At 39.1% G+C, this 144179-nt stretch overlaps 8 protein-coding genes and 1 non-coding gene across 15 annotated transcripts; 4 read left to right on the top strand and 5 right to left on the bottom strand.

The window, feature by feature from the left end:
* Positions 1 to 7980: 7980 nt before the first annotated feature.
* Positions 7981 to 9939, bottom strand: rxfp3.2b (relaxin family peptide receptor 3.2b). The gene has a single exon (XM_017477487.3). It carries the CDS (start codon positions 9728 to 9730, stop codon positions 8537 to 8539), a length of 1194 nt encoding a protein of 397 aa, XP_017332976.1. The 5' UTR covers positions 9731 to 9939; the 3' UTR covers positions 7981 to 8536.
* Positions 9940 to 15764: 5825 nt separating this feature from the next.
* Positions 15765 to 23516, bottom strand: creb3l3a (cAMP responsive element binding protein 3-like 3a). Its single transcript, XM_017478997.3, has 10 exons — positions 23353 to 23516; positions 22945 to 23058; positions 22613 to 22853; positions 22202 to 22332; positions 21865 to 21975; positions 21653 to 21759; positions 20574 to 20642; positions 20391 to 20475; positions 19559 to 19655; positions 15765 to 16760 (listed from the first exon to the last, which is right to left on the bottom strand). The coding sequence occupies exons 1-10, from the start codon at positions 23371 to 23373 to the stop codon at positions 16447 to 16449; spliced, it is 1290 nt and encodes a 429-aa protein (XP_017334486.1). The 5' UTR covers positions 23374 to 23516; the 3' UTR covers positions 15765 to 16446.
* Positions 23517 to 34918: 11402 nt separating this feature from the next.
* LOC108271000 (elongation factor 2) lies at positions 34919 to 40666 on the top strand. Its single transcript, XM_017478136.3, has 13 exons — positions 34919 to 35066; positions 36368 to 36582; positions 36687 to 36868; positions 36981 to 37192; positions 37481 to 37659; positions 37760 to 37865; positions 38083 to 38335; positions 38458 to 38653; positions 38812 to 39178; positions 39263 to 39616; positions 39748 to 39930; positions 40011 to 40143; positions 40227 to 40666. Exons 1-13 carry the CDS (start codon positions 35064 to 35066, stop codon positions 40418 to 40420), a joined length of 2577 nt encoding a protein of 858 aa, XP_017333625.1. The 5' UTR covers positions 34919 to 35063; the 3' UTR covers positions 40421 to 40666.
* Positions 37922 to 37989, top strand: LOC124628621 (small nucleolar RNA SNORD37). The gene has a single exon (XR_006983208.1). It is a non-coding gene; the product is annotated as a small nucleolar RNA SNORD37 (small nucleolar RNA).
* On the bottom strand, positions 40453 to 50445 carry btbd2a (BTB (POZ) domain containing 2a). 2 transcript variants are annotated; one of them, XM_017478137.3, is made up of 10 exons: positions 50351 to 50445; positions 48793 to 49601; positions 48246 to 48365; positions 47460 to 47616; positions 46809 to 46914; positions 45676 to 45873; positions 44050 to 44242; positions 43844 to 43931; positions 42102 to 42248; positions 40453 to 42019 (listed from the first exon to the last, which is right to left on the bottom strand). In XM_017478137.3, exons 2-10 carry the CDS (start codon positions 49416 to 49418, stop codon positions 41858 to 41860), a joined length of 1797 nt encoding a protein of 598 aa, XP_017333626.1. In that variant the 5' UTR covers positions 49419 to 49601; positions 50351 to 50445; the 3' UTR covers positions 40453 to 41857. The 2 variants fall into 2 exon arrangements, with proteins under 2 accessions (XP_017333626.1, XP_017333627.1); XM_017478138.3 differs by having other exon boundaries at positions 48883 to 49601.
* Positions 50446 to 52666: 2221 nt separating this feature from the next.
* Positions 52667 to 57687, top strand: hmg20b (high mobility group 20B). 2 transcript variants are annotated; one of them, XM_017478006.3, is made up of 9 exons: positions 52667 to 52761; positions 53846 to 53949; positions 54054 to 54281; positions 54412 to 54532; positions 54726 to 54781; positions 54912 to 54978; positions 55075 to 55290; positions 56285 to 56417; positions 56994 to 57687. In XM_017478006.3, the coding sequence occupies exons 2-9, from the start codon at positions 53872 to 53874 to the stop codon at positions 57004 to 57006; spliced, it is 912 nt and encodes a 303-aa protein (XP_017333495.1). In that variant the 5' UTR covers positions 52667 to 52761; positions 53846 to 53871; the 3' UTR covers positions 57007 to 57687. The 2 variants fall into 2 exon arrangements, with proteins under 2 accessions (XP_017333495.1, XP_017333493.1); XM_017478004.3 differs by having other exon boundaries at positions 56270 to 56417.
* Positions 57688 to 57831: 144 nt separating this feature from the next.
* On the top strand, positions 57832 to 108401 carry unc13a (unc-13 homolog A (C. elegans)). Its single transcript, XM_053683200.1, has 42 exons — positions 57832 to 60282; positions 70205 to 70234; positions 70338 to 70437; positions 71646 to 71763; positions 72969 to 73092; positions 73197 to 73267; positions 73483 to 73537; positions 73948 to 73977; positions 74404 to 74599; positions 78056 to 78805; positions 79445 to 79538; positions 80335 to 80381; positions 80610 to 80688; positions 81915 to 81989; positions 82111 to 82330; positions 82563 to 82790; positions 83112 to 83253; positions 83413 to 83582; positions 83987 to 84102; positions 84248 to 84411; positions 84573 to 84726; positions 84867 to 84935; positions 85285 to 85374; positions 85517 to 85651; positions 86067 to 86200; positions 86464 to 86549; positions 87420 to 87546; positions 88761 to 88857; positions 89282 to 89425; positions 89871 to 89948; positions 90040 to 90063; positions 90294 to 90371; positions 90507 to 90595; positions 90757 to 90909; positions 91221 to 91344; positions 94807 to 94836; positions 96680 to 96736; positions 96814 to 96894; positions 97667 to 97814; positions 103666 to 103758; positions 103874 to 104033; positions 104749 to 108401. Exons 1-42 carry the CDS (start codon positions 60261 to 60263, stop codon positions 105038 to 105040), a joined length of 5274 nt encoding a protein of 1757 aa, XP_053539175.1. The 5' UTR covers positions 57832 to 60260; the 3' UTR covers positions 105041 to 108401.
* Positions 108402 to 108457: 56 nt separating this feature from the next.
* si:dkey-110c1.10 (unconventional myosin-Vb) lies at positions 108458 to 132635 on the bottom strand. The gene is made up of 34 exons (XM_053683201.1): positions 132335 to 132635; positions 131622 to 131732; positions 128787 to 128955; positions 127723 to 127867; positions 127171 to 127327; positions 126933 to 127076; positions 126737 to 126818; positions 126531 to 126638; positions 126337 to 126449; positions 125931 to 126199; positions 125778 to 125859; positions 125342 to 125482; positions 123369 to 123494; positions 123193 to 123276; positions 122848 to 123074; positions 122683 to 122769; positions 121821 to 122141; positions 121167 to 121323; positions 120776 to 121015; positions 119901 to 120110; positions 119668 to 119761; positions 116929 to 117083; positions 116515 to 116688; positions 114193 to 114293; positions 113646 to 113760; positions 113394 to 113502; positions 113187 to 113309; positions 112492 to 112643; positions 112035 to 112124; positions 111195 to 111330; positions 110249 to 110549; positions 109727 to 109901; positions 109560 to 109640; positions 108458 to 109305 (listed from the first exon to the last, which is right to left on the bottom strand). The coding sequence occupies exons 1-34, from the start codon at positions 132359 to 132361 to the stop codon at positions 109138 to 109140; spliced, it is 4974 nt and encodes a 1657-aa protein (XP_053539176.1). The 5' UTR covers positions 132362 to 132635; the 3' UTR covers positions 108458 to 109137.
* Positions 132636 to 132735: 100 nt separating this feature from the next.
* Positions 132736 to 141925, bottom strand: mbd3b (methyl-CpG binding domain protein 3b). Of its 5 annotated transcripts, none has more exons than XM_047158104.2 (8): positions 141606 to 141925; positions 140213 to 140269; positions 138465 to 138624; positions 136424 to 136561; positions 135720 to 135810; positions 135393 to 135570; positions 134539 to 134691; positions 132736 to 133985 (listed from the first exon to the last, which is right to left on the bottom strand). In XM_047158104.2, exons 1-7 carry the CDS (start codon positions 141623 to 141625, stop codon positions 134544 to 134546), a joined length of 792 nt encoding a protein of 263 aa, XP_047014060.1. In that variant the 5' UTR covers positions 141626 to 141925; the 3' UTR covers positions 132736 to 133985; positions 134539 to 134543. The 5 variants fall into 5 exon arrangements, with proteins under 5 accessions (XP_047014060.1, XP_017333500.1, XP_047014061.1 ...); XM_017478011.3 differs by having other exon boundaries at positions 140213 to 140272; positions 141606 to 141924; XM_047158105.2 differs by lacking the exon at positions 141606 to 141925 and adding an exon at positions 141510 to 141596 and having other exon boundaries at positions 140213 to 140272.
* Between the last annotated feature and the right edge of the window lie 2254 nt (positions 141926 to 144179).

The raw sequence follows: 144179 nt of genomic DNA, 5'->3' as shown, positions 1-144179 counted from the left end.
TAGTGTCATGAATTCACCCTCTCACACTGTGAAACACACTGCACATTACTTCTGTGTAATTTTGTTTTGGGTTCATGTCATGTGGTTTTGTTTCTGTCCTAGTCCTGTATCTGCACCTGTTCTGACATTGGTTGATTACCCTAATGTGTTCACCTGTTCTTTGTAAAGTCTGTTTCTGTTTCTTGTTGTGAAATTATCTAAGTTCTGATTTAGAAGTTCTGAGCCTTGATTTAGAAAAGAAAGTTGGAGGATCTCATGACACCTAATTTAAAGCCCCAATCAACTTAGTGTCATAATTGTCATGTTGACTTATCGTTGCTGTTGATGTTGCTGTTGATGTTGATGCTGCTGTTTTTGTCTAGCCAACTCAAGTTGGATGTTGGAGCTTATGTCAGATTTACCAAAGTACCAATCAGAATTAACCATTTGCTTACTCAATTTTACCACAACCACAGAAACTAAAGTGACTTCTTTAATGGTTGCTTAGCCTCTTTGTAACTGAGTGTGAGCTAGGCTACATCTGGCAGGATTTTTTGCCATTTATTGTACACTTTTTTAATGTAGTAATGTATGTGTGGTAATAGGAGAGTGGCTACACCACACCTCAGATAATCAAAATCTACCTAGTACTGAAAAAGGAAAGAAAGCTGCATTTTAATTTACCACATTGTTAAAATACTCATTACTTACATGTGGGCATATTCAAAAGATTTTTTTTTATTTTTTTTTTAAACATTTTATGATTCAGATTGTTTTGTATGATATGTCACATGTGATAACAAAAAAAGACAATCTGATCTTGCTAAGCTTCACCATCAAAACTTATAACCTTAAATTGTCAGTAAGCAACTCGCTGCCACAGGACTCTTTGTAGCTTTTAGTTATAATCAATTAGTATTTAGGAAAATAATTTTCTGTTATTGATAAATACTTATTAATGACAGATCTTTAGTAGCACAAAGATTTTTCCATGTTGTTGGGGGCTTTAAATATTGCAGAAATTGTAAAGGCAGGTCAGGACAAGTGATGATGAGCTTAATTAAGTATTGAAGAAGATCTGAAGATCTGAAAAAATCTGACGAAGAATATATAAGTTACCTCAGCACTGCAGTCTAATAATCCTGAACTTAAGGAATTATGGAAGACTGAGAGGGATAATATTCTGGACAAATGGTGGTCTCTGTTATCCCTGGAACCTATGTGTCTCTCAACGCAATAAGGCCTAAGGTAACGCAATAAGGCCTAAGGTGACCCAATACCTTTTGCTGATGAAAAATTTATTTAGAAAGAAGAAAGTGATGTGAAATATTTGAAGTAATGCCCCCAGGCCACTCAGTTTATAGACTGCCTTCAGAACACAAGGACCCCCAGGTCCCTCACACTATATAGTGCTCAACTTGTTCTACGATACAGAAGATAGCTCATTTTAAATTCTCCAATTTATTTATTCCAACTTCAAGATATTTTTCTTTATAGTACTATAAGACAAGCTTAGGTCATATTATTCTTATTCTCACTAATGGGTTTAGCTCATCAAACATTCAATCAAGTGATATTTCAGATGCTTCACTGGACTTAAATTACTTAAATGATATCTATTATTTCTTCTGGTACTTCTAATGTGGATGGTGGAGTGTTTGTAGCTTGCTATTACAACAGTTGCTTAGAATTGAAATTTGTCATTTAGATGGCTTTTGTAAAATGGGTTTATAGTTCTAAATGCAGTCATATTTACTAAAGGCCCTTCTAATCACAGATAGAATTATCCTAGACCTAGGTACAGAGCCAAAGAACATGGACTCTCACTGCAGTGCTTTTCATTATGCACTATTTCTTATTGAAGATGTATGAAATTGTATTACAAGAATCAGAGCAATAGACTTGACTCGGTTGAATAAGATATTTGTTCTTGGATTCTCGGAAGAGTGAGATGCCAAGACTTGATATTACATGCATGCTTTGATTTGGGTGGCCAGTGCCAATATGATACAGTCCACCTCATATACCAATCCAGTTGTTTTGTGTAGGAGCTCTTGTATAACATGTTTATACTACAGTAATGGAGAGGGTAGATTCAGGGTATCTGATATTCTATTTTACAAAAAATGAAGAACATAGATTAAACTGAATTATGGAGGATTTTAAAATTAACACAGTAATGGCAAGGTTTATATTAATTATTCTTTACAGCATTATCCATATATTAATTTATCCAACAATAGTGTATAACTATATATTATACACTCATTGTATGGTGACATAATTTATTGAACTGTTTTTCATCATTATCATTCCCTGGAGGTGAGGTGGTAATGGCACCATGCACACACTCATTCACACACAGGGGCAATTTAATGTAACCATTCCACTTATGCCCATGTTTTTAGGATTTGGGAGGAAACCAGATAACCCAGAGGTGGCTTGGGGCACAGTGGCTTAGTGGTTTGCACATTTGCCTCACACCTCCAGGGCTGGGGGTTGGATTACAGTGCATGTGTGCGCTGAGTTTGCATGTTCTCCCCATGCTTCCTCCAGGTATTCCCCCAGTTCAAAGACATGTGTTATAGGCTGATTGGCATCTCTAAGTGTGTGTGCGATTGTGCCCTGCGAAAGGTTGGCACACCATCCAGGGTATCCCCCCCCCCCCCCCCCCCCCCCCCCACCTTGTGCCCTGAGTCCCCTGGGATAGGCTCCAGGCTCCCTCCAACCCTGTGTGTAGGGTAAGTGGTAAAGAAAATGGATGGATGGGCAGAAAATCAAAGAATTGTCTTGTATTCACAGTGTAGACATAAATATGTGTTGCATTTCTAAGGTATATATAAATAATGCCTTTTCTCAGGCTTTCTATGGTCTTGCTACTAGCTTTGGAGGTATCGGAATTTCAAAAAGCATTAATAAATTAATGGTCTTATATTCGTCTTTAACTGGTAGAGACAGGCTTTCACATTTTGGTCCTAATTATTTGCATATTTTGCACTTTTAAGAGGTACAGAATATTATGGGTTTTTTGAAGTCTTGTATGTTCAAACTTTAAGTTTAGATCTTGAAGAGAGCCTGTATAAGTAAATTTATTTGGGGTAAATAAAGATGCTCCAAACATCAAAGAATGCCATGGCTATGAGATGATTAGTAAATCACACACACAGGTTATCGCATATTGTATACTCTGTGTGACCCTGGGTACCCAAACAACATGGAAATGTTTTTTATTTAGACTACTTTCTAACCTTGGCCTGCAAAGACCATGTTGAGTATGTTTAACAAATGCAAGTCGGTGTAAATGCAGTCAGTCTGCATGTCTAAAACCTTGTTTCGTTTAATGCTTAACAAATTGAATCTGATTAATTCGGTTTGTAACCTGGTTGTCAAAATATCTGCGATGCTCCTGCTCAGTCATTATCAGAAAGGGAGAAGAGTACTTGCACACTCTGTACAGATGACAGCTGACACAGATTTATACGACCTAAAAAAGGGACTAGTAAGTAGGGATGCACTGAAATGAAAATTCTTGGCCGAAACCGAATATATTGAAAAACTTGGCCAAATACCGAACACGTTCTTTTCCATTTTTTTTTGCCATTTTTTTCACCATTGCATAAATTAAATAGTCAAAATGTGCTTTTTACTATTTTGTCTTGCTTTTCAAAGAAAAAATCAATTACAAAAACTACAATTTCAAAATATTTATTTAACACTGACCATTTTTTTTCATTCCAGCAGGCATAGGCTACCATATCATATCATAGGCTACTTTGAGCCCCCCTTGAATAGCCAATGTTAGGCCTATAACTGAATGCTGAAAGAATGGAACACTCTGCAGCCTACAACAAAAAAGTGCATTAAAACTGACGAGTGCAAAAAATGGTTCTATTTGGTTCAATACGGCTGATTATATTGGGGATATACACTGCTCGCGTCCCTGTACACCGCGCGGAGTATTATAGTAGATACTGGATTTGTCGGCCTGTCCTTAAATAAATACGTCTTTACCTGCTTCCTTAGTCTATTCACTTACGTCTCGCGACGTGACAGAAACAAAACAAATGGACAGTAAACATCCGAAGAGCACGTAGCTCGTGTACGCCCCCTCATCAACGTCGTGACATTCGCGTGTCTCACTCTGGTTACTAGGCTATTTGGTTGCGTCATCAAATGCGTCTTGTTCGGTCAAACTTATTCGGCCGAACACCGAAAGTGGGTTTTTTTTTTTTTGCTATTTTCGGCCAAATAATTTCAGTTGCCGAACATTGGTTGCATCAATACTAAGACATTTTGACAACAGAACTGGCCCAGTAAGGGGCTTTTTTTCCATAAGTAGAGATACGTGGGGAATCTTTCATAGGAATTGGAATGAAATCTTTAAATGTGATTGTGTATGTATCAATTTCCTGTATCTAAATTCCTACTTAATTTTCCACACATAGTCCAAGTTATTCGCCCATGTATTATGTTTCAGCATACTTGTTTATGCGTCTCAATGTAAGTGTAGTGATTGATGGATTCTTTGACATGCTTGACTGACATATGGTAATTGTGAGCTTACTTTGCAAACAGAAGAATGCGACAGAGTGGAGACGGATCAGCCTTTCCATTCTTACTCCACCATTAATTATTTTAGTCTTTGTGGGGTTTTTTATCAGAGTGCAACACACATGCACATGGCTTTGGCTGAGGATGCATTAAACAGAACAAAGATATTTAAAAACCTTGGTGCACTGAAGCCTGTTCTGAGAATTCCTAGTTGATCTCCCACTCAGCCAGATGAACTGGAGTCATGTGGAGAAGATGAGCATGTGCCTTTTGGTTTTTTAAAAGATTGTTGCACTTTTATTTGTGCTCCACCAGGGCTGAAGTATGAGATTGAGAACTCTCCAGGGAGACAGTTTTCCAAGAAACATCTGTGTCACATTCTGAAGTGCTGTGAATTGAAGTGAAAGCACTGGAGAATAACAGAAAGCAAGTTCAGGAGACCTCTTGATGAGTTCAGACATGAGCCCATTTTTAGGGGTCTAGGGCTCTGCAAAGAGAATAGTTATTTATGGATTGTAGAATATACTATGCCGTATGCTTTAGACAGCTAAAGAGTGAATATCATTTCCTTTCACAGTGAAAATGCTGGCTTACAAAGTATGACCTGAGTGATGGCACATAGAATTTTACAGATTGAAATCAGAGTCCGCAAAACTTTATAAACTTTAAAAAGTTAATGCTTGAAAATAAGGTGATTAAAATGTTCTGTATGATTCTTAAAAATATTGGTCATTAATTCAACTATTTGAGATTAATGATTGAAAATTCAGGTATTAAAAATGTAGGTTAAAAAAAAATGAAAGCAGTCAAAAATTCAGATACCAAAAAAGAATTCAGGAATTAAAAACATTCAGGTTAAAGCTTTTCAGGTATTAAACATTTCAGGTTACTTTCAGGTTCAAGCTGTTGAAAATTCAAAAATTTCAAGTTACACAAATTCCAGTAGCACAAAATCCAGGTAGGTAAAAAAAAATTAGGTTCAAATATTAACGCTGTCAAAAATTAAGGTTAAAATACCTCAGGTATTTAAAATTTCAGTCTATGCCCACTTGGACATTCAGCAGTACAAGTTATAGCATGTGAAAGAAAGAAATAGTAAATTTGACTCTGTTGTGGAAAAAATCTTTCCAGCCTAAGTCAGGAAACTTCAGAGATAGAGGGTTTGTAGATGCCAAAATTAAATCAAACTTTATTAAAACAATAACGTGAGACAGTCTGCAGAAAGTCTAAATTATGCAAACACACACAAGCCGGTTTTATACTTTTCTCCACAGCATAGTCATATTAGGCAGGGTTTTACCTTTTCTCATTAAAAACCGACCAGTCCACATTTAATCATGTCTATATGCTATCTTAAAGGTGTGGAGCATGCGCAGTTAGTTGTTTTTCTTAGGCTTTATGAGGACATGGTTCCTTTTTAAAAAATATATATAATTTTTTTTTAAAAAGGTTTCACTTGGACAGTTTTTTGTTTTTCTCCAACCAAAACTCCCTTCTTATGACTCAGTGAGCTTTTGTCTTCTTCTATCTGCCATTCTAGCTGATATCTGCCTCCCTTCCTGAGGCCCGATTCTAACTCGATAATTGGTATTTAGCCTCAAGGTTGTTTATTTACAAAAGCAGTTTCAGCAAATGTTTAATGCCAATTTATTGCTGTGCACACTTACACTAACACACTTGGAGTATAACTTGATTAAAAAGTCTTAAAATGGTTTTAGATTATTTCTAGATACATATAGATTATGCTTGTTAACTAATATTGATTATTAGATTATGCTTCGAAGTAATAATTGTATTTCATGTCTTAAGGGTTTTTTTCTGAAGCGCAACATGATTTTTGCTAACAGAAGAGTTATCTTGCTGCACTGGAAGATTACAAACTTCGGCCATGCTTCTTTTTTTCTCCCAGCAAGCTGTGGTTGGTAGGGGGTATCAATGAAGGAGCATTGAGAAGTGACTACTAAATGACTGACACAAGGCCCGTCCAAACAGTTACGGTCCGGAATGAAATGCATTTGCAGTTTTAAAAATGTGTTCTTTCCAGCCACATAATGCACTTGTGTTGAGGCAATAGATTAAACCATTCGTTTTCAGCATTTTCTGCGTATTTTCCAGGTTACTTGTATACGTAACGTACAAATACGTTGAAAGGTAAAAATAAATAAATAAATAAATAAATAAATAAAAATGACTATTACTACTTTAAAGTAATTCAGGTAATAAAACTTTAAGGTTACATATCAGGTAATAAATGAAAATCATGTTTGAATAATTCAGGTATTAAAAACTTCAGGTTACAAAAATTTATGTGGTCAAAAAAAAAAAAAAATCAAGTTAAAAAACTTCAACCTGTAAAAAATTCAGGTCATAGCAATTCAGGCTGTGAAAATCAGACCATGCAATTAAGGGAAAACACCAGTCATAGTCCAAAAGCACAAACGAAGCAGGATCTGAACTCAATCCTAGCCAATCATAACCCACCCAGTTTCATTTCATTCCCAATCAGTGTTTAGTTCTCATACAAGAAATGTGCGTGCGTGTGTGTGTGTGTGTGTGTGGGAACCAGTGCTAATTGGGGATGACCACCCACTCACCACCACACATTCCCCTGCAGCTCAGTGCTAATGAGGTACAAGTAACCAGACACCATCTACAACAGATCTGCTGAAACATTGCTTCAGAAAATACAGAAAGTTTCATTTTAGATTTTAGCAATGTATTGACTTTTGAAATACATTTTAATATACTGTATATATGTCATTGTCAAACACTTCAGTTTGTTACAATATCACCAAAACATAATACTAGCTTTATAGCTGAAATGTCACCCAGAGTCAGTTTTGATTCCAGTTAGTTCAGATGTAAAGCTTCAAATCCTGGTTCCAGCTGACTACCCTTTTTACATGCTGTGAAACACACTCACCTGCATTGAGCTGTTTCCCCTTGTGATCACATGACAAACTTTGACATGAAATTGTTCAGAGATATTCGTCATGGGGATGATTCACAAATGCAATTTGTGCATCTGGATCTGTTGTCACATTCACTTATCAAAGTCCTTCATCAGAGTAAAGTGTCCTTTGTGTGATTCCAATAGACACGTTCCACTCCATCAGTCAATATACAGAAACAGGAATTAAGCAACCACTTTGCCCCGGCACAATCATGGACACGTAAGATATTAGGATATAAGTTTGGAATAGTCATAACACTCATAAACTTTTCTGTAAGACACTTATTAGTGTATGTGTAATAACCTATACAATCATTAATAATCTGACAAAGACCATATCATTGCATGCTCTAGGTTAGGAATATATTTGTGTTAAAGGTGAAGAATCAGAATACAGAACTGTTGATAACAGCAATCATGTTTATTCGTTTTACTGTTTTTATTTAATTTTCATAATTTTACACTTATTATAAACATTTGTTTTACATACACTGAATTAACAACTTGCAATTTGTAAAGATTCGTATTTACACATATATCAGGATTGCACTGAGGATATTTCTGCAAGGGCATTTTAGATTTTGCAATTAACCATCTAATGTTGTGCATCAGACAGACATTTTTTCCCCCTTTCTTATCTCTCATGATATAGTCAGGCATTGTAGAACTGCTGCTTGCACTTCTGCTCACATCACATCTTTAACCACACAAATGTATCATTTATAGTTCCTCTGAAAGATGTCCTTGAAGAAATCTTTAAAGTGCACCAATAAAATGAAGGTGAATAGAAATGTCCCTGAACTGCAGACCAAATGTGCATGCCAAAAACAAGATCAGAGATCACACAGTCAAGGGAAATGGATGAAATAAAGAGCACAAAAAGTGCAAAAGAATCTGGGGCATGCTCCACAAGGGATTCCACATGTCTGATCCAGTCTATCACACAGAAACAAAGATTTAAAAACAACAACAGCTTCAAAGGGCATGTTTGTCTGTGCAGATGTGTACTGGAACGTCAGCCAGGTTGAGTCTTTTTTTTTTTTTTTTTTTTCTTCAGACATCCATCTGCACTAACACTAAAACGGTGGGTGCCTCTGCCACTTTGGCCTTTCGGGGGAGCAGCTGTGCCAGGCTGCGGTAAGATGGTGTGGCCCTAATCACTAGCTCCTTGAGTCCAGCACGGAACTCTCTGCGGATGAGGCAGTAGAGCACCGGGTTGAGGCAGCTGTTGGTGTGCGCCAGACACACTGAGAGTGGGAAGGCATAGGCCTGGGCATTGTAAAAGGCGTTGCTGAAGGGCACCATATCAAACTTAATGAGCACGGCCCAGAGCGTGAGTGCCTGATTAGGCAGCCAGCAGAGAAAGAAGGAGAGTACCACAATCACAACCGATTTTGTGACTTTGGACCGACGCTTGTTGCGACCCTGCTCAGTCTCGGGGCTTACGCTGCCAAGGATCCTACGGCCCATCACGAAGCGAAGGAGCAGCAGGTAGCACAGCGTGATCACCACCAGTGGGATGACAAATCCCAGCAGCACCTTCTGCAACTGGTACAGGCCCAAAAGCTGCTGAGGATCCCAGCTGCCTGACTCCGGGAAGCGGACAAGGCACAGCTCCTCATCTGGTGCCACCTGGGCGATGGTAGAGTAGACAGCATGTGGCAGTGTGGCTAGGAGTGACACAGCCCAGATGGCTACACTGACCCACTTGGCCTTGATCACAGCTGACCGGTGTCCATGCATCTTCAGCGATGATGTGATGGAGTAGTACCGGGCCACACTCATGCTGGTGAGGAAGAACACGCTGGCGTACATATTCATGGTGGTCACAGAACTTACGATTTTGCACATGACGCGACCAAAGGGCCAGCGAAAGTCCATAACTGTGTCCACGGCCCAGAAGGGCAGTGTGAGCACAAACTGCAGGTCAGTAAAGGCCAAGCCCATAACCAAGCAATCGATAGAGCTCTGCTTCTGCGGGTGGCGCGAGTGGAGCAGGTAGAGTGCCAGCGTGTTTCCCACCAGCCCCAGCGCGCACACCACCGTGTACACGAGCGCAATCGTAACGCGCAATGCCAGGCTCGAGGGGTCGCCCTGTAGCCCCGAGTCATACTCCTTGGTCAGCAGATACAGCCAGCAGCGCACGGAAAGATTAGCGTCCAAAGCGCCAGTGCAGTTATCCAGCGCAGCTCGGCATTCCAGCTCGCTCTCGCACGCGCCGCCCGGCGCTGTGTCGTTCCTCTCCATGGCACTCACACTGTCGGCGTGGCAAAGAGACAAGGACCGCCCGTGGTGGGAGCTATGTGAAGTTCATCTGGAGCGCAGTTTACTTCATCCGTTCGCCAGAATAATCTTCCGCGCGCGCGTGTTGAGTCCGAGCGCGTGCCGTCCGTATTGTGCGCTTCACAGCGCGCGCTCATTCTTTTATACCACGGAGCGCGTGACGCAAATTTGCTGCTGCACCATCACTTTACTTACACATCTGCTTTATCCCATGTATACTTTTATACTTTGTGATGTTCGTCTTAATTTATGAATAATTTTGTCATCCTAAACGTAAATGTTTTACTCCATCTAAATTAGAGGGAAAGTAGGGAAGCATAGCTGAACGGAATTTGCTGAAAAGGGGGCTCAGGGAGGAAAAACACCAGATTCATTAACAATGGTTAAAAATTCCTTTACAGAAAATATTTTTGTACATTGTTGGCTCCTGTTAAAAACAGTAGGGTTCCTCCCAATCCGTTACTCTTTCTTATGTAAAGTATTTTGAGGTTTGAGGTTTTCTTGGCATCTTCTTAATTTTATCTGCATGTACAGTGTCTCACTGTTGAAAGGAATCGATCAGGAGAGGGTACACATTTTTTTTCTAAAACATTAGATGTATAGAATGCTGTGAAGGCCATCATCAACAAGTGGAGAAAATGTAGCACCACAGTGACATCACCAAGAACAGGACATCCCTCCAAATTTTCAAAAGGAAAAGATAAAGTCTTACCAGGGAGATTGCCAAGAGACCTAAGGCAACATTAAAGGAGCTGCAGGAATATCTGACAACTTATTGCTCTCTGCATGTGACAACAATCTCTCGTATTCTTCACATGTCTGGGTTATGGGTAGGGGGGCTAGAGGGAAGCCCTTTCTCACAAGAAAACAGCCAAGCTCAAATAAAACACCCAAACCATGTGGGACAATGTGTTATGCTCTGATGAGACAATTCCAAAAGGTTCCTAATAATTCCATAATTCCAGTAGGTATTTTTGGCACAAAAAATCACATTACCAAAAGAACACCATATCCACAGTGAAGCATGGTGGTGGCAGCATCATGCTTTAGGGCTGCTTTTCTTCAGCCAGAACTGCAGGTATTATCAAGAGCCCCCTGCTGTACTCCCTGTACACCTATGACTGTGTGGACACTTCCAACTCTTCCACCATTATTAAGTTTGCTGATGACACTGTTGCGTTGAGCCTGATCTCCACTAATGACGAGAAAGCATATTAAGAGGAGATTAAGAACCTGGAGAACTGGTGCAACGAGGAAAATCTCCTCGCAAACATCCGGAAGACAAATGAGCTGGTTGTGAACTTCAGCACAAAGCAGGAGAGCAGCTACCATCCACTCAAGATCAACAGGACCCCAGTGGAGCGTGTGGACAGTTTCCGTTACCTTGGTGTCAAAATCACACGGGAACTGACATGGTCCTGTCACATCCACGCCCTGGTGAAGAAGGCCCGTCAGCGACTATTCCACCTCAGGTGCTTGAAAGATTATAAACTGCCCCCTAAGGTGCTCAGAATCTTTTACACCTGCACCATTGAGAGCATCCTGACGGGAGAAATTACAGCCTGGTTTGTGAATGGCAACATACAGGACAGATGAGCTATCCAGAGGGTGGTGCAAACAGCTGAGCGTATCATCCACACTGAGCTCCCTGACCTACAGTCCATCTATAACAAGCGGCCATGGACCAAGGCCAGGAAGATAACGAAGTACCTCAGCCACCCCAACAATGGACTGACCTCTCTGCTATGGTCAAAGTAGCATTTCCGTTCCCTGAAGGCCAACACAGGGAGAATGAGGAGGAGCTTTTCCCCGCAGGCGATTTGGGCCCTCAACCAGGGGAACACCAAGGACTAGAACTCACACATACAACATTCACTACCTTATCCTGCTTTTATTACATTTTTACATCTTACATTCACTCATCTTTTTGCACTCTTTACAATTTGCACAACTACAGTTTTGTCTATTATTTATACATTTATATTATTCTTCTTTATATTCCATTTAGTATATTATAATTGTAAATGTTTTCAGTTTTCTCATTTTAATTTTACTATATTATAATAAAAAAATTTGTATTACATTCTAAATTGTCATTTTTTTCGATTTATTATTCTAGTTGTATTCTCTGTTACTATATTCTATTTTTTTTTCATTTGTTTAATACATTTTTATCATTTATATATTATTTTATAAATTCTCTTTATATATCGGACTGGTCGTAAAAAGCATTTCACTGCGTATCATACTATATATGGTTATGTATGTGACAAATAAACTTGATTTGATTTTGATTTTTGTAGATGGAGGAAATCACGAACAGTTACAAATACAAGTGGATTTTAGTGCAATTCATTAAATGTACACATAACCTCATCACTCTAGTTGTTTATTAAACCCTGTAAGCTTCATATTGGGTTTTATTAGGTACGCCTACCTTGTATCTCCACTCATGGCCATATTTAATCAGTTTATCCTACTCTATAGGCATACTTATTGAAAGTAGACAGTTAGTGACTGCAGCCCATCTGTCACTGTTTTCAATTTGACATCCCGTCCCTGTCCTAATGGATAGAGACACCACATGACCTTCACTGACCAGATGAATATTCTCAGCACAAAAGTGGCACAGACATGGTGTGTAGTGCTGGAACAAGTGTATTAAACAAAGTAGTGTGTCAGCATTTGGTAAACACTGAACAATTTCATTCATTTATTCATCTTCAATAACTGCTTTGTCAGGGTTGTGGTGGTCCTGGAGCCTATCACAGGAACGCTGAGTGTGAGAACACTCCCTGAATGGGACACTCCGGGCCATTTCTAGGCATAGGTGAACTAGGCAGTCGCCTAGTGAGCACCCACAAGAAAAATAGTTTATTATTATTATTATTATTATTATTATTATTATTATTATTAATTAGTAAGCTATTAATTGTATTAATTATTTTTAATCAGGTAACACTTTATGATTACATGCGATTATTTATCTGGTATCCCTGGTGATAGTGGGCACGCTGTTAGGAAGAGAGATAGAGATGTACAGGGCGGTGAGCGTCTGTGCTTGACTGGTCTTTCATCATGAAAAGGTCACAGCCATCAGGGGCTCAGTATTGCTAAAAGAAAAAAAGAGGATGAGAAAAAGAAAGAGAAATATAAAGGTATGCGAATACTAGTCTATGGACGGTAAGGACCTGTTTTGCCATCTATTAGCTCCTATTAGCGCTCCATCATGACGAGCACAACACGTTCACAAATGACACGTTGTCCTAGAAAGAATTCCCCTTGTGTTAAAACTAGAGATTCACATATGTATCGGCCAATAATCGGTATCGTCCGATAAAGGCTGTTTTTCCGGCTAACGGCTATCAGCCGATAGTTTAAAAACATCCGATGATCAGGGCCTATTGTATCCTGTCAGTCAAAAGAGGGAGGGAAAACACAGTGATTTGGTGCTGTGTGTAAAGAAGATGTCTCTTGTGTGGAATGATGACAAAACTGCAGTTTGTAATCTCTCTAATCTCTGCGCTGCAGCAGTGAAGTGGTGTCGAGTCTAATTTTTTTTTTTTAATGCTAGCAGAAAGACGGTGAACAGAAATGAACGTTTAGTGTATATTGAAGATAGTGTTGTTACTACAACCAGTGTAGACCTGCCAAGTAACTGCAGTCTGAGCAGAAAAAAGTATAAAAGTTATTGTACATGAATAATTTCAATAATTTTCTTACGTTGTAAATGTTTAATTAATTGCAGTTACAGTGATATGGGTGTGTCGTGTGGATGAGAATCTATTCATGTATGCTGTAGAGTTTTATATTTATTATACGATCAATCATGACAGATTGGTGACTGGGGAGGCAGAAATAGGAATCTCTCCTAGGGTGCCAAAACAGCCAGAAACGGCCCTTGGGGACACCAGTCCCTCCAGTTGTGCACCATGCACACACACACATTCACACACTCATTTAAACATAGCCAGTCCATTTATTGTCATGAATTTGGGAGGTGGGTGGAATCCGGAGTATTCTTAGGGAGGAAACTCACAGGCAGAGCATGCACAGTAATGCCACACAGTAACCCAGAGCTCAGTTATTGTATACTTATTTGTTATTTTATTAGTGACAACAAACTATAATTAATATTTTTCTCTGCACAGTGTGTTAATAATCAAATTTGTGCGTCTACTACCACTACTAGTTAGTAAATTTACACCTATGAGCTACACCTAAATGTGTAAACTTATATGAACGAGTACTCTTGAACCAATGATGAATGAACATGAATCAGAATCATGCTGGTTCGTTGTCATTATTATCCCATACCATCTTAATGTAAATACTGTAAATGTAAATCAGTATTATTATAGTTAATTTACACTGTATACTACTTATGAGTGTGTGTGTGTGTGTGTGTGTGTGTGTGTGTGTGTGTGTGTGTGACCATATATGGCATGGAAAAATAAGCTACCCATAAAGGCGATCTAATCCCATTTATTTTAGAGTTTAAGTTCTTTTAGAAAGTTTTCAGGACCTGTACCTTATTGAGTTATCTTAGTACATCAAAAGTCCATCCATTTGCAGATTAATAGAGTGAAAATGCTTCTTTATTACTCCCCTGTCCTGTCCTGTCCTGTCCTAATGTGAGCTGAGGATGAAGACTACGTCCCTGAGGAAAACAGTCGATCGAAGAAGCAAGTAGCAGTCATAGAGATGAAAGATGCCCTTATTCTTTCTTCATGATTAAAGAAGCCCAGAGTGAAATAGAAGTCAACAAGTAATAATAGTGAGGACAAAAACTGTTGTTATTGACTAGCTGACCTTCCAGCATCACTATCACACAAAATGATCAGTTTGGTCAGGAGAGTCTAAAGTATGATCTGATCTGTTTTAGGAATATGATGAAATTTGGCTCACCTTTTTTTGTTTTCTGAACATTTTAACCATGTTTTAAAGCAATCATTCAATAAAAAAAAAGAAAGAAAGAAAGAAAGAAAGAAAGAAAGAAAGAAACTTGCCCAGTTTTCTATTATCTCAAATGTACTGAATTGGCCAAACATGTCTGGGGTCCAAAGTTTACTTTTGTAATTGGAGCTACATAAAAATGCACAAAAACGTACTAATCAATACCTTATCTCATCAATCCTCAATTTCATCAACACAAGTTATATTTGTGCAATGCAAGAAAAATTCAGTTTACATTTTTTCATTACAGGACTTTTTTTTTTTCCAAAGTGAAAAGAAATTCACTCCACACATAGAGCTAACCTACATTAACACTTATTTATTTAGTGAGTACTGATAATGGGTAGAGTGTGCATATATTGGGAAAACATGTTTATTATTATTATTATTACTACTACTACTACTACGACTACTCTCCAGTGAAATATGTTTGGCCATCCCATGATGTAGGTCAGGGGTTCCTAAATGGGGTCATGAGAGAAGCTCACAGTCTCCTCTTTTGTTTAATTCATTTATTTGACAAAAGAACATTGCTCATAATATTGCACTAACTATGCAAACAGATTTTGTGTGCTTTATTGTGAAGCCACATTCAAACACACCACATTTTATTTAACAGTGTTAAACAGTGCTGTTTGGTTCTTGTTGCTATACTGACGTGCTACACTAGTGTAGAGTTTAGCCATAAAAAGAAAGAATGAAAAATTTAGGGTGATCAAGGCTTGGGGTCACAGAAAATTCATAGTGTCTATTTGGGGTCATTTGTCCAAAAAAAAAAATTGAATTCCCTACCTTAGATAATCACTGAGGATCAGTAATAACTATCTATGGCGATTTTTACAACCCCTTCGTATCTGTAATCCCATCTCATTCTCTTTCAAAATGAAACAAATAACCTTGTGCAACTTTATGATCACAACTAGGGCAAGTTCCAGATATATTGAATTTAGTAACTGATTAATCCTGCTGATATAATACAGTGCATTTCAGTCAAAAATGTTAACTCCAGAACTGTTGATTAAGGAATTATCAGTAGCCCATATAACAAGTTTAAAAGAGTTTATTGAACATATCATAAAATGAGCTGCATAAAGTGCTTGAAATACAGGTATGATTGTAGCTTTTACAGTGCATTAAGATCAATAGAAGCTTTGCTATATATATATATATATATATACAAAAACAAATGTCTACACTATGACATGGAGTTAGTTGTTCATCACAGATGCTTATCATAGCTTCTGTTACATGTAGAAGCAAAATGTTGCTTTTTTTCACAAATCATTCGTTAACAAAACTAACATGCAGAATAGAAAGGATCCCACTAATCATTGAATGAATCATTGAATGAATTATTTTCAGTGCATAATCCTTTCTTTTAAGCATCAACAACCTCTATACCATGTATAAGTTGAGATTTGGTTTCATCAATGATTTTCAACATACAAAATCGTAGTGTTATTAAAAGTAAAGGGCAAACTTGGTTTTGCTGTATGCAGGAGTTCTGGGAAATCCTGCTGAGGATCTATCTCTGCCCTTTATGTCTTATCTCTGTGCAGGTGTAGTCCAGCGTATAAGTTGATCTAAGGTTTCAGCAAGCTTACACAACATGCTAAATCTTAGTGTTATAACATTTTATCTGCCACTTATTAGTTTTGGAGGTAAAGGACAAAAGGCTACATTGCTTTGCTGGCAGCAGACTGCCACAAATCCCTCCCTACCCTTTACATGTCATCTGCGTGTGGCTGGAGCCTTGCACCACGCTGTGAGCTCAAAGTCACTGTTGCTATATGCCCAGTAATGGGGTCACCATGGTAATGATCATCATGCTGGTCTAGGCTAGTGTTGTGAGATCCTAGGTTGTAATCAGCCAATCCTGGCCCACGACGAAGTTTCTCCATTAGAGATGTTATCTCATCCATGCCTTCATTGTCAGGAAAACCAGGAACAGGCTTGGAGTCCTCTGCCACTGAGTAAGGGTGCTCGAGAGCATGCATCACCCGAGAGGACTGCAGACTGTGCAATGACCGTGACTGAACTAGAGAGGATTAGAGGAGAAGTTTGATCATGTGACATCCTTTACTGACTTTCAGAGCATGCTGTTGTTTGTCTTGGCAATTTTGTCAAATCTTGAAAGTCCAGAAAAAAATACATAGATTGTCTGTTGCTTGCAATCAGAAACACACAATTTAGAACTCGCCACAGGACAAGAGAGACTGATACATAATTATGGGTACTGCTGTGGAATGGATACTGGAATGGATACTATGGGTACTGCTGTGGTATAATCATTCAACAGCTGTTTCCCCAAATGTTGCCTACATTGACAATTATGAAATAACCCAATAAAATATGAAATAACCAAATAAAATAACCCAATTTGGGTTGTTTTTAACTCAGTGTTTTTTAGAGTGTAGAGTTACATTCCTCACTCTTGTACCAACATCCATCCATCCATCTTCTATACCGCTTATCCTTCCTTCAGGGTCACGGGGAACCTGGAGCCTATCCCAGGGAGCATCGTGCACAAGGCGGGGTACACCCTGGACAGGGTGCCAATCCATCGCAGTTGTACCAACATACCTTTTGCTATTAGTTTTGGTGCAGTTAATGAATCATTCATAGTAGTTACTGACTGATCTGCTTTAAATGAACAACTGTTTTCGTGCTTTTATTGTTTTTTTTTCTAATAAAACCACTTTTACAACCTGTTTGATTTCCACTCACATCTTACTTATTAGGAATGTATGAAATATATTACTTATTTGTATGCATTTTAAACAACCATGCCTGGAAATTTTTCACTTACATGAATTTAATGAAAATGTGAAAATCAGACATTTCAAATTAATGATTGGAAATAAAGCAATCCATAAATGAAATTCAGTTAGGACAAAAGAAATAGTGGCCTATAAAGGATGGAAGAGTTAGTGAGAGTCTATGGTAATTGACAGGCTGCAAGGGCTAAGCTAAATTACTGGAAGATTTTTCACACAACATGCTTAGGAGGCGCTCTTCTGCCATTTAGTCAACATTTTGTCATTTCAGCTCTGTCAGCTTTGCCTTTCATGGAGTCACTAAATGTAAATTAGCTGTCTTTGTAATTTACACCTAATTGGTATTTATCAACATACTCAAGTGAGTGCAAAGAAATTTAGCCTTAATTAAACCTTTGTAAATGTGGTAGGCTTTTTTTGTTTAGTTCAAATTAGTCTAGAATTGTGTCGTGACTAGCCATACGTGATGGTGATGGTGAGAGCAATACATTCCATGACCTCAGAAGTTTGCAAAAAAAATCCTGGTTTCTTAATGTTGGTCAGTGGCTTATTAATCGGTAAACCATTGAACTGAAAGTAGCTCTGAAATCCAAATACATTCAGCATTGTGAAATCTGTCCAAGTTGTTCATATCAGTCAATTTCTATTCATCCAAGCATGCACTTCATGTGGTGAAGTCAGATATCCCTCATAGCTAAGAAGAACTGTTAGATGCCCACAAATACCCAGGGATAAAAGGTGACACTCTGGGATTGCATATTGTATTTTTATCTTCAGCAAAATTGGCTACTGTCAAAAATAATAAATACAATTACAATGAGTTGATACTTGGTACTTACATTTATAGCATTGGGCAGATGCCCTTATCCAGAGTGACTTACATTTATCTCATTTATACAAGTGAGCAGTTATGGGTTGGGGGCTTGCTCAAGGGCCCAGTGGTGGTAGCTTGGCAGGACCGGCATTTGAGGTCACAACCTTCTGATCAGTAGTCTGACATCTTAATCACTGAGCTACTGAATGAAACCAAGCAAACAGTTCTTCTTTCTTCTTCTGTGAGGGTTTCCTACATTTTCAATAACTTCACCAGGATACCCTTATGCAGACACATTTATGTTCCTTCCCTGTTTTGGACTTGTTTGCAAAAAATCAAAATGACTGTTCAACTTTGCTACAGTGAGCTGTGATCTCACATCACAGAAGATGTTGCAAACATGTCCTGTATTCTCTAGCATGTCTGAAGAGATCTGAGCCTTTGGATGGTTACGATTGTTCAGCTTGTCCACTTTAGAGGACCGATGTCGGTTACTAAAATGCAAAAACATGTATTGGGATTGCCAGTATGCTTAAAATCCCAAAATCAGAGATGAAATGTTGTATCCATCAATATCATTAATGTTTAGGATGTGTGACCTCAGTTTGATTAAATATTAAATTTATAAAATGTTATTATTAATTGAACATATGACTTTTACTTTTCCGAGCATAGTTGATAGTTCCGCTTGGAACTATATTCTTGGAACTAATATGGAAAAGCCTTGTTTAGCTTGTGTCTAAACATATCAAGATGCTCAAAGTTGAGGTAAATTACCCAATATTAACTATATTCATGCATTTGTTCAGATTATGGACAACAGACTATTAAATGTTATGTGAGCAAAATGTACTCAGCCTATCATTTGAGATCCCACTACAACAACTTTAGTCTATAGTATTTTGTCATGACTGCCTATTATCCTGCCACAGAGGCAACAAAAATTAATCCTGTGCAATGCCTGAGACAGCTGCCTGATGAGGAGAAATTACAGTTTACATTTACGCCATTGATTCCACATGTGGCGAAAATTATGGGGCCATTTTGTACTGTACAATAGCCACGTCAGCTCTTTGACGCCTTTCAGTAGCCATCCAGATTGAATTGAATGGCTTGTTGATTTCAAAAGTATATTGCAGTATTTGCTTTAAATGCAGTTTGCACTACAGACATGTACATATGTAGGCCACAATCAACTTTCCCTAGAGTTTTGAGCCCAGTGGGTGAAGTGATTGGTGTACTCACCTCTAAGTGGGCTGAAGTCTCCAGGCTGGTTGACCTTGGTCTCAGTGAAGGGTTTCAGGCTGGGCAGCAGAATCAAAGTGAATGACAGCAGTAGCACCTGTAGGACACCAACAGATGGGTAACTTGTGTAAGATGTTAAATTACCACTGACAGTGTGGCACCTCATTGATTAATCCGGTAAGTCTGCTTTTCTTTCTTTGCATTGTTCTCTCCCTGGATGTGAAGTTTAATATAAATGTATAGCATATCCAAATGTATAGAAACTGAGCCAACAGGCAAAATATTTACTTTGCAAATAAACATTTATTTTTGAAATATTTTGTATTTAATGTATATAGATGAAATCTTGTATCAAATACATTTAAAATATTAAGTATATATACAGTTTCAAGGGGTCATTCTGTGACATTCTGTGGTTTCTTGGTCAACAAGCAGTTCTATCTTTCTGTAGGGGTTCTACTTAGAACCTTTTCTGAAAGGGACACTTCATTGTAGTGTTCTAAAGAACTATTTACACTCTCAGAAATAGTTTTCCTTGTCACTTGAGTGGTACCATCAAAGCTTTAGTATGTCTCTTTTACCCAGGAAGGTGCATGTGGTGGACCTTTATATAGCTTTTAGAATAAAGCTTTTTAAGCTATAAAGATACAAAGGATGTACTATTCCCACTATATTGACAAAGACAAGTACAATTTGGTACCTTTATTACTGAGATCGTAGCTGTCTTCCAAAAGGGAATAAAAAATCAAAGATCTATTTATGGTGTTAGATAGAACATTTTTGTATGTATATATGTACAGATATATTTAAGAGTGGGTGTTATGCTCCTCACCAGCACACAGGTCCCAGTCTGAGCCAGTTTGTTAGATCCATTCATGACCATACCCTGCAGCCGACGCAGCTGCTCCATCAGAGATCTGTGGAAAGTAGAAATAGTGAAAATGGTGGTTCAGTTATCATGCTTGGCAGAAAAGAACAGTGAACTGGAACTGTAACTGGAAATGTGTTCTCTCACATGTTACATTTCTCCAGCTGGAAGACTTTCCTCTGCAGCTCCTGGTTCTCCACATTGCAAGCTACCATCCTACCAAAGCAGATTTCCCAAATGAGCTCAGATTATAGAATACAGGCAGGCTCTTAAACCCAGATATGATCCATTCCAAATCACAAACACAGGGTTAAACACAGCAATGTGCGTATTACTTTGGTGCGTCCCAGAATGCATGGGGTAGATCCTGACTTTTATTGTGTTAAAGTATGCTGTGCATTATCCGAACACAATGGATGATGATGAAAATGAATACCTTGTTGCTAAACCTGACACTGTGGCATGTGAATAGAAAATAAGTGAGAGTGCAGTGCCAGCCCACAGTTATCACTTTAATCTGGCCCACATATAATGATGTCAAAACATCCCAAATGGCAAGTTTCACAGACATTTGAGGAACAGAAATGGAATAATGAGTCCCTGAAAAGGGGGGATCGATATCGGGGGGGGGGGGGGGGGGGGGGGGGGGGGTGCATGGTGGGGGGTTTGCATGGTTTGCCACTGCAAGGACGTTCAGCCGTCCTTCCTGTCTCTCTGTAGCACTGTCTTAGGCGTCTTACATTATAGACATTACAGTTTATTGCTCTAGACACATCTGCAGTCCTCATGCCTCCCTGCAGCAGGACTATGACATGTTCACGCAGGTAAGGAGGAACCCTAGACATCGTTCCTCTGGTGTTTTTCAGAGTCAGTAGAAAGGTCTCTTTAGTGTCCTAAGTTATTGTAACTGTGACCTTAATTGCCGACCACCTGTAAACTGTTATTGTCTTAGGGACTGTTCCACAGTTGCATGTGCAATCATTTTTATGGTTCATTGAACAATCATGAAAAACGTTGTTTAAACCCTTTCCAATAAAGATCTATAAAGCTTATTGGATTTCACAAAATTATCTTTAAAACACAGTCTCACTTTTTTTTTTTTTTTGCTGAATACATAAGATACTTTGACTTGGAGTAATTTGCTCACCATCATCCATATGAGTGTATTGTGCGGAATTTGGCATTAAGCGGAATAATGTGAACTAGTTTCATGGCCCTGTCAATACCTGCTTTCCAATCCATCTACGTATTCTTTCTTCTTCTTCCTGCTCTCCTGGGCAGACTGCTTGTTGCGGATCTTCCTGCGGATTTTCTTCAGAATTCTCTCCTCAAACTGATCATGAAAAGAAAAAAAAAACAGGCACTGTGTTACAGGCATTAGAACATATACATTAAATCCATTGGCTGCACATTGTGGTAGTGAATATGAACTTTATACCTTTGTAAGGGGAAGTTGACTTGGCAAAGTCACTCCCTCCTTGACGAGAAGCTTCTTCTCCTCCTCACTGAGAAGCAGCTCCTGGCAAGATTGCTGTGAAGCCGGTGGAGGCTGAGGAGAAGGCACAAATGTACATGTTATCCATCATCCCATGAAAAAATTCTTGTGGGTAAAATTGGTTGGACTGTAGGCATTTTGATCCAAACTGTTTCTTATTTCATGAGTCCATCAATTGGGTCTATCACCTACCAGCTAAATCCTTATGCTAAATACCTCTTTTTTCCCCGCCCTATTTATCCTTTGGTGCTTTATGTAGCTTGACACTATGGGGACTTACAGGCTCTGGAGTGCCAGAGAGCAGCAGATCCTTGATGGTTAGAGGGAAGGTGTCCAGTTGAGCTGGGGTCACTTTACACGCATGGTGAATCCCTGCACCCTTTTCCAGTAAACTAACAGACCCCCAGCCATCTGAGGAAACAGATCATAGTGTTTGTTTGACTTTTTGTGAGAGTGTGTGTCTGTGCATGCAGTTTTATTATAAGGATAACTGCTTGTCTTCAAGGTGTAAAACAAACATTTATATATGACATCACATTAGTTTTGTCAAAGGACTATAATATTGATGTTTAAATTTCTCTAGAATGCAACAGTACACAATAACTGGATGTTTTTGAGAGGAATGTTACTAAAGGAAATGGTTATTGATCTGTGAAGCTATTTTTACACATACAGTATATAGTCATCTCACCGGGATTGATGGCCACAGCTGTGTTTGGAGCAGGAGCGTAATGTGTGTGTGGAGGCACACAGCAGGGATCCAGAGGGGGACTCCCAGGCGGTGGAGGGCTGTCATTCTGGTCAGAGTGCGGGTCCTCACTTATTCCACTGTCACTTGGAGAGGGCGGCCATAACGGAGAGCCAGACGTAGAGTGGGTCCCACTCAGCAGGGCGTTGAGGAAGTCTTTAGTACCCGGAGCTGGCATCATCAGCTACCAAACAAAGACAAAACACATTACTGGATGCAGTAAAGTCCAGGGAGATGTGCTGAAGGTCTCGAAGTCTGATAGATGCATCACTCACATTAGGGTCTTGCATCGGCCAAGGCTGGTCATTAAGATGTGTCATGTTCTCATGGCACAAGATGCCATCGTTCTTATCGAAAAGCAGATCCAGCAGTTCTATCCCTTCACAGGCCTGTATTGTGAAACGTGAATGTTTATGTAATTCAATGCTATTTCCTGTCAATTTGATTTAGTGGGTAAAAAACTTTGTTGCAAGATTGATGCAAGCAAATAATTAAGAAAAGACCTCCATCATTCTCTCTGACACATAACACACTGTATTTTAGCTTTGTTGAAAGGTTAACTTGTGTAATTTCTCAACTTTGGTCTTTGGTGTGCGTGACACATCTGGGCTATCTAGATAACAAAGGCAACACAGTGTTTCTGCTGAAAATATGTCACTGAATTCTAAATAAAAGCTACCTACCTGTTCTGAGTAGAATTCCATCACCGTGGCCTGACAAGGATACTGCCAGCAATCTAATTACAACTGTAGGACTTAAAAATAATAATAATAAACAAACAGAGATTTGTAAGGTACTCCACTGTGTTTTTGTCCTGCCTTTCACTCTGTCTGATCTCACTGTGGGGACAAAGTTTAAACTCCAACACTACATTTGATCATCAGGAAAACCTCTGGCGTCCCATTGGCTGCTGTTTGGTGTCGTATGTCTTGGAGACAGTATGATGAAATGGCAACTAATATTGCCAAAAATCAAAATTATAAAAATAATTAAACTTAGCAAATAATTATTACAGCAAATTATATTCATTAGTTTATTTATTGCCTGATTACATAATAGTACTAATAAATATGTGAAAAGAGCAAAATGCTAGATTTTGGTTTTAGTACTGAAATAGCAGGTTGCATATCTCTGACTCAAATCTTTGGTTTGGTTTTTAACTGGTTGATCACACCCCTGTTCTGACTTGCTCAGCTCAAGGGTCATATATTCCTTTTCTGTTTAAATTAGGTCTGATAGCATGACCTTTAACATAGTTTAGATCACCTGTTATATATTCAGCTATTTCCTAACATTATTACATTAGTTAGGAAATCTTGTTGTAGTTTACTAAGGTTTTATTATGATACACTACAATTTTATTGAACTTTGTAGAAACTTAGGTCATCAAACATATTGAAGTACTCTATGGTGACTATGATAAGCATATCTTACACTACCTTGGTGTTTTATGGTAACTATGTTTATTGTAGCTCTCTGTTTTGATTCCTTTAATGTCCTTTAATGTTTCTTCTAAGCAAGAAACATTTGTGACAAAGATGATATATAAATGATATACAAGCGAAAATCCACATTAAATTGCCTGAAATATCAAAGAGAAACCTTTTAGTAAAGAAAATTTCCTCTAGGTTAAGTTTCAGCCTGTCTACCTGTTCCAAAACTTGGTTTCTCAAACATTTGCAGCCACTGTAAAAAAAATAATAATAATAATCAACAGACCCCCTCTGCCACATTTTTTATTAACTAAATCGGTGCATTATTCATTTGTGTTCAATAATATTACATTTTTATTAAACTTTTTTTCCTCATTTTTATGAGTTTTTATTTCTGTATTTCCACAGATAAAACTGGTCCAAGTTGACATTATTTACAGCTCTATTTGTTTTTCAGTTATTAAATTCAAGTGACCAGCTGAATAATCTAATAAATATAACAACACAATTATAATTATAAAATGATGGGTTGATTTCCATCAAAATGTAAAAAATCATGGACCTCCGGGCTGTGCTTCTTAGACACTACTTTGAGAACCACATAAAGAATTTGGCACTGATTATAGGCTGCTACTTTTTTTATGTTCAAGCACATCGGACATGAAATACAATTTCTTCAGCTTCAATCAGTCCTCAGCAAAGCTCTTTGAGTAAATTTTAAAAGCATTCTTCTATAAGGACCCGTGGTTATCAAGTCAGGTTTCATTATAACCTTCATGAAAAATTCATGTGACCCTGAACATGCATATTCAGCTATTAACGTTCATACAGTTTATTGAAGGAGCATTCCCATGTTAAATTAGTTTGTAATAAGTTATTTTTCAACACTGTTCCAACTGCAACTCTTTTAGAAAGCTATAGCAATATTTAACTATCCAAAATCACTTGAAGAACAAGGGTTTTTGAAGAGTGTACTGGGGAATTATCAGGGCATTAATAGCTTCCTGGCAGATGCCCTTTTACAATTTTTTTGCTCATTCTTCTGCCTCAACTAACGATAGAAATAAGCAAAGTATTTGTAATCTTGTCATATTTGCTTCTACAGACAAGCTTCCTCATTCGGAGAGGTTTTCTCCAGTATTCAAACCAGGAAAAAAAATATTTAAGAATAAAAAAGTTAACTGAGTAAAGACTGAAGGAACATAAGTTCATACAAAATACATTTTTCTTGAGATGTTTTTCAAATAATGATGTCTTTGGGGAAAACCAGCAGTCTTTTTCACACAGAGATTTCAATGTTCTGTTCATTGTTAATGACCTCACACTGATGATATACAGGCTGTCAAGATGCTGTGTTGGGTGTTTTAACATGAAGTAGGTCCTAATTTTGAATGATCTGCAACACTTCTGTGACAAAAAGAACCTTGGCCCATTTGTGCCAAAGTGTAGCTGTAGCAATGATTGCATTATTTTTTATTTTGATGTATCTTAAAAACACTACCATTGATGCAATGATATTATGGTAACACTTCACAATACAGTTCCTATGCAACCTATCACTGTCACATTCTGTCACAACGAAGAGACGGAGACGGATGCAAATGCAGATAAAGCTTTTAGTTAAAAGAAGGACAGACAAATCCAAATTGTGAATCAATAGCGTCGTCAAAAACAGACAAATGGTCAGGTGAACTGCAAACAGGAGAAACAAGGCTAGGACAGGAATCGATAAACGAAGACGAGAACAGGATCAAAACCATGAAACATAAACGAGGAATAAAGTCTTGGTACTGTGTAGACACACATAATACTTTGCCCTGAACATAGACACGCAAGGGGTTTAAATACCAAACATAATCAAGGGTATAACACACAAAAGCTGATTACAATGATGACACGTAAGGGGGACAATCAATGACAGGAGTGGAGACCATAATAGAACATATGTGCCAAAAATAAACAAAGTCAAATAAACAAAGAACCCGGAATTGGAAAAAAAATCGTTGGTTCCTTGAGGGGCCGAGGAGCAGACATGAGGCTGAAGCAGACTCGTTGCAGTCGTTAGGCAGAAACCAGGCTTGGACAGCTGTGTCGTCAGCTTTAGACAGGAGCTTGACTTGGTGTGCCGTCTCGTTGGCCTGTCTTGAGCATGGAGTAATGGCGACTGTGCAACCAACGGGGAGAACGAAGGTCAAGGCAGAGCCCGAGGTGGGAGCAATGCTCTCTGCAAGGCCAGAGGGGGCAGCGTAGTTCAACACGAGGCCAATGGTGGGAGCGATGTCCTCCATGGAGAAGGAAGGGGGAGCAGCATGCAGAGAAATGGAGTGATGTCTTCAGTGGAACATGGAGGTAGAACGATGTCCTCATTCGGAGAGGTTTTCTCCAGTATTCAAACCAGGAAAAAAAATATTTAAGAATAAAAAAGTTAACTGAGTAAAGACTGAAGGAACATAAGTTCATACAAAATACATTTTTTGATGAGACCAAGATAAACTTATTTGGCTCAGATGGTGTCAAGTGTGTGTGGCGGCAACCAGGTGAGGAGTACAAAGACAAGTGTGTCTTGCCTATAGTCAAGCATGGTGGAGGAAGTGTCATGGTCTGGGGCTGCATGAGTGCTGCCGGCACTGGGGAGCTACAGTTCATTGAGGGAACCATGAATGCCAACATGTACTGTGACCTACTGAAGCAGAGCATGATCCCAGCATGTATTCCAGCATGATAACGACCCCAAACACACCTCCAAGATGACCACTTCCTTGCTAAAGAAGCTGAGGGTGAAGGTGATGAACTGGCCAAGCATGTCTCCAGACCTAAACCCTATTGAGCATCTGTGGAGCATCCTCAAATGGAAGGTGGAGGAGCACAAGGTCTCTAACATCCACCAGCTCCGTGATGTCGTCATGGAGGAGTGGAAGAGGACTCAAGTGGCAACCTGTAAACTCTGGTGAACTCCATGCCCAAGAGGGTTAAGGCAGTGCTGGAAAATAATGGTGGCCACACAAAATATTGACACTTTGGGTCCAATTTGGACATTTTCACTTAGGGGTGTACTCACTTTTGTTGCCAGCGGTTTAGACATTAATGGCTGTGTGCTGAGTTATTTTGAGGGGACAGCAAATTTACACTGTTACACAAGCTGTACACTCACTACTTTACATTGTAGCAAAGTGTCATTTCTTCAGTGCTGTCACATGAAAGGATATAATCAAATATTTATAAAAATGTGAGGGGTGTACTCACTTTTGTGAGATACTGTGTGTATATATATATATATATATATATATACATATATATATATATATATATATATATATATATATATATATATATATATATATATATATATATATATATATATATATATATATATATATATATATATATTAACAGTAACGATAATATTGTGTTCCAATAATATTAAGGGGGTGGGTTGTTTCTCTCCCTCAAAACACTTCTAATCTACTGCCCCCTCCCCCTCTCAAAAATTTGTTTGGTCTGCTCCATTGCGTATCTTGAAACACACTCCCTTTCGTCTAATTCACGCAGACAGTGAGACTGATTTCCATGGATGAAAAAGGGAAGGGAAGAAAAGATAAGGTTGAGCTGAAAAGCTCTGCAAAAAATTGAAGGCGTTAGAGGCAGATGCTGTGAAGTGTTTTAAATTAACAGATTTTGCCTTTGGCGTGAACGCAAGTTGCAGTTCTGCAGGCGCTGACAGCTCTAGCATTACAGATTATTCTAGCATTACAGTTCATTCTCTCTCTCTCTCTCTCTCTCTCTTTCTCTCTCACCTCTCATACACACAAACTCTCTTTCTCAAGCACAAATTCAAATATACACTTTCTCAACAACACACACGCGCACACAATCATACAATATGTATACACTCCTCTTCTCCTCCTCCTCATTCCCTCCTAAAGCTCTGCTGACCTGCTCCAAAGAGAAACCCTGAACTATGCAGACATGATCATAGGTTAGTTTAATGTCACATGATGATAGTGTGCCATTCAGATGTGGATTCATGTTAAAAAATAAAGTTTCAGTCCTGTATTTTCATGCCCATATGTATTGAATACTTTTCCACACAATATACCTCAATAATTGAAATTCATACAGTATTTATGGAGCAACAAAACAACATTATTTCATTCAAGACTCCACAATAATGTTCCACAATCTTTCTCTTTCCCAACTCCAAACACACTTAAACCAAGAATGCTGAATACCTGGTTGTGTGATTAATATATAACAACTGCCATTATTACTTTATGAAGAAGGGGCATTAAAGATTAAAACTATGAGCTTTTAAGTGCGTGAAAAATCTAGGCCATACAAGACATGCTGCTACTTTGTCAAATCCATTTGTCCTCTCAAGTGTCCTTTCAAATGCTACTACACTGCAAGCTTCCTGGAACAATGACCTGAGGAAAATTTCTCTTTTTGTTTATCTATAGTGTTATGTGTGCTTTGGGTGCTGAATGATGAACAAATCAATAGCAAAATAAATCAGCAGCAAAGAGTTAATCAATAGCAAAGTCTAAGAAAATGGTTTTGGAATGCATGTTTGTACCTGACTTTATAAACCACTCAATGATAATGCTTCATTACCAAGATCAACAGAGCCTGAGAGAAGAAAGATAAAGTACGACTTTTTTAACTTTTAGGTGAATTCAAGTTTTTTCAAGACAGTACTACGAGAGCATTTTAACTACAATAGAAAATTCCTGATCTTCGGCACCTTACAAAAAGCAGGCCATCACACCCAATTCAACCCATGTACTGACTGAGAAATGCTTAAAAGGTGTGCCCACAAAAATCCAGGTTAACATCAGAGCATTTACAGACATCTCTGCCCACAGTGAGTCAACAGTCAGAAAAGCCTTGCTTGAATTTGCTTGTCTGGAGAGGTAAAGCCGTGTATTGTGACCACTCTGTGAACTGGGCAAAAAATATTCCCAGTCAAGGGACTGGACTGATAGACCATTGCAGTTTGCGTGTATATACTGAATATAGTGTGTATGTGTGTGTGGGGGTGTATATACTGAATATAGTGTGTATGTGTGTGTGGGGGTGTATATATATATATATATATATATATATATATATATATATATATATATATATATATATATATATAAATAAAATATATATACACACACACACACACACACACACACACACACACATATGCCTACCAAGACAGCACCCTTAGTTGAGCGCAACTGCTTAGTTACAGAAGGGGGAGTGATAACACTGGGGTTTTAAGAAGATGGCTTTTCATTATCTGTGGAGGAGGAGATTAGACAGAGGAGATTATATGAGTTTATTTGGAAGTGATTTTGACAGTTTAAAATGAACACTGAAAAAGCTGCCTAAAAACAGGGACCAGAAATAAAACAGGACCCATTTGACCTTGAGCTATAAGGATAACCAGTTGTTTAAAGATGTAGCAGTTACCTAGGAAACGCAGGGCTTTGTGTGTGTGTGGAGTAAAATTTTTGTATTAAGGACAGTATTAGACGTGGGCAGGACATTTAAAGTGTGTAAGAACTCCACTTTAAATGGAAGATGCAGTGTTTTGGATGGAAGGTGAGTAAAAAGAGAACTAAAAGACTCAAGGCAGAAAGCTATGAAGTCACATAGCTTAAACATTTGTTTAAACTACAATCCATGCAACTGTTGCAAAGGTAAAATACTCTTGGTGAGAAAATTTAAATTGTATTCAGTGAAGGATGAATTGAAAAGTTTGCAAATAGTTATGCATGTATTAAAAGCAACCCCATAAATGTAAAGAAAAAAAAAGTTCAAGTTAATAAAGAAGTAGATCTGCATGTCATTATCATAACAGTGAAAGCATGCAGCAATGGAGAATAATATGGGCAAGAGGAATCATGTAGGCTTTAATGTACTAATATCAATGCCCTGCCTGAGGAACATCTTGAGTAAATGGAACTGAGGAGGATTTGTGTTCGTCAAATATAGTGAAATGTTTCCTAAAACTTGAAAAAATCTGAGATAAGATGTGAACAAGGAGTTCAAATCCCAGTGAAGCCAACTACTGCAAGGCATGTAGCAAGAATTTGAGACAGTATCAAATGCAAAGCTCAAATCAATAAGCAGTAGAATACTAAGATTCCTTGTATCTGCAAAAAGGAAAACGTTATCTACAACTGCCACAAGGTCAGCCTTGGTGCTACAGACAGACCAGAATGCAAAATGGTCAAGCTTATACAAGTTGCATGAGGTATTATGTACTTGGATCTGTATGATGACCACTTTACTACAAATGGGATTTTCTTTTCCTATAGTTAATTAGCTCACTTGGATCCAAGCCCAAGTTTTTAGAATGGAGATGGTTTACTACTATAGGGCAATATTTGATAGTGTTTTTAAGAGCTGCTGTCTGAGCAGTGCCAGACCAGTATGATATGGTAAAAAATGTGTAACTTATAGGGTAACAAGCAAAGCATGAACAATATATTTTATATAAAACTTTGACTAGAGAAGGGAAGGAGCATGTGGGAGAAATATAATTCTGTAGTTTTTTTTTAAGTGCAGAAATGAGTCACACAGTTTGACAGAGTCTGTGACAGCAGTTCCAGACATGTGGGTTTGTTTGTTAATATTGGAGAGGAGGCTTTTTAGCCTACAAAAGAAAAGGAAAAATAAGCACAGATTTCAACATCATCTACAGCCTGATACTTCAATAAATCAATATATATTAGCTACTGTGAGGGTTGTGAGTTTTCTTATGTAGTCAGTTTGATCCGACTGCAAATCTTTCAGAGAGGAAAAGAGAAGAGTGAGTGAACCCAGCTTGGTTTTATTGACCACTTGCCTATGAGCTTTAAAGATGGCAGAGTTATAGCTGGATAGGAACTCAACATTGTTTAGTAGTGTCAAGAATAGAAGAAGAACAAAATACTAAGCTTTGATGAAACATTCTTATGGAGCTTTTCAAAACAATGAGCAGCAGCTTTTGTGGCCCTGAACTGAAGAGAAGTACTAAGTGCATAGATGTCTAAGCACAAGCACAAAGTGTCAAAGTGCATGCAGTTCTGTTTGCAAAAAAAAAATAGTGATTAAATGGAAAACGCTATGGCACTGATTATATGACTACATGTTAAACTACTACATGTAGTTTAACATAGTCGTCACAGCGACTCCAAATGCAAAGATGAAATTAAACTGTAAACTGTACAAAATGTAGAAAATGGTCATATACCTAGTACATTTAGTTTACTGTTGTTGTTGATCATTATGAGATATGCCATTGTGTCATTAACACACACACACACACACACACACACACACACACCCCCCCTCATCAAAATCAGATTAGCAATGTAACTGTTTAACCTGGCTTAATCGGGTTGTAGCATTTTGGGGCTTTTTCTTGCTGAAAATACTTTACAAGATTTGTAATAAGTGAGAAAGATTGAATATAATAAAATATTTCTAGCACCATTAATATTTTATAGGTAAATAGGTAGACACTGTACTCAGAAATTGGTGTTATATATAGACATTAGTAGTAGTAGTAATAGTGGTATTGTTATTGTTGTTATTGTTGTTGTTTTTTTCCTTATATATGCTACCTGTGGGTAAAATTATTCGTAAATTATTTGTAAACGCCAGATGAGAGACACCAGCTTAATTAAATTGAAGAATGTGTTAAGGACATTGGACACTTGATGCTTATTAACTTCTTTCTACTTAATTTTGACAAGATAGAAGTATTTGTAAATATAATTTCTCTACACAATGCAGAAAAACTAGTTCATGCTTTTGTTACCTCTAGGTTGGATTATTGTAATACCTTACTATCTGGATATTTCAGTAGGTGCATAAACAAGCTCCATAAACAAGCTGAGCAAACTTCTGGTCTTTTGCCACACCTACTTCAATCAAAAGGTGCAGGAAATTTGTTGGTACCTCGAATAATGATGTCTGCAGCAGAGGGCAGAATTTTCTCTTACAAAGCCCCACAGTTATGGAACAGCTTTCCAATTAGTGTTCAGGACTCAGATACAGCCTCAGTGGTTAAGTCTAGGCTGAAATCATATTTGTTTAGTTAAGCCTTTTCTTAATAGTTTTTTTTTCCTTAGGGAAAGGGGTAGATCTGTAGGGTTCATGGGCATAGAGTATTGTGGTGAACTGGGATGTTTGGATGCTGTCACCCCCCACAATTGCCCTATTTGACTATATAGCACACAGTTATAGAAGGGAATTATTTATAATCCCACTATCCAGTATCAACCAGATGAGGACGGGTTCCCTTTGAGTGTGGTTCCCCTCAAGGTTTCTTCCTCAGGGAGTTTTTCCTTGCCACCATCACCTCTGGCTTGCTCATTAGCGATACATTTATGAATTAAAAATATATATATTTGGAATTGATATATTTCTGTAAAGCTACTTTGTGACAATGTCCAATGTTAAAAGTGCTATACAAATAAAATTGGAATTATTATTATTATCACATCTTGAACACATCTTTCTACTGGCACATACCCTGCCTCATTTAAGCAGGCCCAGATACCCCACTGCTTAAAAACCGTCATTTAACCCTACTGCAGTTGACAACTACAGACCTGTTTCCCTCCTCCCTTTTCTTTCCAAAATCCTTGAAAGACCTGATTTCAAACAACTCTCCATTTTTCTCACACAGAACCACCTCCTGGACACCAAGCAGTCTGGCTTCAAAAGCAGTCACTCCATGGAAATTGCTCTACTTTCCGTTACTGAAGCCTTACGACTAGCAAGAGCAACCTCTATCCTCATCCTACTCAACCTCTCTGCTGCTTTCAACACTGTGAATCATCAGATCCTCCTGTCAACGCTCTCCAGCCTAGGCATCACCGGAACAGCTCTACGCTGGGTGGAATCCTATCTCTCAGACAGATCCTTCAAGGTATTGTGGAGCGGAGGTATTTCTGAAACTCAGCAATTCACAACTAGGGTTCCTCAGGGGTCAGTTCTGGGTCCACTACTCTATTCTATTTATACTATATTTCTGGGGCAGGTGATTAAGTCTCATAGCTTCTCTTATCATTGCTATGCTGATGACACCCAGCTCTATTTGTCCTTCCAGCCTGATGATCCATCTGCCTCTTCATGAATCTCTAATTGCCTGTCTGACATCTTGAACTGGATGAGGGAACCCCACCTTAAGCTCAACCTTGCAAAATCTGAGCTTCTCGTCATCCCAGCTTCTCGTCAACCACAACCTCACTGTACAGCCCAGCTCAACCACACTCAAGCCAACCAGGACAGCCAGGAACCTTGGGGTGACTTTTGATGACACCTTGACCTTTACGGTCCACATTTCAACAACTGCACGGTCCTGTAGGTTAATTTTGTAAAACATCAAGAGAATCAGACCCTACCTCACCGCACAGGCTACATAGCTCTTGTCATATCAGCCAAACAGGCTCTAGTCATATCAAAACTGGACTATTGCAATGCAGTACTCTCGGGACTCTCAGCCAGCTCCATCAAACCCCTTCAGATGATTCAGAATGAAGCAGCATGCCAGCACAAAAGGACCCATGTCACACTTCTCTTCATCTCCCTCCACTGGTTTCCTGTAGCTACCCATATCAAATTTTTAGGCCTTGATGCTCACATAAAAGACTTTGTCTGGATAAGCACGCCCCTACCTCAACACTCTCTGGAAGACTTAAGTTCCCTCACACAATCTGCGATCGATTAGCGACCAACACTTAGTAGTGCCTACTCAGCGTGGCTCAAGGTCCCTTTCCAGAACCTTCACACTAACTGTCCCTCAGTGGTGGAATGGACTTCCAACCTCAATCTGGACCACAGAATCTGTCACTATCTTCAAAAAACAGCTAAAGACCCTCCTCTTCTGTGAGCAGCTTAAGACCCACCTCTTCCGTAACTAACCCCTAAAATGCCAACCCTACATTGTCCATCCATCCATCCACCCATCTTCTATACCACTTATCCCTTTCAGGGTCACAGGGAACCTGGAGCCTATCCCAGGGAACTCAGGGCACAAGGCGGGGTGCACCCTGGACAGGGTGCCAATCCATCTCAGGGCTCAATCACATACACACTCACACACCCATTCATACACTACGGACACTTTAGACATGCCAATCAGCGTACCATGCATGTCTTTGGACTGGGGGAGGAAACCACTTTGTCTAAGTCACTTTGGATAAAAGAGTCGGCTGAAAAATAAATCTAATGTATTATTATTATTATTATTATTATTATTATTACTACTACTACTACTACTTACTTACTTACTTACGATTATGGCTACAGTAAATGAAAAGTCAATCATCGGGGTTTACAAAGACTTTCTGGCACAGTGTTGCTACAGGAGCAGTAGTGCCACCTGTTGATAGTGTCTACTAATGACAATTTTAGTTTGAATATTGTTTGAAATTATCTATCTACCGGTATCTATCTATCTATGTATTTATTTATTTTAATGTGCGATTGTTTTATTGTTTAATCTTTTATATTGTTTATATAATTCTGATAAATGCACTCTTCACATGGACGTTTGATGTCAGTATGAATAGAATTTAATTGAATATCTATACTCTCTCTACTATTCTTTTACTGTGTTGATATTTCTATTAAAATATTCTTGGCCATTTTTTTCTATTCAGAAATGGTAGTTTTACAGTTTGGGGCCCAACTCTCAAACGGTAACCTTATTCCTATATATGTGCACTTTGTAAGTTATTAAGGAATGTGCTATGTAGTAGACTAGATACAGTAGACTAGATGTTCAAAATAGCATCGGTTTGAAAAACGACCGTTTCCTGACGTCGCCACGCAACATTACGCGTGACGCACACTTGCTATATAGTCCTACGTGTTGACGTCAACGGTCTCTTCCCTGCCTATGCCCTTGTGAGGTAGGCAGTGTAAAAAATTGTCTGCTCCTCCACTCAGCGAATCCAACAACATCCGTCAAAATGGTGAGTCTATTTGTTACTGCATCACTCATATACACTGGCATATACATTACATCGCATCCTTGGGTGACCATTTGAACGCTCAAAAGTGTTATAAATATATATTTTGGAGCTACCATTTAGTGTCCTAGCAAAGCAAAATGGCAGCCCTATTGTGTTTCGTGTTGGGCCTTACCGTGTCGTCCATATGTAGCGGGATAATGTCTGTTTAATGTTTGTTAGCGGTTTTAAGAAATAGCGTGTCTTTGAAACGTTTTATTCGGCTTCAAATATGTCTACACGTCGCCGTTTTCTAGACAGCAGTCGTGATATTTCCAGGCGTTGGCCGCTGGTTAAATGGTTAATTAGCCTGCTAGTTTTGTAGCTACGCTTGTTTTCATTAAAGGGGGTAAAGGTTCATATTGAGCGTTATTTCTGAATCTGACTTGTATCGCTGTATGTTTTAGGGTTACATCACAGCCAGTTGGAGCTGTGTGGTGAAAATGTATGTGTATGTTTTTAAAGCCGTTTGCCGGCCCGTTTCTTGCGTCTGGTGCGCTGTAGTTACACGTGGCCTGTTAGCGGCTGATGTGGCGCCCGACGTTAAACCGCAGAGAATCCCGGCTTTACCAGATATAACGGATCTTCATGGGAAGCAGGATTTCTACTCGGTTCGAGCTGTCCTCATCTCAACTTCGACGTTTTGACAAGTTATCCGTTCAGTGCTGCTTTTGGTTTGGTTCTGAGCTGCGTGCTTGGCGTTTGCCGGTTATGACTAATCTCCATGTTTCCGGGATTTGCCCTTCTGTTCCGCATGGACACTTCCGCCGTGTCCCAAATGACGCACTTGTACATCATGTACTCAACCGTGTAATGTATGAACGCTATAAGATTATTTTTCATTCAATATTTGAGTCTGATAGCCCCTCCCTTTCTGCTATGTAATTAAACCTGCTGACCGTGAAGTGCCGGATATTCCACAATTTATTTTTTTCGGTTTATTAAGTGCGTCACCCGGTTATTTAAAGGGATTTTTTTTTTTTTTTTTGGGGGGGAGTGTTCACTACTCGCTTTATTATACTACAAAATGGCACAGAATAGTGCACAAGTACGTGAATTGGGATGCACTCTTGCCTTCTAGGGTGATGCGGTTTTAATCGTGTCTCTGCCCTTCTGTAATATTTGCTTTCTATCTGTGTGACAGTGTGGTGCACCTTCTTTGTTTTCTTTTTTTTTTTAATTCCATAACTTTTTGAGATTTTGAAACTCATAAGCCTTGTATTAATTTTGCTCAAATCATGAGTTTTGCTTTTGTCCCCTCTCAGGTGAACTTCACCGTAGACCAGATCCGTGCCATCATGGACAAAAAGTCCAATATCCGTAACATGTCTGTGATTGCACATGTGGACCATGGCAAATCCACTTTGACTGACTCGCTGGTGTCCAAGGCTGGCATCATCGCTTCAGCGCGTGCAGGAGAAACCCGCTTTACTGACACAAGAAAGGACGAACAGGAGCGTTGCATCACCATCAAATCCACGTGAGTGTTTTTGGCTTCACACAGAGCATGACCTTTTTGCTAAAGTGTTTCAGATTAAAGCTAGCTTTGCTTCATGTCGATGTTTTACATCTTTATTTCTGCAGTGCCATCTCCTTGTTCTATGAGCTCGCCGAAAATGACCTGGCCTTTATCAAGCAGTGCAAGGACGGCTCTGGCTTTCTGATCAACCTGATCGACTCCCCTGGGCACGTTGACTTCTCTTCAGAGGTGACCGCTGCCTTGCGTGTCACTGATGGTGCCCTGGTGGTGGTTGACTGTGTGTCTGGTGAGTGTAAAATACTATGATCATTTGGGTAAAGACATTTATGGAGCAGAATGTGCCAGTTTCATTAAATATGGCATGAATTCCAACCCTGATTTGTTTGCTCCTCTCCCAGGCGTGTGTGTGCAGACAGAAACTGTGCTGAGACAGGCTATTGGTGAGAGGATTAAGCCTGTTCTGATGATGAACAAGATGGACCGTGCCTTGCTGGAGCTGCAGCTGGAACCAGAGGAACTGTATCAGACCTTCCAGCGTATTGTGGAGAATGTCAACGTAATCATTTCCACCTATGGAGAGGATGAGAATGGACCTATGGGAAACATCATGGTGAGAATCGCATGCATGCATGCATGCATGCATGCATACATACATACATACATACATTACCCCCCCCCCCCCCCCCCCCCTTTGTGTGTATGTGTAACCATATTAAACAGTTTGAGTGCTACTCTGTGCCTCTGATTAATTTTAGGTAGCATAACATTTTGATGTTGATCTATCTATAATGGCTGGCTAACTTTTGGCGTGCCTTGTACGTTTATAATACTGAATTGGTTATTTCTCATGTTGGTAGTGCTTCAAGAATGTGACTGATCCTAAATCTTTTTTCTTTAGATTGATCCAGTTGTTGGTACTGTTGGATTTGGGTCTGGACTGCATGGTTGGGCCTTCACACTTAAGCAGTTTGCTGAGATGTACGTGATGAAGTTTGCTGCTAAGGGTGATTCCCAACTTGGACCAGCAGAGCGCTGCAAGAAGGTGGAGGATATGATGAAGAAACTGTGGGGTGACAGGTAAGGCCCCCCTCTTGGGATGGCTCAAGATTAGCGAGGAAGCTTATGCATTTTGGTGGTAATGCATAGTGCACTGTAACAACTTCTGCCTTTTGTTTAGATATTTTGACCCTGCAACTGGAAAATTCAGCAAGACCGCTAATGGTCCTGATGGCAAGAAGCTCCCCAGGACCTTTGCTCAGCTCATCTTGGACCCCATCTTCAAAGTAAGCAAAAATAACTTTGCATTTAAAGTTATTTTAGTAGGTTTGTTTTTGTGCCAATGAGTGATGACTTGCATATTCTTCACTTTGACCTGACTGTCTAGTGATGAAAGACTTCAGTCTGATGTTTATAATGGCAGTGGAAGCATAAAATGTAACTACTTCCAGGTTTGACCAATTTAAATCTTCAGTCCTTCAGTGCAGCTTTCTTTTTTCACAGGTTTTCGATGCCATCATGAACTTCAAGAAGGAGGAGACTGCTAAGCTGGTTGAGAAGCTGGACATCAAGCTGGACAGTGAGGATAAGGAGAAGGAAGGCAAGCCCCTGCTAAAGGCTGTAATGCGTCGCTGGCTGCCTGCTGGAGAGGCCCTGCTTCAGATGATTACCATCCACCTGCCTTCCCCTGTCACTGCTCAGAAATACCGTTGTGAACTGCTGTATGAAGGACCTGGTGATGATGAGGCTGCTATGGGTAGGATAAGCTTGTTTTGGCCTGGAAAACTATCTGACATGACCAAGTAGCAAATGCACAAGTATCTAATTTTGTCTTTATGGTTAGTACCGGTACTTAATTTTTTATTCATTTTTATAAAGGAATTAAGAACTGTGACCCCAAAGCTCCCCTTATGATGTACATCTCCAAGATGGTGCCCACTACTGACAAGGGTCGTTTCTATGCCTTTGGCCGTGTCTTCTCTGGCTGTGTGTCCACTGGCCTGAAGGTGCGCATTATGGGACCAAATTACACCCCTGGAAAGAAGGAGGACCTTTACATCAAACCCATTCAGAGGTTGGTTGATTCTTATGCTTTGTGGTATATACATGATTATTCTTCGAAGCGCAGTGTATATGCTGGGTGCTTTGCTTGTGGCACTTGAAACGTGAGTAATTTTCTATGAAAATATAATGCTTTCTTTTCTGGAATTGTAACTATGACTTTTCAATTAGGACCATTTTGATGATGGGCCGTTATGTTGAGCCCATTGAGGATGTGCCCTGCGGTAACATCGTGGGTCTGGTTGGTGTGGACCAGTTTTTGGTGAAGACTGGGACCATTTCCACCTTTGAGCAAGCCCATAACTTGCGTGTGATGAAGTTCAGTGTCAGCCCTGTGGTGAGAGTAGCTGTGGAGGCCAAGAACCCTGCTGACCTGCCCAAGCTGGTGGAGGGTCTGAAACGTCTGGCCAAGTCTGACCCTATGGTACAGTGTATCATTGAGGAGTCTGGAGAGCACATCATCGCTGGAGCTGGTGAGCTGCATCTTGAGATCTGCCTAAAGGATCTTGAAGAGGACCATGCCTGCATTCCACTGAAGGTACTGCCATGTCCTTGGCTGTGTTTTTCAATAGTATGAATGTGCACCTTGAGTTCTAAATAATGTCCAACCTGTGTCCAACAGAAATCCGACCCAGTTGTATCCTACAGAGAGACTGTGTCTGATGAGTCGAAACAAATGTGCCTGTCCAAGTCCCCAAACAAGCACAACCGTCTGTTCATGAAGGCCCGTCCCCTGGCTGAAGGTCTGCCTGAGGATATTGATAAGGGTGAGGTTGCATCTAGGCAGGAGATGAAGGCACGTGCCCGTTACCTGGCTGAGAAGTACGAGTGGGAGGTGACTGAGGCGCGTAAGATCTGGTGCTTCGGGCCTGATGGAACTGGCCCCAACTTGCTTGTGGATGTTACCAAGGGAGTGCAGTACCTTAATGAGATCAAGGACAGCGTGGTGGCTGGCTTCCAGTGGGCCACCAAGGAGGTGAGGGTCCCCCCCCCCCCCCCCCCCCCCCCCCGAGTGTTCTTAAACATGTTTGTTTATCCAAAGCATGCATGCATCTATCTATCTATCTATCTATCTATTTATTTATTTATTTATTTCTCAATTCCCAGGGTGTGCTTTGTGAGGAGAACATGCGTGGTGTTCGCTTCGATATCCATGATGTTACACTTCACACAGATGCCATTCACCGTGGTGGTGGCCAGATCATTCCCACAGCCCGCAGAGTGCTTTACGCCTGCCAGCTTACGGCTGAGCCCAGAATCCTTGAGCCTGTCTACCTGGTGGAGATCCAGGTGAGGGAGCTAGCAAGTTGTATTGAATTCCTACTTGTGTTCATGTAGATTGGTGTCCTGATACTTTGTTCTGCCCACAGTGCCCTGAGGCTGTTGTTGGTGGCATTTATGGTGTCTTGAACAGGAAGAGAGGCCTGGTGTTTGAGGAGTCCCAGGTCATGGGAACTCCTATGTTTGTGGTCAAGGCTTACCTGCCTGTCAATGAATCTTTCGGTAAGTGAAGCCCTTGCAGGTTTTAGCTTTCCCTTTTAGATTTATTGAATGTTGGGCATAATTCCTTGTTCTTTTCCCCAAAGGCTTCACTGCTGACCTTCGTTCCAACACATCTGGTCAGGCCTTCCCACAGTGTGTGTTTGATCACTGGCAGATCCTTCCTGGAGATCCCATGGAACCCAGCACCAAGCCTGCTCAGGTCGTGGCTGATACACGCAAGCGCAAGGGTCTCAAGGAAGGAATTCCAGCTCTGGATAACTACTTGGACAAATTGTAATGGGACAGGAGCATTCATCTCTCCCTTCCTCCCCTCACATTCCCACAGAGGGACTGGACTGTACAGAACATCATGAGCACTATTGCTTGCCAAAAATATGCGATCGATAAACTTAAACATATTAATAAGAGAAATTGTGTTGTCTGGACATTGCTATGTTCTGTCAATTCATGGCTATTCGATACTTATGCCATGGCTTACACATGTGGCTAAAAATGGTATTAAATACAAAGATCAACTCCTGTATCTTGCATCCTGTGTTTTATTTTCAATTAAAACATTTTGTTTTCTTGCGTTGCATGGCTGAACAATGTACCTTTTTTCTCTTTCTCTCCTGCTTATTGTGTACAGTAGGTAGGAAATAGTCAAGTACCTGGTATAACAAACCTATAATCAGGCAACAATAGAAGTTGTACCAGCTTTTGACTAGTCTTCTAGTTGTAGTTAAATTATTTAATTTTTAATTAATAGTTAAATTAATTTAAGATGGCTTAACAGCATTTTATTTGTGGGGCATGGTTGAGTAGAAAAGCATTTGCTTCTGTTCAAGATCTTGTCTACTTCATAGATATCAATTATATTCCAATAGAAACCATGTCCGTATCATTTGAGTGAATGAACCCAAAGATATTTCGATTTGACTTGGCATGATTGAAACTCTTATGACCTGTAAAAGGATCAGGTATAAATCAAGTGAGCATGCATTGCTTACTGAAGCACACTAAGTGTACAGACTTTAATTGAACATACATGATGTATTTACAGCACTTGTACAATAACAAAGCACATAAGCAGTACACAGATTGGGAAGTCGATATACATTCATTTAGGTTATCCTCATTATTCAGTTCAAAATAGTAGAATAGCATTTTGAATGCATGTGCTCCATTGGAATTTGTACTGGATATTATCAAGGGCATTTACAGTTCAGCATTCCTTGTAAACATACTTTTCCACTATTTTCAACATTTTTATGCCTCAGAAAACATAACAGTCTGTTTTAAACAAATGGTAGTGTATTTTGCCCAAACACGTTTTGCAGATGCGTCTGGGTCAAAAGTGCGTCAGTGCAACTCAGAACCTCTAAACATTTACTAGAGCCAAAATATGGACCCAGTTCAGACCCGTTTAACACTAAACTAAACTGACATGACTCTGTTATTGAGCATTGAAGCTCTATTGACAGAATCTGACCAATCAAATGTCACAATTTGGTCATAGGTCCAGCTTTATACAATGAGGTGCTACACAGGTAAAAACAAAAAAAAAAGAAACATCCATACCCAATGCACAACTGGGTATGTTATAGATTTCTCATGCTCAGACAAAAAAAAAAATAAAAACAAATTATTTGGTTGCTGATGTGTACACCAGAGCAGTTCACTGAAAAAGGAACAAGTAGTGAAGTCCACACACATCAAACATCCACATCCATCATTATGTGTAGAAGATGAGCTCGGGAATTTGTCCATCTTCTACCGATGTGCCGTTGTTGTTACCCGCAGCGTAGCAGAAGGTAAAGCAGGTCTTAGTACCTGTAGCCGGAGCTTCATGAGTGACTTTGCGCATACCCTTTGTCCCATAGTGGGAGTCTGGTCCCTACATAAAACCAAACACACATCTTTTTTATATTACTTTAAAATTATTTGAATGGTTATAAACACTAGGCTCAGAATACTACCTTAAGTGTTGCACAGGCAATGTAGTTGACACTAGGGAGAATCTCCACAGGTTCTTTAAACATCACACGGAAGGTATTAGCTGTGCCATCACAGCTGAAGCCAGTGTCGTTCTGCCCCAAGACTGTGTTGCTGTCCGTGTGAATGATCTACAGTATGTAGAAAGACTTTTGTTTTGTATAAACCAATTTCATATAGCTGGTTTCACAAGGACATTTTTTTGCCATTAAAGTAGTTATTATGCAAAATTCACTTTTACAAGGTGTTTGAACATAAATGTGTCAGCAGTATGTGTACACAACCACCCTACAATGGTAAAAATCCACCTGCTCATTTTTTCATATTCCCTATAAATCATAAACAGTGTCACAAAATTAGTCGTTTTCATTTTCTCTCCATGTGATGTCACATTGGAACAGGCCCCACCCACAACTGGTGATGGACTCTGCCCTATAAGCATAGATCCTGGATTGCAGCAGATTCTTCTCAAGAATCTCCCGGTAAAGGGCTCCATTCATCGTTCCTTCAATTATATAAAGTCTGCCAGTACCATGTGATGAAAAACAGCCCCACACCATGATGCTTCCACCTCCAAACTTCACTGTTGGTATAGTGTTTTTAGGGTGCACTGCCATTTCTTCTCCAAACATGGTGTGGAGTATGACAGCCAAAAAGATCAATTTTGCTCTCGTCTCGCCAGACTACACTCTCCCAGTATTTCATAGGCTCGTCCAAATGAGTTGTAGCAAACTTTAAACAAGCTTCGACATGCCTCTTCTTTAGTAATGGAGTCTTGCGGGTGAGCGTGAGCAGTGGAGTGCATTGCCTAGTGAATTCTCTGTGGCGATGGTACTTGCTGCCTCCAAGTGTTTCTGGAGCTCTTTCCGAGTGGTCCTTGGCTCTTGGGCTACACTTCTGACTATTCTTCTGACTCCCTGGACAGAAATATTCTGTGCGTGTATGGTTGATGACGGAGTGACGCATCTTGAGATGTTTCTTGTGTGACACCTTGGTAACAAAAAGCCTTTTTATAGACCATCAATTGACTAACCCAGCTGACATTAATTTGCACAGATAGGACATATAATTACTTACGAATTTCAGTTGGTTCCTTTTCTTACTTTGCCTTGGAGAACTGCTTTTTCTTAGTGTGTTCAATAAGTTTTTCCTGTGTCATTCAATTTTATTACATATAACTTTATATATGGACTTTAATGTTGTGAATTCTTTATATTTACGGATTTCTTGAGTTAATACTGATGTCTGGTGAAAATTTCATGTGAATAACCTCATTGGAAATATATTTGCTGAAAAAAATGTTGACACGTTCAATACTTATTTCCCTCATTGTATGTGGATGCTGAAGATGAAAATGAAACTTACACATACACTTTATGTGGGCTACAGGACACTTTAGGATATCTTAAGGACTGATATTACAATCCTAGCTTGCTAACAGCACTAACTATAACTAAAAGCTAGGAATATAATACAATTACAGCTATAATTACAAATATAAAGAAATAAACACTGCCTTAGACTCTGAGTTTGTGTTTGCCTGAAAAGAAATACTACCCTAATTAAATAATAATGAATCTCAGCAAACCAGCCCATTTGGCAAGCAGCAACAACTATACAGAAAAACCATGTGAACACACCTACAACACAGAATATTTTCTGACACAGGTTGAAATGTCCTTGTGAAAGCCAAGTAAGAACATTATGTAGAATGCACAGGCCCTACCTGGATGTTGACTTGATAGTCAGTTGGACCATGTATGGAGCCGTAAAGCCCAAATCCCACCACAAATATCCTGCGATTGACAGAAAACCTAAGGAGAATGATGGATAATTGATAATCTAGCCTGTGCATCACAGTAATACTTTAAAAGCTCCACCCAACCTATACTGCCCCAATATACTGTCCTACACCTCTGCTGTTAGGATTACCGGATGCGGTCGCTGGTCCCACTGTATCCCCAGCGGCTCTCCACCTGGCCGAAGCGTGTGATGCTGCACTCCTTCCCTCGCAGACAACAACGTGGCCGATCAATAAACTCCACATGAGGTTTGGGGTTAACGGTGAAGTGCAGGAACAGACTGACCACCTCCCGGTCTGTTAGTATGCCTGACTGAGCTGGACCTGAAACAAAAACAACCAACAAAGGATAAGCGCAAGAGTGTATTCTAAGGAGACATTTGTTATGGAGTGCTCAGACAGACTGTTAAATAATTCACTATAGTGATGGCCAAATCAATAAATGTAAATGTAGTACAGACGCTTTTATCCACTGTAACTTAGTATGTAGCTGTTAAAGGAGCAAAACTGACAATTCTTGTTAATTTTTGCCAAACTGGACAGTGAGCCAGCCAGGAAGAGCTTTTTTGTATCACTGACTGACTTGCCAGTATTAAAGCAATTCTTATCTAGACTCTCAAAGTGAAATAGGACACATAGATGCATTGGGACATGAATGACAGAAGTATTTAACATTTTAATACCCACAATAAATATATACTTAACATTAGCTAACCCTAACCCTAGCTTTTTATAGCTTATTTGCACCAGTCCAAGAGTATTGGATGCTTTTGTTTATGTTACATATTTGTAAATAAATATAGCTAGCTAGTTAAATGTCTGTTGGGATTCAAATGAAACAAGTAATCAGTATAAATAATTCATTCTTTCGGTTTGATGGTTATTCATGGTGTATAATCAAATGGTTACCTCGCGGGTGCAATTTTCAAAGTACTGTTTAAAATGCATTTCTGTCTATTATTGTCTATTTTTGCTTATCTGATTATGTTCCTTTGTCCTGTAGTTCTCAGCCCTTTTGTGTCTGGCTGCAACTCCCCAAAAATGTCACAACAGTTCCTCTGGACACTCCATCCCAAACCCCCAACCCCCAACCCCCACCCCATTTAATTATAATTCAGTACTCTCAGATTCTCCGTGTAAGGCGATGAGGACTGCACTGAAAACCCTTTATCTATGTAATCCACTTCTGTTGTAAACACAATATGTTTCTACCCTTTGCTGCCACTGATTGTGTGTTTGTAATTTCATATTATACACGTTCGTATTATACACGGTGGCTATCAAACTCACAGAGGAACGTGGCATTACAAACCAAAACTAAGCCAAGCAACTATATGTTTTTGACTAACCAGCATTGTACACTGCCGCACTAGATTTTTTTTGGGGGGGGGCTCGGTGAGCTGTCTTTCCTGGCAGTCATGCTCTCTCAGCAATAACAACAACGATTTAAATACTGACAGTGCAGGACTTATTATACAAGACCCGCTCTCAAAAATATCTCTTTAAGAAAAAGAACAATTAGGGAATCTGGTCTTTTTGTTTCCTTTTGGGAGATTTTTTATACAAGGTTTCAAGTTTCAAATTTCAGACTCTAAATACTCAACTGCACCCGTGCCTAGTCTCGTGTGTGAAAGAGATGGCTCAGGTTCTTTTACACTCTCTTTTTAATTTTAAAAATGACATTCATGTCGAATGAACAAATATAAAAAAATTAAATAACACTGGCTAACTATGGCTAACAGAGAGCATGTTATTACCTGCTGCAAACTCTTCTATGGTCATGAGTGGGAAGCGGATGAGGCCGAGGGCTTTGCCCAACACTCGTCTCTTGTTCTCTGGTGTGGGCTGCAGCTGCTGCCTCTGAGTCTCAGCCTCAGCCCAACGCACCGCTGCTCCAAACAGACACACCTCCCGCACCCCGAGTGTGTCCCTCTCCAATACTGCCACCAACGTGTCTAAAAAACCACGAATAAATTTATAAAATAATGTACAAAATAATATGACGATATGTTATATATATATATATATATATATATATATATATATATATATATATATATATATATATATATATATATTATGAACTGCAAAAAGTGAGAGTTTCTGTCAGTGAGTCATCCATCACATTTACATGCATTTACATAACATTTGCATATTCATAGCACTTATTTTTTTCTCCATTTTTTTAGTCAAAACACACAGAAACATCTGATTGTTTGGAAGATGTTGATTAATTTCCTATAACTAACAATAAGAATAATACTGGCTGTAATTAAAATCATACGTTTATATTAATGTGCTCTTTCTAACATGTTCTAACATAATATCCATAGTAACAACTACTTCGCAGGAACTTATATGGTGGAAGATCTACATCTACAAGGCTAATGATAAATAGATTTTTTTTAAATGTGCAATGGTAAATATGCTTAAGATTTCTTCATTGAGATGTTTATTTCTGGAATTTATACATTTATGTAAGAAGTCTATTGTGTCAGTATGTTTTACACCAAGGGAAATATTCAGGAAAGAGGACTTTGTAGTTTCTGATTTCTCAGTAACATGACAAGCTGTGTCTATTGTCTTATTAGCTTCAAGAGGAAGAAAAAAAAAGAGAGGTTGGTGGTCAGCTTATAGCTGCTATAACACAGCAACTAACTTGTCATGTGGACTTTCCACAACTTTAAATGTAACTAGATGGATAAAAAAAAACATTTCATATATTAATAAATACAAAATTGTAATCATTAGCAAATTGCTGGGAACCAAACACTTCATGTTAATTCTGTAATTGTCTGCTGCCTAAATCAGATCATAATCAAATTATTGGTTTGCATGTACACACGTTCAGTTCTGTATGTCTGGGATCAGACAATGAAATTATAAATACCAAGGTCAACGTCAGTGAAGCCCTCAGCAGCGAGTGCATCTGCAGTGTTCTTGTCTATGTTCTCAAGGCAAAGGCTGGCAAGCTGTGGCTCGTCAAAGAGCCGTGCCTGAAAATGAAATTAGACATTTAAAAGATTTTTACATCAGAACACCTGTTTTCAAGCTCTGGGAGTTAAAGCAGTACTTTTAAATCTGTTTCTAGTAGTCAAGGTATTACCTTGAGGTTCTGATACAGCAAGGCAATGTATATGATGTTATTTTAGAATGATCATAATGATGTAATCTGCTTTTAACTCATAACGACTTAAAAACAGCCGATACACGAAGCCAAATGAAACATCAATAATTTAGTGTGCGTGCACATGAAAACAACTGTGACAGACATTAGAAATCAACAAACTGTAACCAAATGTACCAATGTAGGTGAAATGGCACTATGCTATGTTATAGCTAGTCTATAACTAAAAACATACTTTTGCATTTTTGCTATTTGTACATCAATTCAAGGCATGTATTTAGTTCCTTAGTGGGATGTATGTTATAATCTGGTAAGTTTTATAGTAAATTATGAGTCATGCACACACCCTTGTACAAACACCAGTGCTGCATTTTTACCTGGACCAAAGGTTACAGGAAATCCCACAGCTCTTACCTGGGTAAGCAACATAAAAGCATTGTCAGCTCGTAGGTTCTTCTTCAGGAACTCGACACAATGTGCCTCGAGCGCAGGAACTGCATATTTTTTCGCAGTGTACAATGTGGTCATCACTGTTTCTGGCCCAATTTGTACTTCATCAGAGTACAGAAACCTGCAGAGGGTGGGAAATCAGTCATGGCTGCTATATGGCTATGGACTAAACAAATAGTTTGACAGAAAAATCTATTTAGTTGGTGGTCATAAAAATTTTTTTTTTTTTTTTTAAACTAAAATTTGTCAAATGAAACATTTCTTGGTTGATTTGGTACATTTGAGGTGGACTAAATGGAGAACTGTGTAACTGTGACGGTGTGCACTTTCATTTTCCCCATTTCTTTAAGGCTTTTAAACAGCTTTGTGATTCAAATTTGTAACACGTCCCATGCAGGCATGGGACAAAATGAAGAGGTCAAAGATGTCAAATTTACACATTTACTTTAAAAGGTTTCACAGGTGTTCCTTCAAGTAACAAAATACTCAAATGGTCCATGTTAGGATATGGAAGGAAAAAAATCAGTTCAGTAGGACTGCTTCTGGAATTTTCGGCAATTTGAAGATAAATCATTTATACAGAAACCTGGGGGGGGGGGGGGGGGGGGGGCATCTTTTGCACTCAAGTGTAAGCGCTGAGACCCTGCTTTAACGTCAAGGACACCTCAAGGACATGCAAAACACACGATCAGATGTAACACTGGGCTACTAAAGATCATTATGACCGCCCAATAATGCTGATGTTCTTACTTAAGGAGGGCCAGAAAAGCAGCAGGTTCCACGTCGGGAAGCTCGATTTCGGTGGATGTGGTGGCCATGCCGCCGTTAAACATGGCATCAAACACTGCACTCCCAACGGCGAGGGCAAATCTGTCGAGACGCAAAGAGGCATCACTGTGTGCTGAATAACAAGAGGTCTTCATGATGAGGACTGTAGGGTAAAGGGTTATTTAAAGGTGAAATAGCCTGGTGAACTTTCAGACTCAGAGATCGGATGCTGCGTGTTTACCTATAAACATCACACCCACAAGAGAAGCAGCCGCAAAGAAAGACGCGAAAGCGCATAACAGCGGGTTTCCTGCTTGGTTTCAAACACAAGCTGTTTACAAAATGCAAAACTGAACATGTTAAACCGTTCCGTCTTCAAGCGATAAAAGGTATTTACAGGCTAATAATCTTTCCGTAAACACTTTCTAGCTTTCTGCCTGCGTTTCGGGGCTCTATGTTTACTCATTAGCTATCAAGAAAAGGTAAACAAATGACTTATAGAACTGCATTGGCCCCATTTCGGCCCTACCTGTGCGCAGGAATGCGCTGCACTCCCATCCCCTTCCCCACCAAAAAATGGACGTCGCTCAGCACCTCGTTGTTGAACAGAAACGCGAACCTTTCTTTCACCGTGCTTTTCGTCGCCTGCCAGTTGTAAACGGGTTCACGATACACGAGCACTGAGGCTGGGCTGCCGGGGACAGAGGCCGAGACTGCGGACGCGCCCGCAGATGAAGATGATGAGGAAGATGACGAGGACGATGAGGATGATGAAGATAATGCCGCCGCCGCGCCGGACGTCGACGTGGCCGTCATGTTCATGTTGGAGGCGGCGCGCGGAGCGTCCCTGCTCGCCGTGTTGTGAGGCGCAGGCTGCCGCGGAGGATTCTGCGCGCTCCCTGTGCTCGCGGACACCAGCGCGGTGTCGCGGTCGAGGCCTGGCGCCTGGGGATCAGCGTTCCCCGCAGACCCTGCAGACCCTGAGCCCAGGTTGCTGACGGGCACCGAGTGAGCGCCGTTGCTCGGCCGAGCGTTGCCCAGCGAGCCCGAATTGGGCGGGTTTAAACAAGCGGAGCGGCTGTTGCTCTCACCCGCGGCCATCTTGCACGGCGAGCACTGCAGGCTGGGCTGGAATATACGCACGCAACAGCGCATAACCAGAAATACGGGCTAAATGAGTCGAGAGGGCGGAGAGAGATGGCTCGCCCAGCCGTCACTTCACTGTCTTCCATGACAAATAAAATGTAGTGTTTTTACATAAACACACGTCGCCTCACGTTTGTCTCCCGGCCTTGGTTAAACTCCAATGTCCCCAGCTTATGTCAGGCACCATACAGGCTATAGAGAGAGAGAGTGTGTATATAATTTCTAATAATTTCCCATTCTATCAACAAACCAAATGTCACCTCACAGATATGTAGCTTAAATGTATTCATTTTTATTTAACTTATTTGTTGTCGATTTAGCTCAGCATTACACAACTAAACATCAGTTATCACATGCATTAATTATTCATAACATTATTTATTAAAAAAAAAAGACTAATATTCTCTCATGCAACAAAAATACTCTTCCTGTGAAAATTTCCCCTATGAGTAGTTTCGCTTGATTGATTTAGAAACTTGATTTGATGTTTTAGACATTTTTGCACTGCCAGTCTGATCTATTTAGCCTGACATCACAATCAGAGGCCTTCATCACTAGCCTGGATTAAAGTCTGGTTCCAGACTATAATAATAAAATGATTGTTTATGCTGGCTCAGGCTCAAACCAGTCAGGAATTATGAGTTAAAGAGTGTTAATATTTTGTAATCAACTTTCTAAATGAATTTAAATAGCATTCACAAACAGCACACCACCTTCAACCATTACATTTACATCACAATGATCATTTAGAGATCTTTTCAAATAAAACTGTTCCCGTTTAATTAAATTCGTAACCTGTACCTGCCAGGGGTTCGAAATAATTTACTGTCAACATTTTCGGAAAGGTTGGGCTATTTAAATAGGGTTAAAGTCATATAAAACCTAAGAGTACCCGTAAAGAGCACAATTATATTATTAATAGCCTATAATGACACGCTTACCGGTGAGTCTAAAGACGGAAGCAATCATTCCTTTAGAAACTCTTTAGAATGTCTGTTCTGATATCTACTCACCTAGAGAACTGGCACACTGCGCATGCGTGCGTGACAACAGCAGCATGTAGCCTGACTGTGTAGTGCTGCCTCATGAGTCAGCGTTTCTGTATGAAGGCTGGTGGATTGAGACGGACTTCTCAGGTAGCGATACATTACGATATTGTCAGCACCGCCACCTGGTGGTCATTTGGACTAACGTCAGCTTTTCCTATTACTGTTAGTATTTTGTAATGTCTCTCCTCTGAAAAGTGTCTGCCACATAACTGTAAAATGAATAAACTCCAACCATTTTTTTCTCAACCAAAAGATACTTGAAGTAGGGATTGTTGTGCGGGAAGATGCACAGTCAAAAGCACCAATGAACCATGTTTCATGCTGATAAGCTGCTACTGTACAGGTGCATCTCAAAGAAATGTAATTTTGTGGGAACGTTCATTCTTTCCCGTATTTTAATTCAAAAAGTGGAACTTTCATATATTCTAGATTTGCTCCACATAAAGTGAAATATTTCAAGCCTTTTATTATTTTAATCTTGATGATTACAGCTTACGGCTCATGGAAATCAAAAATCCAGTATCTCAAAATATTAGAATAAAGAATTTATAATACAGAAATGTCGACCTGAGAAGAGATGTAATTAGATAATTAACTCAAAACACCTGCAAAGATTTCCTGGGCCTTTAGCCTCTCAGTCTGGTTCAGTACACAAAACCACAATCATGGGGAAGCTGAAAGTAATTGTTGCATTTCATTTGGTCCCAGAGTCCCGGAGAGGTCCCAGAATCTGGAGAAAGAGTGGAGAGACACAGAATCCAAGTTGTTTGAAGTCCAGTGTGAAGTTTCCACAGTCCGTGATGATTTGAGGTGCCATGTCATCTGCTAGTGTTGGTCCACTGTGTTTTTTCAAGTCGAGAGTCAATGCAGCGTCTACCAGGAGATTTTATATCACTTTATGGAGATGCTGCTTTCTTTTTCCAGCAGGACTTGGCACCTGCCCACAGTGCCAAAACTACTAGTAACTTGTTTGCTGACCATGTATTACTGTGCTTGATTGGCCAGCCAACTCGCCTGACCTGAACCCCATAGAGAATCTCTGCGAGACACCAGACCCAACAATAAAGACGAGCTGAAGGCCGCTATCAAAGCAACCAGGGCTTCCATAACACCTCAGCAATGCCACAGGCTGATTGCCTCCATGCCACACCGCATTGATGCAGTAATTGGTGCAAAAGGACCCTGACCAAGTACTGAGTGTATAAATTAGCATACTTTTCAGAAGGTTGACATTTCTGTATTATAAATTCTTTATTCTAAAATTTTAGAGATACTGTTTATTATTATTATTATTATTATTATTATTATTATTATTATTATTATTATTATTATTATTTCCACGAGCTGTAAGCTATAATCATCAACATTAAAACAAAAAAAAGCTTGAAATATTTTACTGTATGTGCAATGATTCTAGAATACATAAAAGTTTCAGTTTTTGAATTAAATTACAGGGGAAAAAATTTACTTTTCCATGATATTAAATGTTTTTTTTTAGATGTACCTGTAGAGTAACACCCACCCCCATATATGTTCTAGCGTGCATGTAATTGGAAAAAAAAGAGACTAGTACAGAATGAGTCATCAAATAAAATATTAATAATTTTCCTGGAAGCAACAAACTATACATTTTTTTAAAATGAGAATATACTATTTAATTGGCGTCAGGTAAAAAATAAATAAATAAATAAATAAAAATAAAAAAGTTCTGAAATACCTATTTTGACTTTGGGGGGGGGACCTTAGGTTAAATAATAATAATAATAAAAAAAAAGCTGACTAACCCTGAAATAGTACTTTGTATATATACAGTGTATACACACAGAGATACATAATGGTAGGCCTTGTGGTGAAGAAAAAAACTTTACATATATTTAAAGCTTACATACATAAAATGTAGCCTATGTTCACCACTGCTTTCTCTCAACATATTTCAAATGACTGTAACAGAGATCATGCACAGAAATATGGAATACCTTTGCTATATACTACATTCAATAGTACAGTCGATAAAGGCGCCTTAGCGGCCGCCATTTTGCGGAAACTTTGGATTGGGACAGGACTTACTGCCTTGAGAATGGTTTCTCTTGGTTTAAGACATGCCCAATGTAGAATGGAGGGGACTGTTAGAAGTGCGCCGCTCCACCTACTCAGATGAAAGCAAATCATCTTTCAGAAATCCACCCAGACTGACCAATCATCTATTGTGAATCCATTCCAAACAAACCTTGTCGTCCAATCACAATTGAGAACACACCGCACAGTATTATGCGCTTGTTGATTTGGGGGACGCATCTACTCAGGTAAGCTAAATTGGTGTACCTCTAGCAAACTACTTAACGGATATAAATTTTGAATCCAATCAATGGGTGTTTTTTATATAAATATATATGTATTTTAAAACTAAAAACCTGGTGATTTATTTTTGTTTGTTTTTCCGCACCGCCATATGCATTTGATCCGGATACGAGTTTACATCAGTGCTAACTGTTTAGCTTGCTAGCTGTTTTGCCAGTGTTCATAATTGCTCGTTAGGTTGAGCTAACGCTAGCGTCAGCTACCGAGCGCCTGCGAGAGCGATTATTAACCCCAAACCATTTTAATTATGAAATACAGGACAAAAATATTGTTCTCTAGCAGTTAGAAATAACCACGGATTTAGACTGTAATAAATAATTTGAAATAAATACAATCATGTCGGAGCTGCATCCAAATAGCTCTTTAGTGTATACGTAGTGCACTACATAAGGCGAGGAAGCCATTCGTTCATTCCCTGTGTAGTGCACTTACATAGGAAATAAGGATGCATTTGGGATTCGGCATAGATTTCAAAATATTTTGCTCAGCTCGCTATAGGATACATCAGCTAGTTGTAGCTGGAAGAATTGTAATGTAGTTCAGTCAGCTTTTAAGTGAACTATGAGTGATGCATAGAAGAAAACTGATTAGAAAGGCAATGTCATGAGGTTTGCCTAACATATCCAATCATTCATATTCAGTAACTGCTTTATTCTGGCCAGGGTCACTTTAGAGTAGCTAAGCCACCTACATGAATATTATAGGGAGGTGGGAGGAAACCAGAGATCCCGTTAGATAGCTCGCATGGATATGGGGAGAACATGATCGAACCGTGAGCCCTGGAACTGGGAGGTGGCAATACGACCCACTGAACCCAAAGTTGCTCCCAATGGCAAGCTAGCATCTTGCATGGCAGCTCTGCTACCATTGGTGTGTGAATGGGTGACTGAGAACCAGTGTAAAGCGCTTTGGAACCGCTAAAGTTAAAAAAGCACTATATAAGTGCGGACCACTGTTCTATTAATAGTGCTGACTTCCTGGTTGTTTGTCCCTGAGTACTGATCTACAGTCATGCTTATTTCATCCTAGGCTCCTACGGAACGGATGAATCTATAATGGGGGGAGTAAAACAAGAGCAGAGCGATGGTCCTGGATCAAAAGGGTTTCATCATTCAGACTCAACACAGGAAGACGTAAGAATTTTAACAGGTCCTGAACTATTATGCATAGTCATAACTATTGTGTTTGAGGTACTTGATCTTATTCATTTTCTGCTTCACAAATGCAACCTGTCCAGAGCAATAACTCACTCAACGCACAGCCTGTAAAGAAGCGTGGCTGGCCCAAGGGTAAAAAGAGAAAGAAGGTCTTACCCAATGGTCCCAAGGCTCCAGTGACTGGGTACGTGCGCTTCCTGAATGAAAGACGGGAACATATACGTGCGTTGCACCCTGACCTCCCTTTCCCTGAAATTACCAAGAGACTCGGGGCCGAGTGGAGCCGCTTAGCTCCCCATGACAAACAGGTAACTTTACTTTCTGAGTCGCGGATCACTGAGTAGGCATATCTTAAATATTTGTGAATCTTATACCAAGTTAGGTATTTATGTATTTGCATAAACTTGTGAGTATGCAGCAAATCCTTTTTACTTGCAGCGTTACCTGGATGAAGCAGAGCGAGAAAAAGTGCAATATGCACGGGAACTGAGGGAGTACCAGAAGAGTGAGGCCTACCATATCACCAGTGCCAAGATCCAAGACAAAAGAATTAAGAAAGGTCAGAATAATTTAGTAGAGTTTAATGCACCGTTTGTATTCGTGTGCAGTCTGCGTTTATGAAGATTTATATTTTCCCCTTGTACTTTATAAACCATGTGATCATGGATTATGAAACCTTATTCTCATAGATCCTATTTCTGTATTCAAACTGAATGCGAAAATATTTTTCCCTTTTTCTTTTTTTTTTCTAGAGGAGTTAACGTCTGTTATTATAAACGCCAATAGTTCAGGATCAGCAGCTATTAAGGTATGTTTTAAAGGCTGAATTGCAAAAAAGAAAAAGCTTAACAGCCATCTTAATTTTTTTTCGTTTGTATGTAAATGATGTCAATTTGTACTATTATATTCTAACCCATTTAAAACATTCTGTTCTTCAGAGTTCAGATCTTTCCAACAGATTCGACGTGCCCATTTTTACAGAGGAGTTCCTCGATCAAAACAAAGGTACTAGCATCATCATCATATAGAACAGTTGTCAACTTGCAAATGGAAGAAACTAGTTCTTTTTACAAATTTTTTTACTCCCCCCGCCCTCTACAGCACGAGAGGCAGAGCTTCGGCGGCTGCGTAAGGCCAACGTGGAGTTTGAGGAGCAGAACAGCATTCTGCAGAAACACATAGCTGAGATGTTTAGTGCCAAAGAGCGTCTAGAGGCCGAGCTGGGTCAGGATGAGCTTCGCACACAGGCTCTGCACCGCCGCCTGCAAGCTATCAAACAGACGCTAGTCACCAGTCTGGCTTCCGTGCCCCTGCCAGGTCAGTCGCTATAGTGTTTGCTTTGAAACCGTTCAGCAGTATACTACTTATATCGAGTAACGTCCTGATACTATGCCGATACACTTGTACTCGTAAAAAAGTGCTCCAGTACCAACATCCCTTACCACGAGATACTAGTTGAGTTAAACCTCATGTACGTTGCCATGTTAATGAACAGGAGACAAAAAATGGCAACACTCTGGACATATTTCACCATTAATGATGGCAATGAATGCAAAACAGACTGCAGACTGTACTCTTCAAAAGTAAGCTGATAAAACGTCTTCTGGTATTTAGACATGGTATTTCTTTAGTGGAGAGTATGAGGGTAGCCAACCTGAGCGTGCAGAGCAGTATCAATGATCATGGTCATTATTAACAGTACAAGTACAAGGTGCCATGAATTGCGCACAGAAAGCTATAGGCGATTATGGAGCAGCGGTGTGAGCTTGCAGAGAAACTGTTGTATGTGACAGCACTTCAGTTTTCCAGACCTGAGACATGTACACTTCCTTCCCCTCACTCACCAGAGTTAACACTTTGCTCATGAGTCAAGGTGCAGTTCACAGCACATTGCGCTCATGTTGTTTAAATGACATGACCTCTTACACGTAAAACTCAGCACGAGGAGTTCATTTCCAACAGCAGACAAAAGCAACCGACATAAACAGAGTTAAATAAAATATTACTATTGCTATGTAGATTACTGGTTTCGCTATCGGTGTTAAAAAACAAAAACAACAAAGTAATAAAAATGTGTTGGCATTTTAAACAATAAGCATCCCAAGGTATATTAAGAGTACCAAAATGATATGTGTATGTTGTTTTGATAGACCACAAAACAACTAAATTATTCATACACTGTGTTATGTTATTTGCACTCATCCTTTTAGATGAAGGATGGAAGCAGATCTCATGAGATTTAATTGTATGGTTATAATGGTGTGAATTTACATTTCTTTATTGATTCCTTGGAAAGATCTCTTGTTTACAGGCACAGGTGAGACCCCCTCGTTTGGAACTCTTGACACTTACTTGAGCCGTTTGAGCAGTGCCTTGGAGAGCAGTCCTCACGAGCACCGCACTCTGCTGCTCAAGCTCCAAGATCTCCTGGCTCACTTAGACAGGTAACTTCTTAATGGTGTGATTATTGTAGTTTTTACTCTGCTTTATGAACTGTAATCCAAAGAGCTGCAAAAAAAAAAGAGTTAATATCGTATTGCATTTGAAAGATGGAGAAACTCGTCTTTCTAGCAGTTCATAACAATGGCAGTAAATGGTTTTATTGCAATAAGGGGCTCAAAAATTTCAGCAGCTCAATGAACAAAACCTGCAGTGAATCTCCAGTGTAAAGCTTTGTTTATAACCAAGTGGCAACTGGGAAGTCTATGACCTCTCAGTGTCCATTCCATCCAAACTCCATTTAATTGGAGTTTCCTTTAAGTTCGTTTCGAATTTTCGTTATATTTTTTTATTATTAAACTGTAAACTTTAACTGTTTTCTTGTGCTATTAATAGAGAATTATATAGCCTTCATCCTATATTAAATTTTCAATTAACCACTAATCAACCACCCCTACTTTGTTTTGTTTTTATTTTAAAGCTATTTAAGAGTCAAATTAGCATCTGTCTTATTCTGACGTACCAGTTCTTAACAGTACCTATCAGTAACAGTGATATCCATTCTCATTTTTATCTCTTAGTGAGAAACTTTGAGAAACGTATGCAGCTGTGTCGTTTATGGAATTGAGGTGTTCACTTAAGCGTCTCCTAACACCCTGAAGACAGGATTAAACAGAAACCTGAAGGAAAATCTCTGCTTTTCATGGTGTGCAGTAGTGCCTGAATGTCTCATTAGGCGTAGTTGGCTCTTTAGGCGCTATTGACATTGTAGATCTTTAGAATGTTTTTAATTTCTCAAATTGATAAGAAATGTTTTTATTTTTGTGTGTGTTGTTTCATACCTTAAAACTGTCCTTTAATCTTCTCTGTATTCTTCATTGCTGTGGACTTAAACTATGTCTATTTAATAACAGTTGTTCATTTGTCATTCCAGAAACATAAATCATTTTCCTCTAATTGATTGCTAATATGTAATAGAATTGCAGTATTTCGGGCAATTTATTATCGTGAAACTTTTTTCCTGAATGTAGATTTTATATTTTACACTGATTTATAATAATTGTGTATTTAAAAAGAAACATATTGAGATAGGTATCTGAAGCTGAATCAGGGAATGTTTTGATTTAAATAAAACTGCTCTTGTTTTAAAATGTTTACTCTGGAAAACAAAATTTCTGTAATGTCTTAGTGTATAATTGCAAAATTCTTCGTAAGTGTATGCTGCTCCAAATAATGTTGCAGTTCCCTAAAATGCAATAAAATAGGGATACCGTATTTTTCATTTTTTGCTAGTTTTTTATTTATTGTTTTAGTTCAACTTTCTTCTTTTGATTAATTGCTCCTTGGTGTTAAAAAAATTAAAAATGAACGATGAATGAATTATAAAAAAAATTAACAATAATAATACTTCTAGTGAGGATCTAAAGGAGCAATATAATGGAAAAGGTTCAATATTTAAGTTGATGATAGTTCCTGTCAATTTTAGCCAACTCGACTGGCTGTGCAGTAAGTTTTCTATGGGATTTTTGGTCTGGTGATTTTGCAGTCCAGTCAAAGTGTCCCAGAGTTCCATCATGCTTTTCAAACTGGTCACACACTGATTTGGTTTTATGCACCCTACAATTGTCACCTTGGCTCATGGGAGTGTCTGTGTTGTGTTTTGCTTGTGCATGAAGCACATAAGGCAACCACAGCATCTGGCCAACAACTTATCATTTGCTTTCATGCCAATTTACTGTCTTCCATTTGCAAGGCCCATTGATGTACAAAAACACACTGCTGTTGTTGTATGCAGCAAAATTCTTCATATAGGGACCTCATATTTTCCTGAGTTCTTCAGTGGAAAAACTACCCAGAAACTGAGTGTCATGATATTTATTGATTAATAAATCACCTATTAAACACATTCCAGCCTTTTCTATCTTCCTCCACCCAAAGCACCTGGTTATTACACTAAACTCAAATCTTGAGCATTTTGCTGCTTGAACATGGATACGCACAGATATAATTGCTCATCAGCTGTACAACCCTTCATTTCTTGAATAAATTGTGTCTATGCAGTGAAATCATCTTACTTCACGACATCATATCCAGTAGAGGGTAGCATTGACCACGTTACAGCACCAAACATTACAAGAAAACTGTTTTTTAGGCTCCGTTTTGAAAGCCATCAAACTATTTCTCAAATATTAACCTTGATTTCAAATTGTTTTCCAGTTAATGGATTTTCTAGCATGCTTGTTTTGCAAGGCCTCACAAAATGAATTATTGTGCATTGAGTATTTTACTTTGACATGCCACTTTATTAGGTATACCTATATTGTATCTACACTCATTGGCCATAGCAGGGGAACCTACCATATAGGTGCAATTTGTATGTATACGAGTACTCTATCGCAATGCACAATTTGTCAGCCCCCCTCTGACTTGTCCCAATGGAAATGGACCACCACTGTCTAGATATTATTTGGCCAGAATTTGATCAATAAACCTAATATTTAAATAGTCAGATATAGAGTGAGGTGGTTCGTTGAAAGTTAAAGGGGTCCCTGGCTGTTAAAAGTTGCTTTACTAGGCACACCTACATTATTGGTCCACTTTGTAGATGTATAGTATAATTGGAGAGATATAGAGTTTTCCATGTACAGTTTGTCCTCAGGTCAGTTTCTGACTAGAGGCTGCCAGCAGTAACAGCAAGCTGTTTAAAATCCTCAGTAATCTCTGGTCACTGCGGTGGTCCTGTAGTGATCGAAGCTATTACTCTCAAACTATTTCTGTCTCTGTCTATCAGTTTCTGTCTCTGTGTTCCCTCCAAATACAAGCATGGCAAACTTCTTGTCTATTCTTTTGTGTAATTGTATGCTTTGATTGGGCAATGTTTGCTTAATCTGTCTATTTTTAGACTTTTTTTTTTGTATCAGCTAAAATGCACAATAAATCTAGGGAGTGTTTCATTCAGCTGTCATTGATATGCATTGTGTCTCTCTACAGTCTGGGTCAGAAAGAATTCAGCCCCAGACTTGATTCTTCATACCATAATGTGCTTTTCTTACAGCAGTTGGTGGTGCTGTTGTGCTTGGTTCCACACAAAAAAATTACATCCTTAAGGACATTTGTTAACCCTAATGTTATGTGGATGCCAAAAATGAAACTTATTATCGATGTCATTTTGTCTTGTGTTATTTATTCCAGCTTCCCCTGGCAGTCAGTAATAGTAGCTCTACTTGCTTATAGAGTGCTCTATAATGTAGTATAATGTACCTAACAAACTCGTAACTCACTGTATCTCCCAAGACTATCATTGTTTTCATGCTTTCCTTTTATGTTTTGGGTTTTTGTTGTTGTTGTTGTTGTTGTTGTTTTAATAAATCACACCACTTTTAATTTTAATCTCTTGTTATGAAGGGACTGTTATGATGGGGTTAAGTTATGGTGTTGACCGCGTCACGCCGGTTCAGCATTTATTTATTTATTTATTTACTTACTTATTTATTTATTTGTAAGTGACGTCACGATAGTAGCTCTCCTCGTAGCGGCGGTGCTGAACAAGATGGCTGTGCGGCGGGTCACGAGAGGCTGACAAAACGACAAATTCACTGTTTTTTTCCCCCCCAGCAGAGCAGTCAGGACTAAATTAGGGACCACACTCCAGACAGTCGACGTTAACATCTGAGCTACTTCCTCGTGTTGTATTTGTTTCGTGAGCTCGTATTTCTTTCCAAACCGAGGCGGCCACTCAACCTCAGCGTCTCCAGTCTCTGATTCTAACAGTCCTGTCCGCCTTCAGAATCTTTCTCCAGCTGTAAAGCTGTAAAACAGACAACATAGATTATAACCCGCTGAAAGAGATGTCACTGCTGTGTGTTGGAGGTAAGTGAGGCTTAATTTGACTCAGTGAAGTGTGTGTGTGTGTGTGTGTGTGTGTGTGTGTGTGTAATCGGACCGCCAGCTGTTGGTTATGATAAAATGTGGCTAATGTGTAACTTTGCTAGTATCATTCAGTCTCGCGCTATAAAATTATTGTGGGTGCGCGTGAGGATTTATCTGAATTAGCCAGGAGTGTGAGGATTAGGGTTTTACTCTGAAACTGATGGAGAAATCCGGTCACTAACGTTTTGGGTCGCAGTCACTTGAACCGCCTTGAGATTTTTGCGAATAATTTCCCTCGACAAAAGGAAACACGACAGTAAAACGAGCAGGCATTTAAGCAGAAACAGCTGCTCCATTCATTCAGATAACAAGTGCTATCTTGGTCATTTCGATAGTCCGTGGCTTTTGTCGCCCTTTTCTGTCTACCATACAACATTACCGCTAGATTATAACATGAACATTAGTGCAAGATTAAAAAAAATAAAACCCTTAACGTTACTGCAGAGATGACAGACCAACACGGGGAAATGAGCTTTTTGCATTAGTGTTGAGTCGCTGTCAGTGTGTAGGGGTGTGTTCCCTCTTTTCTTCTCATTTTGAAGCAAAAATTGGGTGTAGTGGGTGGTTTTATAATAAATAACGTTACAGTAGACTGTTAGACCCTTTGTCAGTCATTAAATTGTGTGACTGGCTTGTGTTAATGGGCTCTGGAGTGCACAGCAAAATCCTTGTTCATTCATTCATTCATTCATTCATTCATCTTCAGTAAGAACTGTGTCCTGGTCAGAGTCCAGGTGGATCCAAAGCCCATCATGGGAACACCAGGGGTGAGGCTGGAATACACCCTGGTAGAGACATCAGTACATCTCAGGGCACCATACACACACACACTCACTCTCTCTCTCAGACTAGGGGTATGACAAGCTGGTCTGAAAATATCATGGCTTCAGGTTAACATGGTATAAATCAAACATTTAAAAATAGACAAGCCGCTGGGGACAATTTATTATGTAATCTTTGTTCAGATGGCTGTGCACATTCTTGTATATACAACAAAATGCAAAAGGAAAAATAGATCAAATCCCCTAATGGTTGTTCTTTCTTAGAAAGACATTTTTGAGAACAACTTTTCCGTAAAAAAAATCAATTACTGTGTTGTTGTTGTTGTTATAAGCTGAAAGAGAAAGGGGCTACATGGAAAGGAAGAGCACACAGCTCTATAGCAATGTACTGAAATAGTTGCTTTGGTTAGTTCTGCTCAGAAAGTGCATGTTGTATGCGTTTGATAGCAGTCGTGTTTGATGAAGTTACGAACATACTAGGAGTGGTAAAAGAGGTGTTTACAGCAGTCAGTTACCCAGCCAAAGGGCTTTCGGTGTAGACTGAGTCCCCTGTGTGGAGGTTGCTGTAGTATAATTTAGGGCAAGTCCAAAGGGACATGGTTGGGACATTGTTGGGACATTGTTGTGGAGTCATAGCCGGACACAAAATGGATGAGAACTGCTGGAGTAATGTACTTGATCAGATTAAAACAGTTATTACTTGGTAATAGATGGAAATGTGTTTTAAACAATATTTTAAAAAGTCAGTGTGAAGTTGCGGTCCAATCACATTCCATGACTAACAGTGAAACCATGAACCCGAATTCACACACCCATTCACACCCAGGGGGAATTTACCCATCCACCTACTGTACAGGCTTGATTTTGGGAGGTGAGAAGAAGCTAACACAAACACAGAGAGGACATGCACAGAAACTCTGCAGAGACACCAACCCAAGCTGAGGATCGATCTGGGGACTCTGTGGTTGTGAGATATCAACGCTACCCACTGCCACATCGTACCACCTACAGTAAAGTCCTCTTAAAATATGCTACTGTAACATGGTCTCACATAATTCACATGAAATATTACACAATTAAGGTTACACTTAGAGATGATGGTAACATCCTTTAATTACATAAACCTATCTGGTACCTAATAAACTGTTAATTAAGTGTGTTGCTCTAGCATTTTGAATGTTTTCCTTTACTTCACACACATCTGATTTAACCCTCTTAATGCAGAGACCGTAAATGCAGTGAGTTGATCTGTGTGTGTTAGAACAGGAAGTTAACGAAACACTAAATTAGAATGGGCAATAAATATATATCGCAATAATTAACCAATATCGTACAAGCAATATTTCAGTTACACTGAATTTCGGCATTTCTGCGATTAGGCTGTAGGTAATCAAAGTCGTGCCGATATTCAGAATAAACACATTTCACAATAGTGATTTTACACCGTTCCATACATCCATTTACCATACCACTTATCCTACATGGAGTTCCTGGAGCATATCCCTGGGAACTCGGGGCACAAGAAAAGTTCCATAAACAATAAATTAATATAGAACCAGTGACATTTGGAGCACAATATGCCCAAACGTGATCTTTATTTTTGCTTTGTTAGGGGAAACTGATCCTGAAGAAACAAATAAATAAGTTAATATTGATAAGCTTACTTGTTCACAGAGTTTTTTGTTTTGTATTACTACAGAAAATACTACGAATAAATATTGATACATGTTCACCGGCTTATCACGCGTGCTCTTTCTTTCTTTTTTCTTGCGCTCTCGCTCTTTCTCTCTCTCTCTCTCTCTCTCTTCCTCCAATAACTGCATATCAATGGCTCAAGCCTCTGCTTCGCCTCGTGGCCGCATTGCCACCTCGGGCACACATTATTTTTTTAATAATTCAATGGCCTGTCATCAGTTATTCCTTACATGTTTCTGGAAAATCAAAATGGTCTGTCATTTTGTTTGTTGTTAGATCTGTGTGTTGTGGTGGATAGTAGGCTTTTCCGTTAGTTTAGTTAACGGCAAAATGGTATGGAACTGTAATGCGGTCAAGACCTGACCAGAACTATTTGAGCTGGGCATTTACTGAAAAATAATTGCACACCTTAGAACATCTGTCAGCCAATCAGAATCGAGAATTGAACAGCGTTGTGGTATAAGCCTGTTTTAATTGGAAATTTGTTGCATGTAAACACCTTATTCAGAAAATCCACTGAAAGGAGGTATGCATGCATGCTCAGTCCGGAAGGAATTGTGGGTAGCAACGTCAGCATCTTGAATCTCCCAGGAAATGACAGAAGGAAAGGAAAAGTGCATGTGTAGATCGGCATACTCATAACAACCACGTAAACAGGAATATTTCGATGCCTAGACATTCAACAGAGTTTAATGTGCATGTAAACATAGTCAGTGTTGCTGATTATATTCCTATAACAGCTCACCCCATTATGTTTTTTCTTACATACAATAGACCTTTTTGAGAGTATTGCTGATATTGTCGTTACTTCTATAAATCTATAAATTTGTAGTACCAAATAATTGATTGGACATTAAAGTAAATGTTTATTTCATTACTCTAACCCCCCCCCATTTTATACATTTTAAAAATGTTTGTATTTTTCCTAAATTTTAACCCAAGTTAGACATTCCCAATTCCTCCCACTAGATAATTCTCTTCTGTTACATAACAGCTACCAACCAAGGAGCGTGAGGGTTAGCATGTGCTTCCTTTAATACACATGAAGCCAGCCTCCACATCTCATGCAGCACCATAGGGCAGCTGAATGCACTTGTAGGAGAGCTCTAACGGCCCTTCCCTATACATGAGCTCATGCACATGCACAATCAGCTAGTGTCCTCCTGATAGACAGAGAGAGGAATGTCATGCTACCCACCCACGTTTGTTTTTGTGAAACAATGTATGCAAACTTATATGCAGTTAATATCTATCTGGCACAGCGAGCAAAACTAAATATTGTGAATATAAGTACTGTTTAATAAGCTTTTCTAAAATGCTGTATCACCCACACATACAGGGCAGAGGTACTCCAGGATTGAGGAACACTGATGTAGGAGAAAAAAATGTCAGAAACCTGTCACATGTGAAATCAGCAGTAGTAACGCCTTTCCCACGTGGACTGATCTACTCTGAATGACTTTGATACTAACCCATGTCTGTGGTTTAGTTTAGGCTACTAATTGGACTGTGGCTAGCTAAAGTTCATTCACCTGTCATAATGACTGCCCTCACATGCACTGTGGTGCCCTGGGTTCATTATAAATAGCCAGGCTCAGAGTTCCTTACAACCTGAGACCCATTTGCATGCACACCTACCAGTCTGCCACCAGTCTGTAATGAACCAGGCCGAGTTTCCAGCACTGACATCCAAGTGCGACCGTGTGTGTGTAGGCGAGTGTCAAATAGATTGGACAGATTCCTGGCAATTGCTTTAAAAACCTGAGCAGATGCACAGTACTAAGGCTTGTCTGTTTTCAATTGGATTTTTTTTTGTATATTTGTTTATAACCATATTCATTACATTTCTCTTTTGTTTTATTAGATATTCTCTTTTGATAATTCTTTTTGAAATGTCTTTCACTCTTTTGAAGAAGGGAGACAATGCTGTAATGTAAAGTTTGGCATAGAATGTGTCACTGTAATGGCAGGATTTTGCTTAAAGGTTTCAATTAGAATATTAAAATATAACACTGGACTGAGTAGAGTTATATGGGTAAATATGATCGGCCTGTCATCAGATTCGTATAATAAGCATAGATATGAAATTTGAGTGCAGCCATGACTGTTGTTTGATTGTATTATAATTTTTTTTCCTAATGATATATTATTAAGATGCTTATAATTAAATAATCAGAACTTGCAATGATTTTTAGTAATTCCGTGTTTTTATTTTTCCAAAAAAGCATTCAAAACACATGAGAAAAAGCTTATCCGAAAAGTCCGTTCCCCCACCCACTCCACCCACCCCCACAACAGGATCAAACAGCAAGAAAGAAGAAGATATAATTAACAGTTCAAAAGATCGCTAACTGTAGATATTGAGTTCTTCCACATAGACCAGGTATCAGGTTTGTCATGATTGATCCGTGCTGATGACAGTTCCAGATATAGTAACTCAAGTAAAGAATGTATCCAATGTTTGTTTGAGAGATCATAAGGAGGTTTCCAACGCTGAACTAATCATTTCTTTGTAACAGTCGTGCCAGCTAACCAAAATTTACAATACTTTTCACTTAGAGGAAGTTGAAAATTATCATTCAGGACTTGCAATGAGTGTTTATTGCATTTATGAAATTGTAACTTTTGTTGTAACTTGTTCAGGGCTGTGGTTTATCCAAAGCCCATCTCAGGAATACACAAGGCATAAGGCAGAAATACATCCTGGAATGGACCTCATAAACTAAATAATTGAAATGATGCCTAGTTCCCTCCACTAATTGCACACCTATATTTAACTATATATATATATATATATATATATCCATGAGTGCAGAGTATTTTTGTGAATTTTTTGAACAAATGATGAAAAGTTTAAACAATAAAGACAATTTTTCACAGCCCTATTTACCAAGGGTGCCAATATTAGTGGAGGGCAATGTGCATATGTATGTATGTATGTATGTATATGTGTGTATATTATATATATATATACACACATTCTACATTCTTATGAATTCTTCACACCCTTCTGTTATGATTCTTGGAGTTCAACTGAGTCTTCAACAAAAATGTGTAAGTTAGATCTCAGTGGGAAATATTTTTTTCACAAGTTACAGGATTAAACACGCCACACACGACTGGATTTCCTGTTATGATTTGTTCCAGTCCATCAATAGCCTTGAGGAATTACATCAATACAATTATCTGTTCCATATTATAAAGGGACTATATTGAGACCATATTCATAAGGTCTGTGAGCTTTCTATTTTCATGAGACAGAGCCAATTTTCACCCCTTTGCCTTTTCACCCTATACCCAGGCAGTCTCATCGATCATCATTTCTCCCATAATGACCATGTTTTTTGTGTTTGCTCTTTGTTTTGTCTCGGAAGGTGTGCTATACACTTCTGTTTTCAACCACTGGGACCAGACAGGGGCTGTTACATGTATTAACTCATCTTAAGCATTCAATTCAATCACTTAATTTCCATGACCCAGCTCAGAATTTTTTAAGCAGCATGACTTTCTGTTTAAACAGGATTGCCAGTCTTATCGAGCATTTTGAGTCATTTGAACATTTCATTTGTGTGTGGATTTTCCACTCCATTTGTAAGGAATTGGGTTGAACACATTAAATCTATGACTTCAATCAAAAGGTGTTTTAATATTGTTGCTTGTGCTGAGTTTTGGAAGCCGCCCTCCCAAGTCTCAGCTCTCTGTCACACCAAAGCAGTTATTTTTAGTAGTGGGGATACGGCACTCGACAGCACTCGGAAGAGATGGAGAGAGAGCGTTTATGCACTGAAGCCACATAACAGAGGAGCTGTGTGTGCTAGCAAAATATGTAGAATCTGTTCCAAGGTACATCTGTATCTCTTCTGGTGGCTCGTGGTGGCCCAGCATTTTAATAACATGCTTTATGTTCATTTATCTTTTTAGTCAATGGTATGTAGGGACGTCCAATGACTTTTTTCAAATGTCTACACATTTATGTAAGACTGGTGTTGTGTAATCAGGCCTAGTGTTCAGCATGCGACACTTTGATAACACGAGGATTTAATTGATTTGAGTATTCAAGGCAGAAAGTATCTATGCAAGTGGTTTTTAAGTAATTTTTGACTTTTCCAGTTCTGAGGAATACAGACTTGCATCCAATAGGCTTTATGAGCTCATTCTCTGTATGAGTCATATAGGCCTTTTGAACTTCTAGACATTGTTAATGCCTTTATGGTGCAAGTATATAACCAGTTGTATTCTTCTAAATACATTTCTGATATGAAAGCAATCCTTATATATTATGTGTATATTGTACCCAGTTAGGAAGCGCAGACTAAATTAGAGGTTGAACGATAGTGGATTTCACAGATACCGATAAAAAAGTTAGGCAGTACCTGCCGATAACCAATAATCAACTGATTTCATTTACCGGCATAAAATAATTCCACACAATGCTCCTCTTTCTTTCCACCATCATGACATCTCTCACTCACGTGTCTTCCCTACTGCTTGGCTCGCGCATGCTTGGCGTTGCTGAGTCACGTGACGGCAGGACAACAACAAAACACAGCAGAGCAGTGGAGGAGGAGCAACGTGTGCGGTGCATACGAGATGGGAAGAAGCGGCATATTATTAGCTTAAGAGCTTATTTTAAATATTAAATTTCATGCTAAATAAATTAAATAACTGGGATTAAAACACCTTAATATTGATATTTTTTATCTGAGGATCAATCCTTTTGATATAACAACAGTATCGAAAGAATTGCTACTTCAGGATCGATCTGCCCACCCCTACTTCTCAGCCACTCCCACAACAGACGCAACTGGGAAACACTTTGCCTATGATAGATCGTTCCAGCAATCGGTGGAAATACAGTGGAAGATTACCTATTAGCCATTGTGTTAAAATAATGGTTAGCCTCGAACTAATGCTGTATCACACGTATTTGAAAATTATGGTAATTAATGGGCATAACTTGAACATGGTGATTGTTATAATAAAAAAGATATCACATGAAAAGGTGAGTTAGGACCAGGAGGTTGAAACACACCATTAAACTGAAAACCATGACACTAAGTTGTGCAGTGATTATACCCTGATCCTATTTTATGATCCGATTTTATGATGCTATATCTAATTATTACCAATGAGCTAATTTTAAGATTAATCTAATTACATCAAATGTTTTTTTTTAATGCAATATCAGGAGAATAAACAGAAACCTAACCTTTCCAGCCATTTTGCACATGAAGTGCAGCCATCAGTAGTGAGAAATTCTCAGGTTGTGTGTTTAGCCATCATTACAGACATTAAAGCAAGATTAAAAAGAGACAGTGTGGCATTTTTTTATGCTGTGGATTCCAAAGTGAAAGGTGGGTGTGGGGGATTAACAGGAGAGCTTTGAATTTTAATGCCACCCTTACACTGAAGCTTGCCTTCCACGTTGCATGGGTTTACATGAATTATGAATAAGTATGGTGATGTCAGGCTGCCTATAAAAATAAAACATGTTTAAAAAAAAAAAAAAAGAGCCTCTTCAGTCTCTTTCAGGTTTTTTTTTATATGGGCTATTTTATGATCATAGATTTTTTATTGAAAATTTTACATAACATTTTACATAACACCCCACCCAACAAACAACCACAGCCAAAACCAAAAGAAAGGGGGAAATAAAAAAACAATAAACAAACAACCAGAGAAAAAAAAAAAAAAAAAAAACAACATAAAAACCCAAAACAACAACAACAAAAAAAGGGGGTAAGATGATCAGGAATTACAGTCTTCCTCTCCTCAATCCACCACCAGGGTGTGTACATAATTGAAGTAGGTAATAAATTGTGCCCATTTTCCCAAAAATGAGTCACCCCTGCCTCTGATGTTGTACTTGATTTTTTCAAGTTTTAAAAAGAAGATTAAATCTTTAAGCCAGACTGATATAGAGGGGGGTTGTGGAGAGGTCCAAGACAACAGTATTCTGCGCCGAGCAAGTAACGATGCAAAGGCCACAACACTAGCTTTTTTATGATTCAGAGGTTGTCGCTGAGATGGAACACCCAAGTTGGCAATTAAAGGACAGACATCTAATTTGATTTTAAGAACGTCGGACATAGTTTTGAAGAAAAAGTTCCAAAAGTTCTGCAAATTGGGACAGAGTGCAAACATATGACTGAGGTTACAGGCCGAAAGTTTGCATTTTTCGCACATGTCAGGAACATTGGGATATATTTTAGACAGTTTACTCCTAGAGAGGTGAGCTCTATGGACCACATTAAATTGTATGAAACTAAGTCTAGCACATGATGTGGTGGTACGTATATTATCTAACGCTCTGCCCCAGTAATCATCCTCAAGCTCCAGGCCCAATTCCTCTTCCCAAGCACTAATGGTTTTGATATTGTAAGAATCGTCCTGTGACCAGATTGTTGCATATATCCGTGAGATAATGCCACCCTTATTAGGATTCAGCTTGAACACCTCTTCCCATGCAGACTTTGTAGATAAGGAGGGAAAACCAGCGAATAGGGAGAAGACACAATGCCTAACTTGAAAGAAACGGAATAGGTGAGACGGAGACAGGCTGAATGACAAGGATAATTCAGAAATGTTTGCAAACACATTATTAATGAAAATATCCTCAAAGCGTCTCAGACCCTTCTTTTCCCAAAAAGAACGTGGAATCCATAAAGGAAGGGGGAAAGAGGAGGCTATTACATATAGGTGCCATGGTTGAGGCCGAGATGGATTTAAAATGACGACGAAACTGATAGAAAATTTTTAGAGAGGTACATACTATTGGATTATCCGTGTATTATGAAAGGGCTATAGGAAGGGAGGAGAATACCATATCAGGGAGGGAGGTTTAAGTACAAGACTTCGCTTCTAAGTGGCACCATGGAAGAGAAAGAGCCTGCACCCAGAGCACCAGTTTCTGAATATTAGCCGCCCAATAATAATACATGAAATTGGGCAAGGAGAGGCCACCACTTAGTCGACTCCTCTGAAGTGAAAATTTGGAAACCCTGGGAGTTTTCCCTGTATATGGGCTATTTTGTGCCTTTTCTGTCCCTGAAGAAAGAAAATGGTGCTGTATCATGTTGGTCATGATGCATTTTATTGAGTTTTTTTGTTTGTCTACAATATCACTTTTACCCTGTTAGCATTTAGTGCTTTACTTTATGACATAGCACACATTTAGCACATTTAGAGCTTTATGTAGCTTATAAATTATTTCTGAAAGTGTTCTATAAAAATGTGTATTTTGCATAAATCTTTATTGCTCCAACAACTACCCTTGTCCAAGATAATCTAGGTAGAGATTAGGTGTGCTGGGTAGAGATTATACTGTAAAACACTGGATTATTCCAATTATTCCATTAATTTAATTTGTCATTTCTCTGTTACAGTGAAAAAAGCGAAGCTAGATGGACCACAAGGTAGGCCAGAAATCTCTGATCATCACTACTTCCTTACCATTTTCATACACTGCAGTACAGCAGTGTGTCAGACCCATCATCTGCGTGTGTGTATATGTTCCAGAGAAATTCAACACCTATGTGACACTTAAGGTGCAGAACGTGAAGAGCACCACCATTGCTGTGCGAGGCAGTCAGCCATGTTGGGAACAGGACTTCATGTTGTAAGAAACAGTTATGTATTTCTCTCTTTCAGATGCACAAGAAGCATTTTGCTGAAATAATTCGAGCAAATTTCTTTCCAGCTACTTAGATAACAGTGATGATTTTTTTCCCTCTTTAGGCTCTCACTAAACATTAACTTTCCCAGCAGTTTATTATTTAACTTCTTTACACCTACCAGTCTAACTGGAGCTATCTGGAGTCAGAGGCTTTTTGTTATTTTCTCAGAAAACATTTGGAGCCCCTTGGGTGGTGGCACACACACATTTCCCTAATGACCTCAATCTCGAGTACATAGACGTTACCTAGTCTTGCCGACAATAGTTCCTGATTTTGGAACAGATGCTTCTGAGTGCTGCTTAGACATTTGTAAACCAAATAGAATTTATATATATATATATATATATATATATATATATATATATATATATATATATATATATATATACACTCAAGTACTCAAGGCAGAAAGTATCTATGCAAGTGACTTTTCCAGTTCTGAGGAATACAATCCAATAGGCTTCACGAACTCATTCTCTGTATGGGTCATATAGGCCTTTTGAACCTCTAGACATTGTTAATGCCTTTATGGTGCAAGTATGTAACCAGTTGTATTCTTCTAAATGCATTTATGATATGACTGAAATGGTCCACTCTGCTTATTAGTGTTTTACCACACGGATTTGCAGTTCTCCAAACTCTGCGTCTCTTTAAGTGACTTATTGAGATGATTTCATTCTATTACTTATCGCTTATATACTTATATTAATGTGGCACCAGCCATTGCTCTGTAAGATTTACCCTGTAGTCACAAACACAGTGATTGGTACTGATATCAAAGCTATTATTAGGATTAGCTGCAGTAGATGCAAGCGATTTCCTTCCTGTGGAGAGGAACTTACAGAGTGTCATAATGCAGATGTCAGTGGTCCTGAGTTTGCAGGCACGGTTTTTATAAATATGTTTTTTAATAATTTAAGATATGAAAATATCTTATTTTCATAACCTAAAAGATCTGTGCTCTTTAATGCAATGTATATAAATGTTCAATATCAGGGAAATATGTTATTCACTAAATAAAATGTGGTTATCATGTTTACTTTGCTTGCGTCAAGCTGTCCTGGCAAATCCTGACATTTCCAGTGACGTCTTTGTAGTGGCGCTGTTGAAAGTCTCTTTCGTTCTTCTCATCCACCCCTCTCTCTCCTAGTGAGATTAACAGGCTGGATCTGGGCCTGACTGTGGAAGTCTGGAACAAAGGCTTGATCTGGGACACCATGGTGGGCACACTGTGGATCCCTTTAAGCAGCATTCGCCAGTCCAACGAGGTATGGCACAGATGGCATGCTCACATCCAACAGCATGCAGCACTACTCACCCTCTGTAGGCCTATACATGCATAATCTGGCCAGCTGGCTTTCAATACATTTACAGACTCTCACATATAAAAGGAAGATTTTCCACAAAAATTTTATATATATATATATATATATATATATATATATGCATATATGCAGTAGGGGAAATAACACATGAACATTTTTAATAAATCTTTCTTGGAAAGGGTTTCAACTATGTTTTTCATGCTTGTTCAATGAACCATAAACAATTACTGCACATGCACCCGTGGAACAGTCCTTAAGACAATAACAGTTTCCAGGTGGTCGGCAATTAAAGTCACAGTTACAGTAACTTAGGACACTAAAGAGACCTTTCTACTGACTCTGAAAAACACTAGAAGAAAGATGTCTAGGGTTCCTGCTCACCTGCATGAAAATGCCATAGGCCTGCTGCAGAGAGGCATGCAGCAGTGGCCAGAGCAATAAACTGCAGCGTCTGTAATGTAAGACGCCTAAGACAGTGCTACAGGGAGACAGGAAGGACAGCTGATCGTCCTTGCAGTGGAAAATTACATGTAACCATGTGTCCCCCCAGATGTGATCGAGAACTTGGAAGAGTGGGGTAACATCTCACAGCAAGAACTGACAAATCTGGTGTAGTCCATGAGGATGAGATGCACTGTAGTACTTAAAGCAGCTGGAGGACACCACATACTGACCGTTACTTTTGATATCGACCCCCCCCCCCCTTTTGTTCAGGGAGTCATTATTCCATTTCTGTTCATCAAATGTCTGTGAAATTTGTATATTTAAATAATGTCTATGTTGGCAACTGCAAAATTTCCCTCTGAAAATTAGGTCCCATGTCTGAACCATGAAATATACAGATTTAGAACTTAATTTCACAAATAGCTTTGCTTGAAAAATTAACAAAAGTGTTCTACAAAATGATGCATTTCACTTAAATATTAATTGGCTGTACAAGCAATTTCACTTCCATTATAAGTGAGTTTTGTTTAAATGGGTTTTCAATTCTCATTCCAGTGTAGGGAAGCGCAACAAATAAACAGAGGTTTAAAAGCATTCATTTAATGACATATTAATGGTATAAAAATATTATACTCCTATTCTCTATCACACATTGGCAACAACCGAAGATCACAGCGCTGTCCTTTTAATTTCCTGTTTAACAGGAAGGGCCAGGGCAGTGGATGACTTTAGACTCCCAGGTCATCATGGCAGAAAATGAGATCTGTGGCACCAAAGATCCAACTTTCCACCGTGTGCTTCTGGATACACGCTTTGAGTTGCCTTTAGGTAAACTGAGCACTGCTGTCTGTTATGTTGTGTGTAGTAGTAAGCCTACTTGATATCCTGTAACATGCCCCAGAATTACAAGGTATTGAAATATATGATTTCAGACATTCCAGAGGAAGAGGCTCGCTACTGGGCCAAAAAACTGGAGCAGATAAATGCCATGAGGGACCAAGATGTGAGTTTTCACATCCATCTCCAGACTTTTGGGCCAGAAGGCCAGAGCAGCTTTTAATTAAGAGAAAGTGTCACTCATGGGTCATCCAGAGTGGACAGTGTCTTTATTACCTTTCTCCTTCTCTCGTGTACCCACTGATGCGAAGGAACTTAAAAGCTATTTTGTCATAACTAGCTATTAGGCTGTTGTATTTATCGCATTGTTTATGTATACAGTATTCATATCAGGAGGAGCATGAGAGACCACTTCCTGTGCCATCAACGCAGTGCTGTGAGTAGACACACCACAATCTCACACTCATTCCTGCCACACACACACAGGCCCAGACAGTCATTTCACAAGATTAATAACCGGCCTGAAAGGTAGGAGGTGTGTTCTGAAAACGTAGATGTTATAGTCAGCAAAGGAGCTATATTGTAAACATTTCAGTGTGAGTTATAAAGGAGAGGCAAGGTGAGAATAGCTCCTGTGGCTATATAGCTCCTGCTTGAAAGCTCTGATTAGATGTAGATGCTAAGATATTGCCCTATTCACAGTTAGCCTGCAGCAGCAAGGTCATCCTCACCCTCTGCTAATGTCCAGTTTACACACTTGTCACGTCTGGCCTTTATGATCCTCTGAATCACCTGCTTATCAGCTCTGTGGTCCATCTGCAGTTGATTTTCTCTTTTCTATTGTAGGTAATTGGAGTCTATGGGGAGACCAACCAAGTAAGCAACATTCATTTATTTTCTTGTATTATAATCCCAATTTCCTTTTACAATAGAGCAGTTAAATGTGGCTTTTGTATTTTTAAAGGGTTTGTAGTTCTATACTAATCATATGTATATTTCCAAATATACTTCGAAAACAGACTTTCTACGGGTTTCTACAATTCAGGCAGCTGGCCCTGAAATTAGTCCCACCCTTAACTAAAGCAGAGCTGCTCAGCTCTGCTACTTTCTGTTAAACGTTTAAATTGTTGCCAAAAATTGCAAAATCCTCCTTTAATTCTTAAAAAAATGCTTCTGTACAAACTACACCACAGGAGACAGCCATGTTGATTGATTCTTCACGGTAGCCAAATGTTCAATGTCAATGTAAGTAACCTTCATGTCTGCTGCATGTGTGTTTAAATCATTATGCCATGTGTCCAGATGACGATCCAGACAGCGCAGTGGACGATAGAGACAGTGATTACCGCAGTGAGACGAGCAACAGCATCCCACCACCTTATTATACCACATCCCAGCCCAACGCTTCCATGCACCAGTACCCCATTCGCCATATGCACCGCGACTCCCGCTACGATGACATGCAAGACTATGACTATGATAACCAGAGAACTATGAGGTACACAGTGCTATGTCCCTTGTGTGTGTTTTTTTTTATAGTCTTATTTTAACTGCCTCAATCAGGAGGCTCAGGTTGTTGCTGCTTATTGCTAGTGTAATTTATTTGAATTGTGGGTTAGTAGATAAACTGTTATGTATGACTATGAATTCACATTATCCTTATGAACCTCCTCAGAGTATTCAGGGGTCCGTGTATACAAGCCCTTGGATGAGCGCTTATGGTATACACAGAATTGGTGGGGGCCATCACTGGCGCCGCCTCTGACCTGAATACTAGAGATACATACAAGCCTGTGCCCGTCCCATTAACTTATGTTTCTCCCTTTTTCTCCAATCTTTCCAAAACAATATCAGTTTTGGAAACTGGTGTTCCATCGGCTTGCTGGGATGCATTAGCGCATAAAGATTCCTTAATCCATACTCTTTTATAAGACAGAGGTTTATGAATCCTTCTGTAACATATATTAATTCACGAATGGCTACAGAATGTTTGCTAAAGCTTTTGTGAAGAGTCTTTTAAGCAGCCTGGTGAACCACCCACCTGGAGTTGGTGGCTGAACAATGTTGGTTTTACTATGGCTGTCCTTTAAAGGCCAGATGCAAATAAGCCATGACTTATGCTCCTCCTCTTCCTGCCTTGTCCCCTCCCCTTCCCTTCTCCCAGACGCTATGATAGTTTAGACTCCGCCACCAACGGCCGCAGTGATCTCGATTCGGCCTCCGGCTCAAGCAGGCGGACCAGCCGCCAGTACTCCTTAGACAGTAGGCGCTCGCTCTCTGATAGGTGGGTCTCTGTAGCTGCTTCACCTCCACTCTCCTCTTCCTCCTGCTGCTCCAGCCTGTGATTCCATGCCGCTGTGATGATGTCGTGGATTTGGACGTGTCTGGTCCTGTGGTCCTTGCTGTGCTTGCATGCATGCGCACAACCCTCTTCTTTTACATGCATTATCTATATTGATTATATATATATTTACATATTTCTGTATCTTTTGTTCTCTACGTATTTCTATGCTGTGCCGTGACTGCTTTGTACTTAATGATGCAACGTAATGTTATTTTGTTGTGTCTGACTGAATGGTTCCGATTCTTGCCGTTGTTTGTCGTGCTGTGTCAGGTCAGCTTAGTGTGTTGCACAGTAAAGAAGAATGGTATGTGTTTTCTTCTAGTAGGCTGCTATTTGCCTGTCTATTGCCTGACAGAGATAGAGGGCGACCCTGTGATTCAGTATGTCTAACTTCAGCTGCAGTAATTGCAGGGCAGTTAAAAAGCCCGCGTTCAGAGCTGGCGTCTGGCACAACTGCGTGTATGGATGAGAAAACAGAGGACTTGCTCTTCACTATTCACTGGTTTCCTCTTCATTCTGTAGTACAGTACCTTAAAGTCGGTTAAATGCCCTTGATGGGTTTTTTTTCTCTCTCTGGTGTGTGATCTGATCTAAACCAGACCTAGTCGCCAAAATTAAATGACAATTTAAAGAGCATTTTTTTACAAAATAATCATAAAAGTAAGCACAAAAGAGGTTTAAAGAATGGTTTACTTTTATATGTGAAAAGCAAATGGAACGCAGAGTGTGATTTTGAAATTGCAACAAACTTTTTCTTTGTTAGTGATGGTTGCTTAGCCTTGAAATTCTCATAGCATTTTAAGCTGTACTCACTGGTAATATGGAACTCACAGAGACCACTTTGGTCAGCACTTTGGTGCACCCTGTGGCTTTTCAAGGTTTTCACATCAGGCTAAAAAAAGATCTGAGTCATTAAAAAAAAAAAAATTAGCTTATGACTTTCAATTGCTGTCGATTATCAGTGTTCACAAATGTGATATCAAAAAGCAAATCATATTAGAGAGAGCAATTGTTAACTTGCCGTCTCATAGTCCTGAGCTCTGGTTATTGTTTTAAATGTTCTCCTCGTGTGGGTTTCCTCTATTTTTCTCCCTTCTTCCAAAAACATGCTGGTTGGTGGGAAAATATGCAGGTAGGCTCTATGCACCCTCACTGCGCTCTTTAGTTCAACAGAGTATAATCAATACGTAATGTCTACATGATTTTATATGGTGTTTAAATCAGTTGATTTCCCCAGCGTACATCATTTCTATTTATCAGTGTGATATTTTGCAAATCCTGTTTTGGCAGAGAGATTGAGAAAGTTATTAGACACAATTCAAACAAGCATTTGAGTGACGGTTCCCTGGATAGGCTCTAGAAGCTCAGGATAAATCGGTTACAGAAGATGATGATGTAAGTTACAAGACTGTCTTTGGATGCTCTATGCTAATTATGAAAATGTAGTGGAGGACAGAGACATTAGATCTGCATGGTGAACAACATAAAAGAAACAAAACTTTGTGCATGTGTGAGGAAAAAATAAACCAACAAAAGAGAGATAAAGTGATAAGGCTAAGCACTGTTAGCTGAGTCCAGATTAGCTTCAGCGTAGACTTGGCAGGTGAGTTGTAAACATCCTGGGTCTTTCATTTGTCTTTTAACCTTGTCGCACAATTTTAGCTTTTTTGAAATGTGAGTGTGGGGGTGCACTGTATGAGTGGAATTGTCTATTCTTTCATTTTAACTCGTTTCCTCTCTCTCTCTCTCGCTCTCTCTCGCTCTCTTACTTGGATGGATTTGTTACCGCTAATGACTTTTCTTCCAGTCTTGTTATCTTGCTTTTTTTGTTTAGATAAGTTAATGGTAGGAAAAGCTCTTTAAAATCTTGTGTTTGTGTTATATTTCTTCACAGCTTATTAAAGAAGTGTTACATTTTTACTTTTTCGGTTCTTTTGCATTATGTTGCACTGGCCTTCTACATAAACGCACATACACACTAGGGCTGTCAGAGTGAATTTCATTGTTTAGATGTTATTCAAATATTGTTAATATTTAATATTAACTAATGTCCTTTAAGGCATACTCTATTTTCACATTTTAAAAAAAACATGTAAGCTCTATGACTATTTATTGCCATGTGTATTGAGCATGTATAGCAAATAAGAAATAGAAGTTCATAGTGTTGAGCTGATTATATGTGGATCCTGCATACTGTAACTTGTTTATATAAATGTTGGTAAAGAAACCATAACTATCAATACATTAAAAAAAAAAAAATCTCTTATCTCTAAAAATTATCTACCGATCAAATAGTAATTTCCCTTGCTTAAAATGGCATAGTTTTCACTTGAGGTTTATAGATATGAAAGCATACAGTAACAGCACTGCTAATAGTTGTGGTAGTATAAAATTATGGTTTCAATAATACTTAAGAGCATTTGAATGCTAAATATTTGAATTCATTAAAATTGAAATGCAATTTTTGAAAGGAATTTGACAGCCCTACTACACAAACAGTGTAATTTTTTACAGTGTAAAGTGTTCCCATTTTCCCTTGTATCCATAGGAACCTACCTTCATCCTGCATCTCCTCTTTTGTTGTTTAACACTTCCTTACTCTCTCTGCAGTCCCACGGGGTCCAGTCGATACGCTTCATCAGGCGAGCTGAGCCATGGTAGCTCGCAGCTCAGTGAGGATGGCGAGAGCTTCCGTGGCTCCGGAGAGTTCTACGATGAGAACGACTCCTACCACTCATGCCACTCCTCAGTCAGCTATGGTAAAGAGTCGCCTGGATGGGACCATGATGAGCCCCAAGGAGTCTACAGTGATGAAGGTAGCTTTGTCAAAGATGGTGGAGAGGAAGGTGCTCTGTATGAGGATGAAGATGGTGACTTGTATGAGCAGGAGGAAGGGGATTACCCCTACGAGGAGGAAGAGGGAATGGGCTTTGAGGAGGATGAGGAGTTATATCCTCTGGACGGTAGACTTAGTGAGGAGCAGGAGCCCCCATATATGCCCACCTCAACAAGTGCGGCTCCCCCGTTAGCTCGGGAGACCTCCAGCTTCAGTCGGCCACCTCTGGAGAAGCAAACATCACTGCACCAGCATCAGCCCCCACAGGCTGAAGCTCAGTTCCGGCCCACAGATTCCTTCACAGAGACTGTGCCAAAGCAGCAGAGCTTTGACGACTTCAGCAAACCTGCCAGCAAATCCACCGCACCTGCCTCTGATCTGGAGCCCCTTGGTCCCGTAGCACCTGCACTCACACCTGCAGGAAAACCTGTTGGAACCACAGAGGAACCTAAGAAGCTCCAGTCTCCAGTCTCTGAGCACCTGTCTAAAGTCCTGCCCGAGAAAATGGAAGCACCTCCAGAAAGGTGAACTGTCAAATCCCTATTCTAAGCAGGGATGGGCTAAATGCATCACAATATAGTTACACCACAGCTGCTTTGACTGCTCTCTAGCATCCGGGTAGATACAAAGTATCATGAATAATCAGCCACCACAGCCTGAGGAATAGGAAAAGCTGACGAATTACTAGTTAATAAAATTTTTAAACCAGTTATCAAATATCCAGTAACAGCAGTCATTGCTTTTGCATGCTGCATAGAAACGAAGCAGGCAATACACTGCTACTGCTACACATCCTCCCTGATGATTTCCAGAGTGTGGAAGCTGCCTATGATGAGTTTTTGGCAATGAAGAGAATTTCAGAGAATTACCTGTCAAAGTATTTTCCGTATGTGGAAAGTGGAAAAGAAAGTGGAAAACAAAACAAAAGTGCTGGGGCACAAATTACATGTATTGATTTTCTTTCACCAACAAGATTACAAAATTTATAATCACACAGAACAAATCTGGTAATACAAACACACCAAATATTGTTAACTTGACATTGGCGTAATAACTTGCTAACTTGTTAACTAGCATAAGGCTAAGACAGATTAACAAAGCAAGATGTCATGTGAATGTGATATAATATTTAGCAATAACACTTCTCTCCTCTGTACTCCCAGTGTGACAAAGCGAGATGAGGCAGTGGATCCTGCTGAACGTGCCAAGGCCAACTGGCTGCGACTCTTCAACAGGGTTCGGCTTCAGCTGCAGGAGGTGAGTGAGCCTAATATGAGAAAACATTGTGTAGCAGTAGAGTACACTCTGGCACTGATACTGTTGGGGAGTCCGCTGCCCTGTTCTCAGTTTTCAGACCATAGCAGGTATTGTACAATGGCATCTTCCAATAAGAGCGGAGATGTTTGTGCAGTCTCTTCTGATATTTTGTCTTGATAGTTTTCATTTCATCTCTCTATTTTCCATTTTATTTGTTATCTTACTGTTTACATTGAAAAATCATTTGTTATATTGATTTTTTTTCCATAAAAAGGTTTCCCTTGAATTTTGTGTTTACCTTATTTTGTGTTTGTCTGTCACCCCATTATAGTTTTTTGTTGTTGTTGTTGTTGTTGTTTTCTTTTTCTTGTCTTTTCAGTTTTATGTCATAGCGATTGTCATGCTCTGTCCTCAATGGCCAAGGCTGGATGAGTCCTCAGAAAGGTGGGTGTGTCTGTGTGCAGGCTGAGGTAAAGGATCTCCCTGATGGGGAACTGCTGCCTTTGTCTTAAGAGATGGATTTATAACTATTACCAAATGATGATCATGAAGATAAAGCTGGACCGCAAATCCGGCTTCTTATCTGAGAGCCACATATGACGTCAGTGATATCTGCAGGCGCATATCTCTAGTCACAAATCAGAATATGGTCTATTCCTCTAATAGGAACAGCACCCAATGAAATGACAGTCAGCGGGTTTCAAATTGTTCTGAATGAGAATTGAATGTGGTCTAGCAAATGGATGAAATGGAAAATGATGTTGCTCTGAGTCTGTGTCTCTGTTGCTGTATACAGGCACGAGGCGAGACTCCTGGTCTGGCATCACTGTTTCTACAAGCAGGGTGAGTGAAACAGACAAACCTAGTTTCTTTATAAGGAAGTCTGTCTAAGGCAGTACAGTGCTGAAAATAACAGGGGCAGCTGGATGAAACTTTTTAGAGTCATCAATGAGATCTCTATTAATTAAGATCATTTTCAAACTATCATGTTGGGCTGTTTGTAGGCTTCTTCACCATCAAAGCCTCATTAGCAGGGTTTAACAGATTTCTTTTGTTTGTATCTTTGCTCAGGCCTGGAGGAGCTCTGTACACCATAGACAGCATGCCAGACTTGCGCAAACGCAAGGCCATTCCCCTGGTTCGAGATTTGGTGAGTTATATTTACTGTGACTGCATCCTTGTTCAGTCCAAGGTTCCCACATAAACAGCACCATGTCACACCTTCTCACATTAGCAGCCCAATAAATCACAAATTAGGATCTGTCTAACACAATGAGTCACTTGCACAGCTTTGGTTCTTGGATTAGCCATTGTTTGAGACTTTCTGCTGTAACACATTTTTAAATCTGAGCACTTGAGCAACATTTTTACACACTATTTAATCTTTTTGTTGTTTAATTTTCTTAATGATCTTGTTGCTATTTTTGGGCCAAAATTTTAGGATGGCATCCCTAATAAAAATCGTTCACAGATGTTAAATATATTTAACCCCAGATTAAAAGATTGAAAGAGTTCAGGGTGTCCGGTTTATTATCAAAGTAGACACCAGGGATGTTCAGTCTTTCTACTGGATAGCTTTAGGTTTCTTTCTTCATTTCTAATTCATTCCCTGACTACTACCTTTGTGTCAACGAGCAAGTCTATTCCTGTTGAAATGAGATATATTAAAATTTTGGACAGAGTAGTCCGATTTTAATCAAGCATAACATTCCACCCCTCCACCTGCCAGAAGTGAAGTTCCCAGTCTGACAGCAACATGAATTAAGATGAATTCACCTTGAAGATAAACCACTTGTCTGCCTTCTGTCCGCTTCCTGTTCTTTTCCTTCCCCACTCCTTTATTTTTCAACTTTTCCTCTCTCAATTCTCTGTTCTTTAATTTTTTGCACTCTCCCTGGTCTTTCTGTGATCTCTACTCTTTCTCTTTTTCCAAAGAGAAAAGCACGTTTTAACGAATTTAATAAATTCCACATAGACCTCCTTTTAGAATGGCGTTTCACAAAGGCTTGTATGCTTTTCTATTGCAGTGATACTTTTTGGGGTGGGTGATTGAGTAATGGTTTGTCCAGTATCTTCATAATAGTGTGTTGTTTTTCTCTTTCCCTCTTCCCTGTCCAAACATTTGATCTTCAATAGGCAATGGTGAGTCAGATTTTAAGAGTTTTCAATGTTCTTTTGAAAATGAGATATAGCCATATTTCCTGTAGATGGGAAAATGAGCATATTAGTAGAATCTGCGTTTTGTTAGATAATTGAAAACTGTTTGTATGTAAAGACCACTTTGATATCCTATTCCTTATGGCAAAATAGTAATTGTTAAAAAAAGGCAGTTAGAAAGTTGGAAGAACATGTTCTTATTTGCGCTTTCTGCTTTAGTCCCTTGTCCAGAACTCTCGCAAGGCTGGAATCACCTCTGCTATGGCCTCCAGCACACTCAATAACGAGGAGCTGGTATGCTCACACACACACACATGCACACACTCACCCTTCCTGCCTCTGTGTCCAGTTATGTCTGTGTTTACTATTGGTGTTCTTAGACTTTTTGTTATATCCCCCATATCTGCTAATGCAGAAGAGTCATGTGTATAAGAAGACCCTCCAGGCTTTGATCTACCCCATTTCCTGCACTACTCCCCATAACTTTGAGGTGTGGACGGCCACTACGCCAACTTACTGCTACGAGTGTGAAGGGCTGTTGTGGGGTATTGCTCGACAGGGTATGCGCTGTACTGAGTGCGGTGTCAAATGTCATGAGAAGTGCCAGGACCTGCTCAACGCTGACTGTTTACAGAGTAAGGTCTTCTTTTGGCAAAATATCACAGGAACTCTTTGACTGTTATCTCAGTTTTCTTTTGTTTGCACCATTTCACCTTTCTTTCCTCTTTTTCTCTCAAGCAAATAAACACACAGTACTATTTCTCTCCACAGAACCACTGTACTGTATGCTGCCGTTTCATATGGTTTGCTGTCCTGCCTGTACGGGAGAATTTATTCTAAAATCAGATTTATTGTACTTTCTTTCAGGAGCTGCAGAGAAGAGCTCTAAGCACGGTGCAGAGGATCGGACTCAGAACATTATCATGGTTCTTAAGGATCGCATGAAAATCCGAGAGAGAAACAAGCCAGAGATCTTTGAACTCATCCAGGATGTGTTTGGAGTCCCCAAAACCACTCACGTCACCCAGATGAAGCAGGTCAAGCAAAGTGTCTTGGATGGAACATCCAAGTGGTCAGCCAAGATCAGCATCACAGGTCAGCAGGATGACCATCACAGGTCTCACAAGTTAATTGACACATGTCTCAGTCAAGTCATGAAACAGATAAACACTTAAGGGTAGTTTCTCTGACCCAGATTACATAATCGGTTGCACTAATGTGTTGAAATGACCATAATAACTGGGTCAAAGGCAAAAAAGAAAAGGTTTTCAAAACAGCAAAAAGGTCATATAATTATAAATATGCCACAGAGATTCATTTCTATTTTTATTGTGACATTTTTATTTCTTTGACCCAGACATTTTGATTCGTAAAATAATACATTCAGCTGCGTTATAAATCCACTGCTTTCCACAGTTCTGTGTGCCCAGGGCCTGCAGGCCAAGGATAAAACTGGCTCCAGTGATCCCTATGTAACAGTGCAAGTGGGCAAAACCAAGAAAAGAACCAAGACCATCTACGGTAACCTCAATCCTGTCTGGGATGAGTCTTTCAATTTGTAAGTGCAGCACTCAGCCACTCAGTGTGAATGTTCTCTGTTATAATTCCTGTTGTATCTACAGTAACATTATTCTTTCCATTAATAAACTAGTTTCCTGGCCAGTAGGTACGTTGTGGTGTTAGAGTAGATGAGTCCAAGTCTGATGTGTGTTTTCAGTGAGTGCCACAACTCTTCAGATCGGATAAAGGTGCGAGTGTGGGACGAGGATGATGACATCAAATCACGTGTCAAGCAGAAGTTCAAGCGAGAGTCAGATGACTTCCTGGGGCAGACAATCATCGAGGTGCGGACACTGAGTGGAGAAATGGATGTGTGGTACAACCTCGGTGAGTGAAGCAAACTCCGTTTTCTCTTTATCAGTGACCTACTTTTGTAGTAGTATGATGGTGCGACTGAGGAACTGACTGAAATAACCATGACCATAAAGGATAAACTAAGATGCTGCTCAGTTTTGTAGCTATAATGTAAAATGGTTATAAAAGTTGTTGTATGTCTGTTTGTGAGCATCATAATAACAGACTCTAATACTTAACGGCTGACTGATATTGAACATACTATACAACAGTAATTGCTCTCCACCATTTAGTGACATGTTTATGGAAACTATTAGAAATTCAGAGCATGCTAACACTCTCTTATAGTGCATTAAAAGAGAGCACTACACAACTACAGAAGATCCACCGGTTGCCGATGACAGACATTCATTTTGTTCGGTCTGTTTCCTGTTCAGACAAGCGTACGGACAAGTCTGCTGTGTCAGGAGCCATCCGAATGCACATCAGTGTGGAGATCAAGGGAGAGGAAACAGTGGCCCCTTATCATGTCCAGTACACCTGCCTACATGAGGTCGGTCGGCCTCTTTGTACACAGTGATGTTTAAAGTGTCTTTTACAAACTGATTATATTTTATTATTGACAATCAACTTGGCATGTGTAGGAACTTGTAGGACTACTGCTTTCCAACCAGTACATCATCTCATTCACTTTGTAGAATCTCTTCCACTATGTGACGGATCTTCAGAACAACGGGGTGGTGAAGATCCCAGATGCTAAAGGTGACGATGCCTGGAAGGTCTACTTCGAAGAGACACCTCAGGAGATTGTGGATGAGTTTGCTATGCGTTATGGAGTGGAATCTATATACCAAGCCATGACGTGAGTTTAAGTTTGAAGCATGAATAATAATAATAATAATATAAAAACATGAGCAATTGAAAGTGCATGTCATCAGTTACTGTAGGATTATAACAGCACAAAGCAAACAGTCATTATGAAGGCATAAATGCTTATTTGATCTTTTTTTCTGTTTTCATTAGACACTTTGCCTGTCTATCATCTAAGTATATGTGCCCGGGAGTGCCAGCAGTGATGAGCACTCTGCTGGCTAACATCAATGCGTATTACGCCCACACCACTCAGGCTACCAATAATGTCTCTGCTTCCGACCGTTTCGCTGCGTCCAACTTTGGGGTGGGTGACTTATACATGCCTGTTTTCATAAGCACATTTTTTCTTATGTTCATAAAACTCAAAAGCTAGTGGTATCAGGACCTGGACAAAAAGAATAAAATGTGTAATAATGTTGGTGGCATTTTTTTTGTGCTTTACAGAAAGAGCGATTTGTAAAACTCCTGGACCAACTACACAACTCTTTGAGGATTGACCTCTCCATGTATAGGGTACTGTGTCCTGTTATTTTCTGTTATTACTTCTTTTGCTGGGTCTCTGTAATACGTTCTCTCTTTCTTTGTTTCAGTGTTTGTCTGTCTCTCGCTCTTTCTTTGTCAGTTTTTCTGTCTCTGAGGGCTCTATTTTATCCACAGCAAACGAGACTCATAGAGAGTTTCCTGCAGGCAGAATTCTGTGCTGCCTGATTATAATAATAATAAGGATGATGGACATGACAGCATTATTAAATAACCAAAGGATTAGATTTTACTTAGAAAAGTAAACTCTGTCCCCTGAGATCAAGCTTTCTAGATCTCACACAAAATTAACTCTTTTTTTTTCTTCTTCTGAATGTAACAGAATAATTTCCCAGCCAGCAGTCCTGAGAGGCTGCAGGATCTCAAATCCACTGTGGACTTACTCACCAGTATCACTTTCTTCAGAATGAAGGTATTTTACTCTTTAACACACAAAAATTGACATGGCACAACATCAGTGTATTATCCACACTGATGAGACATTTTTTTTAAACTGTCCATTACACTCGGCTATGTATGTAATGCCTATGAATTGCATCCATTTCATCTCCCAGGTCCAAGAGCTACAAAGTCCTCCTCGTGCCAGTCAGGTTGTGAAGGACTGTGTGAAGGCCTGCCTGAACTCCACATATGAATACATTTTCAACAACTGCCATGAGCTGTACAGCCGCGAGTACCAGACTGACCCGGTGAGCAGCTACTGTATGGCACAGCTTTCCTCCTTGACTCTGTACCACATGGCCACTGTGGGTTTTGAGCATATAGAAATCACCTCCAAATCTACACTACAGCTAGATTACATTTTTTTTCATGCCTCATTAGTATGTCAGCATTTTTCTTCTAAAAAAATATCAAGTATGGATTTTACAGGTTAAATTTTATATGTACATGTAGCCCAAAGGAAATATTTGGGGGAGGCCCTTATCATGGTAATTATTTATTTTGCTGCCATGCAGTGGTTAGCCACATCTGGTTCTCAGGGGAGCATCTCTGGCAGCATTCATTTTGCAGGTCATTTTTTTCCAGGAGTTTGTGATTAAGTAGCAAAATAAGTTTGAGCTTCCATCTAAAGTAAAGTTCCATAATTAGTCTTCTTTCATACAGTCAAAGAAAGGTGAGGTTCCTCCCGAAGAACAGGGTCCAAGCATCAAGAACCTTGACTTCTGGTCCAAACTGATCACCCTAATCGTGTCTATCATTGAGGAAGACAAGAACTCCTACACTCCCTGCCTTAACCAGTGAGTTCATCACCAAATCTTTACTAAAACTATCTAACTTCCCTAATCAATTCCATCACACGATTTATATGAGTCTTGCCAAGTCTACTTCCAAAACTAGACTTCCCTGCTACAGTATTTTGACAGGATGTCAAATATTTGCTTGTATTTTTCTTATTTGTAAGTCGCTTTAGATAAAAGCGTCTGCTAAGTGAATAAATGTAAATGTAATGTAAATGTAGGATGTGATTGCATTCTTATTACACATCCTCATATCCACCTAGGTTTCCACAGGAACTGAATGTAGGGAAGATCAGCGCAGAGGTCATGTGGAATCTGTTCGCCCAGGATATGAAGTATGCCATGGAGGGTGAGTCTTACAAAGTTATTTTCTCATCAAAAATGCAATGATGCTAGTTTTATCATTCACAAATGCACATTCAGATTAATAAAGCTGCAACTGGGATTTTCATGTTGCCAGTCATCATATTTCAACTGCAATGAACATTATGTACCTGCAATTTTCATGCTACATTTATGAATAATTTTTTGCACTATTAAAGCACAGGATTAGAGCTTGAGTATAACATCTAACATTCAATGTTGACATTGTTGTAACATTGTGAGAGGTGTATTCCACCTCTTTTGGTTGCAGAGAGCTGAGAGGGCAGTGCCAGGTACTGTATATGACTACAGATAGCAATGTTCCATCAAAATTTTGCTTGTAACATCTATAAAGGTATAAAGTGAGGCATAAATTGAATGTGGCAATAATAATTCAGAAATGTTACCTGAAGCATGCATACAAGGTTCATTTCTTGGTTCAAGTCTTGGTACAGATTTGCTAAAATTACTATGAATTTGCAATGCATACAATTGTGATTTTGACATATTTGATATTCATAAATATTTGTAGTTACATTTGTCAGAAAATTAACTTCATAAAGTCTGAGATACAGCATGCAGATATGCCTCCAATGTGCCCTACTCCATGACTGTTGGGTATTAATTTAGTAACAAACAGTTACGTGTTCCTTGTGATTCTTTAAGACATTTATACAGAATTTGAATGCAAAAAATTTCAGTGGCTAATCAAAGGTTTCATTTAGCGTATAGTTATGTGAAGTCTGCTACTGATTCCTACTGTCTTGCTCTGCAGCAACATGGCTGCTTACTCTCCATATCCAGCTCCAGCTAGTGTGTAATGAAGTGCTATTTTCTTTACCTCTCCCATCCTCAGAGCATGAAAAGAACCGGCTCTGTAAGAGTGCTGATTACATGAATCTGCACTTCAAAGTGAAATGGCTTTACAACGAGTACTGCAAAGACCTGCCTTTCTTCAAGAGCAGAGTACCAGAGTACCCAGCGTGAGTGACTCCTATTCCCTTTATCTCCTCACACATGCATGAACAAACACATGCCCACAAATTAAAGGTGACATTTGAATCTAAGGGGCTGGAAAAAAATTATATGCGATTCGGCTGTTCGTTTACACAACAACGGCGTTTTGGGGCCTGAAAACGCAAACTTTTGAAAACAGTTCTCTAAGTGCAAGATTTTGAAAACGATGCCGTTATCATCTCCGTATAAACATGCAAAAACGTAACGAATTTGTGAAAACGACGACGTCATGGGCACGTGTATTATGTGTTCGGTCTATAGGCATGCACGCCATAATTCAAAACAACGCGTGAGACATTTAAAACTACAGGACTGTGTTTGTGCTTCTCCAACAAAGTGTAGAGACACATTTGTTACATACGCCACATTATTAACCCACGTCTACATCGACGAAAGGTATTCAAAACCTGATCATTATCTTTGCAATTGTCTGTTTAGGAGTATGTCTTTATCCTTTTATTGCTAATAAAATATTGAAAGCAGACTGACTGCCAGTGTTTCACTATTTAGAATTGTTTATTCAGTATTTAAACATGAATGAGCTTTGTTAACAGAATTCTGATCTGGAGCACAAGAAAAGCTAAAAGATGGGGTTGAAGACAGAAAAATCCATTTTTACTATGAAAAAAACTTTCACATTTCATGTACATTACGTTATATTACATTAGGGATGTCTCAGTATTTATTAACCAAGAAACATAAGCCAAATCTATGCTTGACAAGCATGAGTTTCCACAATTCCTTATGACAATGAATAATTTTCAAAGTCTAACTATCGGGATTCTAAGTAACTGGAGATAGAATTATTTTTTGTACACCACGTAGATCATAAACCATTGAAATCGTTTGAGAAATGTAAACGTTATTCTGCTTTTTGTCCAGAAAAACCACCGCTCCCCCGTTTATTTGTATTTGTTTGTAGGACAGTCTTGCCCAGATCAATATGGCGGACACGTTGACGTGGATGCTTATGTGTGCAGGCACATAGTGTTCGTTTACAAAGTGACATCGCCAGCTACTGGCCTGGCATGCATAATACATCAGATCCTTGTGAACGGCTATCGTTTTGACAGCATTGTCGTCTGTACGCGAAACTTTTCAAAAATGCAAAGGAAAAACATTTCTGTTTTTAGTACATTGTTGTCATGTAAACGTCTCCTAAGGAGCTGTTCATTTGCAGGTGGTTCGAACCTTTTGTAATCCAGTGGCTGGATGAGAATGAGGAGGTTTCTCGAGACTTTCTGCATGGAGCTCTAGAAAGGGACAAAAAAGATGGAGTAAGTCAAAGCTGTATTTTCCTCCCATTTCTATCTGCTGAACATGGCCATACATTCTCTTTATAATGTCATGGAATTTTGATAACATTTCTGAGCAAGCCTCTAAGAAACATTCAATGAATAGTTGGCTAGATGGATAAATGAATTAATGAATAAATATCAACTACAACAAAACAGTTATTATTGTTTTTAATTTTAAAAAAATATTGTCTCAAAAAAGATAGGTAAGAAAGTAAGATAAGAAAGTATCTCAGTTTGTTCTTCACCTGTTTCCCATTTGCAAGTCTCTGTGGCTTACATGAGATGTCACACTTACTGGTGTCTAGCCTCAAATACCAGCCACCCTCCTGTCTATCTGGCTGAAAAACGTCCAGGAAAAAAACTTTTCCTCTCCCACTCACTCTTCTTTTATCTCTCTCCACAGTACCAGCAGACATCAGAACACGCTCTTTTTTCCTGCTCAGTGGTGGATGTCTTTTCCCAGCTCAACCAGAGCTTTGAAATTATCAAAAAGCTGGAGTGCCCTGACCCACAGATTGTGGGTCACTACATGAAGCGTTTTGCTAAGGTGAATAACAGTAGTGTCACTAATAGGATCTCTGACATTTATATAATTCTAATCATTATCCACATTTTATAGCAGTTGTCAGCATAAGCTTACATCTTACAGTAATAACTCTCACATATAAATATAGCATTATTATGTAACTGTACTGTACAGTATATCAGTATTGTATATCTGACTGCTTTATGACTAGTGTTTGAATACTAGTACTTCTTGCAGTTTAGTTGCTGCTCTCTTTGGTTTTACTATAACTGTTTGGATCTTGCTTCTGGTTAGTTGATTAAAAAAAGTTGATTCTATAAGCACTTATACTACTGACAGCGCTTTTAACAGCTGTTAAAATGTTTAAGATGTTTAGAGTGGATTCTATAAGTTACTCTGATGAAAGAATTAAATGAATAAATGCAATGTATTATAGTCAGAGATGTAACTGTTCTTTCTGTTGCAGACAATAAGCAATGTTCTGCTCTCCTATGCCAGCATCATTTCCAGAGACTTCCCTAACCACTGCACCAAGGAGAAAGTGGTAAATCTGTTTAAATGCCTTTGTAATAGTGTTCTCCTCAATAATTTATATCATTTCTTAATAGCACATTTTTCTTTTCATCCAACTCTAGAATGCAAAAGATAGCGCTATAAAGGTATGGATCAAGGCTGTAAATTTGATGAATTCGGACTTTGCAATCAGTTTTAAGTCTTAAAAATGGAATGTAGTGAGTGAGTCATCTCCTGCTTTTATTCACTGGCATGTTAGATTGCGCATGGAGAGATTTGCTGACTGATTACTTTGAATACAAGTGCTGAAATATATATTGACTAGTATTTTATATTTTACACTATGTAATATTAATATGCTGTTGGATTTTCACAGCCCTGTATTCTGATTAACAACATTCAGCAACTCCGGGTACAACTGGAGAAGATGTTTGAGGCCATGGGGGGCAAGGATGTAAGTCAACATTAAAACCTACAATGTGTCCTTCAGTAATTTAGAGATATCGACAGCCTATTTGGATATTAGTTGGTATATTGTTGTCTCAGCTTTACCTCCAACAAGGTTGTCTTGTTGAATGTTGTGTTCTAGCTGAATGTTGAGGCTAGCGACATCCTAAAGGAGCTGCAGATAAAGCTCAACAATGTTCTGGATGACCTGGCCAGGATCTTTGCCACCAGGTGAGATCAGTTAGTGTGATCAACCTGGATAAGAATTTATGGAAAAGCTGATGCTGACACTTTATTCTTTCACAGTTTTAGAACTTTAAATGAATAGTCTCAGAATTGATGAGCATTTCTCAGCCATGTGATTTTTGTTCTATGTCTGTTTTTTTTTTCAGTTTCCAGCCCAACATTGAGGAGAATGTGAAGCAGATGGGAGACATTCTGAGCCAAGTGAAAGGCACAGGCAATGTGCCAGCTAGCGCCTGCAGCAGCGTGGCTCAGGATGCAGACAATGTACTGCAGCCCATCATGGACTTCCTGGACAGCAAGTGAGTTTTCTCTACCAAACGGAGCTCCTACTGGTCTTTATCCTATTTCCCTCTATTTAGGATACAACCAAGAGTAAGAGTGCAGATTCTAGAAAGAGTTTGCCAATTCCAGATAGGTTGTTGCAGGGCCATAAACAGAAAGGTTAAATATTTTCGCTGCCCTAGTATACCTAATTCATAAGGGTCTTTGTAAATGGCTTGAGGTGAATCAAAGCTGCACTAAAGTGGGAGTAGATGGAGAGAGTTGACTTCTGATTACACATCAACTCGGTTTTTGTAACATGTATTCTTTTTTCCCCCTATTTTCTCAGCTTGTCACTGTTTGCTAAGATATGTGAGAAGACAGTTCTGAAGCGGGTGCTAAAGGAGCTCTGGAAACTTGTTATGAACACCATGGAGAAGACCATCGTTCTCCCTCCTCTAACTGATCAAACGGTGAGAGAATTTTTAAACTGGCCAATTTCTGTATAATGCTTAAATACATAGAAGTTTCAGCTATTATGCTGCACTCATTTGTTATCCTTGCACCTCTGCATTCATTCTACATTGGTTGCTCTTGGTGTTTAGTTTACTGCCAGAAGCCATGGTTTCACAGGTAGCGCCTAGCTAGTGTGATATGGCTACAAATGACAGCCAGAAAATGATCGTATACAGAAATAGACATTTGTACATATAAACTCAGCAAAAAAGAAAATGTCTTCACACATGCAACTGCTTTTATTTAAACAGATGTCTTAAGATGTGTAAATATTTGTATTAACATAAAAACATTCAACAACTAAGACATAAACTGACAAATTTCACAGACATTTGATGAACAGAATCCCTGAACAAAGGGGGGGTCGATATCAAAAGTAACAGTCAGTATCTGGTGTCCACCAGTTGCTTTAAGTACTATAGTGCATCTCATCCTCATGGACTACACCAGATTGGTCAGTTCTTGCTGTGAGATGTTACTCCACTCTTCCATCAAGAAATTCGCAAGTTCTCCATCATGTCTGGGGGGAAACACGGTTACATGTAATTTTCCACTGCAAGGACGATCAGCTGTCCTTCCTGTCTCCCTGTAGCTATGTCTTAGGCGTCTTACATTACATACATTGCAGTTTATTGCTCTGGCCACATCTGCAGTCCTCATGCCTCCCTGCAACAGGTGTATGGCATGTTCACACAGGTGAGCAGGAACCCTAGACATCTTTCCTCTGGTGTTTTTCAGAGTGAGTAGAAAGGTCTCTTTAGTGTCCTAAGTTATTGTAACTGTGACCTTAATTTCCTACTGCTTGTAAACTGTTTGTGTCTTAAGAACTGTTCCACAGGTGCATGTGCAGTACTTGTTTATGGTTCATTGAACAAGTATGAAAAACATTGTTTAAACCCTTTCCATCCAATAAAGATCTGTAAAGCAGAAAATGTGGATTTTACAAAATTATCTTTAAAAAAACAGCCTCCTGAATAAGGGACATTTCTTTTTTTGCTGAGTATACATAGCAGATGTTTGCTAATTTTGACCACAAATTAAATGTATTCCTGCTAAAAATGTAAATTATGGAGGAAAATATTAGTGCTGCATTGCATCACTACTTACTATTTACTAGTGTCAGAATGAGCCTAAAATGTTTTTGTCAATCATGATTTCTGCCTAAAAGTGTTTGATGTCCCCCCAAAAAAACAGCAACAAACACCAGTTTTTGGTAAATCAAGTGAGTATCACTGTAAGCAAGTATCACTGACTAGCTCAAGAGTAGGAACAAACATGTGGAACCAAAAACCACTAATAATGTTTTGTTGTAGTAAATTCTCTGTAGTAAACAAGAACTGGAAAACTGTCCCTCACTCCCATTAATAGTCACCACATCATTTTGATTATAATTTGCAAAAAGGTAAAGTTCCCTCAGCATTTCCCCACCCACTTCGCATTGCAAATCTTTGCTCTGCCTCCTGTCACAATAGATATCTAGTTTACATTTAAAAGGAATGGTTTCAGGACACCTTGTGTTGCGTTGCTGCCTATGTGAGAGCAGGGTTACACATATCAGAAACTGTTACTGAATATTGCATATTGTTTTCCTGTATGGATCCTGAGGCCTGTCCCAGCTGGAGCAATGTGATTTAAAATACATCCCCTGCTGAGTCATATTTAACATTCCCTGTTCCCTGGCCCACTTGCAAAAATACCCATTTCCTCCATTCACTTGAAGATACTCAATATTGGCCTAGGGAGTGCACCATTATCATCCACTAAAGGCTGCTCTTTGTTCTCTGCTCTTGGTGACAATTTTTTTTTTCTTAATGACATACTCCTGACGATGGGATCAGAGACCAGCCTGATTTTATTTGTCTTTCTGTTATTATTGGTGTTTTGTTTATTTGTTTTGTTTTGTTTTGTTCTGTTTTTTGTTTTTTGACAAAAGAGCCCCATGTCTTTACTCGAGAGCCCTAGTTTTTGGAATATTGTGCTAAGTTAAAAGCTTCTTAGCTTCTTGCAAGTGTTAACACTGGACCTCAATAGGCACTAATGCAGAAGAGCTGAAACTGGCAGTGTGCAGACTCAGGGCCTTTTTGATGTTGATGCTTCTTTGTTTTGATGTGGGGCCCTTTGCAGCTTCACTGACCCTTCTTTCTGATTATTATTACATTCTCGCTTGCCCCCCCGCTCCTCCTCCTCCTCCTCCTCCACAGATGATAGTAAGTACAGCAGCCCTCCTCTTTGTGCGTCTGTCTGTCCTGCAGTCCGTCAGTACCGGGTGGCCATCCACCCACTCCTTCTGCTCTGTGTGGCTGCAAGTGACCCCCTCCTCCCCTCCCCCGTGTGCATCCTTATCTGTCCATCATGTCTCTTCATCTTACTGTCTCCTTCACCTGCTCTCTCCATCCCCACTGTTCAGCTTATTCCTGTTCACCTCTTGTTTCCAGCTGAGGTGGCTGCAGCATGGTGCATTCCTGATTGATTTGAACGAGGCCTTTCCTAATGAATCCTTCAATCTGGTGGCCCCTCCACACTTCTTGTACTCCTTCTTCTCCTTAACCCTCTATCTTTCCCTTACTCTCTCCTCTCTGGAAGTGGCACTCTCCCACACTTCCTCTGTCTCCCGTTCCTCCCTCTGCATTGCGTGGCAGGTTTTTGGCCTGGGTGGCTCTGGTGGTGGCTTTGTGGTTTGGTTAGTAACTTTCACCTGTTTGAATCCCTCTCTCCCCTGTTGGTCTGTTGCTTGTGCCTCAACCGTTGATTCTGATCTACAGTCTTCTCTTAACAGACTTTGTTTTGTCAGTCTGTCCTATTATTGTGTTTTCTTAAAGTGGTTACGGTTAAAATAACTTATTTGTATTCCAGGCCAGGCTAGTTCTCTGACTGAACTATTTTATTAACTTTTTTTCTTGTAACATTAAACGTTAGGGTCATATGGTAATATGGTATTTGTTGTATATTAATTGTGTTTCGTCTGAATCCTCGTTATACAGTATAATGCCCTTGAAATTATTTGGATTTTTGGAATCTATTGTTTTTTTTTCTCACTTTTATTTCTCATTTAGATTTTTCCCATAATTTGTTTAAGAGTATGTTTGTGGTTATTCTGATGATTTCAAATTTGCACCTGTGTGCCAGTTTGTTCTGCAGTGATCTCAAGTCTCACCAAATCAGGTGGATGTGAGCAGATCAGACATAGAGGACATTGAAACTTAAAACCAGGCCCATCATAAGGGTAGCTGCTGCAAACCTGATATTGTTTAATACATATCTCAAATTAGAGACTGTTTTCAGTTTAATTTCTGATGTATTACACACATTTGTATGATGTTATTTGATTGGCGTGTTAGTGTGTCAGTCCCTGTCATTCAACCAATGTGAGAGGTGAAGCACTTCTGCTGGAGTTAATAATGCATTTCCTCTCTTCACAGGGCAGGGTGAAGCTTGCTTGTCACAGTGATGTAAGAACTAAAACCCATTTAGTTCAATGTGTCATATCTTTCTTTCTCTCTCCATTTCTAAATGTTTTTCTTCTCTGTCACTGTTCCCCTGTCTCAAACCAGTCAGACTGGAGCAATTGTTTGTCTCTTGTTTTCTTAGATTTCCTTTAGTTGTAGCTCTCTCCATCTCAAGGATCTCATCCCTGCTTCTTGAGTACCCTGACCTGCATAATTTCCTAATATTAATTTATCTGATCAACTAATTATTAATTATCAACTACTTAACTACTTATCAGACCTCTCTTGAGATCACATTCATATTAGAGCGAGGAACACACTAAACAGCACCTCCTGCAGTTTGCTCCTTGACCAGAGCTGGGACCCACTGGATTAAGAGTTCATATAGGTCTCAGTGGTACATTTTTACAGCCCCCTCCGAAAGTATTGGAACAGCAAGGCCGTTCTTTTGTTTTTGCAATACACTGAAGACATTTGGGTTTGAGATCAAAAGATGAATGCAAGTTGATAGATCAGAATTTCAGCTTTCATTTCCTGATATTTCAATCAATATATTCAGAATGGTACACTGTGTGTTTATTTACTGAATGTGTTGAAGCTGTATTATAAACTGTTATAAAGGGACAGAATCTTTACTATAGTATCATCCAGTCTTAGGTTGTCCACTAGGTTGTCCACAATGTTGGACAGTTCAGTTAGTATCTTAGTGCCTAATTAGCACAGGAATATACTAGATCAGTGTCTCTTAGACCATACTTTTCTTTCCTCATTTAACTCTTTTTACCAGAGGCCAGAAAATTGAATTTGTGCTTGTTTTGGGGGTGCCCATGTTCAGCATTGAACTTGTTTGTGATGTCACACTCCACAGTAGTGGTTAATGGCTCATATGAGAGTAGACACTCAGGGCTTTATGAATTTGCAGTTTTTCTTAAGCTTTTTTTTTTTTTTTACCTAGCCTACTAAACTTAAATTTTATGATTTTACTGTGGCAGTATATGGTGTTTTACTATCAAAAAAGCTTTAGTTGTGCTTTCCGTTTGATCTCTGCACCAATGTTATTGTGGAGAGGTGTTTTTTGTCCCTCCCTTTCGCATCACCTTGCTCACCAGCAGCTAAACACAGAGTCATGGTACTCTACACACAGAAACCCAACAGTGTCCTAACTAATGTTATAACAGACGTGCGGCGCTAAAATAATTAATTTGTTTATACTGATTGAAAATGTCAGATAAGTCGATTTCCATTCCGTCATTGGAATCGTAATGTACTGCTAGAAAGGGTTACATTTGAGGTGAAAACTTTCCTTTTCTCTTGCTTTTTCCATGTGTTTGTGGAATGTTTGTATTTGTTTGTACTTTTTTGGAAGTATACAATGTGTCTGCCTGGACTGAAATTGGGTTTAAGAAATTTGACAATATATTTCTTCTTCTTCTTCTTTTTCTTCTTCTTTTTCTTCTTGTTCCTCCTCCTCTTCTTCTTCTTCTTCTTCTTCTTCCTCTTCTTCTTCTTCTTCTTCTTCTTCTTATTATTATTATTATTGTCATTATATCCCCATAGTAGTTAAATAGGCGGTGGACCTAATGGATTTTCTAGACCTTTCAGCTCTCTCTGTCTGTACAGTTCTGTCAGTTGTGTCCTCTCAACATAGCTATGTTTACTGTCTTATGTTACATTTTGTAAATGCTGTCTGTGTGTGAGAAACACTGTGTATTTGATTTCTTCAGATGTTTGTTAGCAATTTTGTTTTGTGGTTTATTGCGTCATGCTACTACCTAACCTCACCATTATCCTTTCCTTGTCTCTTCTGTTTTTGTTTTGTGTGTGGTTTTTTTGTCTCCTTCTCCAGGGTACACAGCTCATTTTCAATGCTGCTAAGGAGCTTGGCCAGCTTTCCAAGCTGAAGGTAAACTAATGTTAACTATATTTGTGGATAATATAGTATATGATGAAAAGTAAATGGTGTGGGTACTCCCATGACAGGAGCACATGGTGCGTGAGGAGGCCAAGGCCTTATCACCAAAGCAGTGTGCAGTTATTGAGTTGGCCCTGGATACCATCAAGGTAAATCTCTTCTGTCATATTATGAAAACTGATTTAATAATCTGATTTTATAAACGACTCATATACCTTTAATTTGTTGATATGTCTTAATATTAAATGTTTTATATATATATATATATATATATATATATATATATATATATATATATATATATATATATATAGAGAGAGAGAGAGAGAGAGAGAGAGAGACAAAGTAAGTATAGACACACTCATTCTTTATTTTTATTTTTCCCTCCACACTTTTGAATATTAATAAAGTTATCAAAACTCTGGAATAATTTTGCTAATTTTCCAATTTTGCCTAGAATTTCCAGAAATGTATTCTTGGCATTTTCTCAAACAATTTCTTCAGGAATCCCCCCGAGATGCTTTTTAAACAGTATTAAAGGAGGCTTTTCAGAATATTTCGTCATCCATTTAAAAAAATTGTTTCAATTATATTTTTGTCTACAACACCGATTTCAAACATTTATTCATATACCTTCAGATCAAAAGATTTTTAAGATCCTGAGAAACATTTCAGTTGAGTGTCTCCAAACTTTTGACAGGTAGTGTATATTTATAAACAATTATAAACCCTCCCATCATACTCCACTAACACTACACAATGTTGACCATTAAATGATTAATAATCGTTAATCATTCAAATAAATTATTCATTCATGATCTAGACGTAGTTGAATATGACCTGCTGTGTGTGTGTGTGTGTTTGTGTGTACTAATGGATCTGCACTAGGGAGACAGCTGATAAAGATGCTTTATTTTTTAGCAATATTTCCATGCTGGAGGAGTGGGCCTAAAGAAGACCTTTCTGGAGAAGAGTCCTGACCTGCAGTCTCTCCATTATGCCCTGTCTCTCTATACACAAGCCACAGACAAGCTCATCAAAACCTTTGTCCAGTCACAGAATGCACAGGGTAAGGTCCTATTCATTGTGCTTTTTGGCATTCAGCAAATAATAATATGCACCAGAGATGGGGATTGAGTCAGGGACTCGCACTTGAGTCCCTCGTTGACTGACTCATGACTTGACTCAGACTGAAGACTTGTGAAATTTCAATTAAAAAATCATAAACACAAAATGGATAAATAAGGGCTGCCAATCTAAATTTCTTTCTTTCTGACCTTAAGTGTGTGGCTTTGTCCAGTTCGTGACTGTCGTGCACAGTAATTTATTGCAGTGCTATTCACTTGCAGCTTAAAGTGGTAATTAAGCACAACACCAGAAAAACAGCACGGAGCAGTGTTGGAAACAGCTGTTTTTATTAAAGTGGTTGAAAGTTGTCAAAAGGTGAGTCAGAAAAACAAGTGTCTGGGTATAGAAGATTAAAAAATGCCTTAGTTTTTTAACCATTTTTTAACAATGTGTACAGTATGTATCTTCAACCACAATAAAACACGACCTGTGGAAAAACCTCCACTATGAAAATGTTTGAGTCTGTGGCAGACTTTTACATACTATGGCATTTTTGTCAGTTTTTTTGTTTGAGTTAATGTTTAGTAAGGTAGTAGGACTTGACATTATTGACATTAACAACAAAGTTTGTCCATTTTAAACAGTACTAAATTTCTGTATCATAGTTTTATATAATGGAGGAAATGATAGATCATAGATAAATTATTTAGATTACAGATCATACAAGGAGGAGATTATAGTGTTATATTTTACATATAGAGCATCTAGTTTCTGACATTAAACAGCAGTTAAATAGCGGTACTTACATGCAATAAAAAAAAAAAACCCCAAATGTTCATGACTAATGACTTGAGACTTGACCCAGACTTGTGAACATCTCTGATATGCACATTTATCACTTTTAAACAACATTCCTGCCTCTGCTTGTACTTTACTCTTCTGTTCTAACAGGAGATACAGACTTTTTGTGGGGACTGTTGTACTCTTCCTCTCCTTCCTTTTTTTCTAGTCCCTGTTATTATAGTCATGCTTATGCTATGGGAATCCTGACACAGTTTGGTTTTCAGTGCCTCTGGCAGAGAAGCCCTTTTAATGAAGGATCACTTGAAATGTAATTAGAATAAATGTCATTCCTTTCGCTAAGCATTTAACCCTCCTATTATGTTGGGAAAAAAGTTACATCCATTATGTTATGGGTCAAAATGACTTCCACATTTTAAATACACACAAAAACAGCAAAGAACCGCTTAAAACAGCAAACCTTGATTATGGCTTGTCCGAGACAAGCCATAGAAGAAATATTTGCATATAAGTTCATGACCCTAAATGTGGAAAATCAAAAAATTTCAAAGAGAAAGAGAGAGATTAACCAGTGTTTCAGACATCTCAAATGTGGATATGGGTCAGCTTGACCCATAATATAAGAGAAGGCTTAAATATATTTACAAAGGTTTGGAAGTAATGCTGTGTGTGTGTTGAGTGAAAGCCACAGCAGATTATTAAAAGACTGAATGAAGCAGAATATATATTAGATTTGATAAGATATCAAAAACCCTATAAGGGCTAGAAGTGCTTATTGAACTGCTGGTTTATTGTCTCTTTGTTTTTCTCTTTCTTTCTCACTTTATCTTGCTCTCCTCTCTCTCTCTCTTTTTTACTTTGTTTCTCTGTTTCCTTCACTTTCTCTTATCTCCCTTTACATCCCTCTACTCTTGTCTGTTTTTAATGCTCCGTATTTTCCATCCTGTCCTTCCTTGTCTTTCCACCAGTTCATGGAGGGAAGGGGATAAGGTTCACCCATAGCGAGGATGTGTACCCCGAAAAGGGTACGTCTACGAAGGGCCCATGTCCTGCACCACCAAGGACTCATCAGTGGCCCAGCCAAAAGCTTCTCTCAGATGATTATCAGATCGTGTGCATCCCATTCAAATGGCCCAATCGCATGCCCTGCAATCACTCATATCCTCCCACAGAGGCCTTGCATGTACAAGGTCTTGGGACTGACTTGCTGTATGTGCACATACATTGGTTGGACATGTATACTGGCACTGCAGGATGAAGAAAACCCTGAAGAGTGTGTGTGTGTGTGTGTGTGTGTGTGTGTGTGTGTGTGTGTGTGTGTGTGTGTGTGTGTGTGTGTGTGTGTGTGTGTCTGTGCATGTCTGTGCATGCTTTGAACTTGTGGAGACAGTTGGATGGTTCCTACAAGAAAAGCTGCTTTTTTATATATAAAAAGCTTGTTTGAGAGAGAGAGAGAGAGAGAGGACCATGTGCACATTGTTAAGGGGTAGCTCACGACTTGCCTTGGCTCAGTCATGTTCACACGTCTGTGTGTGTATGTGTGGGTGGGTGCACAAGTGGCAGTAAGCAAATTGAAGCAACAAATGCCTGAGATGAGCAAATCTTTTTGGATAATTTTTTTCTGCTCCTCACTGGATTCTGTTCCTCACTGACTCGTGTGATCAGAGCCTTCGTTAGTATTTATTTGATACTTGAATTTAGTATTGAAGTAATAATGATGGATACTGACTTAGTGTGTCTAGAGGCAGTGTTAGTCCTTTTTGTACTTAAAATCTCAGGCAGCCAATGCTTGATGATGTAACAGCACCTCTCAACCAATCTAAAAGGGCTTCTGATGTCAGGTGATGCTCTCTTTTAAGATGCATCAGTGTTCTGTGGTTCCTGATTGACTCTGTCTCATCACTGACATGACTCACATTGTTACACGAGTCAGGCCCTCTATAATTCACACTACAGTACAAGGCCTTGATGTCAGCAGTATTGTGGGGCTTTTAGTGTGTAGAGCTTCATCTCAGATCAGCTGACACTTGTATCTTTTGTATTCTTTTCGCTTTCTGGAAAGCATTACTTTTCTTGTCCCGTCAAAGTATGAGCTACATGGAACATTACTGTAGCCACAGAAACCGATAGGATAGGATGGAAACCAATAGGATACTTATCTCTGTGACCACTTTTTGTCTACTTAGCACAAACCCATTGAACATTATATATATATATATATATATATATATATATATATATATATATATATATATATATATATATAAATATCTGCCCACATCCACATTGGACGAAGGCTCACTGAATGTTTTGATGAGGATGAAAATGATGAAAAATGCTCCCAATCCCAATGTGGGGTGCGGCCACATGGGTGATAGGAAGTAAGTCTTGCCACCTCTACTCTAAGAGGTCTATTACACATATGCAATTCATGCAGCCTTAATGAGTTGATCACTGTAGCGTTGCAGGTATTTTGACAAAATTCTTGAGTATTAGGAACCGTAGAGCAACAATGAAACCAGTACAGCAATGTCATTATGTGGCACAAATGTGGAGCAAATCAAATATTCTGCAAATGCAACCGTGTCCTGTACATAATTAGGTGGTGCCATACCCACCCCACTCTCTATTTGAAAACCTGGACATACCACCACTTTAGTCCTGAAACACTTCCTGTGGCATCCTTCTCACTGCAGTCAGAGTAATTTCATGAAAGAACACAGCACCCTAAATAGCTATTTTTAGCTTACTCTGCCTAGTACAGAATGGATCAGTGAGCGCCTGCTGAACTGTGCTGTCTAACTGGGCCATGGTGCAGAGAGTGAAATATGGGTATCACCATCAACTCCCTGCTGTTGAGTCTCTTTAGGCACTGTCACCATCACACACAAATGCATACACATAAACGTGAAGTTTACAGCACATTTATCGTTGCCTGCAGCAGCCAATTGGTGTATAGATTTTGATGACAGCAGAAAACATTCCAGATCAATATTTGTGTGTGTGTGTGTGTGTGTGTGTGTGTGTGTGTGTGTGTGTGTGTGTGTGTGTGTGTGTGTGTGTGTGTGCAACAGTCATTATTTACTTATGCATGTGTAAGTATGGATCCACTGGAGTCCATGGGTGAACAGCCTTACTGCCCCCTGCTGGACGAATGAGCCAGTACCACTTTGCATGTTGCCTCTCCCATCCCTTCCCAACATCTGTAGCATGGAGCAAAAGCTCAGTAAGCTCAGGGGCACTCCTTACTAACACACACACACATTCTGATAGAGGGGTAGCACCTGCTGTATACACACTAGGGGTGTAACATATCTGTAGCAGTATCTGTCTAGTGTTCCAAATATCTATCTGTGTCTGTATTCAGATGTAAATCAGGAGTGGGCATGGTCTGAACTTAAGGGGGTTCTCCTGAACTTCTACAGTTCCTCAGCTACATCACTTGCTTTTATAATTGATCTCAACCAGATGCCCAGTGTACCTTTCTGGGAAGCCTTCTATATAATCTTACAGAAACTATCTTTCAAAACAACACTGTCTTTCCCAAATCAGTGAACTATTGATTACAATTGTCAACAATAGCCACCTAATATTTTATCAGACATACTTGCGCTTGTTACATTCCAAAAGATCAGATTCCAAAACTTTACTGGTCAACCTATTTGAATAGGGGGAAAAAAATTATTTCAAGTAACGTACAAGTTATTTCAAGTAATTAAGTGATTATTTTTTGGAGACCCCAGCACAGTACCATGTGCACAGGGTGTGGCCTGCATGGGCTATATGGAGCGTTGGCATTAGAAAACCGGGGCTCAGTAAGGCAGTATTTAGGTCAGCCATGTCAGGAGGAACCCATATCATTCTGAATAATGTATTCATAAATATGATGAATATATTCATCATGAATACAAATGGTTACAGTACTAATATACATTGTTTACCTATCTGAAGAACTTTTTTTTTTTTTGACTCAGCTAAATGACAAAGGTGCTATCTACTATCTTGCCTTGCCCCCATGGCTACATAGCACAGTGTGACCCCTCTAGCAGAATGTCTATCACACCCACCTTACAGCGGGTGCTTGGACTGACCACTCAGAGCTGATGGTTCTGTCCCTGAAAGTCTGGAGATGATGTGGAAATTAGCACGTTTTTGGCATGTCCCTGCCTGAGTTTAATCCAGTGGAAGACAGTTCTGTGCACTGCCCTTCTCTCTTCCATTGTTGGAACAGTGAAGCCTCCACTCTCCTTCTGCTTAGTTACAGACCTGCACAGAGCAAGTAAACATCCACGGCATGTGTGCAGATCAAACGTGGATCTCACATAAAGTGGGCCCCTATATGGTTCTTTTAATAGTCTGTTGGTTAATTTTGCATGATTTTGGATATTTGAGCATAGTTTCAATTACCTTATTTATGAATTAACATACAGCAAGTACTTTATGTCTGAATGCCATACACCTGTGAAACTGGTATGTATTTACAAGAGTGAAGAATCTGAAGTGAATTCTTTACCCACCAGTGGGCTATTTAAGGGCTTAATGAATATATATATTACACCCTGTGTGCTTTAGAGATGACTCAGTAACTATTTCCAGAGCTTATCAATGGCTCAGAATCATTTCACAAGCTTACTGTCTGTCCACCAAACCTGATATGATTATCACAGACAATAATTCAAGTGTTTCCCTGTACTGAGAAATAAACAGAATCTGTTTACGTAAAACTCACTTATAGTTACTCTGAAATATAATTATTCTACTGTACACTGTATTCATCTTAATATTTTGCGTAGCTATCAGTTTTAGTATCACAGGTATCACTAAACTGTTACACACTATTACAAACATTGATTAAACAAATGCATTGATCTGAATTTTATTTAATATGGAATAAAACCAGGTTCTTTCTCACTGGCATAATCGCCTTTCGGTTGGAGCCAGTTATCTTCACTATATACACAAAACAGGGTAGCTGGTCCGGGCAGGCCATAGAGCATGTGCTGAGGTGAGAGTCTGATTTGTGAGTGCTCTCGTCTGCCACTTCTTCTCAGGCTCTGGGGTGGATGATGCTGTGGGAGAGGTGTCCATCCACGTTGAGATCTTCACTCATCCCAACACAGGCGAACACAAGGTCACAGTAAAAGGTCAGCAGTGCTTCTAAACCATGTTTTGCGAGGTTTCTTGAGGATGAACTCTTCCGGATGGTTGCTTCACTGTAATGAAAAGAAATGTTATGAACACAAACACCTCTCTTTGTAGTGGTTGCAGCAAACGACCTGAGGTGGCAGACGTCTGGAATATTCCGACCTTTCGTGGAGGTCTACATCATCGGACCCCACCTGAGTGACAAGAAGAGGAAGTACGCCACTAAATCAAAGAACAACAGCTGGGCTCCCAAATACAATGAAACATTCACATTGTGAGTATAATCTATAAACAGTGATCACCCTGAGCTCAGAATGAAGAAATATGAAAAACATGATTCACTCCTTTTTGGTTGGCTGATTTGGATTATATAGATTATATAGACTGGGTTAAATTTTATAACAGCACTTTTTCTTTATTAAAACAGACTTTCACAGAGCTAAAACTGATTGTGAGTGTGGCACATACGAGCTCAATTTATAATATGACTGATTTGAACCTACAACATGCAAGTATTAAAGAAGGGGTCTTCAATTTTGTCCACAAAGGACCTGTGTGGCTGCAGGCTTTCATTCCAGGAAAATAGGAGGCACACTTGATAGTTGATTGGAGTCCAAGAGGGACTCATTAAACACGTGGAAACAGGTGTGACTCCTGCCTGGTTGGAACGAAAGCCTTCAGCCACACTGGCCCTTTGTGGACAAGATTGAAGACCCCTGTTTTAGAGGATGATGTGGTAGAATCCTTTAGCCATATAAACTGTACACTAAGCTAATAAACTTGTTAAATAAATTACGAAAACTATAACAATGCGAATAGAGACTCATAATTGTGTATTTACGTGTGACAAATGTAAGCTAGTTTACTACCTGTTAGTTAGTTAAGTTAGTTAACTAACAACAGCTTTTATTGGCATATTTACATGTTCAGGATACATTAGCATTGTCTGTGATGTAACCTGAGACCTATATTTGTAACCATAACTATAGCACGCTGAGTAACGAGGTGGGGCCGGAGTGTTATGAGCTGCAGGTGTGTGTGAAGGACTACTGCTTTGCACGGGAGGATCGCACTGTGGGCATGGCTGTGCTGCAGCTGAAGGATGTGGCACCAAGGGGTAGCGTGGCCTGCTGGCTCCCGCTCGCCAAACGCATCCACATGGATGAGACGGGACTGACTGTGTTGCGCATTCTCTCGCAGCGCAACAATGACGATGTGGCCAAGGAATTTGTCAAGCTTAAGTCTGACCAGCGCTCAGCCGAGGAGGGCCGAGCGAGCTAAAGGTATTAATGAAGGAATTGCGTATTTGCAAAATAACTGCCCACCACGTTTTTCTGTTGAGTGTTGCACTAAAACAGACCGCTAACACACACACCTGCCATAACCTGCTATGAGGCTTGTCTGACAAGCACGAGGCAGCACATGAAAAGATACAGGTACAAAACCTTGTACCTCTATAATACTTGATGTTTGTGGTGTGCTTGATTTTCAAAAGTACATATTATATGACACAACCTCATGGTTGAAAGATATTTAAAGAACAACATAGTTATCTAGCTAATCATACATAAATATATATATATATATATATTAAAAAATTGAAAATATTCTTTCAGTAATATATAAAAGAGATAATATTGTCTGCCATCATATTGAAAGATGTCTGAGTGGATCCTTTTTTTGGAAAAGGTACAGAGAAGAAATATTCCTGAGTGAAAGCAGAGTTGCTATATTTAGTGCCATTGATGCCTCCCAGAGCCCTAATACCGCAACTCCCTTATTTAATATATATGATATTGATGTCTGAGACTCTTGTCTGTAACTGCCTTGTTCATTTTTCAATCATTCCTGCACCTCCACATGGGTGTCTCAGTGTCAGGGTATTTCTCTTTTGTTCTCAGTGAGATGTCCTTCTCCACTACGTCTGAAAGGCACACTTATATATTTTAATGGGGCCAATGTTTTTGTAAATTATGCAAACTTATAAATCAAGCACAAGAACATTACTATAAAGTGAAACCATAGCTTGCAGTGCAAGTATATTGGACCAAATACATCTCACACGCAAAGGACCAACATTTCTTTGACAATTCTTTAAATCCCACTGGGAATGATATGAATTTGGAGAAAGCAATGACTCAGCGGCTCACATTAATTTAAGCATTTGTTCAATGTGTTGTATGGGTGTATTTGAGTTGTTATTGAGGTTTAGCTATGTTGTATATGTTTGATCTACAGTGGTAATGTTGGCGAACAGTAAATGAAGGCTATGGGAGCTAAAGTTAAAAAGGTTTTTGCATAATGCTACAACTACTGCTACTATAAGCCAATAATCCTTTGATTTACTGTTAGCAGTGGTGGCATGTTTGGGTGAAGTATTCCTTAAACACACTGCCATTCCTCCCTTATGTCCAGTTTTTGGGGTTTTATATCAGTTTCTTTGTGTGTGAGCATGTGTGCCTTGCATGTGTGGCGTACAAAGTGAGTGCATGACTGAGACTTGATAAATAAGAAAGCACAGTGGGGTGTGGGTCAGGTGCACATGTAGTAAACATCAGATTTTAAAAGGACCTTAAATGACTTTTATAAAGTAGCATCTGTTTTACATAATCTCCTTCATAGCAAAATAAAGTATCTTCAGTTCAGAATAATTCCAGTGCTGTTGCCATAGCAACCCCCCATTGTCTTGCCACCCATCGAAGTGCTAGGAAAGCACAAAGTGAATGTAGACTCTGTGCTTGTTTAACCTGATAAATACATGCTTGCATTGATCATACCCCTTTTCTAGCCATTGAGCAGTCAGTGCTGTGAATGTAGCTATTCCACCCTCTAGTGTTCTGCAGTGCTTCACAGAACACAGTGGAGGTCAGAGATAAAGACTGGTTAAAGCTTTGGACAAGTGTGCGGTCTATCTTCAGGAGGGACGAGACCTGTTGAGTGGTGATAGAGGTTCACATTTGGCCAACCAACATGAAATATCTCACTTATTTGCGTTCACTAGATATTCGGCACAAGCAACATTAGCGATGTCTGAAATGGTGTAGTTTTATTGCGAATGTGTTCACAGTGTGAAATTCACCACATGAAATGTACTATTAATACCCAGATCATTTAGTAAAACCAACACACACACACACACAAATTAGTAATAAGTTTTCACTGTTTTTCAACTTTTTGCACTAAGTGTTCACAGCCTGTTGGATGTAAAGGAGGGAGGAACCAGAACATGCTGATTTATATTTTGTGAAAGGCTGATACACAGAGTGAGAACACTGCTTTAAACCAAACATTGTGGGGTTTTTGCTCCTCTGGAACAGTTCAGTGACCTGAATAACTGCACAATAATTTTAAATTTGTGTTTCCCTAAAAAATAAGTACTACATAGGGAGCATAATATATAACATATAGTGTATAGTGCAGTGCCTCTGGGTATTAACATCTACTTGATTGTTGATAGACCTATAAACCCAAAACAGATAGCCAAGCAGACATGTTAAACAAATATTTAACAACTGTGTTGAAATCTGACCACAAATTCATAATAACACAAAAGGCAAAGGATTAACAACACAAACCTTTTGTATGATTTTCTATGGTAGCTGTGGTTGTCAGACCAAAGGATAATACATGCCCCACTACTTTCTGCACTCAACATAATGACTTCTACCCCCTACAGCCTATTTAATTCACTGTATGTGCAATAGGAAGCCATTCAGGAGGTTTGCTAGCTGTAGAGCTTGCTGGTCCCTGTGAACTTTAGCTATTTTGGTTTTACAATGTTATTTCTATCACAGTTTACAAATGTTTATCATGATAGGACTCTAAGCTAAGGCTAATGATGTATTAGCTAATGCATTAGGAAGCATGCTGGCTTTAGATAGACTATGTTATTAAATACAGAGTGTGTAGCTCCTCTGCAGGTAAACCACAATAAATCATGCATTGTATCATCATCATATCTATCATTGACAAGTTAAGAGTTGTGAAGTCTGATCTGAAGTTTTGAACTGTCACAAAGTCATCAGTATGCTAAATCTGTGCTTGCATCAGTGTAAGAATATGATAAATCTGTCTGATTCCTTGTTGTGGCTTTAATAATTGATTGGGATTTCCCATAATACAGCTGTGGGTTGTTTTGACCAATGCACTCAGTCACCTCAGTTTATGTCACCTCAGTTTATAATGTTTCTGGAGGAACCTTCTAGAAAGCATTGCCAATCAGAGAAATAGCCAATTTAGGGATTTTTAGTAATTTTATAAATTAGTTATTTTAAACCCATTCCCCAATTTGACCTTTACAACTAACGGTTTCCAAGTGTCAAATCGTGTCAAATCAACACTGGACATAGTCTATGCATCAAAGTTTTAGTTAACAATTTTTTTTATTGTTTTACATTGTAGATTATCTACACAAACCATCCATGATGATGTCACTGCTCTTTTATCCTAATTAGGTTAAAGTATGTATACAATCATTTACAGCCACAATTTTATTCCTGAATGTTTTAAATCAAGACTTTAAGGCTTCAATCAAGACCAGTGAATGCTACACAGATGTTATGAGAGGCTCTGAAGCTGTGTGTGAGATGCCAAAATGACTGTCAATAAGAACTGAGTAGGAACATAAACGAGTGAGAGCATGTAAACAAAGCACACAGAGATCACGCGTTCATGCATGCACACACACACACACACACACACACACACACACACACACACACACACACAGAGTGCACTGATGTCTGGCCTCACCCATACCATGACTCCAGATCTGTAGATAGGAAACAGTGCATGTTGGAAAAGATCTCTCTTGTGCCAGCATGTGTCTTTGATGTGATTTTCAAAATGTTGTCTTTTTTTATTTTCTATTTTTTGAAAGGCTTGTGAATATATAAATATGTATTACTGATGTGTAGTGATACAGAGTACTAGCATGAGAGACTTTTTTTATACAAAGATGTTTATAATTTCTGTTTTTCTAACTATTATTGTTCTTATTGGGGATGAAAGTGAAATTAATAGCATTTTTGCTGTGTTTCTACTTAATAAATGGTCATAAATATATTAAATAAATGGCTATAAATAAAATTATTTGCATTATTATTATTATTATTATTATTATTATTATTATTATTATTATTGGTTGTGGTGGTGGTTATTATTATTATATTCCATGATTAGTGATAATCAGCACACATAATAATATGATAATACACTAAATCAATTGAGTTATATAACAAAATAAATCCTTTAAAAATAGATCAATTACCCCATATAGTTCTCAAATGTAAACATAGGATGAGCGCTACACAAATAGTCATGTGGTTTTGGAGGTTTCAGTGAAGTGCACTTGATGTGTTGCCAGTTCTTAGATGCCCTCAGACTCTGCGCAGGAAGTTCATTTTGAGTGCTTCCGGGATGTGCAGCTGCTCGGCGCTGATTGGTGAAGGCGATGTGTGTGGGAAGGTGACGGGGAAAACCCTCCGAATGTCCAGCAACAGTCCAGGAACAGTAATGTTTCCATCCACACGCCCCTTCAGCAGCCCCTGGAGAACCCCGTAGAAACCGTTAGCATCCTCTCATGAGCACGCACTCTTCATTCACGTTTTTTATTTGTTTGTTGTTTTTTTCTTTCAAAAATGGTAATTTTTAATAATAATTTAATTCATTGTATTTATTCTGGTCACTCTTTGACTCTCAGCAAGCTTACAAGGGTTACAAGTGATGTGATTTGGTGTATTTTGCATAATTTTCTTAAAAACATTTGAGCTTGTTTACTGACTAAAACATGCATTTGTACCTGAACAATGCGAATGAAACGGAGCGTGACTCTTTCTTCAGCATCACCCTGTGGAGTGTACTGTGATAAAATCTTCAAAACCTACAAAATAAGATATTACTATTAACATACAACGCATTTTCTTTCCCGTCATTACAGTAGCCCTATATTTAATCCTGGTGCACCACCTGCTGGCTGGACAGGGCATTGCAGGTGTCAACTATGGCCTGTCCGTCAGCCTCTGACTTCTTGCTCATTTGGAGGAGCTGTGTTGCCTGGATCAGTGGCTCCAGTGTGGCTGCAGCGCCCCCTGTCTGCAGGCCATGACTCCTCAGCCACTCCTCCAGCAAACTCACATTATACCTGAGGAAGAAAAAAAATAAGCAGTGAGTCGGGAAAGAAAAAGCATTCGAAAGTGACGCAGCTTGGTGAACTACTTGAAAAAGCTGCAGTAAGTATAGCACTAAAACTGTTATATGAAAATATCTGAAGCACTTTAACTTATGCAGTTCGCAAACACGTCAATACTTTTAGAATTTTCAGATTTTTTTTAGGTGACTCAAATATTCTATGTTTACAGTGTTTGTGTCCGAAGCTGAGGATGAATTTAATATGTTCTCATATTCTAAAATCACATGATTTGTTTTTCTTTTCTATAGTTTTAACACTAGTCTACTTATTATGGATTGTGAGCATTAACGTTTGCTGACCGGATCAGCATGCCACGGTTCCAGCAGCACATGTCTTTGCGAAGTATGAGGCTGTTGAGTGTGCAGGCAGCGAGCAGGTGTGTGAGCTGGCGGAAGGCCTGTTCGAGTAGGGCGGCGGGAAGCTCCTGCCGCACCAGTGCAGTGTGCAGAGCTCCTAGCTCCCTCAGTATAGTTGCCATGCTGGTCCCATCCGGAGAGCCTGCAGGCCGAGGGTCTGAACTCGCACGCTTACGAGAGGTGACCAGCTTCACCACAGCTCCAGACAGGCCTGGGATGGTCTCGCTCTCCAACATGGCTGGAACTGAAGCGTTCTAATAGGTTATTATTTATATGGTGACAACTTACACAATGAATTAATGTAAGATCTAAGACTAATATTAATTTTTTTTTTTTTAAAACATAATATTATTTAACAAAGAAAAACATAAAGGTTTATATGGTGAAGTTTTCTGTGAGGATACATTTATGTAACGTATGGAAAGAGTCTCGAGTGTTAACAGTTTGTAAGTTTTGCACCATTGGAAAGTCTTCATGACAGAACTTTTCAGTTTCTCTGTAACATGAAAAGCAGTGTATTTTCATCTTATTAATATCAAGACAGAAAAAAAAGGCTGGTGAGAGAATGACTGCTATAACATAAGTGATAATAGGAAACTTGTTTCACAGCTGTTCTACAATATGATGTTGTTCATTAATAAGTTTAAAAATATCGTCATATTGCTGTGGTATATGAGGAACAAAACACTTTAGGGTGTGCTGTTATGGAAAAATAAACTTTGGGGTGCTACCAGTAACACATTTGGCCGCCCCACACCACCCTGTCATTACTTTCCTGTAAGAGCACACCTCATCATGTTTTATTTCTTACACATTCCTATATGATGGGACAACTAAAATTCTGTATGCAACACTGATGACCACAGAAGCTATGATGAGAGATCTGTACCAATGATGGGCTGCAGGTGGCTCTCAGCGATGGAGAGGAGTTGCTGGTAAGCCTGAATACACACATCACCGAGCATTCGTACCTGCTCCTTCAGCTCCACCTGCAGCGGGAGCACATCCTCACCTCTCCTTGTCTCCTACTCAACCACAAACACAAACATGTTTAATAGTTCAAGATTAATGTTTAAGATTATTCAATAATTATGAATGATCAGTTTTGGAGTTAGATTGCATATGTATTTTTGTAGAACACTACAGGTGTGAAAGATCGGAATTAAGCTCTACACGTCTAATCTTAATTAGGTAAGTCATCTGCAGAAATTGTGTTACATAGACATGTGTTGCCAGCAGTTTCTGCATATTGGAGGATGGATACAGCCAAAACATGTGTAACTGGAATTTGTTTTGACTGTTCCAGTGTTGGAAAATTGGGTAAAACTACATAAGAACAGCTTTGTTAAATGTTCTCAATGTCCAGCTAGGATGTCCTATTAAAAGGATGTCCAACTCATCTTAAGACCTGTATTATTATTATTATTATTCTGTGACTATGTATCACTATTGTAGCTTTGGATTTGCATTATATATTCTTGTCTTTAAGCTTCAATTATAAGTATGTTTTTGAGTAAAAAAAAAAAAAAGGTTTCCCTCTCAGCCCTAGGGCGCATGCCAGAAGTCTTGTTTTTGGTCTACACAGTGGATAGAGATTAGGTTGCAAAAATGCTGGCGTGTTAGTTGAAAAGTTTTGCTTTGTCATGCACTATATTACAGATATTAATGCTGACAACAAAATAGCTTAGCCTGAAATAGTCTGCACATGGATAAAGCGAGCAGCTGGGACCTGTGTGGGTGAATGCTGGGTGAGCAGGTCTTTGAGCAGGTAAGCGTTCTTCAGCCACAGCGCCGTCATGTCCAAATCACCATTATGCTTCTAAAGCAGGAAACAAATATAAAGTCTATTTAAGTCTGCATATGGCACTGCTCCTTCATCATCTGAATGACCTCATGTGGACATTTTGAATCCTCATGAACATTGATTGACATCCCCCATACGAGGTCACCCAAAAATCGTCCAACGGACTTAAACTGTTAGCATTTTGATCCTAGATGAACTAATAAATATGACAAATAAGAGTAAGACAAAGCTAAAGGAATCCAGCATAACCAACAGCTTCACAGAAATCAGTTTAGCATATTTATTGTGTTTCCATGCTAATATCATCCCACAATGACTTTCTGATACTTGGGGGAATGCTTAACCCATCTTATAATTAGCACAGTGTGTTTGTGGGTTTTACTTTTAAGGCTGCTTTGATGGCAGTCAGCACAGTGATACAGAGGCCTTGGGCCCGAGCCTCATCCCTGCTGCAGTCCGCCTGACGCACACACAGGAACAGGATCTGTGCTGCCAGTCCAGGTGCCAGAGAAAGAGCCACATCCACTCGTACATCTGCAGAACAAAACGCAGCACATCATTGACACATTCAGTAATGATATAAAGGTAGTATTGTAGTATTCAGTGTGTGTGTGTGTGTGTGTGTGTGTGTGTGTGTGTGCCCAACCAACATATTATTTAACTGATATTAAGGCTGTACAGACCTGGGTGGAAATCATTTTACCCCTTCCTTTTAAATGTTCTATAAGAAAACTGTATTCATAAATGTGATACTACAGTTTGTAAAGCACCAGATACAGCACAGCACTAACAGGCTCAAATCGCTAGTCACTGGGTGTTTGAAGACAGGTACACTGTCTGACACCTGTAATTGTAACTTACAATTTTTAGACGATAGAGTATAACCTTACACAGCTGTGCCATTCAGATGCATGAGGTTTTTTTAGTTTTAACACGGTCTGTTTTTTGGCCATGTGAAAGGTATTCAGGCATGTACAGTATGCAATGTAGGAACTGCATTGCAGACACACTGTTAGGTGACTGGTGTGTGTGTGTGTGTGTGTGTGTGTGTGTGTGTGTGTGTGTGTGTACACCTACCTGTAATGAGGTTTTTTATCAGTCTGTTCTCATCTCTCTTCCTACACTCTAGTAGTCCAGTCAGTGTCAGGCCCAAATGTTGTGGTGTATTCACTGTGTTCTGAGATGCAGACATGGCCGGACCTGAACAGAACCACATTATACTGTTACATTTAAGCTGTGTGTATGTGTGAGTATGTGGGGGGTTTTTTTTGGTATCTGACAGACCTGCATAAGAAATCATTTTTCTGAGTGTCACTGTGTGTTTCAGCTCCTTTAGTTCCCTCCTCAGCCTGTAGCATTCGTGTTCCCGAACCTCCAGCTGCTCCATTAGCTCCTAAACACACACATGTGTCATCAACCCAAAACAGTGCTACATGGCAGAGCAATAGGAATAGTCATCAGTGCAGAGGAGTCAGCTTCATTGAAGAGAGATGCTGGAGAAGGGAAGCTGTGAGTGAAGCTGATGCAGATGATCACCTTCAGCTCTGTGCTAACTGGAGCATCTCTAGTGTGGGCTTCATGGAGCTGCTGAAGAACAATTTTCTCCTGCTCCCACTCAGCTCTTTTAGTCAGCAGCTGCCTCTCCAGAAACCTGTAGTAACATGTAACATTGCTATCACACACCACACACAATACAATATTTTTGCAGTGTTGCAAAATACATGTATATATTACTCACACATAACACACAAAATTTTAGATTATATAAACAGAATTTATGTAAATAATTGTAGAGGAGAAGGGAATGTGCAGTAAGCTTTATATCTGAAATTCCCCATTCAATAATTCCATAGAAGCCAAATCACCATCAGCAAATACAAGTGGTTCAAAATAGGGAATAATTATTTCTTAATAACTAATAGCAGCTTAACTATAAATTCATTTTATGGACAAAAAAGTTTCAATATTTGTATGTATTTGCTGCACAATAATTAAAAATAATATTAACAACATCAACAGATAATGATATATATTCATTATTCAATAAGAGAAATAAATATTAGGTGTAAGAGAAGAAACTGACTTGTTGGCCACCCTGACAGCATCGTAAGCATGGTAAAGGTCCTCTCCTTGCATCTTTCCTACTGTGTCCTTTGACACACCCAGATCCTCCATTAATGCATTCTACATCAGTGCAAAAGAGTACAATAGCAAAAGCAGTTCAGACACACGCTGGGTCAAAATGAGCCTGAACATTTACCATTTTTTCATGTAAACCAACCATAGAGGTGCACTTCGTAGGTACAGTTACTGAGTGTAGCCAGTTTGTCAGCCCCCCTATACCCCATCAAAAGAAAGGGACTGTCATAGAGTCACTGCTGGGCAGATGCTGTTTGGTTCTACTTGCTTTTTGCTCTGAACATTCAGGGCATTTTCCTTTGGAAATAATGGAGTTTTTCATGTGATTGTTCAAAGCCCAAGACTGCCCACTGTTGGGCCTTTGGGTCTGTTATTTAACCCTCACGGTTTGGATTGTTCTCAATTTTAAGTCACTTTGGATACAAGTGTTTACCAAATGAATAAATATAAATATGAATAATCAGTTAACATCCAGTGTCAGCCAGAAGAGGACGGGTTCCTGTTGGTTCGAATTTAGCCTATTACCCAAAAACATTTAAAATTCAACTTAGAAGCCAATACTCACATCTACCTCTGAGACCAGTTGGAGATAGAAAAAATACACCAGCCGTGAGTGAGAAGAAGCAAGGGTCCAGCTTTATTGTTTCATTCCACCACACGAGATCCACACCGATGAGAATTCTCAGAAGTGACCCCAATATCCTGAGCTTAAGCTCCAGTATTTATACTGTATTTACACACTAGATAACCCATAGGTTTCCAGAAAAGGCCTATTTCACTTACCCATAGAATTGAAACCAGGGGTTTTTATTTACACATAAAATCAGAACCCAGGCATTTCCAACAACCCAGGAAACAAAAACCCAGAGTTTCTAGTTACCTAGGTTGTCAAAAACCAGGATTCTCATTTACCCAGGTTGTCAAAAACCAGGATTCCCAATTCCCTAGGTTGTCAAAAACCAGGATTCTCAATTCCCTAGGTTAAAAAAATGACGTAAGCAAGACGACTAAACAACCGGGAGGGACCTTGGTCTTATCATTATCTCGAGGGGGGGGGCAGCCACCCTTATAACTGGCTTTCTTCATGGTTCTCTAAAAATTAAGGCTTTCCTTGCGAGACGAGAATCTTCACCATCTGAATCATGAGTAAGTTATATTTTCCTTTTTTTCCTGTATTTCTCGTTTATAATTTATTTTCATATTTGCACTATATTTCTTAGTTTATATATATTTATACTACTTGAAAAGCGGTTTACTGTACTTCCAACTTCTTAATATCATTACAGTTCTACTGTCCTGCATATCCTACTATTCTGTTTTTTATAGAGTTTCTCTATTACTATAAGATTTTATTAAAGTTATTCATGTGTGTTTATGTATGTTGTGTACTTGCCCGCCCCTGACTGCACGAGTGTGTGTGTGTGTTTTTAGCACTCCTCAGCTCGTACACTTCTTTTTGACTTTTTTTGACTATTACTGCTCTTAAATTGCTCGTAATTCCAATCTGTCAATGTCCGCCTAATCCCGCTTCTATGTGTCTAGGTGCCCGTTTTTCCTTCTTCTCCCTTATGTTTATTTTATGACATTTTTTATCCACAACATTCCCTTTTGAGCCTGGTTCCTCTCAAGGTTTTTTCCTCATGTCGTCTCAGGGAGTTTTTCCTGGCTACCTCTGGCTTGCTTATTAGGGACACATTTAAATGTAGATTTCTGTAAAGCTGCTTATGTTAAAAGTTCTATATAAATAAATTGAATTGAAAAAAAATGATCAATGATGTTGTGGTCAGAAACTGACACTGATGAAGAACAGAGGATGATCAACACAATTTGTACACAGAAAAAAGGTGGGCCAACAAGGTAGATGTATCTAATAACATGGCCAGTAAATGTACACAGTAATTAAAAAACCCAGCTACTGTTATATCTGACATCAGCGCCACATACTCGACTAAGTGTCACTGCAGTGCTGAGAATGGACTACTACTCCAGTGCTGCACAGAGAATGGCTGACAAATTGCGTATATCTAATGTGCAACAATCAGTAATTATACAACATATATAGTAGGTATACCTGATAATGTGACAACTCAGCAAATTAAATTTCAACCATAATCTAACACACCTAATGTAGTTATTAAAAGTCTAAACAAATGCTCTCATAACGTAAACAAATCTCTCATATCCAGCATCATGGTTGGACATGTGATGTGAAAGAGCAAATATAGTCAAATAAAAACATGAAGCTGAGAACAGTGGCTCGTCTCACCAAAGGTGCCTCTGTGCTGCCGGGCCTCCTGTCAAAAGGTGAGGTGACGCTGATCCTCCTGCTCTCCTCAGAAGAGGAAAAGTCAGGGATGCTGCCAAAGGATGGAGAGATGGGAGAAACAGGGTCCAAAGAAACACTCTGAATGGAATCAGTTCTTCTGTGTCCAGGCCAACGCTGCAGCAATACAAAGACACAAGTGTAAATCAGCTGCCTTACAAAGAATAATAGAGAGTCTGAAGCTCATGTAGAACAAAGTACGAGTTTCACCAAGACAAGCAACCTGGACACCTAGACACTTTTTTTTCTTGGAACAGAAACAACACTGCAACAGAATTCTTCTTATTTAGAAGGTATTTTCTCTTTTGACAATATCATAATTTTCTCTCTCTTCCTGTCTCACTGCACCAGCAGTACCTCAGAAGTAGGGAGCATGCTCATCTCCCTCAGGTTGTCGTATCTCTGCTCTAAGCGGGTAAACTCCCTCAGCAAGCCCTGATATCTCCTCCTCTCCTCCTCCAGCTCGGCCTGTACTGCTGCTCCTGCCTGCAACACAGACTGCTGCCTGCTTTCTAACACACACACACACACACACACACACACACACACACACGCACACACGCACACACGCACGCACGCACGCACGCACGCACACACAGAGCAACAACAAAGTCACAACATTAAGGATGTTGGCTTTCATTCTCAGCATAGGAAACATGACCAGTGTGCTTGTCAGTCCCAGTGAAGGAGGCATGGCCTGCCACTTTTTAGATATATGTGTGGCAGTCTATGCAAACCTGTCGGATGTATATGCAGTTAAATTCTGGCAAACAGACAAAAAAATGTCGATAACATAAGTTGACACTTTAACTGTAAGAAATCATAAATACATTTTCAATGTTTTTAATTACCTTTTAATTTTGTCTAAGCTATCTACCTGCAAAGATCATGTTATGCTGTAATAAAATGGACAAAAGCCTAATCAATTCATTTTGTAAACAGATATAAACTGCCGAAGTATCTGCTGCATTCAGAATGCAACCTTTAAATGCAATGTTCACCCTTTTCACTTTTGGTTGTAGCCACATTTTAAAAGGCTAAACTTTACTTATGGTTGAGAAATGTGCAAAAGATACATACAGTATTTCAGGAAATCTGGAGTTTTCAGAAACTATGAAATGAGGTGTAGACTGTTTTTACTAAAGGTACCCAACTATCTCAGTTCAACTGATAGATGACTTGGCATTTGCTTTGTGGTACTTCAAATGCCAAACAAATATTTTAAGTTGTTGCTTTCGCATCTGATATGCTTGAACCACAGGTTCTACATGTTGCAGCCCTTTTGTTGTTGCAAATGACACAATCTTTGTAGGCAAAGGTTACTGTCTTTGGGATCATGGCTACTGCAAAGGGCCTCTGTTGTCAGGAATTGTGTTATTATTATTATTATTATTATTATTATTATTATTATTATTATTATTATTATTATGCTTCTTCGTCTGCTCTTGAAGGCTATGACAGCTCATAGAACAGGAAAAATTTGTAGATGATTGAATTAATTAATCATTTCAGTATGATTCTGATGCTCAAACTGACATAGAAGAAACAATATAAACCTAAGGCTTGACCAACGAACTACCCAGTTGTAGCTTTTGGATGAAACCATTAGAACAGAAACATGTGCAATGAAATGTTGTTTTAATCCCATTTCCATGATATCAGTGTTAAAATAGAAGTAGAGCTTCCCTGTGTATTACTTTAAACCCTGAGACTTACAGATGTGAATCAAATCTTTTGAAATAAAAACATACTGGATTATGAGAGTATACATTTTGCATACTTTCAAGTAAACATTTTTAAAAATATGCATACTTGAAATTTTGTCATAGATAATTAAAATTCTAGTATGCATACTTAAAATTCTAGTATGCACACTTAAAAGTCTTAAAATTCTAGTATGCACACTTGTTGTTGTTTTTTTTGAGTATGCATACCTAAAATTCTAGCATGCATACTTAAAAGTCTAGTATGGATACTTGTTTACAATTTTTTTAAGTACCCATGCTTATTTTGTGTAGGATTTTTTTTTAATATGCATACTTTAGGATACTTATTGTGTATCTTTTGAAATAAAAACATTCTGGATTATGAGAGAATATACATTTTGCATGCCTTCGAGTAAACATTTTTTAAAAAAAAAATATGCATACTTGAAATTTTGTCATAGATAATTAAAATTCTAGTATGCATACTTGTTCTTGAGTATGCATACTTAAAATTCTAGTACGCACAATTGTTTTTTGAGTATGCATACTTAAATTCTAGTATGGATACTTGTTGTTTATCATTTTTTAAGTACCCATGCTTATTTTGTGTAAGTTTTATATGCATACTTGTTTAGCATAATTAGTATTTTTAGTATTTGTATCTAGTTTTAGTGATTTGTACTTTCATGTTTTTATGCTTAAATAATTCTATTTATTAGTAAATCATTTAAACATTACTTAGTTAATTGATCCATTGGGTAAGTTAGTTCAACTTTAGTTCAATCTTCCTGCAGTGGTGAGTGGGCATAATGGCTAGTGCTATTGCTTCATGTTCCAAGGGTTCAATGCTGAGTTGTGGTCATGTTTGTAGAGAAACCTACACAAGCCCAGGAGATACTGTGAAACTCTACAAAAGTGACTGCAGCTCAGCATGGAACCAGTAAGCCTTGGAATGTGAAGCCATAACACTACTTATGCCAACCCACCACTGCAGCAGGATTTTGTGAAAGTTTATTTAACTTACCCAATGCATTAATTAATTCAGGAATGCTTACCTGATGTACTAATACAAGTCCTATACAAGCATAGAAACATGAAAGTACAAATCATTTAAAAAAATCAACAAATACTTAACAAATCCAAGGCGAGTCCAAGTCATGCACCACATCACAATACATTCAATTTGCCCTAAATTGTACTTCTTTAAATGTGTCGTTCATATATCATAGCACTAATCATGTACTGAGATCATCCTGTCATTTCAGGTGGAGAGTTGCACACCTGTATAACTGATGCCAACATATAACTGATGCATTTAATCTTCAGAACCGAAACAAAAAATAAATTAAGAAGTGTTGATGTGAAAAGAGAACACTAAGCACCCCATTACCTTCTTGAATTTTCTCCTGCTCCCATAAACGAGTGACCAGATCATCTCTTTCCTTTTCCAAAGAGTCCCTCTCCACTTTCAAAGCTTCCATCTCCTACAGGAAAAAGGAAAACAGCAAAAGAGAGACATATTACATGCAGAGAGAAACATGCAACATGTAAAGAGAACTGCATGGACTCTAAATTACTAACTGGACAGTTCCACTTCGGACTCATGGCAGTGGACACACAGACCTGTGTGAGCTGGTGAATCTCCTGAGCTGCTCTCTCCTCAGCTCTCCTCTTTTCCTCCTCTTGTTTGGCTGTGAAAGAGGGAACAGCTTGGCTCTGCTCCTGGAGCTGCTGCTGCAGTTTGAGCAGAGTTGAGCGCAGCTGATCCACCTCTGTATTGTGTGACTCGCGTTCAGCATGGAGAGATTCACGTAGAGATGCGCTTTCTCTGGCCTAAGACGCACCACATACATTAAGGGAATTGTTAAGACCTGTGGTCTGAAACTTTAACTTATATAATGAGAAGTGGGCTATGATTATCTGCCGCATTAATAAAAAATACACAGTCAGCTCCAAAATTACTGGCAACCTTTGAGACAATAGGTTGGTCAATTGCTCAGGTAATGGTATTTTTATTTTTTAAATCAGAGCTAAAACATTACTTGGATGAGGAAGCAAATTTTAGAATTGTGCAGTTAAATTTTTCTGGGGTTGTCAAGTTTCAACTTCAACTATAGGGTGCTACAGTGCCCTCCACTAATATTGGCACCCTTGGTAAATATGAACAAAGAAAGCTGTGAAAAATTGTCTTAATTGTTTAACTTTTTGATCTTTCGTTTAAAAAAAAATCACAAAAATACTCTGCTCTCATGGATATCAAACAATTGCAAACACAGGTTTCTAAAAAAAATTTTTTTTTAAATTGTTAAATATAGGTGTGCCACAATTATTGGCACCCCTATGAATTCATATGCAAAAAATATATTTGAAGTATATTCCTATTGATATTTTACATTTTCTTTTAGTATACCTGGGTGACTAGGAACAGGAAACCTCTGCCAAGAGGTTAAAACTTGGCCATAGCTTGACCGTTCAAGAAAAATCTTCTCCTTCCTCACCTGCTGGTCAGCACGCAGCTGAAGCTGCATGAGTTTGACCTCCATGCCCTTGTTGAGCTCTCTGTACCTCTCTACAGAGCGAGCTTGTGCTCGCAACTTCTGGAACTCCTTACGTGCAGCTCTCCTGCGCACACAGCACTGCATCAGCACCACCGCTGCCCTAATGCGTTTGAACCAACGTCGAGCAAGCCAGCAGCGCACCCATGCCTGTAGACAAACTGCTGCCCTCTCCATCAGCAGCTACAGCCACAGAGTTAAAGACACACCACTAGTGATTTATTATGCAAACATACACACATGCAATAGATCATGGCCTCAGCATGGATAGATTTACATCTAGTCACATACTTAATGTCAGTCTATCAAGTTGGATATTTAGAAAGCACTTTACCATTCTGTATGCATGGCGAGCCTGCATGCCCCTGGCAAAGGCCTGGATAGTTATTGCTGCCTTTCTAGCAGTAAGGTAGAGCTGCCTTACTATTACCATACGGTAAGTCTTCTGAATGACCAGAGCAGCCCGTGTGTACCTCAGTGTCCAAGCCAATCTAACATCAGAGAACATCACATTAACAAACAATATTAAAGCACTAGACAGAAGTGAAGACAAAACAAGAGAACAGTTTAGAGAACCGAAAGTTTTTTTTATACGAGACAAAATATGACATTAATTGCAATCATTGTTCAACAGATGCATGTTTTTAATAGCTTTTGGTTGTTTATTTTGTGTTTAGCTGCTTAAAGAAAGGTTTGTTAGCAGTAACATACATCCAGAACTTGTATTTAGTTGCATTAACCAGGTAAAACAGTTATTTCCTCTTGTAACAATATTTAATTTGGCTATTTTTCATCAAAGATGTTTCAAAACACTGCATATCTTACTTTAATAATGTTCATGAAAATAGCATGGCCCATAAGCCTGTGACATCCCTGCTTCTCGGTTTTGGCCAGCAGCATTTTAGTACTAAAACAAAAAGTTTTCGACCCAGCATGCCTGTGGTGCAAGGCACAGAATGTTTCAAGATTGTCAGTAAAAAAGAGTTACCTGCGGGCCAGAGCTCCCCGGGTGTATCTCTGCAGAATCAAAGTGGCCCAGCGTAGCTGCAGATAGCATCGGCGCTGGATCCAGCCTCTCACCCAGCTCTGGATCTTTACCCCTGCTGCCCGTAGCCTCTCAGCCCTCAGCTTCTCCAGCAAAGCTACCTGACCCCCCCGAAAGAATATTTTTGTCTTGCCAAAACAATACTGCTCAGGGTCATGGATAAGGTCAGGAATTTCTTTTCGGCAGGATGCCCGCAAATCTTCCTGAACAGATACACTATGAAGGAGAACTCTATAACGACTGAAGAAGTCTTCATATGTCCACCTTGAGGGGAAAAAAAGAATACAGAGTTTGGCAAGACCTAAAGGCCTAAAACAAGAAGAAATATTTACAGAAACATTTACACTAATCCAGATTGTTGAACACCCCAGCCTACACCCCCCTTCCTCTAGTAAGCTAGTGTTATATGGCCTCCATTTGCATACTTTGAACTGGATAGCCTCATCTATGTGTTGATACAGTAAAACTTGCCTGTTAAATGTTTAACACCAACTAAGATTTTCCAATATTTCTGCTCAGCCTATTTCTTAAACAATGCAGTGCTGCAGTAGCAGTTTTGGCACTTTGACTCACTGATTACTCAAATTACTTCAAATGTCCCCAAAAATGATTTAATCATAAAAAACACACATTTTATAAAGTTTAGAGTGTTCTTACTTCTAAACTAAAAATCAAAAATTTCCTTCCCCTAACTCTAACTGCATTTCTATTTTCATGTTTTACAAAGTTGAGTTGTGATTTTTTACTTTAATCTACAGTATCTGGGATCTCTGTACTGAGCTACATATGAGAGACTAGTCTTTGCCTGGATGGGTAGCCTGCAGCACTGATGCGGATTGTCTCCAGAACACCACAGGCTCGCAGCTGTTGTACTGCTCTTTTAGGATCAAACCTGAGACAGAGAGAGACAAATTACTCAAGACATTAAACAGATAAAACACTGGAATAGCAGAGACCCCGGCATACATACAGGAAAGGCTGTTTGAGGTCGTTGGGTTTGATGCAGCGTACATAATGTGGGGTGGTGCTGTTCAGGGTGTCCATCAGGAGCTGCAGAGACTGTCGGAACTGGAAGCCCACCGTCAGTTTGTGCTCGCGGTGAGCTCTTTTTCCTGGACGCACACTCGCAGGCACAGATGAGGCAGAGAGAGGGCCCCCAGCTGACCCCTGCTGGAACAACTCAGCAACTAGCTCTGACTAAAGAGACAGAAAATGACCATAGAGGATTATTTTTTATCTGTTCAGCTTTCAGTATTCAGTATGCACTTTATCAAAGACCAGAGGAGGTGTAGAAAAAGCAAAGGTACATCTGTACCTGACTGGCGCGCATTATATTAATGGGCTCTTCAAATATTGTGTCACGATTTTTATCTAAAAATCCTTCACATTCATACTGGACCTGAAAGGGGAAAATAAAGCAACTTAAAGGTGGTGTATTTACTATAGAAAAGAATTAGAACTAGAATAAAATGTTAAATTGAAGTGACTAACCATATCAGCGAAATGGAGCACAATAAAGGCAACATTAGACATGCGTGGCTTGCGAAAGTTGGGGCTTCGGTTCAGGTGCTGGTCGTACAGTTTTCGTGCCCAGTTTTCATCTGAGCCTTTAGGAATCTTGTATCATAATAACAGCAGAATTCAGCAGAGTTTAGTCAGATATGGCTTTTTGGGTGATTCTGTATGGTTCCCTAGTGTTAGACTAAAACCATACTAAAATTTGTCATATACAGTGGATTCAGAAAGTATTCAGCCCCCTTTACCTGTTGCAGACTTCATTGTGTTCTGGATTTGATTTTGAATGGATATAATTGCTATTATGACCCATCAATGTACACTTAATCACCCACAATGATGAAGTGAAAACATGTTTTGGGGATTTTCAACAAGTAATTAAAAATCAAAAACTGAAATCTTTTATTCAAAAGTATTCAGACTCTTCATTCAACCCCTTTGGCAGCAATTACAGCTACAAGTCTTCTTGGATATGTCACTACAAGCTTTGCACACCTGAATTTGGGAAGTTTATCCCATTTTTCATGGTAGAGCCTCTCAAGTTTCATCAGATTGGATGGTGAACATCTTTGAACTATCATCTTCAGGTGTCTGCACAGATGTTCAATGGTGTTTAAGTCTGGGCTCTGGCTGGGCTACACAAGGACATTCAGAGACTTGCCTTGAAGCCACTCCATTGTTGTTTTGACCGTTTGTTTAGGGTCAGTGGCATGTTGAAAGGTGAACTCTCACCCCAGTTTGAGTTTGCGTGTACTCTGGAGTTGGTTTTCTTCAAGGATGTTCCTGTATTTGGCTGCATTCATCTGACCCTCAATGTTAACACTCACCCTGTCCCTATCACACCCTGATAGCATGATGCTGCCAGCACCATGTTTCACAGTAGGGATGGTTTTAACTAGGTGATGTGCATTGCCTGTTTTTTGCCATAGTGCTTGCTGTTCTGCCCAAAGATGGTTTTTTCCACATGTTGCCAGAGTCCTTTAAGCTATCATATGCCTTTTACTCAATATTGGCTTCCTTCTGGCCACTCTGTCATGCCTGTCAGGCCTGATTTATAGAGTGCTGCAGAGATAGTTGTCTGTCCAACAGGTTCACCCATCTCTGCACAGGACTTTTTGGAGCTCTTTTAGAGTGACTCTTGGGTTATTTCTTCCTTCTTTCCAGGTTTCACAATTAGGCTGGATGGCCAACTCTAGGAAGGTTCAAGTTGTGCCAAGCTTCTTCTATTTTAAAAAATATTGAGGCCACTGTGGTCCTGGGAACAATGAAAGGCTTAGAAATTGTTGCCCTGATATATGACTTGCCAAAATTTGATCAGGGAGATCCATAAACAGTTCCTTGGACATCATGGCTGGGTTTTTGTCCTGACAATGCGGTGTAAATTGTGAGCACTTATAGACCCTGGTGTGTGCCTTTCCAAACTATTTCCAATCAATTCAAATTGCAACAGGTTAACTCTAGTTGAGTTCTCAAGGATAAGTAAATCAGATAGGATTCACCTGACTCTGTGAATACTCTTGTGAATAAGAAATGTAAGTTTTTGATTTTTAATCAGTTATTCAAAAATATTTTAAAACATGTTTTACTTCGTCAAATATGTCTATTTAAGTGTAGATTGATGGGTAAAAATGCCAATTATTTCCATTCAAAATCAAATCCACAACACAATAAAGTGTGCAACAACTAAAGAGTATATACACGGTGGATATAAAAAATCTACACATCCCTGTTATTTATACTGAAGAAAGCATGCAGCTATTTTAGATAATTATGTTTATTTAAAATGTAAATAAGTCTGAAAAGGTTACCAACTCCTGGATCACATAAAAAAAAAAGTGGGACCCAGAATTGGCAAGCTCGCATTTCCTTTGTAACTTTTTTAATCTGTTCCTAATCTGTAAGGACTGGACCCTAAAGAGGACTGTAGTAACAGTAGTAAGCTAACTCACTCTGCATTCCTCATCCAGCAGGTCCAGGAGACCCAGAGAGCCCTCTATGAGGGTTATGCAGGGCTGGTTATCACTGAACTCAATACGGTTCCAGGGTAGCTCCTCTCGCTCATATTCCTCCTGCTCCAGCTGGAACACGTGCTGCAAAAATGACAAGAGACAGCTATCACAACATATACCACAGCAGTGGAATATAGTCTAGAGAAAGAGGGGCGAGCTAATTAAGAAGAAAACAGGTTTTTTTTAAAGAAAAAAACAGGACATTTTTTCTTACAAAGCTTTTTTACATTATCTTTTATTATTTCCTTTACATAAGTATAACAAAACTGTTAATGAGTTCTATGCGATCTATAGACTCTTCTGACTAAGTATTTTTTGCATTTTCGTACTGATTTATTTCTAATTATCTCAGAATCTTTACAATTGGTTTATTTACCCTGTTGAACTGTTGCTGAAGTTTCTCATTGGCATAATTAATGCAGAATTGTTCAAAGCTGTTTCTGTCAAAGGTCTCAAATCTGTAAAAAGGAGAGACAGCAAAGATCAGGGATGGCACATGATTAAAACTATCCTAGATGTCCCAACGTACCCATAGATGTCCAGCACTCCTATACACATCTTAGGTTGCTCTCTTTGTGCCCTTAGAGCTGAGTTCAGCCTCTGTACAGTCCAGGTAAAGAGCTGCCCATACACATGTTTAGCCAGAGCATCCCGTGCCTCATTAGCCTTCTGGGCTGACATAGGCTTTACCAGTAGCTCCCCACCTACAGCTAGACGCTGATGACATAACCAGTGGGCCATCTGAGGGCCCTCAACCCCCATTAGTTTGGAGAATACCACCAGAGATTTGTCATCTGCCTGGCAATACACACACACACACACACACACACATATATATATATGGTAAATGATAAAATCTGAGGATACAGACGTTAGAGATATTATTTCTTTGCATGGCTAAAACATTGTGAAATGACGTTTTTTTATGCTCGCACATTGATGTAGCTACGTTCGCCTCCTCTGCCACTGGCTTGGATGCCAACATTTCCAAGATGGAGGACCGCTGCCAAAATCCGAAAGAACTCCATCTGCTGGTCAGGTGGAACTCCTGCAGAGTTGAACCAGACATTACTTCAGATGACACATGGACACAGTTCAGATCAATGTGTTATGCATGCACATGTCTTACCCAGAATAGTCAAAGCATTTCGAGTATGATCCAGCTCCATGGCATCATCTGTACCTGGAATGTTTGTCTCCTGTCCTTGGTTTGTGTATCTAAAATGCTCTGCAGTGTCTAGGAACAAGACATTCAGCTATTCTGATCAAAATCTAGTCATTGTGCAAAAACATACAAACAGGCTTTATTGTTTCTGACAGAAATTTATAGCTTACCAAGTTTGAGTGGCCTCAGTTCTGGTAGGTCTCTGGAGGCACAAAGTTGGTAGAAAATGTGATAGTTCCTTTCCTCTGGGGCCTAAAAGGTATAAGGAATCAAAAGACATAAACATGAAATAAAAACACTAAATATACATTGTTATGAACAATAAAGATGAGGAGATATCAGTGGTGCATATGAAATTAAAGGTACCTGAAAAACAACTCTAGATTTCTCCAAGAGGTAAGTCCTCATGTTTGCTCCAATTATATCTCCTTTAGATCCAAAGCCAATCTCAATATACTTCCCAAACCTGCTGCTGTTGTCATTACAAGTAGTTTTAGCATTCCCAATAGCCTTCAAGACAAAATATTTCATATTGTAACATTCTGGAAAACTCCATTAAAAGTTCACTAATAAAACAGAACAAACACAAAGTCTGCCCCAGTACCTCCATGATGGGATTGGAGGCTAAGACTTTCTCCTCTACACTGGTCTGCTGAGCTGCTCCTCCAACCACAGCAAAGTAGCGCATGGTGAACTTTGCAGACACGGTTTTCCCAGATCCTGACTCACCACTAATGATAATGGACTGGTTTCTCTCCTCTCTATACATGAAAAAAAAAAATCCTTACATTCAGTATGCAAATACTGTGTGGTGAAAAACGTTAAACGACCAGATATGTATGCATGTACAGATAGAAAAGCTGTAAACAGCCTTTGTCCACAGGGTACCCACTTTTACATTCAAGATTATAAATTTTGAGGCACTTGTATTCAAAATGAATATACACAGACTTGGCAATTCCATACCCTCTGTATGTACAGCTATTGAGTCTGTAATGCTGATTACCTACCCATTATAGGTGTTTCTATAAAGACAATCAAAGGGCATAATGAAGAGCGTGAGCATGGTTTAAGCCTCTTTTGTACTACATAGGGAGTAGGAACCATTATTTCATACTCTACAGTTTATACCTGCTGTCCCATAATTACTGCTGACCTGATCATGGTACGATAGGCTTCCTCTGCTATGGAGAAGATATGAGGATCCATATCAGCCATGTCCTGCCCACTGTATGCATCCATCACCTCTTCTCCATAAATGGGCAGCTGTTCATATGGGTTCAGGGCCACTAACACGATTCCTAAATGACACAGAGTAGGAGGGAAATGAAAGAGTTTATGCTTCAGTTCGTCTTCAGTTCTGATTCAGAGTTGGACTTTTTTCTACAGAGAGAGATATTTAAGTCTGTCCACCTTCAGACCAACAGAACTGAGTTACAACTGTTAGCTTCTGGAAGTTGTCTAGTTCTATTTAATATTATTTTTTAAAAACAGTGAATCCTTTTGATGGACCTGTGTTACAGTGAACTTTATCCCCTTTTATAACAGAACCTATAGCACAGACTATAAAAGAGGTTTGCTATCTATTATGACCATTATAACCACAAGTTACTTGCTAACCGTGATTCCTCAGGATTATGGAGGTTTTCGAACCTGAAGCACAGGACTTGTTGGGGTCCTCTCCAGGAAATGTTTCTGAACTTTAGTCTGTTGCCTTCTAGTTACTTTCAAAGACTCAAAATGACAAAATAAGGACATTAATTTAATCTTAGACATGTATTAGTAATCATTTTGAAAAGTAAGTTAGCAGGTGCTATAATGGCTCTCGATAATTCTGTTTTGAAGGGGCTTGGTTATATCAATGGTTGTAGGAGAGATCAAAAGAAGGCTTCATTAAATTTGACTAACATTAAAAATTTTAAAGACAAAATAACTTAAATAATTTTCTACTTTTGGTAGTGAGCTAAACAACAGCCAAACACTTGTGGTTTGACTTTGAGAGAACACTAGGCTGTGGATTTAAATTTAGTCAGGGATTTTGGCTGATAAGAACACTGTTTTGAACATTCAAGCACATTCAGTCTCTATTTTCAGTACTCCCACCAAAGCCACAGAGGGGAGCCTTCTGAATTGGCATGTAATTTTGTGTGTGTGTGTGTGTGTGTGTGTGTGTGTGTGTGTGTGTGTGTGTGTGTGTGTGTGTGTAAACTGGTCACGCACCACAGTAGGTGTAGATGCTGTTGTAGTGGAGGAAGCGCACGCGGAGGTTGTGCAGCACGGCAGGCTCATGTAGGAAGGTGAGTGCTGTCAGGTCGTTTTCACCCTCCAGTATATCCGGGTTTCCCAGAGGGGGCAAACCAGTAGAGGGTGCGATAGGGTACTGCACCTGCTGAGGGGGAATAACCAGGCCAATCGCTAGTGGGGTGAAAGGAAATTCTAGTAGCCCACAGCTGGAGGGGCGCTCACAGTAATTCCAGTAGGATTTATACAAAATGCTAAATGAAACTGAAGACGTTTTGGTGGGCCAAAGCCAAGTATTCCTGGCTACAACCCAGGAAATAAAAATGCAACATTACATGTTTATTTTTAATTCCTTCTTTCACTTTTTCATTTGTTCATTTTCAGTAGTTACTTTATTCTGGTCAGGGTCACAGTGGATCTGGAGACTGATACACTACAGTCATGGACAAATGTATTGGCAGTGACATAAATTTTGTGTTTTGCAAAGTTTGCTGCTTCAGTATTTGCAGATAATTTTTTCACGTTTCTCTGGTATACTGGAAAACAATGATAAGCATTTCATAAGTTTTAAAGGCTTTTATTTAAAAAAAAAAAAAAAAAAAAAAAAAAAAAAAAACATTCAATATATGCAAAGAGTCAATGTTTACAGTGTTGACCCTTGTTTTTCATAACCTCTACAATCCGCTCTGGCATGCTGGAGATCAGCTTCTGGGCCAAATCCTGACTGATGGCAATCCATTCTTGCCTTATTACTGCTCAGAGTTTATCCCAATTTGTGGGTTTCAGCTTGTCCACTCTCATTTTGAGGATTGACCACAGGTTCTCTTTGGGATTAATGATCTCTGAGTCACATCATTAACACTCGTGCCTTGTGACATGATGCTCCATCATGCTGGAAAATTCACGGATTATTACCAAATTGCTTCTGGATCGTTGAGAGAAGTTTCTCTTGCAGGACATTTTGATACCATTCTTTATTCCTGGTAGTGTTTTTGGACAGAATTGTGAGAGAGCCCACTCCCTTGGATGAAAAGCAACCCCACACATGAATGATCTCAGGATGCTTCACTGTTGGCACGACACAGGACTCATGGTAGCATTCACCTTTTCTTCTCAGGACAATCGATTTTCCAGATGTCCCAAGCAGTCGGAAGGGGGCATCATCAAAGAATATAACTTTGCACCAGTCTTCTGCCGTTCAATCTTTGTACTTCCTGCAGTCTGTCAGTCTGTCCTTGATGTTTTTTCTTGGAGAGAAGTGGTTTCTTTGCTGCCCTTCTTGACACCAGGCTGTTGTCCAAAATTCTTTACCTCACTGTGCATGCAGATGCACTCACACCCACCTGTTCCCAGTATTGAGCAAGCTCTGCACAGGTGGTGACACGATTCCATAGTTGACTCCTCAGGAAGAGACAGTCCTGGTGTTTGCTGGGCACTTTGGGATGTCCTGAAGCCTTCTTCACTGCAGTGGAACCTTTCTCTTTGAAGTTCTTGATGATTCGGTAAATGGGTCTTTCAGGTGCAATATTGTTTGCAGCAATGACCTTGCATGTGAGTCTATTTTGATGCAAAGCGATGATGGCTGCACATCTTTCTTTGGAGGTAACCATTGCTAACACAAGAACACTTCTTCCCTCCTTTTATAGCAATCAGTCTGCTCTTATAATCCAATCAGAATGATAGTTATTTCACATTAGTAGTACTCCTTGACAGTTTCCCATATACAGATGATATGATTAGTGAAATGATTTTAGGTCTTCATTGTGCCAGGGCCAAAAAAAAACAGTGAAATTTGGCGGTTTTGTGATAAAGTTGGGGTTTTTTGGCCAACGAAGCTTTTTGCAATTATTTAAAATGCATCTGATCACTCTGTGCAATAATCTAGAAACAATGTGAATCAACACCACACCAACTGAAGCAGCAAACTTTGCAAAACACAAAATTTATGTCACTGCCAATACATTTCGTCATGGCTGTAGGCATAAGGCAAAGATACACCTTGCCCAGGATGCCAGCAGGTCACAGTGCACCACAGTGCACCATGCACACACACCTAGGTCAATTTAGCATAGTCAATCCTACTACTGGCATTTTCTGGGAGGTGAGAGGAACTGGAGAACCCAGAGGAAACCCACATGGATGCAGGGAGAACATGCACAGAAACTCCATACAGACAGTAACCTAACCTCCGGATCAAACTGGGGACCATAGAGCTGTGAGGCAGTAACACTACCACTGTGCCACCATGCTGTCTATTTTTAGATTTATTGTAATGTGGCTTCATTACTTTTTTATTTTTAAATACTTTCCAGGTAACCCACATGTTTGTCAGTGGCGTTACACTTGCTTTTATTTAGGTCTGGATTAATTCAACTTTTTTATATGTAAAAAGTATATTATATGTTAAAGAATTTTATGTCATTGAAACCAGTTAGTTGAGCAATTTTATTCTTTTATTAAAACGTGTTAATTTATAATACAGTTGGCAACAATTCTAACATGTTACAGGAAAGTGGTAGAATTGAAGACCACTGACTGCTTGACACGGCTCATAATTCTGGTCATTTCTAAACTGTAAACACATTGTACTTGCAGGATCACAGAGTATTACAATGTACTGTGTGTTGAGAGTTAAAGGGACAGCATTTCCCAACACAAGCAGTAGACTGGCCTGAGTTTTATGATCTACTGTTCAAGAAAGAAGTAGGTTTGCTCAAATGTTTTCTCAATAAACAAAAATCATTGTTTTACTTTTGGATTATGTAAGAACTGAAAAATGTATATTGTGTGTGTGTGTGTGTGTGTGTGTCTCACTGTGCCATCGCTGAGCTTTAATGTGAGTTGCTGATCCCCAGGTTGGTAGTCTTGCTCAAGCTGAGCACACACCCACACCTCTTCAGAATCTGGCACCCACACACACGCTCCCTTGGAACAGAGTGGTTCACACATGCATTATAAGAGCCAGTGAGTGCCCACATCACATTCTTCACCAGCGATTACATCACAGCCTTATGTAAAATTAGAAATCACCCATTTTAATGCATTTTGTATGTACGATAGGAGGTAGCTTCTGAGCAACTGGATGTCTGGAGAATAGTTTTGAACTGTGAATATTCAATTAAAACCCTCTGCTCTCTAACACCAAAATTCTCCAAGGAAAGAAAGGTTGACACTATCTTTGAGCAAAATTCCATCCATTTTTTTCTTAACAGCAGAAAACCCTCAGGTTCCTGTATATCTGTAGCCCAACCCAATGACAGCATTTCTCCATCATCAGCACAAATTAGACTCTTCTGCATTAAACATTAACACCGTGTCATTCATTCCGCTCCAGTCTTGTGGCTCTTCATCAGCTTAAAACACCCACTGAACAGGTAATAGTTTTGCCACGAGCAACAAATTCCTCTGGCAGGATTTTAACAGAAACATTTTGGGGGAAAAAAAATGTTATCAACGTTAGCTTTTACCATCTTTATGAGAATGAGTTATATCCTGGACCTCTATGTAAAGCAGATTTCCATTCTTACCTTAGTGTAGAGTTCAGGGGATGTCATATTAACCTGAGTTATTTGCTGTATGAGACAATAAAGGCAGAAACGCAAAAAAAGCGCAATAAATAAATAAAAATAATAATAATAATAATTTTAAAAAATGATTCACTACGATAGTGATACAAACACTGCTTCCTCGCTTAGTCCCTCTCCCTCAGAGTCACCGGTCCTGTGCCCTTTGCTCTGGCATTATAACTTTAATGGCAAGTTAACGGTTAATCTTCACGTGGACACTGGGAGGGACAGTAAGGTTTAATTACTGCTGCCGAACAAGCATTGGTGCAATAATTACCATTTAAAGAGCTTATTTGGGTTAATAAAATGCATCATGATGCATTTCTGATTCACTGGTAAAAGGCCAAATGAGAACCAGTCACTCATAAAACATACAGAAACACTTTACTCTGTAAAATGCCAAAGGAAGTTCAACAGTTGATGTACATGTTTAAACCATAGTTCTAACATATATATATATATTTTTTTTTTTTTTTTTTAAATCAAACATGTAGTTTCAACTTAGCAATGTGCATTCATTCAGAAAAACAATAACTGTTTTTTGCAGTACTATATAGAGTCACCATTCACATTTGAATTCAGATTTTAATCCAGTTCCGTGTGAAAAATGTGAACAGCAAATGGACCAACATTAGTCATGTGAATGAACACCACAGACTGATGAAGCACAAATGAAGATCTGTGGTGTGAGTTGTTTTGTTCATCTCTAAACTACTGTGCCCAAGATAAACATTAATGAATGTGTTAAGGTCAATACGCTAAGTTAAGCATACAAACGTACAAAAACTGTGGCAGTTTATGATACAACATGTAACTCAAACATGAGGCAATTTTAAAAAAAAAAATAAAAATAAAGAAAAAGAAAAAAAAATAAAGAAAAAAACAGAGTAGAATACTGAACTTATCATTAAATCTGTAACCAACACTGAATTTTTATACTGAATAATCAGGGGTGATTAAAACACGAATCATAAGAAACCTACATTTTACAATTCCTACAGTTTATGTGAGATTCGGTTAGCTGAGGTTCTGATGTTCTCTTGTCTTCAAGTGGCCAGAATTAGGGGATTTGAGGGACTTGATGTTTAGCATAGTACAAAAATCGTACTGTGGAGAATAAATGTATCAAACATCCAAAATTCTACATGCATTTCATGAGGTTCCTTCAACAGAGCCCGACACTGTACAACACTAACTGCATTCTTTTCATCACAACCTAGTTTCCTGCATCATTAAGGACTAGGTATTCTCAGCGATATCATAAAGCCTCCGTGCTTACTTAGACAGGAGGATTTAAGTTTGCCCCGATTGTCACATCACTCCCTCAGACACAACCCAAATACATGGAAGTGCCACTTTCAACTCTGGAATCTGCAAAGGGTTTGTTCTTATACACATGAAAAACAGAAATAAAATCAATGCCTAAAATCCAAACTGAAAGCCCTGGAAAGAAATCCCAACCAGTGGGTTTAGATTAGTGTCCTTCATAGCCGGACTAGAGCATCTTGGTAAATAAGTTGAGCTGATCTGCTGGAGCAGGGAGTTCTGGTCCTCATTAGATGATTGAGTTGATAGACTTGTATCCAGGTAGTTTCAGGCATGTATTGCTGCCCTAAAAAAAGAGAGGAGATTGTTTTATGTTAAGATAAAATCTCTCAATAACAGGCTGCAATACATATTATATTATTTATATTATTTATTTTGTAAGGTTTTTTCAAATTGGTGTTAGTGACTGGCCTATTCATATGACTATAATAAACAATGCAGGTTGCCAATACATTCAAGTGCTGGAACTTTCGAACAATAAACACAGTGGAAACTAATTACTCTAAGCTCTTGTTGTTATTTACTAGCTGTCACAGCAACATAATTCATCTCAGGACTATGAGAGAAGACAGACTGCTGCTTTCTGAGAGCTCTTGTTAACTCGTTTACATTGTCTGTCCGTATGTTTTGTTTCATAGTGCCTTAAAATATTAAATTCTTTCAGCACAGCTTGAGACCAAATTATACAAAATGTTAGTTTGGAATTTCTTTCCCAAAATAAATATGTCATTGTCCATTCCTCAAACACTTGGAAGTCAGAATCCAGAATCTCACGGTTTCCCGTGTTCTCGGTTCTTCCAGACTTTTCATTAATCAGTGAGAGCTGCATGTGTCCTCACCTTCGCTATACATCCTCTTTGTCATCATGACAGTTTCCCTCATCCTTAAGTGCCTCTCCACCGCTGGAAGCCTCCTCTACATGAGCCAACATGTCGGCCATGAGAGCCTCCTCCAGACGCTTCCTCACGTTGTACACCAGCTCCTCCTGTTTCCTAAACAAGCAATCAATATGAAACATACAATCCATACAAGGTAATTATTCCATAATAAAAATAAAAGCGTCCCCATAAAGGGGTCCACATCTTTACAACTTAAGCTCTGTTGTATGTAAGATTCAAAAGTGAAATCATACTAAAAATTAGTTGGTTCAACTTCTAAGGGCATAAAAAAAATATTATCCATCCATTTTGCATACTGCTTATCCTACACAGGGTCACGGGAGAGCCTGGAGCCTATCCCAGGGAACTCAGGGCACAAGGCAGGGAACACTCTGGACGGGGTACCAACCCATCACAGGGTACAACTGCACACACACTCACACACTACGGATAGTTTTGGAAATGCCAATCAGCCTACACAGCATGTCTTTGTACTGGGGGAGGTATATTCATTAACGTTTAACAGTAACGGAGGAACGCCCCTGAATGTAGCGAAGTAAAAGTTCATTTCTGTGACGAAAAATTAACCTGAGTAAGAATAAAAGTATGGCCAGTTAAACCTACTCTTAAAAGTACATTTTTTTTCAAAAAGTTACTCAAGTAAATGTAACGAAGTCAATGTAGCGCATTACTACCCAGCTCTGCTCATTATTCAGATGCTGATATCTGGTTACAGGCAACATGTTAATGTTTGGTGTGAATGAGGACAAAAAGCCACCATATTTGGAGCAACTTCCAGACAGCATGAATCTCACCTGATGTCCTCGTCTGTAACAATGAAAGCCTTGCAGAGTGGCTGGGTCGTATTCAGCCACACTCCAGGGTTCTTCTCCACAGCTGCCGACAGCTGGCCTGTGATGGGAGCAGAGCTGGTGTGCAGGGCGCTAGCAATCGCAGACAGCAAAGTTTTATCTGTGCACCCAGGACCTACTCCTGCAGGAGAGCAAAGCCACCTCACTGAAGTCCTGCTGGTTTTTCATCATGTAATAAACGTTAACATCATAATTTCATAAATGTGTTTAAATCTGAGGTACCCTTTAAAAATTACATTTTTAATGTAAGGTGTGTTGAGACTGTCATACCCTGTAGACCTTTAGGTAGGTCCATGGTTTTCACCAGCTCCTCAGCTATGTCATAAGCATTAAGACCACTCAGCTTCTTCTCCCAAAACAACTGCAGAAAAAAATCAGACCATTTCTAATAGTGAATAGATACAGATTAGAAACACATTTACTGATGAAAGCCAGCTCCAGAATTATTGCCACAGGCCATAAAAATGAGCAAACATTCTTATACAGAAGAAATATCACACCCATAATCAATGAATCAAATTGTAATCAATTTTCAAGAATAACAATTTGTTTGCATTTATTTTTAAATATTCTTCATGTGTACAGCGTATGTTTTTTAATTCTTTAAAATTTTTGTATTCAGTCTTATACTGAAGTTTTACTCTTCAGATGTTTCTCCTTATAGCCTCCTTATTAGGTGTTTACTATAAGACTAATAGGTAAATGTATGTACTTAGTGAGGAGTAGAAATCTAGGAGATTAAGGGGTTAAGACATTTATATAAAAATTATTTTGTTAAGAAAAAAGGTCAGCGGTTTGTCCAATTTTTTAAAACATTTTGTGTAATGTTTATTTTACACAATCGTTTATGTCCATGCTGATAAAGGATGGCAATATTTCCAGAATTGGTCATAGAAAATATGAGCAACATGTTCTGTGCTCTCTAAAAAACATAGTTCAAATTTTGTTTTATATTTAGTCCCATAGGTAAGTACCTGTCTTGGTTGGTCTACGGCTTTCTGTGGGTCTGTTTTGACTTTGTTGCTTGGATGGTTGGTGACTTTTGTGACGGGCTGTTTGAAGATAGAGGCTGTCTGTCGCACTGGGAGAGATGTGTTCAGGTCTGGTTTTCCCTACAGCACACACAACATGGGATACAACTCATGACACAGCGATGAAAGTTTCATATTCAAACACCACAGAGATGTTGTGGATGGACACACAGGCCTTAAAAAAGTGTCCATATGAAATGGTTAGAGATTATTGTGCATAAACACAATAGGATTACCTAATTCATTATTAAAGGAGACAAATTAAAGGATAAAGCGGTTGTGATGTTAGGGGCATTTTGCTAGCAAGATTTGGATCCACTTGTCTCCTTAAAGGAAAGAGTCACTGAAAATCAATACAAAGTTATTCTGTCTGATCATTATTATCATATGATGATACACTTTTATCCTGAATGGAGTGCTCTCTGCGAAGATGACTCCGTCCCCATCCACAGGCTTGCTGAGTAGGTTGAGGACAATTACGTGAAGTTTCCGTTTACCAAGCCGATGTTCATCGTGTTTTGTGTCCTAGTTTTGATCTTGTTCTCGCCCTCGTCCTCGATTCCTGTTTTGCTTCGTTTATGCCCGTTTGCCGATCGCCTGACCTATTGCCTGTTTGTTGTCCAAGCTATTGTCTCATGTTTTGGATTTGTCTGCCTGCCTCTCTTTAATAAAGCTCTTATCTGCACTTGCACCCGTCCTAACCTCCATTATGTGACACAATCTGAATTTAAAAACCACAAACCAATAAAATGATCACAATTTTATTGAAATTAACACACCAAAACAAAAACAATATGAAATATTATTCTTCATTCAGTTCTGTAACAATCAAATTTAATAGATTTTTAAAAAAAAATCCAATTAACCAAATAATGTAAAGTTCAAGAAAACCATTATGATATGCAAAACAGCAGTCAAGTAATGAACTAGGCCTCTATTCTGTTTATGTAAACATATTTCCGCTTTCCATTTAATTAAAGATTATTGTGCAAATCAACAGTGCAAAACAGCAGCAATAGAAGTAAAACCAACCTCAAACTGTAAACAAAAGATGTAGGCACAAGTCAATAACAAAGTTTTGCAGGGCTACACAAATTTTAATGTAACTGCTATACATATAGCAAATTGGACTGCTTTCTATTTAAGCAAAAGTTGCAGGCTTCTCTTCAAGAACAAAAGTTGCTCAGTTTTCTGGCAGGAGAGACACGAGGTGCTGAACTGAATAGTTTGTCACTCTCTGTGCTGGAGCTTGGGGCAGATAAATACGTGCATGCAATCTGCACAAGCAATGGAAAGCGTAGCTGTGCTTGTGGCACTTCTGTGGATCGAGGTGCTTTCCTGAGGAGTCTTGTCAAACTTCAGAAAGTGAGTGAGTTTGCGCCTTATCACTTGTACGCACCCATTTCTCTGGTACACTTTGCTCTGTGCTGCATGTCAATCCTTCAGCAGATGCATTCATCACCTCCAGCTCTGCCTGTATCATTTCCCGTGCACACTGCTTTTTCTCCATGTCAAAGTAACGTTCTTTAAATCGCGGATCTAGTAATGTTGCGATGCAACAATAACCATCGGGGCACTGAGCGGCAGAGCGTGGCAGCATATATTTTCAGCCTTTTTTCTCTTTTGACCAAAAACCAAATTTCAGTTATCAAAGGAACTTTGATATTCAAAACAGTTTTCCCATAATGGACTGGAAAATGCATGAAACTACTGATCATTCTTGAATCCCTTTGCCTATAGTTATGGCTCTGCTTTCCTGTGATTGCTTATGCAACAATTGTAGTGCATCTGTGAATGTGCAGCTCACAGAGTCTGGGTGCTTGGCCCCCGACAATGCTGCTTGCAGCTTTTATTAATATAATAATAATAATAATTATTATTATTATTATTATTAACAGATGAGAAAAACAGAGGTCATACGTAACCATGGGACTTGTAAGTGTTAAGCAGCAGTTTATACATTCTGGGATTAATCTGCCCTCACCTTTGTCTGACTGTTGGTGTCGTAGCGGAGCCGCTGTCTGTTCTTGTTCAGTTTACTCATGAGCATCTTCCCTGTGCGGAAATCGAACGAGCTGAGGTCCATGGAGTTGCCAAGGTAACGCACCAGCTGAGGCTTGCTGCGAAACTTCTTACCAGCGGGACTGACAGGAAAAATAGGACAAATCTTATGCAAACCATTTCAATCAACAGATGCACAATACAAAAAAAAGAAACATTGTGGTTAAGGTTTTGGCACAAAGACAGATAATAGATGAAAATGCATGGGGTTATTTTTCAGACAACTAACAAATGGAAAAGCAAATTGTGACATGCAGTGATCACGGCCTAGTTAGTTAAGCCAAATTCGGTGAGCAGTTTCACACCAGACCCAAAGTTACACACATCCAATGACTAATGTTATGAATGATCTCCACAATGCACTGATACTGTTTTTAAGGATTGATACTAATATAAATTACTGTGCTCATACAACTTGACTAGGTTTTTTCCTATCCAATGGGATTGTACAGAAATGTTTTCAACTTCAACTGAAAAAATATGTCAGCATTTGTTAATTAAATACAACCTCTTACTATCACAATGCTTACATTATGTAATCATATCTCTGACTGTGCGGCTAAAGTGTACATCCAAGTCAACCCTACATTTTTATGTAAGGTTTAATAATATAGAAACAAAAATATACTTGTATCAACCCAGTACTGATACCACGGAAAGTTATCCATGCATATTATGACATGTATGTGACATGGCCTAAATGACTTCTCATTTGTTGCAGACTCTCCTCTAAACAAGATGAATATGAGTGATCCATACATGTCTTACTTCCAGTTTTTTACATGAAGTGTGTATCCAGGTATGCAAGCTAAGGCTTTAGATCTGTCTTTCTACACAAGCTGTCTACCATGCAAATATGAGTGCTCACATTGTCTTGGATTTTTTTTCCCCATGCAGCTGTCAGAAGGCATGACTCTGTCTACACTCACCACGTTTCACACAAAGCCAAGCTCTGTTTGTGTAAAGTATGTGTGGAAGGAGCATTTTTTTATATCTTGATGTGGACTAAATATCCCCATAAGATCAAAACTGTCAGATATTCCTATCTACAAGCTTTTTTTCTTGAAACTAAATGAACCTGCAGCTCTCATTTAAAAAACTTTTTTTCTCTCTCTTTCAGCTGCTCCCATTGAGGGTCATCACAGCAGATTACCCATCCATATACTTTGATTCTGTCCTTCTAGACACAGCCCTCCCCATTTTCCAGGCTTGGGACCGGCACTGAAAGTCTATTGGCTTGTGCCACCCTCCAGTATAGTCGGTTCCCTGACCAGGAATCGAACCTGGGCCAAAGCAGTGAGAGCGCTGTATACAAACCACTAGTCCACCAGGGAACCTAGCTCTCATTTAAAAACTAACAGAGATAAAATGTTTGCTTTTGGTTACAAAGGATAAGGATTGAATTTAGGTGTAGATGTAGCATTAATCAGCATAATTAATAATGATATCTTCACAGATAAATGTGTGTGTGCGTGTTTGTGTGTGCCCCTTCCCTTCCTTTTTGGTTAGATGCAAACACAGCATGAAGTTACATAAATATTGAGTATGACTGGTCACATGAAGATGTCATGCCCGGTGTTCTCAAGCTTGCGAGATGTGCAATATGAAATGGGGATATAATAATAATAATAATAATAATAATAATAATAATAATAATAATAAATAGCCTACCACAAACTAAACAACCGACCCGCCTCTCTCCTGTGCTCTTCCTCCTCTTCCTCACCTCTGCTAAAAAAAAAGAAACAAATCGGGTCTATTTCGGGTCACTGTCCGCATTCTGCCTTTTTACTCGGTCCAGAGGAGATGAAACTGTGTTTATGTCCTGTTTTAAGCCATTGAACTGAAACAGGGCTGCCCCTTGAGTCATAAGATGAAAGACACTCTGTTCACTTTCTTCCTGAACATTTATTTCCCTTTTACAGTCTCCAGGTCTGGTGTGGCGTGATGTTATTATTTCAGTAGGAACCATACTTGAGGCACATGAGGACTCATTTATCAAAGTTTTATCATTTATACTTCTCACCAAAACGTTTATTAGTGTGGGTCCAGATTTATATGAGTGCCGTTAGCGACTCTTTATAGCCAGGCTCGGGAACAGAGCAGAGAAAATACCTGGACATCCTGAAGAACACGAGCACGCTGATGAACTGTAAAAAGCCGGTTAGTGGGTTGGTTCCAACGTACATATTCACAGAAACCACCCACTCAGATTCAGTTTTGACATTTGATATCATTTCTGACTCATTTCTGTGCAAAGTTTTTTTTTGTTGTTGTTGTTTTTTTGTTTTTTTTTTAATGACACGGGTTTAAAAATAAAAAATAACATAAAGGTAATTCATTCCCGACTGCGCGACGCCGCCGACTCAAAGCTGAAAGGCTGCGAGTCTGCAGACAAACCCTACGATTGTTTTCGGCTCGGCCATATCAACTCTACAATTCAATGAAAATGGCAGAAAAAAATGGCGTGTCTTAACGTTTTTGGCCGTCCGTAAACGTGTTAGGACGCGTGGAAATATAATTACCCTGTTACGGACATGTCATAAAGCTGTAATGATATGCGGCTAGTTTTAGTTTAGCTAGCAAAAAAAAAAAAAAAAACAACCCCCCCCCCCCCCCCCCACACACACACACACACACACACACACATACAGTGAACCGCTTAGCCGTAAGGTTCCCGAGTATAAAAAAAAAGGCTCGGTCCATTAATCATAACACAAGGCCAACCTGTAAGCAGACAAGCTGATTTTTTTTTACACATTTTGAATGGTATTTCGACAACACCGTCGCCCGTCCAGCACTCCACACACTCGCATGTGAAAGGCAAAGCTAGGCTAGCTTTGTTACCGAGTTGAACAGAGAGCCTGCATTATCTTACATTCTGTGCACAGGAAAACTGATCTGCTCGGTTACTCAAATGAACAACAACAATAAAAAAAATGTTTAAAAAAAAAAAAACGCCACCGACCTGCTTTATTCTCACACAAACAGCCAGCACGGTGATCTCACTGCAAGAAGGAAAACGTGGACGTGTTTAAAGGTAAGATTTGCATTTGCTACTTACTCGTTTTTCTCCATTTGCATGCTATTTGGGTGTCTCCTGGTTGATCGTTAAATCCCCTCTTCTGCTCTGCACTTGCGCTCCCCTCCCCCTGCAAGGAGACTAATGAAAGACATCATTCGCCCTGCAGGGACAATCACACTCTCCGGACCTGTACAAGCACTGGAAACTCCCTCGATTACCCTTTACACCAACACGTTTCTTTTAAATGTGTGATTATAGTGAAAACAGGAGTGGTTTAATTAACCTACGCTGCTTTAACAAAGCACATCATGTAGCAATCTCAGGGGTTACACTGGGGTGTAGGAGGTGAGGGATCCTTCCTTCATGGGCATCAGTTCAATTCAATTTTATTTGTATAGCGTTTTTAACAGTATAAATGGTCCAAAAAAAAAATTACAGAAAGCTGGTTGAAGATTTATATTTAGATACCTAATGAGCAAGCCAGAGGTGACACTGGGAAGGAAAAAAAAGTACTGAGATGACATGAGGAAGCACCTTTTAGATGAACCAGAAGGGAGTCCATCTTCTTCTGGGTGACACCAGATAGTGGGATTATAAATGAGTACGCTTCTTCTACAACTCTACACTGTAAAGTCAAACAGCAGTCTTTAGGGTATCCCTATAGAATCAACCATATCAGCACTGACTGTGTCACAAGTATACAAGTTACAAGTAGAGGCTGGGGGGGGGGGGGGGGGGGGACACGACACATTATTAGCTGTGCTCTTATCCTGTGGTGGTTTAGAGTGGTGTACACTGTGAGAGAACAATGTGGAACATCACTGTTCAACTTGATTTATGAAAACAAGTTCTCCAATCTAACAAAAAAATCATGGAAACACAAGGTGACTTAATGTAACTAACTATAACTGCCCAGATCTTAAGATTTCAATATTTCCTGTTGGTTAGTTTTGGTACCAAAACAATAGATATCAAAATATTTTCTGGTTCTTTTCTGACAAAGGTGAAACAATGATACAATAAAGCCTTTAAACTACCAAATTAACATATGTTCAAATCATCATGTTTAGAAATGAAAACCTTCCTCTTTAAAGCAGTATATTATTATTATTATTATTATTATTATTATTATTATTATTATTATTATCTGTAATTCATTAATCTTCAGTTATCTTCACACCATTTTATCTCAGGGCAACATACACATTCATACACTTACTTACACCTAGGGTAACCAATATAGCATAGCCAATGCATTTACAGACATGTGGGAAGAAACCCACATGGATACAGCAAGAAAATGTATAGAAACTCCACACAGACAGTAACCCGAGCTCAGGATTGTACCTGGGACCCAGGAGCCGTGAGAAAGCAGTGCTACTCACTGTGCCAATGTGCCATGCCATTAACAAAATACAAAGCGTAATATATGGTCATTGAATATATGTACCATGAGGTGAAGCTCAGAGTGCTTGTTTTTCATAATAATGATAATAATAATAATAATAATAATAATAATAATAATAATAATAATAATGCGTTAATATTCACGTAAATCATCTTACACTAACTTACAATAAAGTTATCTAATTGTCACAAGTGCCATGGGAAGTGGTAGCTTTCTAAACATCTCTATGTTTTTCTGTTCATTTTATAGCTTCAGACAGACTAGCAGAATACAGCAGATAGTAAACATTGCACTCACAACTCTCAAAAGCCCTTACCCAGGTCACAAAACACACACAGGCACACACAAGCAGTGTTATGGGGATGCATTGATCTTACTTCAGAAGTTCAGCCATGTTTGCTGAAGTTAGCCATATTTGCGCCCACCAGTAATGCACCTTTAGAGTTCAATTAGCATGCTATTGCATGTTATGTAAAATTCAAAAAGAAAAATTAAAAAGAAATTCAATAATACAGCCGTATTACATATGAAAATATATTTCATCATACCTTGAAATAAATAACTGTGCATAGTTTTTAATGTGTCTGATTCCACTGAATGGACAAACCTAAAACCTAATTTATTTGAATACTTCAAATGTCATGTTGCAAGATTCAAGACTCAACCAGCCAGTGACAAAGCATCAAAGAGTGTAGCTGCACTTCAACTGCATCAGTGCTTGACAATTTGCACAAATTGTGCACCACCATCTGGGAACTATTCGGTCCTCTCTGCTTAAGACCGGAGAAGAGAGAGCTGTCTGGGTGAACAAAAACCAGCTGCAGAATGAATCAGGTTTGTTTAACAATGTGTCGATTTGATCACTTTTTAAAGAAGGCACTGATGCAAATTCTGTGGCAGAGATAAATCCCTTGATGTACATTGCTTATGGGATATTCAGTGGCATTGTGCATCATTTGATATTTCAAAACATAAAATCTGATAGGAAATGTACAATATGTAAAAGTAAAATTCTCTGTTAATTCTATGTTAAGGGGAGACCTGAATAAATACACAATGCTTAATAAAACCTCTGTACACCCATTATATCTATTGAATAACACAATTTCTAGTTCTTCTTACAATTGAAATGTTTGCAAGATACATCATCCAGAACAAACCACTGGTGTCTGAAATAGATCAGAGCCACAACCCATGCAGCTCCC

This window comes from Ictalurus punctatus, chromosome 10 (genome assembly GCF_001660625.3).
Source record: "Ictalurus punctatus breed USDA103 chromosome 10, Coco_2.0, whole genome shotgun sequence".
Classification (NCBI taxonomy): Eukaryota; Metazoa; Chordata; class Actinopteri; order Siluriformes; family Ictaluridae; genus Ictalurus; species Ictalurus punctatus.
The sequence above is the reverse complement of the archived record's forward strand: the minus strand, read 5'-3'. Positions and strand labels throughout refer to the sequence as shown.

Coding starts and splice junctions, on each gene's coding strand:
- LOC108271000 (XM_017478136.3), top strand. Junction 37,660..37,759: donor AAGAAACTGTGGGGTGACAG/GTAAGGCCCCCC, acceptor CCTTTTGTTTAG/ATATTTTGACCCTGCAACTG. Junction 40,144..40,226: donor GCCTGTCAATGAATCTTTCG/GTAAGTGAAGCC, acceptor TTTTCCCCAAAG/GCTTCACTGCTGACCTTCGT.
- rxfp3.2b (XM_017477487.3), bottom strand. CDS start 9,730: ATGGAGAGGAACGACACAGCGCCGGGCGGCGCGTGCGAGAGCGAGCTG.
- creb3l3a (XM_017478997.3), bottom strand. CDS start 23,373: ATGGAATTCTACTCAGAACAG. Junction 21,976..22,201: donor TCTCTGGCACTCCAGAGCCT/GTAAGTCCCCAT, acceptor CCTTCTCCTCAG/CCTCCACCGGCTTCACAGCA. Junction 20,476..20,573: donor CAGCTGGAGAAATGTAACAT/GTGAGAGAACAC, acceptor TACTTTCCACAG/ATCTCTGATGGAGCAGCTGC.
- si:dkey-110c1.10 (XM_053683201.1), bottom strand. CDS start 132,361: ATGACATCCCCTGAACTCTACACTAAG. Junction 112,644..113,186: donor GATAAAAAACCTCATTACAG/GTAGGTGTACAC, acceptor TTTGTTCTGCAG/ATGTACGAGTGGATGTGGCT. Junction 112,125..112,491: donor CCATCAAAGCAGCCTTAAAA/GTAAAACCCACA, acceptor TTCCTGCTTTAG/AAGCATAATGGTGATTTGGA.
- btbd2a (XM_017478137.3), bottom strand. CDS start 49,418: ATGCGCTGTTGCGTGCGTATATTCCAGCCCAGCCTGCAGTGCTCGCCG. Junction 45,874..46,808: donor CTTCACTGACGTTGACCTTG/GTATTTATAATT, acceptor GTGGTTTTTTAG/ACACGTTGGTGGCAGTATTG. Junction 42,020..42,101: donor TTGCCTGTGCAACACTTAAG/GTAGTATTCTGA, acceptor GGTTTTATGTAG/GGACCAGACTCCCACTATGG.
- mbd3b (XM_017478011.3), bottom strand. CDS start 141,625: ATGCAAATGGAGAAAAACGA. Junction 138,625..140,212: donor GGTCGGTTGTTTAGTTTGTG/GTAGGCTATTTA, acceptor TTTTCCTGTCAG/TCCCGCTGGTAAGAAGTTTC. Junction 135,811..136,423: donor CCGTAGACCAACCAAGACAG/GTACTTACCTAT, acceptor TTTTTTCTGCAG/TTGTTTTGGGAGAAGAAGCT.
- hmg20b (XM_017478004.3), top strand. CDS start 53,872: ATGGGGGGAGTAAAACAAGAGCAGAGCGATGGTCCTGGATCAAAAGGG. Junction 54,282..54,411: donor TAGCTCCCCATGACAAACAG/GTAACTTTACTT, acceptor TTTTACTTGCAG/CGTTACCTGGATGAAGCAGA. Junction 54,533..54,725: donor AGACAAAAGAATTAAGAAAG/GTCAGAATAATT, acceptor TTTTTTTTCTAG/AGGAGTTAACGTCTGTTATT.
- unc13a (XM_053683200.1), top strand. CDS start 60,261: ATGTCACTGCTGTGTGTTGGAG. Junction 89,949..90,039: donor ACTGCACCAAGGAGAAAGTG/GTAAATCTGTTT, acceptor ATCCAACTCTAG/AATGCAAAAGATAGCGCTAT. Junction 96,737..96,813: donor GCCAGCTTTCCAAGCTGAAG/GTAAACTAATGT, acceptor CTCCCATGACAG/GAGCACATGGTGCGTGAGGA.